This window comes from Symphalangus syndactylus, chromosome 16 (assembly GCF_028878055.3).
Source record: "Symphalangus syndactylus isolate Jambi chromosome 16, NHGRI_mSymSyn1-v2.1_pri, whole genome shotgun sequence".
Taxonomy (NCBI): Eukaryota; Metazoa; Chordata; class Mammalia; order Primates; family Hylobatidae; genus Symphalangus; species Symphalangus syndactylus.
This window is the reverse complement of record NC_072438.2, coordinates 61,888,183-62,019,708: the sequence shown is the minus strand read 5'-3', so window position 1 is coordinate 62,019,708 and position 131,526 is coordinate 61,888,183. Positions and strand designations below refer to the sequence as shown.

The 131,526-nt window shown below is 38.0% G+C and overlaps 2 protein-coding genes across 2 annotated transcripts; one reads left to right on the top strand and one right to left on the bottom strand.

The window, feature by feature from the left end:
• The first annotated feature begins 12,267 nt into the window (after positions 1–12,267).
• CCDC152 (coiled-coil domain containing 152) lies at positions 12,268–61,704 on the top strand. Its single transcript, XM_055245920.2, has 9 exons — positions 12,268–12,362; positions 14,578–14,666; positions 17,901–18,006; positions 25,054–25,122; positions 35,110–35,174; positions 39,093–39,195; positions 58,174–58,301; positions 60,718–60,801; positions 61,010–61,704. Exons 2-9 carry the CDS (start codon positions 14,580–14,582, stop codon positions 61,130–61,132), a joined length of 765 nt encoding a protein of 254 aa, XP_055101895.1. The 5' UTR covers positions 12,268–12,362; positions 14,578–14,579; the 3' UTR covers positions 61,133–61,704.
• Positions 61,231–73,421, bottom strand: SELENOP (selenoprotein P). The gene is made up of 5 exons (XM_055245919.2): positions 73,214–73,421; positions 69,529–69,744; positions 68,265–68,477; positions 66,027–66,144; positions 61,231–62,673 (listed from the first exon to the last, which is right to left on the bottom strand). Coding segments are annotated over exons 1-5 (1,161 nt in total). The 5' UTR covers positions 73,216–73,421; the 3' UTR covers positions 61,231–62,061.
• Between the last annotated feature and the right edge of the window lie 58,105 nt (positions 73,422–131,526).

Sequence of the window (131,526 nt, the reverse complement as noted above, 5' to 3'; positions counted from 1 at the left end):
TTCCTCCACCCCTTTATTTTGAGCCTATGTGTGTCTCTGCACGTGAGATGGATTTCCTGAATACAGCACACTGATGGGTCTTGACTGTTTATCCAATTTGCCAGTCTGTGTCTTTTAATTGGAACATTTAGGCCATTTACATTTAAAGTTAATATTGTTATGTGGGAATTTGGTCCTTTCATTATGATGTTAGCTGGTTATTTTGCTCATTAGTTGATGCAGTTTCTTCCTAGCCTTGATGGTCTTTACATTTTCGCATGTTTTTGCAGTGGCTGGTACTGGTTGTTCCTTTCCATGTTTAATGCTTCCTTCAGGACCTCTTTTAGGGCAGGCCTGGTGTTGACAAAATCTCTCAGCATTTGCTTGTCTGTAAAGGATTTTATTTCTCCTTCATTTATGAAGCTTAGTTTGGCTGGATATGAAATTCTGGGTTGAAAATTCTTTTCTTTAAGAATGTTGAATATTGGCCCCCACTGTCTTCTGGCTTGTAGAGTTTCTGCCAAGAGATCCGCTGTTAGTCTGGTGGGCTTCCCTTCGTGGGTAACCCAACCTTTCTCTCTGGCTGCCTTGAGCATTTTTTCTTTCATTTCAACTTTGGTGAATCTGACAATTATGTGTCTTGGAGTTGCTCTTCTCGAGGAGTATCTTTGTGGCGTTCTCTGTATTTCCTGAATCTGAACATTGGCCTGCCTTGCTAGATTGGGGAAGTTCTCCTGGATAATATCCTGCAGAGTGTTTTCCAACTTGCTTCCATTCTCCCTGTCACTTTCAGGTACACCAATCGGACGTAGATTTGGTCTTTTCACATAGTCCCACATTTCTTGGAGGCTTTGTTCATTTGTTTTTATTCTTTTTTCTCTAAACTTCTCTTCTTGCTTCATTTCGTTCACTTCATCTTCCATCACTGATACCTTTTGTTCCAGTTGACCGCATCGGCTCCTGAGGCTTCTATATTCTTCACATAGTTCTAGAGCCTTGGCTTTCAGCTCCATCAGCTCCTTTAAGGACTTCTCTGCTTTGATTATTCTAGTTATCCATTCGTCTAATTTTTTTTCAAAGTTTTTAACTTCTTTGCCATTGGTTTGAATTTCCTCCTGTAGCTCAGAGTAGTTTGATCATCTGAAGCCTTCTTCTCTCAACTCATCAAAGTCATTCTCCATCCAGCTTTGTTCCGTTGCTAGTGAGGAGCTGTGTTCCTTTGGAGGAGGAGAGGCATTCTGCTTTTTAGAGTTTCCAGTTTTTCTGCTCTGTTTTTTCCCCATCTTTGTGGTTTTATCTACTTTTGGTCTTTGATGATGGTGATGTACAGATGGGTTTTTCGTGTGGATGTCCTTTCTGTTTGTTAGTTTTCCTTCTAACAGACAGGACCCTAAACTGCAGGTCTGTTGGAGTTTGCTGGAGGTCCACCTCAGACTCTGTTTGCCTGGGTATCAGCAGCGGTGGCTGCAGAACAGCAGTGGCTGTAGAACAGCAGATATTGGTGACCCGCAAATGCTGCTGTCTGATCTTTCCTCTGGAAGTTTTGTCTCAGAGGAGTACCAGGCCATGTGAGGTGTCTGCCCCTACTGGGGGGTGCCTCCCAGTTAGGCTGCTCGGGGGTCAGGGACTCACTTGAGGAGGCAGTCTGCCCATTCTCAGATCTCCAGTTGCGTGCTGGGAGAACCACTACTCTCTTCAAAGCTGTCAGACAGGGGCATTTAAGTCTGCAGAGGTTACTGCTGTCTTTTTGTTTGTCTGTGCCCTGCCCCCAGAGGTGGAGCCTACAGAGGCAGGCAGGCCTCCTTGAGCTGTGGTGGGCTCCACCCAGTTCGAGCTTAGGAGCTGCTTTGTTTACCTAATGAAGCCTGGGCAATGGCAGGCGCCCCTCCTCCAGGCTTGCTGCCTCCTCGCAGTTTGATCTCAGACTGCTGTGCTAGCAATCAGCAAGACTCCATGGGCATAGGACCCTCCAAGCCAGGTGCAGGATATAATCTCCTGGTGTGCCATTTTTTAAGCCCATCAGAAAAGCGCAGTATTATGGTGGGAGTGACCCAATTTTCCAGGTGCCATCTGTCACCCCTTTCTTTGACTGGGAAAGGGAACTCCTTGACCCCTTGCACTTCCTGAGTGAGGCAATGCCTCACCCTGCTTCGGCTCACACATGGTGCGCCGCACCCACTGTCCTGCGCCCACCGTCTGGCACTCCCTAGTGAGATGAACCCAGTACCTCAGATGGAAATACAGAAATCACCCGTCTTCTGCGTCGCTCACGCTGGGAGCTGTAGACCGGAGCTGTTCCTATTCGGCCATCTTGGCTCCACCACCTTGATCATTTTTAATAGTAAAAAGTCAACATACTTGAAAAAGGGAAAAAAAAATAACTGAAGGATTTTCTGCCCTAGTTGAAGAATGTTGTAAAATCAGTGAGATTAGATTGATTTTTCAAGCCCAAGAAGCCCTGAAGTTACTTCCAGTGGAGGCATGTCTTCTGAGGTTACAACTCTGAATTTGGCAGCACTTATATTAGTAAAAATATGAACATCTTTGATCAAGAATATACTAGACTTCTCAACAAGTAACATAAAATAGAGCTCCCTGAAGTTTCATTTCATTTGGTGATGATGGCTCTCCTTCAAAAACAGACATTGTCATTCAACGATGCATCAAAATATCTCAAATCCTAAGTGACTGTCAGAAAAAAAAACCCCTCTTAAAAGAATCTCAGAAGGATGGGGTCTATTTTAGAGGAAAATAATGAGTTGTGTGGATGGAAAGTTCATCTTTAGGAAAACCTAAAACTGCTTTCCCAAGAAGCCAGAAGGTGAAAATAGTAGTGCAGGAACCAAAGAAACAAATAAAAATGTTTAACAACTCTAACATTCAAATGGAACAGGTTGTAAGTGACTGAAAACCACTTACAGTCTCTAATTAGATTAGATTACTAGCTCTCTTTAGAATCAGAAAATGGAAGCCACTATTGATAATCTTTTTCAGTCTAAAGTTGACTTGAAAAAAAACCTCATTGATAGTGTTAACTTAAATGTTTCCTTTAATAAGGCTTGAAGAAGAAAAACAAAAGATATTTTTAAAGTTTGTGTGAAGAAAATAAAAGAAGCACTTAGAGTTCAAATGAAAAGTTTCCAAACTGGGCAAACATTTATAGTCTGAAATGCACAGCTTGAAAATGAAATTCAAAAGCCTCAGCTCAAACTTCTGACACTGTTTGAACTGCATCAAGGACATGTAATGCAACTTTGCAGAAAATTAATGGAGGAGGGAATTTATCACTTACAAGAGAGAAACCAAAAAATTTCCCAAAATGTATACAAACATGGCCACATACTTCTGAAGACAGCTCCTACAGGGAGATGGCTGAAAGCCTGGGGTAAGAATAAGCTCCTTCTATCAAAGGAGTATTCTCTGCCATGAGAAAAAAAACTCTAGAAAGATCGTTGGAGCTTTGTGAACTAACAAGATGTTCAAAGAGCCATGAAGAGAAAATGGTCACAACAGTCAAAATTTGGTGGAAGTAGAGTTTAAGTTTCAGTTTTTTCCAGGTGGCCCCTTTTGTCATTGCTGTTCCACATACAGTCCCAGACAGAGGCCAGAGATGATCAGGTGATCCGCTGGACTCTCAGGTCCTCAGAGAAGGAGGGTTGCATTGTGAGGACTCAGGGATCTGGTGTCACATACAGGCTGACAGCTTTCACAGCTGCCGACTCTGAACATCTACAAGACATTTGACTGTGTTTTCTCCCTTAAAAATAACTTTATTTGTATTTCATTTAATTTCAGTTATTTAATTAATGCTACATTTGCTGTTATTGAAGTTCGATAGAATCGTATTTTCCCAAAATACTGTTTTGTGAATATAGGCGGTTTAAATATAATGCTTATGAACAATTATTTCAACTTCCTTGAACCCTGTAGAATTAAACAGTTTAATTGCATTAAACAGGCCACTACTCCTTAAACTGCAAACCACTATTACATGACCAGGTGGAGCGATTTGAAACAGCTTTATATGCTAACCATTTTTATATGCTAAGGGATGTTATTTAAAATACCTAAAAATAACAATATCTACCTCAATAAGTTTTCATTGGTTTTAAAAGCAACATGCACACATGCAAACACACACACACACACACACACACACTAGTTAAATAATTTTTGTTGGTTTAGCCCTAAATCCATAGATAAATCTGGAAGATTGGACATTTTGCAACCATTTGCTTTGTGTTTTGTAATTTCCTTTTAATCTTTGTTATTTTGTTTCAGATACCCTATGCTGTTTAAATATTTCTAGGTATTATTAAGTCAAACTAAGAATTTTCACTTAAAAAATTAATCTAATTTACTTATTTTATATCAAATGAATTCATCCCAGATTTTTAATTTAGTTGTTAAGCATTCTGGATGTATTTTTCATAGGAACACTATCAGATCACCACTTGATAAGAACACAGTTTTGAAAGTATCTTTCATTTCATGTTGGAGAAGAACACTTGACCAGAAGAGAACGAGGAGGCAGATGGTGGCTTCTGTGAGAATGATGAAGAAGATTCACAGACACTTCCAAGGTCTGTAGCATTGGTGGTAGTGGTTTCCTATTTCATACTTTCTTTTATGTGAGTCACACTGCATTTATTTGCCATAATTTTATTTTCATAACATAGGAATGGATCTGAGAGAGACAGAGATAAAGATTCCTTAAGGCTAGTGGGCACAACCTGTGTACAGTAGAAAGATGTGGTTATAGTGGTGAGAAGGCAGTTGCCTGAGGTAGAATTAACTGAATAGTGACAAGTAAAATGGCAAAGAGTAGGCCTCTCACTGAGGGCTTGGGCATATCAAACAAAATCTTGATCCTTTCTCACCTGATTAAGTGTCTTTTCAAGAAGATATGATAACCTCAACATTTATAGACACTCTGCTGTGTCTTATACTGCCTATTCACGTATCTAGCTTCAATTTGTTCGTTTTTTGCTTGTTTTGTTTTGGTTTTTACTATAATCTTTTCTGGAGACACTAATGGCAGGGCTATGAATTACTTTTTTTGTAGGAGTCAGAGGGTGAAGCACATCCAAATTGGATCTGTTCACTGTGGTTTTATTTTTCTTTTTTTTATTACTATACTTTAAGTTCTGGGGTACATGTGAAAAATGTGCAGGTTTGTTACATAGTTATACACGTGCCATGGTGGTTTGTTGCACCCATCAACCATCATCTACATTAGATATTTCTCCTAATGCTATCCCTCCCTTAGCCCCCCAACCCCCAAACAGGCCCCAGCGTGTGATGTTCCCCTCCCGTGTCCATGTGTTCACATTGTTCAACTCCCACTTATGAGTGAGAACATGCAGTGTTTGGTTTTCTGTTCTTGTGTTAGTTTGTTGAGAATGATGGTTTCCAGCTTCATCCATGTCCCTGCAAAGGATGTGAACTCATCCTTTTTTATGACTGCATAGTATTCCATGGTGTATATGTGCCACATTTTCTTTATCCAGTCTATCATTGATGGGCATTTAGGTCTTCGCTATTGTGTTCACTGTGTTTTAAGAGTCACCTGCCTCTACAGTTTCTCCATTTCTTTTTTGATGTTGCTCAAATATTGACAACTGCATAGGAAGATATGTATACTCCTATATATAGGTGATTTTTAAAAAGCATTATCTCAAAAGTTATTTTATTTTGCTAACTACTATTAGAATGAATGAGCAAATTTCAATTTTTCTTACACAAAAATTATTTGGCAGATGTCTTCTCTTAACTAATACAACAAACTATTTTTCCCCCTTTACTTAGGCCTGCATAATGGAACTATGTTATTTTGACAGGTTTATGTAAGGGTAATTAATGGTAAACTTTTTGCAAAGTGGCTATCATTATTATCTTCCTGTATTTACCCACTTTGCAGCTCCTGCCATCAGTAGATGGAGTCAGTTTCTTTGCCACTTGAGTCTGGGTGGCCTTGTACCCTGCTTTTACCAATAGAATGTGTGGAAGTTGCTGTAGGCCAGTGCTGAACATGGTCCTCTAGAGCAGGGGTTCCCAACCCCCACACTGCATACTGGTACTGGTCAGTGGCCCGTTAGGAACTGGGCTACATTGCAGGAGGTGAGTGGCAGGCGAGGAAGCGAGGCTTCATCTGTATTTACAGCCACTCCTCATTGCTTGCATTATCACCTGAGCTCCACCTCCTGTCAGATTAGTGGTGGCATTAGATTCTCACAGGAGTGCAAACCCTATTGTGAACTGTGCATGGAAGGAATCTAGGTTGCACTGTCCTTATGAGAATCTGATGCCTGATATGCCACTGTCTCCTATCACCCCTAGATGGGACCGTCTAGTTGCAGGAAAATAAGCTCATAATGATTCTACATTATGGTGAGTTGTATACTTATTCATTATGTATTACAATGTAATAATAAAATAAATAAAGTGAACAATAAATGTATTGTGTTTGAATCATTCTGAAACAATCCCCCCATCCCAGTCTGTGGAAAAGTTGTCTTCCACAAAACCAGTCCCTGGTACCAAAAAGGTTGGGGATCACTGCTCTAGAGAGCCTTGCATGTCTGTGATTTCTTTCTCAGGATAATTAAACTCCTTAAGAACAAGCCTGGCTGAGCCTGCTAGAGGATGAGAGACCAAGTGGCAAAGTGACAAGAGTGATCCCAACTAAGTCTCCAGAGACTGAGAGCCTGGCCAAGATGAGTAAAACTAGCTAAGCCACTTACCTGACCAATAGCTAACCGCCAGTGCATTAAGAACCCAGCCAAGACTAGAAAACTTGCCTACCTGACCCCAGTTTAAACTGCTGATCTTAAATAGCGTGAGCTAAATAAATGGCTGTTTCAAAGCACTGCATTTTAGAATGGTCTATTGTATCACAAAAGCTTGCTGATATAGGAACCAGCATTGTTCATTGGTTCATTCTTTCTTTTACTCAACAAATATGTATTTCTGGCCTACTCAAAGCCAACCCAGGTTTGACACATTTATCCTAATCTTCAGAGGTTTGTTCTCATTTTATAAAGATGAAATGGAAAGGCAGAGAGATAAATTGACTTGCTGAGGACCACACAACTAGTAGAAGCAGAGCCAGGATCTGAAGCTAGGAATGTTGAAAGGCTCATTATCCTGCCCCCACCAACAATGTTATCACTAAGAAGGTAGGTTATGAAAAAGTTGATGTTCTCTGGGAGCAATGGAATATTTTAGGCCCAAATTGTCAAACTTATGCTCTGTTATGACATTGAAGCCATCAATGGATCACTTGTTTATGTACTGGAACAGACTTAAGACTAAATTTTGAGAAAAAGTCTGACTTCTTCTGAGAGTACCACATAGCCACCTCCAAGTAGCTGTTGAATACAAGGCCATTGAGAGCTGGTTAGACTATCTTATTATCACAAAAATACCACCCTTACCATAGACTCACTATCCAAAGTATATTTATGTCAATAAATTGAGCAGAATAGCTTCACTTCCTGTCCTCATCCAAAAATACAAACTCTTCCAGATAGCAACATTGATTCTACTCTTAATGAAGCTCATTAAAAGATGGAATATTTACATATCTAAGTAGGATTGTTTCAGGAAAAGTAAGCCAAGTACTGCATGGTTTAGACTTTATTTTAGAATCATGTTCAAATTCCTCTGTCCATTTGGAAAAAGATGGGAGTGAGTCTAACCAACAGTGTTCCGTTGGGTCATAGACCTGATGCATGGAATGTATTTTACCTAATTACTGCAGGAAATGCTGAGAGCTAGAGATCTACAGAACTTGAAGCCAAAGTTGCAGTTGAAGCCAAGATAATATGGTCCAGAAACAGATACTGAAATATGGGAATTACATAGAGGGACCAGAGGAGGGAGATAGTGCATCAAGAGATCAAGTAGAGGTTAAAGGTAACCCTAGCATTTAAATGTTGCCCACAGCTAACTTTTTTTTTTTTTTTTTTGAGACAGAGTCTCACTCTGTCACCCAGTGTGGAGTGCAGTAGCATGATCTCGGCTCACTGCAGTCTCCACCTCCGGGGTTCAAGGGATTCTCCTGCCTCAGCCTCCCTAGTAGCTGGGATTAAAGGTGCCTGCCACACGTCCGGCTAACTTTTTTTTTTTTTTGTATTTTTAGTAGAGATGAGATTTCGCCATGTTGGCCAGGCTGGTCTCAAACTCCTGACCTCAAGTGATCCGCCCGCCTTGGCCTCCCAAAGTGCTGGGATTACAGGCGTGAGCCATCATGCCCAGCCACCCACAGCTAACATTTTGATGGAGGACTGTCTCTGAGTAGATAAAATAAAAGTGAGACCTGAAGGGTACATTAAAATGTTAGCCCTTCAGTTCTCACTTTTATCTTATCTACTCAGAGACTGTCCTCAATCACTATAACTGAAGCACCTCCCACTCACTTTTAAAATCAATATCATAAATTTGTGTTTCTTTTCACTTACTACAATTTTATGGATAGATAATTTACTCAATGTATTACCTATTTCCTTTTGAAACTATAAGTCCTTTAAGGTCAGGGGCCAGTCTGTTTTGTTTATTCCTAGTTTTCTCATAGACCTCAGGACATAGTTGGTGATCAAGTATTTCTTGAATAAATAAATATGTAATTACTGATAATTAAAAAGGCAAAGGAAAGAAATAAAATGCTCTAAAAGCTTTGTACATAGAAGATCAGTGCTTCTCAAATATTTATATGCACATGAATCACCTGGTAATGTTGTTAAAATGCAGACTTTGATTTAGTAGTTATGGGGTAGAGTCTGAGACTCTGCATTTTTACAAGTCTGCAGGTGATGCCCATGTTGCTGGTGCAGAGACCACACTTTGAAAAGCAGAGGCCTAGATCATGATTCATTATGATTGCCATTTCTGATCCAATCTAGCCTTTTTCATAGAGATACTTTGAAAGTGTCTTAAAAAGCTCATTTCCACCTTTACTCTCAGGCTAATATTGAGGAAATTGCCTATTAAATTATCCAGTGCCTCCTATATGAATCTTAATGTGAAAAATTAAGAAGTTAGAGTTAGGGAACATGGTTCCTCCTGAGAAACTTGTATGTTTTCTCCTCTTTTACAAAAATAAATACATAAACTAAGTAGTTAAGCCTGTATCCATTTTTATTCCAACCATCAGGAAATTCAAAGCCAAATTTGTAGCAGAAATATAAAAACTTTATTGACCTACAGGCCAGAGTATTTCTGTTTTATTTCTCTACTGCTCTTCAATTTCTAATTTATATTTCACCTTGTGTAGGTGAAATATGTATGTAGCATTTTTAAATAAATATTCATGGAAATGAGAATGAGCTGAAATTTCAGCAGTTGGTGAATTTGATTCAACAGACAAAAAACATGGCCTAAACAGAGGTAAGAATATTGACAGAGTTAAATAATAGGGCTGGAACAAAGGACTCAATAGATTAGCCAAACCACTTATAAACATTTGCTGTGAAATGGGAGCAACACCATAATATTTTGTTGTGATAATACGCAGGTGATAGTGACTAAAATAATCAAGTGAGATTCCAATGCCAGCGCAATATTGCCAATAACATATACTAGATTTCAATCCTCTGCTAGTTTCTCCTTTGAGACTGTAAGCTCCAAGGCAAAAGGAGAGTCTCTTATTTGTCTTTGTTCTCCTTAGTGCCTAGACTTGCAACGCTGATGTTTTGTAAGTACTTAAATATTTTAGAATGAATTAATGAGTGAAGCTGTTTTCAACCGAAAAAAATCAATGTATCACTCATTTTAAGATCCTTATGTGCATAAACTGGTAGCTTCTGATTTTTTTTCAGCTGCCTAGGTACATATGCGTTTCTCTTCCAAATCAGGGTATTTTTAATGGATTCCAGTGTTACTTTCTTTGTTAATGTGACAAAATAATGTAATTTGTTTCTCTATTTTGGTTTTCCAGGCAGTCTTAAAATATATATTAAATAAATCCTTGATCAATCAGAAAATAAATATTCTCTTTTTTCCCAACTTTTATTTTGGGCTTGGGGAGTACATGTGCAAGTTTGCTACATGAGTAAATTGCATGTTGCTGACATGTGGTGTATGAATGATCCCACACCCAAGTAGTAAGCAAAAACGAATATTTTCTGAGCAAATATTTGATGAATTCTGTTTCTCAGTTAGATGGTATCTGAAGAATAAGATTGTGAATACAACTGTGAAACACGTTCACTTTTTAAAGATGAAATCATGACGAGCTCATTTAGTTTCTCATTGAAAGATATACTTTAAACCTACTAGAATTCTTTGAAAAAAAATGCTAACATCTATAAACTGGAAGATAAACTTGCGACCCATTCCAAACTAGAAAAATTAAGCTAAACTTTTCTGATTTATTCCTGATGTGTTGGTTCATTTCTATTTTCTCTATGGTAGGCTCTATGGAGAAATATATACATATACATATATATGTGTATATATATACATATACATATATATGTGTGTATATATATATATACATATATGTGTGTGTGTGTATATATATATATATATATAATATTCCAACTTTCTTAGTCTCTACATCCCAAAATCATTAGATAGTCAAAGTTTCTGTATTTCAAATGTTGGAACATCCAGAAGATTTGGAAGTACAGATGAGGCAGGGGATCTAGGGAGCTCCCTCTCCACCTTACACATTCCAGTCACCACATATTTTCAAAGGATTCCTGAAATTTGCCAAGGATGGGCCTAGGTGGAACTTAATACATGCATACATACATACATACATACATGCATGTGTGTGTGTGTGTGTGTGTGTATATATATGTATATAGAAAATAGAGTTTCTTCCACCCAAGGAGCCAATAATAAATACAGCAAAAGAGGTAATATATCAATTCAGTCCTAACAAATGCCACAGAAAGCTATCATGTTCCATAGAGTAAGGAAAGGTAGATCACAACTGATTGATACGATCAGTGAATGACTCATGGAGAAGATAGCATTTTAGCATTTAGGGTCTTAAAATGGGCTTGTTTCAAAAGTTATTATGACGTGAGTTATATGGAACATTTTATATTTGCTAATTGGGTAGAACCCGCAATTCAGCAGGTCATTTTCAATATTTCCATGTGTTGCTACTAATGTTAGGGAAAGCTTATTTGAGCAGCAGAGTGAAGACTACAACCCCCATTTTCCACTTTAACCTAATTTTCTTGCCACTATGCTATACTACCTTTCAACTAGTTAAGTATGGGTTATCATATTACTGTTTATATTTTTTCACTTGCCAAATTTTGGAGTCTATCGAAAAATCACATTAACAAAAATAAACCTCCCATCTCCCACTCAGAAGAAAAAAAAAAAAAAAAAAAAAAGCAGATGAGGCAAAGTTGGCAGTGGATTCGCTTTCAAACTATTACTGAACAACATTCAAAAATTCTAATAATTAACATTTCTGAACACTTACTTTAAGCAAGGACCTCCATTAAGCACCTTATAAATGCATCACTTCATTTAATCATCACAACCGTCCTAAGAGGCAGGCTTCTTTTTTTTTTTTTTTTTGACTGAGTCTTGCTGCTGTGGGTCTGGGCTGGAATGCAATGGTGCGATCTCGGCTCACTGCAACCTCCGCCTCCCGGGTTCCAGCAATTCTCCTGCCTCAGCCTCCCAAGTAGTTGAGATTACAGGAGCCCGCTAATTTTTGTATTTTTAGTAGAGACGGGGTTTCACCATTTTGGCCAGGCTGGTCTCCAACTCCTGACCTCAGGTGATCCATCCCCCTTGGCCTCCCAAAGTGCTGGGATTACAGGCGTGAGCCACAGCGCCCGGCAGAGGGAGGCATTATAATTAATCTCTTATACAGATAAAGATGCTTAGGTGCATGAAATTAAGAACTTACCCACTATCACCCACGGAAAAAGAGAAGAGTTGGGGTTTGAATCCACGCAAGAGCCCACGCCCTTAATCACTAAGCTACCAAGATATAACTCTGTAGATGGGAAACTATATCTATTAACTGGCTATGGAATTTTAAAAGCCAATTTTATAAGTTACAAAAATAGATATGGATAATTATTTATTCATTGGAGCTGACTCACAATTCAGAACACCCAATGTGATTTATTCTTTGGTTGGGGAAACAATTATTGATCCGGTGTTGATTCGTGTTCTGGAAACCACATGAAAATACCTAAGCAGCCGCAGATGCTGAGCGGAGCTGGGCCAAGTTGATAAGAACTGCTGGTGGTAGGAGCTCCAGCATAGCGCACAGGGCGGGCCCAGAGAAAGTCGGGCCCATTGTTGGGGGATTCGGCTTCCGGAGGAGGGGACACCATTCAGGGGTGTACCAAGCCCCAGAGGCAGCGGCAAGGGAGACTGTGGGGAACTGGGAGCAACAGCAGGTACACTCCAAACTCTTTTGACGGTTCGAAATTCCCGCTTTCTCCATAGAGATGCTTTTCTTCGTATTTCCTTACAGTGCTCTGAGTCCATTACAGGCTTTTCTTTTCAGACACTTCTCTCACATCCGTGGGTCCTCGGCCCCCGTCCTTTATTTTTGCTAGGCCGCTAAGGACGCTAGAAAGCGGTTCGAACTCCCGCTTTTTCCATAGAGATGCTTTTCTTCGTATCTCCTTACAGGGCTCTGGGTCCATATAGGTTTTTGTCTCAGGCACTTCTCTCATATCCGCGGGTCCTCGGCCCCCATCCTTTATTTCTGCTAGGTCCCTAAGGACACTAGGATGCCGAGGAGGGAGCCAGGGGACCCAGGCTTGAGGACTGAGAGTGAATTCTTGAGGGGAGGTGAGGAGGAAAAAGGAGGGACCACAGCGTGGGGCAGGCGAGCGGCGAAGGACCAACTGTGTGGGGTAAGGGAGAGGACGATCCCCGGGACTCAAGCCAGCAGACAGGAGGACCCAAAAGGAAACGGAACTGTCACTCTCCTGGGGGGATGATTGAAGCCAGCAGGCAAGAGGACAAAGAAGGAAATGGGACTTTCACTTGGCTGTGGGGACGGTTGAAGCTGAGCCTCGAAGGTCCCAAATCAGTCTCTGCTGCTCACTAAGGAATTTGATAAGCACTGAATCACCAGCTTGTCACCGAATTTCACAGGGCAAGACCATATTCACTGAAAGGATCTTGACCTAGGAAATCAGAAGAGCAGGCAATGAAGATACCTAGAAATGAGTTGCCTGGCTCTGCCAGTGTGGCAAAAGGGATATCATGCAATGATAGCAAATGGAATATTAGTGATGGTTTTATAAGGAAATAACAGGGTCTTCTTTGGGGGAAGGAATTGAGAGAAAATCAAGCTCAAATTTAAATGCATTTATTTCAAGAGCCAGATTCTGAGACAAAACCCTAGTAAAACCTTTTTTATTTAAAAGGTTAGGTACCAAAAAAAAAAAGTTGGGGGTGGAGGGAGTTTCCATTAACTACTTCAGATTACCATATAGCACTATTAAAGAATAACAGTACTATCAAATAGAAATTATTTTTAATTTTATTCCAAAAGGAATTTTACTGTATCATGGGAGACTATTACAAATATTTTTCTGCTGTAAGGATCAAGTTCTATTTAAGGGATTTTATATGTAGTTGTATTTGCATATGTCACACATAATAATTCGAGATAATAATTCAAGAAACAAAATATACAGCTAAAATTCTCTATTAAAAATCATTAATAATTGCTAATGCAAAATAATATTTCAAAAGAAGAAAATGAGATATCTTGATGAAGTAACATATTGTCAAGCAATGTCTGTTTTGGTTAACTTCCTTTTAAACAATAATATGCCCCCAAATTGCTTTGAGTAACTACATCAGGAATTTTACTTACATTTTACTTTGTAGTCCAAAGTAAAATGTGTAAGTTACCACTTTCACACACCATACATTGGTTCATGTTTTTTTCCTCAACCTAACATCCCTTGTATTTTCCCTTTCTTCTTTGCTAGAGAAAAATCTAAAGACAAGTGTCTCATACTTGTTTACATTACATCTGAAGATGTAAACTCATCCAGTAAGAATGGACAAATTGACTTTTGCAAAGTAGCCAGCATTTACATTCTAGAATTCTGAAGAATTTCTTATGATTGGTTTCATAGGACTAAAACTGAAACTCTTATTCTTCAGCAGTTAGCTGGCTATCCCCAAATGTTAATCCCTTATACAAAATTACAAGACAATAGAAATGCAGAGAGATTGCTTTGAGCACATTAATTTCCATGCATCTTTTATTTACCAGTTTACCAAACAAAATATAAGAAATAAGCATAACAGCAGAAAACATTTGTGACATGATAAACAAGTATTTTTAACATCTTAAATTAAGAATAATTACAGTTAAAAGTCATGCCTCAGATTTAATATTGCATTAGTAAAGAAACAAATATAGATAAGTCAACTGGGGTGTGGGTGGTAAGGAGTGGAAAAGACAATGCATTTGACCACTGTTAATATTGGTTATAACAAAAATTCTCTGAGTGCAATGGAGCCCAAGTAGGTGCCCTATGAGTTGAATATAGAAATGTTAGCATTTGAGCTATGAACACTATTGTGGTGCTTTAGATCTTATTTATTTATTTAACACTGTCTACTGTTTACTACTTTTAGGCATGGACCAAAGCAGTGAAGGATGTATGAAAAAGATTAGCAGTGTGAATCTTGACAAACTTATAAATGACTTCTCACAGATAGAAAAGGTATGTAAAGATAGAAAACAATTCTACTATATAGGGATACATGGAACAGATTTTGCCAAGGGAAGAAGTTGGGAAGAAAGAAAAATATACCAAAAAATGATCAAGATAATAATGTATTTTGCTATACTCTTCTCTCTCATTTTAAAACTCCATGTTTAAAATATATCTGGCTTTGATTCATTTGTACTAATACATCAAAATGTCCCTATGACAGGGGAACAAATAATTTATGTGTTTTTGCCAAAGTCAAACAGATAATACATATAGTAGTCCCCTTATCTGAGGTTTTGCTTTCCACAGGTTCAGCCACCTGAGGTCAACAGTGGTCCAAAAATATTAAATGGGAAATTCCCAAAATAAACAATTCATAAATTTTAAATTCTGCACCATTCTGAGTAGCACAATGAAATCTTCCATTGTCTCTCTCAGTCTTGTCCAGGATGTGATTCATCCTTTTGACCAGTGTATCCATGTTGTATTATAGACCACTTGTCTGTTAGTCACTTGGTAGCCACCTCGGTTATCAGAAGGGTGAGTACAGTACAGTAAGATAATTTCAGAGGGAGAGATCACATTTATGTAACTTTTACTACAGTTTATTATAATTGTTCTATCTTATTATTAGTTATTGTTATTAACCTCTTACTGTGCCTAATTTATAAATTAAACTTTATCATAGTTATGTATGTAGAAGTAAAAACATAGTATACATAGGGTTCAGTACTATCTGTGGTTTCAGGCATCCACTGGAGCTCACGGAACATATCCTTCCATAGATAAAAGGGAATTGCTATACTTGAAAGCCTACATTGTCCAGGCAGGGCAGGGTGGCTCACACCTGTAATCCTAGCACTTTGGGATGCTGAGGCGGGCGTATCACCAGGTCAGGAGATTGATGAGACCATCCTGGCTAACACGGTGAAACCCCGTCTCTACTAAAAATACAAAAAATTAGCTGGGTGTGGTGGTGGGCTCCTATAGTCCCAGCTACTCAGGAGGCTGAGGCAGGAGAATAGCGTGAACCCGGGAGGCGGAGCTTGCAGTGAGCAGAGATCGCACCACTGCGCTCCAGTCTGGGCGACTGAGCGAGACTCTGTCTCAAAAAAAAAAAGAAAGCCTACATTGTTCATAAACTCAGGAATGGTTTTAGTAAACATTGAAGTAAATGCATATTTCAATCTGTTATTATAACTACTCATTTTTTAGTATTTCCTGTTCTATCTGTTCCATTTTCCTTCTTTTTTGCCTAAAAGCAAAGCCATTTAAAGTCTGTCTCCCCAACTCTGGACAAATGGTAGACCAAACCCACAGGTGTATATTGGGTTTATCCTCCCTCCTCTGCCTTCAATAGCTTTTGAAAAATGTAGGTGGTTAAATGAAAGAATTGGGAAGTGACTTTGTGAAGCAAGAGTGGGAGGGAGGCTAATATCTACTTCTGTTTTCTCTTCTTTTCTTATAATTCTTTTCTATTCCTTCTTTTCCTCAGCACACACACATACAAATGTCATAATGAAAGAATTTTTATGATCACGCGTATTTTGAAGTAATGTTATGAGCTTTTTTTAAACAGTGAAGTTACGTGTTCCTAACCGAGTGATTCCTAACATAGTAAGACGTAGAAAGGAATAAGAAGCATTTTTGGCAGGAAAGGAGTTAGTGCAATGATTTTGGAAATTAATTTGGAAATATCTGTCATATTCTTAAACACTTTAAATAAGAAATAATTGTTCATTTTTGAGGTGATGATGGTATTGTGGCCATATTTTGAAAGAGTCATCTCTTGGAGATACATATGGATGGTAATATTAACAGATGAAATAACATAATGTCAGAGAGTTGCTTTGAGATCAATTCAAAAGTGGTGAGACTAGGGCAGTGGATAGAGATACAGATGATATAAGACAGTTCATGAGTTGATTTTTGAAGCTATTTGAAGAGTATATGGAGGCTTATTATACTATTCACAAAAATACCCAAGAGATATGGTCAAGAATGTTTAACCATTACAAAAAGTAGAATATGGCCTCTCGCTCTCTCACTCTCTCTCTCTCAATAAGAGACTGGTTAAATAAATTACACCATATTCAAAAATGAAACTCAACGTAGCTGTTAAAAAGAGTGAGGTAGGCCAGGTGCGGTGGCTCACGCCTGTAATCCCAACACTTTGGGAGGCCGAGGCAGGTAGATTGCCTGAGCTCAGGATTTTGAGACCAGCGTGGGCAACATGGTGAAAGCCTGTCTCTACTAAAATACAAAAAATTAGCCAGGTGTGGTGGCGTGCCCCTGTAATCCCAGCTATTCAGGAAGCTGAGGCAGGAGAACTGCTAGAGCCCAGGAGGCGGAGGTTGCAGTGAGCCAAGGTTGCCCCACTGCACTCCAGCCTGGGCGACAGAGTGAGACTTCATCTCAAAAAAAAAAAAAAAAAAAGAATGAGGTAGATCTATGTGGCTTTACATGACATCATCTACCAGATAATAGTACTAAGCGGAACAGCCAAGGCACAGAACAGAATATAATATGATTTCTTTCTATAGCTGCACAGTCATAAAATATTTTGGAAACATATATAAGGAATTGTTAACCATGGGACTGAGAGTTGAATAGTTGGAAAGAAAGTGGTTCAAGTTAGGTCATATGTTTACTTTTCATTTATAACTGCTAGTCTGTTTTAATATTTTACCTTGTTACTTTTTAATTTGAAAATAAGTTGGGAAGTGGGCTTATTTAAAATACAGTCATATATTGCTCAATGACAAGGATATGTTCTGAGAAATGCATTATTAGGCAATTTTGTCATTGTGTGAATGTTATAGAGTATATTTACACAAACCTAAATGGTGTAGCCTATTGCACACCTAGGCTTTATGGTATAGCCTACTGCTCCTAGGCTACGAACCTGGACAGCATGTTACTGTACTGAATATTGGAGGCAATTGTAACATAATGGTAAGTATTTGTATATCTAAACATAGAAAAGGTACAGTAAAATATGGTATAAAAGATAAAATTGGTACACTTGTATAGGGCAACTCCATTATAATCTTGTGGCACCACTGTTATATATGCAGTCTGTTCTTGATCAAAATGTCTTTATGCAGTACATGACTGTATATGTATTTTTATTAGACTTTCAGATATTAAGTGGTTTGTATTTTCATTAGTCTGCATATACTTAATAAAAATTAAGCTAGCAGCATTGATTTGCTAATAATAAGTATTCTATTTCTTCTACAGAAAATGATAGAAACCAATGGAAAGAACAATATACTGGATATTCAGTTGGAAAAGAATAACTCTCTATTAAAAGTAATGCAAGCAAAGGAGGTCTCAATTAAAGAAGGTTAGTTATTTGCTGCCTGAGGAATGCTAATTCTAATGAAAGTGTTTTTCAGTTCAACAGTGATTAATATTACACCATATATTTGTAAAGTGTTTTAAGTCCACATAGAACTTTCCAGACTATCATCTCATTTATATCCTTATTATAGCCCTGAAAGACATGTAAGACGGGTATTATTACTCTACCTCACCAATGAAGAAACGTAGAATGAGACAAGTTAAATAATCTTTCTGAGACTGCTCAGCTTTCTGAGGCCAATAAGAAATGGCCAATTGACATCTCAATACAGGCCTATAAAAACCATGGGGAAAAAATTAAGTTGAATTTCTACCTTATAATTACATCAAAATAAATGTCAAATGTGTCAAAAATTTGTGTTAAAAATGAAGCTGTACACATATATTGATTTGCTCTGTCAACTGAGAGAGCCTAGAGACAATAATATCCCACTGACATTGAGCATACCTGGTTCCCAGATCTTGGTTTCTTATACCATTCTCTAATAAAAGGAACCAAAGTTTTTTTGAGACATGGCTGATTATAGCGCTGGGGCAGGAAATATGCACAGTAAGCCTCAAGCATCTTGTAAGGGCAGAAAGTAAGAAAGTCCTCAAAAAGGAAAAAACAAACAAACAAAAAGCACCCCACAATGATGGGAGTATGTTAAAAGTGAGACAAAAGCCAACTGAAAGAGCCAAAGCTGGAACAACGTGAGCTAGCCCAAAGTATAAAATAAATATCCATGAATCCTTACTGATATAAATAAATGATTTAATAAATAAACAATTGGGGAAGAAGAGACACATCTTCTGTGCAGAAGAATTACAAATGACTTTTGTAGATATTTTGCCCTCAGGGAGGAAGAGCATGGCTCCACACTCATTAATCATGGGCTCAGTATAGTCACTTTCTTTACTATAGGGAAGACACAGTATGGAAAGGGTGAGGGTAGGGGAAAAGTAACTACAAAGTGGAGAAGCCTGACAAATACTACCTCAGCTACATGATCAAGGTCAACATAAATTGTTATATCATATGGATAGTATATACTCTTGATAAGATATGATAAAGATGGCACTTCTGTGGTCTTTCTCCCCAAAACCCATAACCCTAGTCTAATCATGAGATAAATATCAGAAAAATTCTCATAGAGAGACATTACAAAATACCTGATCAGTATTTGCAAAACTGTCAGAGTCATCAAAACTAAGGAAACTCTGAGAAATTATCACAGCCAAGGTTTGAAGATATAGTAAAGTTTATTAAAAGTTAAAAAGATGAAACCACAGAAAAACTAGAAGAGAAATGTAGGGTTTTTATTTTTATAATGGAGAAGGACTTTCTAAGTGTATGACACAGCATATAGAAACAATGAAAGAAAGGATTTGTACTTTTGACTCTAAAAAATTAATAAACTTTTTGGAGCAGTTTTAGGTTTACAGAAAAAAATTGAGTGAAAGTACAGAGAGTTTCCGTATACACTCTCACCCCACCACTTCCTTGTTATTAATATCTTGCATTAGTATGTTACATTTGTTACAGCAAATGTGCCAATTGATCCACTATTATTAACTAAATTTTGGTCAGGCATGGTGGCTCACACCTGTAATCCCAGCACTTTTGGAGGCCGAGGAGGGTGGATCATGAGGTCAGGAGTTCAAGACCAGATTGGCCAAGATGGTGAAACCCCACCTCTACTAAAACTACAAAAATTAGTCGGGCATGGTGGCAGGCGCCTGTAATCCCAGCTACTCAGGAGGCTGAGGCAGGAGACTTGCTTGTATATTCAAACATTTAAAGAAGAAATAATACCAATCATACTCAAATTGTTCCTAAAAATAGAGGAGGAGGAGAGAATACTTTCACACTTATTCTACAAGGCTGATATTACCCTGATACTGAAATCAGACAGAGACACATTAAAAAAAAAAATAACTACAGGCTAATATCTATGATGAATACTGATGTAAAAATCCTCAAAGTACTAGCAAACCAAATTCAACAATACATTAGAAAGACCTTTCATCATGACCAAGTGGGATTCATCCCTTGGATGCAAGGATGGTTCAACATATGCAAATCAACCAATGTGTTACACCATATCAATAGAATGAAGGCTAAAAATTATATGACCATTTCAATTGATGCTGAAAAAGGATTTGATAAAATTCAACATTCCTTCATGATAAAAACCCTCAAAAAACTGAGATAGAAGAAACATAACATAATAAAAGCAATATATGACAGACCAAAAGCTAGTACCATACTGAATGGGGAAAAACTGAAAGCCTCTCCTCTAAGATCTAGAACATGACAAGAATGTCCACTGACACCACTGTTATTCAACATAGTACTGGAAGTCCTAGCTAAAGCAATCAGACAAGAGAAAGATATAAAGGGCATCCAAATTGGAAAGGAAGAAGTCAAATTATTCTTGTTTGCAGATGATATGGACTTACATTTGGAAAAACCTAAAGAGTCAACAAGAAAACTATTAGAATAAACAACTTCAGTAGAGTTGCAGAATACAAAATCAACATACAAAACTCTGTAACATTTTTATATGCCGACAGTGAACAGCCTAAAATAGAAATTTAAAAAGTAATCCCATTTACAATAGCTACAAATAAAATTGAATAGCTAGGAATTAACCAACAAGTGAAAGATCTCTATAATGAAAACTGTAAAACACTGATGAAAGAAATTGAAAAGGACACCAAAAAATGGGAAAATATTCCATGTTCTTGGATTGGAAGAATCAATATTGTTAAAATGCCCATACTACTCAAAGGAATCTACAGATTCAATGCAATGCCTATCAAAATACCAGTGACATTCTTCAAAGAAACAGAAAAAACGATCTGAAAATTTGTATTGAACCACAAAAGACCCAGAATAGCCAAAGCTGTCCTAAGCAAAATGAAAAATACTGGAGGAATCATATTACCTGACTTCAAATTATGCTACAGAGCTACAGTAAGCAAAACAGTATGATACTGGCATAAAAACCGACACATAGACCAATGTAATAGAATAGAGAACCCATGAACAAATCCACACATCTATAGTGAGCTCATTTTTGACAAAGGTGCCAAGAACATGCACTGGGGAAAAGACAGTCTCTAAAATAACTGGTGCTGGGAAAACTGGATATTCATATGCAGAAGAATGAAACTAGATTCCTGTCTCTCACCATATACAAAAATAAAATCAAAATGGATTAAAAACTTAAATCTAAGACTCAAATTATGAAACTGTTACAAGAAGACATCAGGGAAAATCTCCAGGACATTGGTCTGGGCAAAGATTTCTTGAGCAATACCCCACAAGCACAAGCAACCAAAGCAAACACAGACAAATGGGATCACATCAAGTTTAAAAGCTTCTGCACAGCACAGGATACAATCAACAAAGTGAAGAGACAACCCACAGAATGGGAAAAAATATTTGCAAACTACCCCTCTGACAAGGGATTAATAACTAGAAAATATAAGGAGCTCAAACACCCCTACAGGAAAAAAATCTAATAATCCAATCCAAAAATGGGCAAAAGATTTGAATAGACATTTCTCAGAAGAAGACATACAAATGGTAAACAGGCATATGAAAAGGTGCTCAACATCATTGATCATCAGAGAAATGCAAATCAAAACTATAATGAAATCTTATCTCATCCCAGTTACAATGGCTTATATCCAAAAGACAGGCAATAACAAATGCTGGTGAGGATGTGGAGAAAAGGGAACCCTCGTATACTGTCGATGGGAGGGTAAATTAGTACAATCACTATGAAGAACAGCCCGGAGGCTCTTTGAAAAACTGAAAATAGAGCTACTATAGGACCCAGCAATCCCACTGCTAGGTATATACATAAAAGAAAGGAAATCAGTATGTCAAAGAGAGATCTGCACTCTTTATTGCAGCACTGATTACAATAGCCAAGATTTGGAAGAAACCTAAGTGTTCATCAACAGATGAATGAAGAAAGAAAATGTGGTACTTATACACAATGGAGTATTATTCAACCATAAAAAGAAGGAGATCCTGCCATTTGCAATAACATAGATGGAACTGGAGATCATTATGTTAAGTGAAATAAGCCAGGCACAGAAAGACAAACATCATATGTTCTCATTTATGAGATCTAAAAGTCAAAACAATTAAACTCATGGACATAGAGAGTAGAAGGATGGTTACCAGAGGCTGGGAAGGGTAGTTAGGGGCTGGAAGGGAGGTGGGGATGGTTAATGGGTATAAAAAAATAGAAAAAATGAATAAGACCTACTATTCGTTAGCACAATAAAGTGACTACAGTCAATAATAACTTAATCGTACATTTTAAAGTAACTTAAAGAGTGTAACTGGATTGTTTATAACTCAGTTGATAAATGCTTGAGGGGATAGATATGCCGTTCTCCATGATGTGCTTATTTCACATTGCGTGCCTTTATCAAAACATCTCATGTACCCCATAAATATATACACCTACTATGTAACCACAAAAATTGTTTTTAAGAAATACAATTTTATTTGTTCTAAATCTAATGTCCTTTCTGCTGGATAGTACTTAGCAAAAAGCATAAGTTGTCATAAGAATGACAACTTATGGAGCCAAGTGTGTAATAATTCACTTAGGAAGGAAGGGCAAACTACACATGATCAAATTTATTCAACAACAAAGAATGATATATGGACATTTTATCTTCTACATTTGATGCCAGCCAGATAAATAATTTCTTTGCCAGTTAAAGAGAGTAATAATATTAGTATTGAGAATCAAGTACTGCAGAAAACTCTTTACATGTATAATTGCTTTTAATATTTGCAACTATTGTATGAAATACATATTAATATTCATATTTTTGGTTAATCTTAGAGCCCATATTTGAGCCCAAAATGATTATTGATTTACTAAATTATATAGTATAAGAAATAGCTTAATATTCTGACCTCTGGTTTTTTAGGAAGAATTTAGTAGGCCAGCGTTTTCAAATTACACAGTGAAGTCCAACAACAACAACAACAGCAACAGTGTGGATTAAATTTTGCAAAGAGAATTAAAAGCCATTATAATTAGTGAATGGTATTCTCGTGAAGAATTTCTTATCTAGGTTCCATTGTAGAAAAATGTGGTGAGAGAGCCACCTTGTGTTCAAGTTTTGAAAATACACATTTTTGAAACATTCAGTTGCAGGGTTCTGTTTTCAATTTACGGATTACTGAGGTAACTTCAGCTACTATATTCTATGAATCACTGGATTAATTACTCTAAAAGGCACAAAGGCAAGTGATGGCAGAGTCTGTCCATGCCTCTTTAATTTTTGAATTCTATCAGCTAGCACAGTGACACTCATGAAGCAGATTCTCAGCTAATTTCTGTCCAATGTAATTTAACCGTTATTCTCTTACTGGGAAATAGCAAGATAGAGAAAATGCAGGATGATGGGAACTTTGAGTATATGGTGGGGATGGTAGGGAGAGCAGGAAGGAGTGAAGAGCCACAATAGCAGAACCTTATAGCATCATAAAGCTTTAAACTTCTGCAAAATACTTTCATTTCTATCAGCATAGTTGAAAAAGTACATGAGACTGAGTGCAGAATCTCTAATTAAAATGTGAAAAGTTTTGAATTCTCTCTTCGCAGTATTGGTTCTTTCATTCAGTCGACAAAATATATGTTATTTTCATACCAGAGATTCTCTACTTACCCCTTATCTGCTTCAGCTTACTGTAATAGTACCTATCAACCCAATAATCACTAAACAAATATTTGTGGATTGCCTACTATGGACCACAAGTGTTCTAAACAGTCGGAAGCAATGGTAAGCAAAACAAAAAATCGTCTCTGCTGTTGTAGCCCTAACAGCCAAGTGGATTTCTAAAGTAATAGAAATTACCACTACTATTGCTGTCCATCTTGGCTGTTGCTGGTGGCTACCAATATTATAGTCAAGGCTTGGATGCGCATGTCAAGGCTCTAATATTTGCAATGAAACTTCTATCTTCTATTATGTCAGCAGCCATTGGCAGCAAAGTTGCTGAAGCCTTGGAACACCACTTATTGAGTTTTTACTCCTTTTATTGCTAATCTTTTGGTCTAAGACTCAAGCCTAAGTACTAAGAGGACAGACTGGAAGATAGACTAAGAAAAGCATTGTCTTATACCACACAATTGTACCACACATTGTCTTATACCAAAACAATATAATTGGACTCCCTTTCCTTAGGATGTTCCTTCATGGAAGATTTGCATGGACATACTTCTTATAGTTCCTCAGACATATGCAGGTGTGCCTTACTACTTAGGGCAGAGATTCCTTAGGCACATGGTAGGATCCATACTATTCTGTGCTTTAGGAAAGTCATTACCAAGTTTTGAAATTCATTTGGCTTAATGAGTGAGTTAAAAGTAAAGGCTCACGCCTATAGTCCCAGCACTTTAGGAGACCAAGGGGGGTGGATCACCTGAGGCAGGTGGATTACTTGAGGTCAGGAGTTTGAGACCGCATGGCCAATATGGTGAAACCCTGTCTCTACAAAAATATACAAAAACTAGCCAGGCATGGTGACGCGTGCCTGTGATCCCAGCTGCTCAGGAGGCTGAGGCAGGAGAATCACTTGAGCCTGGGAGGCGGAGGTTGCAGTGAGCTGACATCATGCCACTGCACTTCAGCCCGGACGACAGGGCAAGACTCTGTCTCAAAAAAAAAAATTATATTTTTCCTTTATATAATTTTCTTTAAGGTGCTTGGCTGCTTTATTAATATCTTGTAATTTCAAATTAAATGTTATTATTATTATTTTGAGAGACAGGGTCTTGCTCTGTCGCCCAGGCTGGAGTGCAATGGCATAAGCATAGCCCCCTGCAGCCTTGAACTCTTGGGTTCAAGTGATCCTCCTGCCTCAGCCTCTTGAGTCAACAGGACTACAAGGCACACATCATCATGCCTGGCTTAAATATTATTTTATTTTAATAATTTCAACTGAGAGAATAATTCCAAAATGAAAGCAAGCGATTTTAAAATAAATTTATCTTTTATGTTTTAGAATGTGCTACTCTTCATAATATAATAAAAGGGCTACAACAGACCATTGAATATCAACAGAATTTGAAAGGTAAGTTAGAAAAAAAGTAAAATCTAAAAAAGCATTGTGTATTTGAGCACCTTTAAAAATAGGAGTTTTTACATTGTTAATAATAAGTTTCAATTTATCAACTAAAAGAGGACTCCTTACTACTTAAAAATACTTTCCTAGATGATTATGAAATAAGAAATGTTATGCTGAACAGAACAATTCAGTCATGTTCTATCTGATAGTGACATAAAGGGATGTTTTATATAGGTCATATAGTTATTACCTTCAAAAGTTTAGAACTCTATTCTCAGTAGCATTCTTGGTCTTTAATAACCTTGTGTTCAGTTTTGAAGAGTGGATATTACTAGTTAAACCATAATTTTTTATTTAAACCACAGTGATAATTTACCATTTAATTTTTTGTCATAGTGCAAAAAATTCACTGCACTATATTTGTGCAAGTGAAGTCAACACATTCAGCTTATCTTATTTGTAACAATCATGTTAATCAAACAGGCCTACCATTCACAAAACAGACCAACCAAGTATTTTGTGCTGTTCTGACTCAGCTGTGATGGCTGTGAGATTTTCTTCTACTACGTCAGAGATTAGACTAAATTGCCTTACAGGCCCCTTCCACATAAAACTTACATCAAATAAGCATTTCTCATCTTAGACCTCTGCCTTTATTTTAAAACAAGCACCTTATATATGTGAGATAAAATATTGATCATATATGTGATTCCTGTAATTTGAGGTGTTAAAAAGGGGCACTCCTGCTCCTATTTCAATGCCAGGGCTCAAAACAACTTTTCCCTTCCTTGTGACTAAAATACCACACCCAGCTGGGTTCTCTATTCTGTTCCATAATCTACATGTCTGTTTTTTTTTTTAACAGTGCTATACTGTTCTGATTATTGTAGCTCTATAATATATTTTGAAATTAGATAGTGCAATGGCTCCAGGGTTGTTCTTTTTACTCAAGATTGCTTGGGCTATTTGAGGTCTTTTGTAATTTCATATGGATTTTAAGATTGTTTTGTCTACTTCTGTAAAGAATGTCATTGGCATTTTGATAGCGATTGCATTAAATACGCAGATCATTTTAGATAGTATGGACATTTTAACAATATTAATTCTTCTAATCTATTTATCTGTGTCTTCTTTCATTTCCTTCATCAATGTTTTATTACTTTCAGTGTACAAGATTCTCACCTTCTTTGGTTAATTCTTAAGTATTTTTATTGCCATTGTGAATAGGATTGTTTCTTAATTTCCTTTCCAGATATTTTGTAATTTGTATATAGAAATGTGATCGATTTTTATATGTTGATTTTGTATGCTGCAACTTTACCAAATCTGTTTATTAGTTCTAATAGGTTTTCTAAGTATATAGTCATGTCATCTGCAAATATAGATAATTTTCTTCTGTTCTGATTTGGATGCCCTTTATGTCTTTCTCTTTCCTAATTGCTCTGTCTAGGATTTCCAGCACTATGTTTAAAAGAAGAGGCAAAAATGTTAAATACACTCCTGAACAATCATTTAGTCAAAGAATAAACCAAAGGAATTTTAAAAGTATCTGAGACAAACGAAAACACAACATAACAAAACCTATAGGATACAGCAAAAGACATTTTAATGGGGAAGTTTATGGCTGTAAAGCCTAAATTTAAAAGGAAAAAAATATATATCCAATAAGTAATCTATCTTTACACCTCAAGGAACTAGAAAAAGAACAACAAATTAAGCCCAAAGGTAATCAAAGGAAAGAAATAATGAAGATTATAGGAGAAATCAATCAAATAGAAAATAAAAAACAACAGAAAATTTGACAAAACTAAGTTTGTTTTTTTTGAAAAAATAAACAATTGACAAACGCTTGGCTACACTGAAAAAAAAGAAAGATGTCAATAAATAAAAGCAGAAATGAAAGAGAAGACGATACAACTGATATCCTAGGGGGCGTGAGGACGATAATAAGGGACTATTAAGAGCAACTATATGCCACCAAACTGGATAACCTAGAAGAAATAGTCAAATAGCTAGGAATATACAACCTGCCAAAACTGAGTCAGAAATAGTCGGAACACACCAATAACAAATAAGGAGATTGAGTAAATAATCAAAAATCTCCTACCAAAGAAAAGTCTAGGATGAGGTGGCTTCATGGGGAATTCTATTAAACACTCAAAGAAAAAGTAATACCACTTTTTCTTAAACTCTTTCAAAAAATAAAAGCAAAGGGAACACTTCCAAACTCATCCTATGACTCCAGCATCACCCTGACACAAAAATCAGGCAAAGACACTGCAAGGAAAGAAAATTACATCCCAATATCCCTGATAAACACAAACTCAAGAATCCTCAATAAAATACTATCAAATAAAATTCAACAGCCCATTAAAAAGATCATATATCCTAACCAAGTGGGATTTATCCCTGGGATGCAAGTATGGTTCTGTATACACAGATCAATCAATGTGATACACCATATGTTTTCTATTTATTATCAAAATGAATAGAAAAAAAACACATGAACACCTCAATAGATACAGAAAAAACATTTGACAAAATTCAACATCCACTCATGATTAAAGCTCTCACGACACAGGCATAGATAGAGAAGATAATAGGCATGGAAGGATCTTGCCTTAACACAATAAAGGCCATAGATGAAAAGCTTACATCTAACATAATCAGTGGGAGAAAACAGAAAACTTTCTCTTTAAGATCCAGTACAAGGCAAGCACAAGTTTTAAAATAGCCTTTCTTGGCCGGGTGCTGTGGCTCACGCCCGTAATCCATATCCTGGCCAACATGGTGAAACCCCGCCTCTACTAAAAAAAAAAATACAAAAATTCTCTGGGTGTGGTGGTGCATGCCTGTAATCCCAGCTACTCGAGAGGCTAAGGCAGGAAAATCACTTGAACCAGGGAGTTGGAGGTTGCAGTGAGCCGAGATCGCACCACTGCACTCCAGCCTGGCTGCAGAACGAGACTCCATCTCAAAAAAAAAAAAAAAAAAAAAAAAAAAATAGCCATTCTTAAAAATGAATATTGTATGATGTCTCTTGCAAATAAATGATGACTCATTGAGTTCACTTTCCCAATGCTTTTACAAGCCTTGATTGAGCAAGGTAATAGATAAGAACTATCTATATTTGACCATTTTCATCCAATTGATTGCCAAGATAGTATGATTAATCTGCTTATTTAAGCTACCCAGTGGTTTCCTTTCCAATAGCTCTTTTCTCTCCTTAGTAGGAAACTGTTTCTCTTTTTCAGACATTCACCCTTCATTCACTTAACCATATGCCTCAGGGGAAGCTGATCGCATCCAAGCTCCAAGGGAGTTCTTTTGGAATAATTTTCCTCTCTCCCAAGAGATGGACTATTTTCTTCTGGTTGTTATAAGACTGTATATAATGCCTAAAATTGTTGCAGATTTCTTGTTTCTAGTCTAAAAATCATGCCAGCAGGATGATTTTGGAGGATAGCAAGAAAAGTAAACTAAAAGGATCTGGTTTTTTGGTAACATTATTGAGCTGATTAATCAATTATCCTAAGAGACTTTTCAGTTACAATGAGAGAAATGCTACCTTCCTTTAGTCTTATTAATGAATCTTTTCAGTAGGTACTTATGGATTATGTAAAAGATAATTCAATGAGATGTAGAAAAAATTGCAATTCTTATTTATCTTTATTTTTATCTGAAAATTCAAAGCTAGTCATCTTACAAAAATGTAATAACTGGGATAATATTCCTTTTTCTATCTATAAGTTAATTATATGTCATGCATGATACACAAGGTTCTTCTTTCTCTGAGGAGAATGGGAGTTCTAAAACTGAACAATTGTATGTTTACTTTTTCCCCTAGTTTCAGTGTATGGCCATGTAGTACAGTTTATATGTATCTGGATAAGAGGATTGATAGGTAAAATTAGCTAGTTCTAACCAAACTAATCCTTTCAAAATGGACAAGTAGTTTTAAAAAATAAAACATATATTGAGGACAATAATAATTATAATAATGCAAGCACAAGCCAACAATAAGAAAGTATCAGAGCTGTCACTTCTCCTACCCCCATACTAGCTCTTTATCAGGCATATTAAGTTAAAAAGTAGTGAAAGTCTATTAGACTTGATAAAATGTCAGCCAACAGTGGCCAATTAACTGATTTTGGAAAATTAATTTATGGAAAAACCATTGTATCTTTAGAAATGGTTCCACCATTAAGCAACTTCTGGGCTGAAAATGTGTCACTTTTAAGTATTCTCACTTGCACATAAAACTTGGAAACAGAATTCTAACTTTAATGAAAATCTTTCAAATGTACCTCATGTTTCTGGTAAAACATATGAGGATCTCGGAAGTTGTCACTCCCTGCTAACAACAAGTAAAACATTGAGCAAACTGAAAAATCAACATTTCTTAGACTCTTTTGATCAGAGAAGTGAGGTCGCAGGACAAACTGATGCACCTAAAATTGGAGACAGGGAGGCAGACTCAGAGAATCACAACTTACAAGAGCAGAAACCTCCCTGTTTGTCAGACTAGGAAACCCTAAAATGTAATTTTGATGAATTGCAGGAGGCTCAATGTGGTCAAATCTAAGAAATTAAAAATTCCAGGGGACCCAATCCCATAGGAGAGCCCTTATAGTTTTGTAAGTTTTACCTGTAAGAGCTCTACTCAGATCTCACAGTTAAGATATGAGAAAAATTCCCTCATGTTGTTGGCCGGAGGAGAAGAAAAGTAACCATTTTGAAATAATCCACAGCTTCTGTTCTTAACAAAGCCTGACTTGAAAGAAGCTATTTTATCTGAGCCTAAACTACTGGGGTTTTAGCCGAGTATAAGCTGCCTTAGAGGAGGAAAATATCCTATTTCAGCTCCCCCTAGCCTTCCCAACTCCAGCCCACTCTAGCCATCCCATCTCACCAAAGGGGAGAGGGACTGAGAAGCATGTGGGTAACTCATAGACCAAAGACACAGGCTTACTGAAAGACTGAGACCTAATCACAGGACTATAGAATGCTTCTCCTTCCGCAACACCTTACCATCAAATCACTAAACGCGTATTTACTGGTACTTGGTCTTGAGCTTTGTACAAAAAATTAAAAGGCACACTAAAAGAAAAAAAAAAGTTTGAGAAAGCATCAAAACCAGACACAGAAATGGCAGGGATATTGGAATTATTAGACCAGAAATTTTAAAAAACTACAGTTAATATGCTAAAGGCTCTAAACAGTGTAACACAAATGAAGAATGCCTTTGTTGGACTCATTAGTAGACTAGACATAGCCTAATGAAAAGAATTTCTCAGTTTCAGGAAAGACTCTCTGAGCTTGAGAATATGTCAATAGAAACTTCCAAAACTGAAATCTCAGAAAAAAAAAAAAAGACTAGGAAAAAAGTAACAAAATATCCAAAAACAGTGTAATAACTACAAAAGGTGTAACAAACACTTAATTGGAATACCAGAAGGAAAATAAAGAAAGAAAGGAACAGAAGAAACATCAGAAGCAATAATGACTGAGAATTTCCCCTAATTAATATCAGATACCAAACCACAGATCCAGGAAACTCAATGAACACCAAGCAGGGTAAATGCTCGAAAAACTACCCATAGGCATGTCATATTCAAACTGTAGAAAATAAAAAACAAAGAAAAAATTTTGAAACAAGAGTAAGGAAAATTCTTTACCTATAGAGGATCAAAGATAAGAATTATACCCAACTTCTTCTCAGGAACCATGCAAACAGTAAAGGAGTAGAGTGAAATATTTAAAGTGCTGAGAGAGATAGAATAAAACACCAACCAATAATTCTGCATCCTGCAAAATTATTGTCCAGAAAGTAGAAATAAAGTCTTTCTCAGACAAAAATTGAGAGTATTTGTTGCAAGTATACCAGCCTTGCGGGAAATGATGAAAGAGGAGAGAAGCAAAATGATATAGGCCAGAAACTTGGATCTACATAGAAAGGAAGAACATTAGAGAAGGAATAAGTGAAGGTAAAATAAAAACTTATTTTTCTTATTCTCAATTGATCTAACAGATAACAATTTATTCAAAATTATAGCAACAATGTATTATTAAGTAATTATAGCTTATGCATAAGTGAAATGTATGCTATCAATGATGTAAGGAATGAGAAGAAGGAATTATGAATACTTTAGTATAAAGTACTTGTACTACCTGAGAAGCAGTATAATGGATTTGAAAGTGGACCTGAATTCATTGTAAATGTATATTGCAAATTCTAGGACAATCCCTAAAAAAAAAAAAAAAAAAAAAAAAACTAAAAATAGAAGTATAATGGATTTGCTAAGAAAGAAGAGAAAAAATGGAATCATATGAAATACTCAAAACCATAAAAGGCAGAAAAAGAATAGAAGACAAAAATAGGATCAAAGAACAAGGTCTATGAATAGAAAAGAGTAACAAATACGGTAGATATGAATCCAACTTTATCAAAAATCACTTTGAAAATCAGTAGCCTAATACACAGTTTACAAGACAGAGATTATCAGAGTGGATCAAAAAACATTACCCTACCATATCTTTCTACAAAAAAAAGTCTACTTTAAATATAAAGGCACATATAGATTAAAAGCTAAGGGCTGGAGAAAGATATGCTATGCTAACACTAAGAACACTGGAGTAGCTATATTCATTTCAAACAGCAGATTTTAGAGCATGAAAAATTATCCAGGATAAAAAGGGGTATTACATAATGATAAAAGTGTTAATTCCCCAAGAAAACATAAAATTGTTTTATATATGCATCTAGCAAAGGCATCAAAAATATGTGAGTCAAAGATTGATAGAACTGCAAGGAGAAATAGATGAGTCCACTATTGTAGTTGAAGATTTCAACATTCTTCTATCAGAAAATCAGTAAGGACACAGTTGAAATCAACAATACCATCAATCAATTGACTATAATGGACATCTACAGACTATTTCATCCAACAACAGCAGAATACACATTCTCCTCAAACTTAATGAATACTCACCAAGATAGATCCCAATGTGGTTTATAAAACACACCTTAGCAAATTTGAAAGACCAGAAATCATACAGTGTCTGCTGTCAGGCCACAATGGAATTAAAGTAGACATCAAAAACAGAAAGATAGATGAAAATCTCAAAATATATGCAGATTAAAGAACACTTAAATAATACAGTGGTCAAAGAACAAATATCAACAGAAATTTTAAAATATTTTGAACTAAATAAAAATGAAAATACAATTTATTAAAATTTGTGAAATGCAGCAAAAACAGTGCTTAAAGAGATATTTATAGCGTTAAATGTGTATATGAGAAGACAACAAAAAACTAAAATTAATTTAAGCTTCCACTTTAGGAAATAAGAAAAAGGAGAACAAATTAAATCCAACATAAGTAAAAAAAAAAAAAGAAATAATAAAAGTAAAGCAGAAATTAATAAAATTGAAAACAAGAAATCAATAGAGAGCAATGAAACTAAAAGCTGTTTTTTTGAAAAGATCAATAAAATTGACAAGTCTCTAGCCACGTGAACTAAGGAAATAGGAGAGATTACGCAAGTTAATAATATCAGAAATGAAAGAAAGGACAGCACTACAAATGTCATGTTCATTAAGAGGATAATAAAGGAGACCAGCCTGGCCAACATGGTGAAATCCCATCTCTACTAAAAATACAAAAATTAGCCGAGCATGATGGTGTGTGCCTGTAATCCCAGCTACTCGGGGGCCGAGGCAGGAGAATAGCTTGAACCCAGGAGGCGGAGGTTGCAGGGAGCCAAGATCACGCCATTGCACTCCAGCCTGGGGGACAAGAGCAAGACTTCATCTCAATATAAAAAAAAAAAAAAGAAGAAGAAGATAATAAAGGAATACTCTGAACAACCTGTGCTCAACTCAAATATTTGATAACCTATGTGAAATGGACTAATTTCTTGAAAGACCCAATCTGACAAACTGAAGCAATCATCAAGATTAAGATTTGTATTAAATATGACCCTTAAAAATGTAATGCTTTTCCTATCGGTTTCTCATCACAACCTTTGAAAACCAATTGATTTTAGATTTTTACTGAATTTTAATACTTTGATATAATGCCTCTGCAAGTTTTATATGTGGACTCTATTTCCAAGTCTCCTCTCAATGTTATTATGCTACAGAACAAACCTTCCTAAAGCATTGTTCAGGTATTGTCAAAAATCTTTACTGATTTGTCATTATTTTGTTTAACTACTTCTTAGTTTTGTTTATAGTCAAGGTTTTAATTTTAATACTGTGATTTAATACCTCTGCAATAGTTTCATAAGTGAACTCTATTTCCAAGGCTCCTCTCAACGTTACTCTACTGCAAAAGAAACCTTCCTAAAGCATTGTTCAGATAATGTCAAAAATTTTTACTGATTTTTTGTTGTTTTGTTTAACTACTTCTTGGTTTTGTTTATAGTCAAGGTTGTAATTTTAATACTGTGATTTAATACCTCTGCAATAGTGTCATAAGTGAATTCTATTTCCAAGGCTCCTCTCAACTTTACTATACCAAAAAACAAACCTTCCTAAAAGCATTATTCAGATAATGTCAAGCATCTTTACTGATTTGTTGTTTTGTTTAACTACTTCTTGGTTGTGTTTATAGTTAAGGTTGTAGAGGGGAAATTGTAATAGGATGTCTATTGAGGCTTTTCCTGTTTACCTGGAATTAGTGACTAGGGCCAATGCCACAATTAACAACAAAATAGCTGCATATTTCCATATTCTAATGACGTCTGCTAAAAAGTTGCCAAATGTTGGAGTGAGTCCAGACTCTGCATATATTTGCTACAACCACCTAAAGGACTGGAACTTCGAAGTTAAATAGAGAATTTTTTACCTCTCCTCGTTTCCTGTCTCCATCCCCAAGAGATGACCCAGAGGAAAGACAGGGAAGAGCAACTAAGGAGTAAACTGAGACTTCTTTTCCACTTCTATTGACTCTTTACAGCCACTGATCTAGCCAGTGATAAGGATCATGAAAACTTTCAATCAAATAGGGAATTACAGTTTTAAACCGACCTGGATGTTTAGTAATCAAAATTAACCACAGGGTTTTTAAAATTTGTTAAAAATATTAAAGTATTGTTTTCAGTTACCCAAACCAGAAACCTAAAAAGAAAAGGCTCCCCCTTTCTCTTTCGCCTCCTGTATCTAAGGGGTCACTAAATTCCTAGGTAATTCTGTCATCTAAATAATAATTCTCCTCGTTGCTTCCATTTTTCCATACTGCCACTGACGTAATTTAGGTTCCTGTTATCTCTTACTTGACCTATACTTACTGATCTCCATTCCTCTAGGGTCAAAACTCTCTCATTCATCATCCACATTGCCAGATAATCGTTTTAGCATGTAACTCTCATTATTTCACTTCTGCACTATTCAAAGTTCTTTGATGACTCCCTGTAACCTCTAAAACCAAAATCCAAAATTGTTCATCTAGAATATGTCTACCTAGTGATAGGATCCCAACCTATATAGCATCTCCTGCTCACACTTTACACTTCAACAATACCGTACTTGAATTGTAGTTTTTCCAAGCTGTATTCACTCAAGCCCATGGTCTTCTCTGCGATTTTCTGTATTTAGAATGCTCTCTCTTAACATGGGGTAAGCCTATCACTTAAATCTCGTCTCAAGTAGCTTCTCTTCTCTAAATCCTTTCCTGACTTCAGGCTGCCCTAGGTTTTCTTTTTACAGGTTCCTGTAGTATTTCAGATATACTGCCATTAAAGAGCAATTATCATAGCATATTATAACTACTAACACATTTGACTCAGCACTAGGCTGTAAGTTCTTTGAAGAGCAGTAACTCTTTTCACTTTCATATTCTCAGTGTCTAGCGTGATGCCTGATATGTAGCAGCTGCTGGATTCATGTTTGTTGAATGCATACATAATGGAAGCTAAAATGTTGAACATACTTTCATATTAATTGAAAAGTGCTATGTATTATGATGTTCTTTGATTATTCTTACACAGTTGAAAATGAACAACTAAAAATAAGTGCTGATCTTATAAAAGAGAAGTTAAAGTCTCATGAACAGGTGAGTTTATGTATCATTCTATTCAGTCAAGTCCCTGTGGAGATTTATCTTTTCAAATTAGAAAAAAAAAGAGGTTTTTAAATTAATAAACACAGCCAAATGTTTGTGGGTGTGTGTGTGTGTGGAGATATACATATATATGCTAGAATCTTTAGTAAATGACAATTTGTTTTCAAAGCAATACAAGTTTTAAGAGTTTATTTTTACAAAATATAAAGTACTAACAAATAACTTGCATTACTTTTTCTTTCTACCAAAAAGAGATGCAGTTATTTTGCTACATATTTTTCAATTATGTTAATAGAGTTTTTACTCTAGTAAACTCTATTTTTACTACTTGTGAACTTTTTTATTATAATGTAAATGAATCTATACTCTTTATGATTTGTGTGATCATTACATCATTCCAATACAGGGGGCATTTCATGTGGATCACAAATTATTTCTCTCCCAGGAGCCACCATACCCTCTGCTACTTTTCCTTATCTCCTGTAGGAACAGTATATATAGTGACAGCAGTTGTAGAGCACATGAACAGTGTCTAAAAAGCATAAAAGATGCTAAATAAATGTCAGTTCCCTGTGCTCTTTGAGAGGTTCATTATGCTAACTTCCTCATCTCTCAAGAGCTAGTATGTCAAATTCTAGCAGACAAAAGATCCTCAAAACTCAAGTTGAATCTATAGGAGGCTTCAACTTGAAGAATCTTCTCTAAATTCAGTCTGGTTCCTCATCTGAGGACCCTCTGAAGAAACCTGCCCAGAACTTCTGGTTAATTCTGTACAGTAATAAGTAGCATTCTGGCTATGCTCTTAGAAAATTTAGCTTTTCATCACCAATTTTGAGATGGTTTTTAAGTATTTCTGAAATGAATCCTACCCTTTCTCCCCTTTTCTTTTCCTTTTTCCCTTTATTCTTTCCCAATCCCTTTCACATATTGACTCTAGATCTCAAAAATAGATGGTAAAGTCAGGTTGTAATTGGGGTGGGGAACCAGGGGGAGAAAATTTGACCTACTTTCTTTTCTAAAACTTCAAGCACTAAGATACTGCTTTGTCAAGAATACTATAGGAATGTTCAGAGGGGAAGAAATTAAAGAGAAAACACCACAACTCAAGAGTCTGAATTTCTTACTTAGGGGCTGCCCAAAGCAAACTATGACAATGCAGATTTGCTAATTCAAAACTTCTGAACACATCTAAAATTCATGGAGAACAGCTCCCCAGGAACAAATTCAGGAGCTACCCAATAGCAGTATTTGTGAGAGTAGAAGGATTTTGCAACTTGTATAGAGAGAATCATTGTTTTGTATATCAAGAGTGAAACCAGAGGCTATTCCTTGGAATTTAAAGTTCCCAGAAAGCATATGAAAAGAAGACAACCAATTGTAACCTATTGGGGATTAGTCTCCTTAGAAGAATGAAAAGATTACATTTTTTAGGAATGGCACAGGCTAAAATGGAAGAGAAGATCTAGTGAGATAAAGCTTGGTTCAACCCAGATAGAATAGTCTTCATGCCTGGAGGCTGGAATGCAAATCCTGGGTCTCACCGAATTAACTGGAAGCATTTCACTTTCCTGGTAACATCTTCCTGTGGCAAAAATCAGTGGAGAATAGAAAGGTACATAGGTTTGTCTCTTGTGGTTTCTCAGAGCAGCAACAGCTTAGTGCACACGGTTGTCAGGAGTAGTTTATAAAAGCTGCTCTGTAGTTGCCCATCTGGAAATCTAGATACATAGAAAATGGCAATTTGTGGGATTGCCCTCTGGGTTCACCTGCCCAGTTTTAATCAGAGCCGAGAAGTTGAATAGCTTTGTCCATTCCTACAAGTTGCCTGGCAGGATAAGTAGAACAAACAGAAATCCAAACAAAATCTCTTGAACTGAGATATAACATGGAGGAATGTATGCCAATTTTTAATTGTAGGCATATAAGCCAGTGTGTCTTGACCTGTTTTAAATTTTTTAACCTCCTCGATACCATGAAATATCTATTAAAAGCTATGAATCCTCACTGAGAAAAATGCACACACACACACACACAAATAAATACGTGTATAATTTTACGTTAAATTTTGGAAGTTGATCAAAAGCCTATTCACTGGGTCTAGGTTAAAAGTTCTGACTTAAATAATTCTTATTGGCACTCCCATTCATTCAAGAAATATACATCAAGATACATGTGTGTGCACATATATACATGTATTTACACACAAGGAGTTGGGAATACAATGGTGAGTCCCAGCTGTTAGGTATTAGAGGCTTTTATTGACCTCTTGCCTTTATTATTGCCTTTTTATTACTATCATACTTTTATTCTTCCTGCTTTCCTTTTCTCTTGCCTACATTTTAGGCCTCTGAATAATTTCTTCATGTAGGACCATACCCCTGGTAAAATTGTAAAATTTATCTTCACAATTGTAAAATAACTGTCTTCCATCACCATTCTCAATGCTCCTCTCCCTGTTCTTAACATAATAAATCACCCCTATCCTTCAACAACCTAAGAAGCTAATCTCAGGCAGCTGTCAAGCACTTTCCAAATCCCAAACTCATCTTTCTCTCTATGCCTCCTCATAAAGCATACCCTTACCATGGGTAATGCTTAATCTTGCTCTGGGAATTAGGAATATTTATATAATTTTTAGAAACAGAAGTTCAGCTGATATTCAAAGAGACTCATCTTACATTATAGTAAGCTTGCTAGCTATTGAACAGTGCCTTTGTTGGCTCTAATGTATAATTTTGGCTTATATTGAACATACCTTAATTCTGAAGTGGCATTTATTCATAAAATTAAATATTTTGAGCATCCTTAATATTCTAAACCCTGGTGATGACTATCTAGAAAGCAAAGATGAAAAAAGACATTGTTTCTATAATATCTTTATCTTATATCCTTGGATCAGAAATTGATCTTTCTTATGGAATTCATGAAGCAGAGAGTAGAGTGGTGGTTAGGCTGTGGTGGGGGCAGCAATTGGGGAGATGTTGGTGAAAGGATAAAAACTTTTAGTTGGAAATGAGGAATAGAATCAGGAGAGCTATTGTACAATTTGGTGACTGTTATCAATAACGATGTATCATATACTTCAAAATTGCTAAGAGTAGTTTTTTAATGTTCTCACCACAAAAAAGTGATAAATATGTGAGGCAAATGGATATAGCTCACATATTTAACATATATTTAACGTATCCATAATATAGATATGTTAATTGGCTTAAGCTAGGCCTTCCACAATGTATACATATATTAAAACATCATGTTGTACATCATAAATATATATAATTTTTAATTTTCAAATTAAAAATTTAAACATTTTTTTTCGAGACAGAGTCTCGCTCTCTCACCCAGGCTGGAGTGCAGTGGGGCCATCTCGGCTCACTGCAAGCTTCAGGGCCTCCCAGGTTCACGCCATTCTCCTGCCTCAGCCTCCCGAGTAGCTGGGACTACAGGTGCCCACCACCACGCCCAGCTAATTTTTTTTGTATTTTTAGTAGAGACGGGGTTTCACCGTGTTAGCCAGGATGATCTCGATCTCCTGACCTCATGATCTGCCTGCCTCAGCTTCCCAAAATGCTGAGATTACAAGCGTGAGCCACCATACTGGGCCAAAAATTTAAATTAAAAAATAAATACTTTATACATACAAAAAATAAAATAAAATGGGTCTATCTCAAAGCTGATTATTCAAACAATGAACAATATTTTTCCTTGTAGATATGATAACTTTTAATTATTAGAAAGGTGAAATTGTTCCTTTATATTATTTATAGTACCTTTTAAAAAAGTAATATAAATGGAGAATTTTTAAAGTATTTAAAAAGTAATATGAATGGAGAATTTCACCTTTCTAGGAATCAAAAGTTATATACACATATTTAAATTTTAAAAATTAATATATATTTTAATCTTTAGGAACATAAGAATAATATTGCCAAACTTGTAAGTGAAATGAAAATCAAAGAGGAAGGATATAAGAAAGAAATAAGCAAACTTTATCAGGACATGCAGAAAAAAGGTAAGTTTAAAATAAACTTGCTTTTGTGTTATAGATTCAAGGGATATAACGTGCAGGTTTGTTACATGGGTATTTTGTATAATGCTGGTGTTTGGGCTTCTAGTGAACTCATCAATTATATAGTGAACATAACTCGTGGTAGATCATTTTTCAACCCTCACCCCTCCTACCCTCCCTTCTTTTGGAGTTCCCAGTGTCTATGGTTTCTATCTTTATGTTAATGAGTACACATTGTTTAGCTCCCACTTATAAGTGAGTACATGTGGTATTTGACTTTGTGTTTCTCAGTTACTTCACTTGGAATGATGCCCTCCAGCTCCAACCATGTTGGTAAATAACTCAGTTTTATTCTTTTTTATGGCTGCATAGTATTTCATGGTGTATATATACCACATTTTCTTTATCCAATCCATCATTGATGTGCACTTAGGTTAATTCCATGACTTTGCTATTGTGAATAGAACTGTGATAAACATGCAAGTACAAGTGTCTTTTTGATAAAACGATTTATTTGCCTTTGGGTAGATACCCAATAGTAGGATTACTGGGTTGAATAGTAATTCTATTTTTAGTTATTTGAGAAAACTTTGTAATGTTTTCCATAGGGGTGAAATTAATTTACATTCCCATTAACAGTGCATTATTGTTCCCTTTACTTCATATCCCTGACAACATCTGTTATTTTTTTGACTTTTTAGTAATAGTCATTTTGACTGGTTTGAGAAGGTATCTTATTGTGGTTTTAACTTGCATTTATCTGATAATTAGTAATGTTGAAGATTTTTTCATATGCTTGTCAGCTGTGTGTATGTCTTCTTTTGAGAAGTGTCTACTCAAGTCCTCTTTGCCCACTTTGTAATGGGATTGTTTTTGTCTTGTTGATTTGTTTAACTTCTTTGTAGATTCTGGATATTAGTCCTTTGGTGGATATATGGCTTGCAAATATTTTCTCTCATTCTGTATGTTGTCTGTTTATGCTGTTGATTGTTTCTTTTGCTGTACAGGAACTCTTTAAATCCGATTTGTCTATTTTTGTTTTTGATGCATTTGCTTTTGAGGTCTTAGTCAGAAATTCTTTGCCTAGGCCAATCTCGAGAAGAGTTTTTCCTATGTTTTCTTTTAGGATTTTTATAGTTTAAGGTCTTACACTTAAGTCTTTAATCAATCTTGAGTTAATTTTTGTGTATGGCAAGGGATGGAGGTCCAGGTTAATTCTTTTTCATATGGATAACCAGTTTTCCCAGCACTGTTTGTTATAATAAATAGGGAATCTTTTCCTCGTTTTTTTTTATTACTGTACTTTAAGTTTTAGGGTACATGTGCATAATGCACAGGTTTGTTACATATGTATCCATGTGCCATGTTGATGTGCTGCACCAATTAACTCGTCATTTAGCCTTAGGTGTATGTCCTAATGCTATCCCTCCCTGCTCCCCCCACCCCACAACAGTCCCCGGAGTGTGATGGTCCCCTTCCTGTGTCCATGTGTTCTCATTGTTCAATTCCCACCAATGTGTGAGAACATGTGGTGTTTGGTTTTTTGTCCTTGCGATAGTTTACTGAGAATGATGATTTCCAGTTTCACCCATGTCCCTACAAAGGACATGAACTCATCATTTTTTATGGCTGCATAGTATTCCATGGTGTATATGTGCCACATTTTCTTAATCCAGTCTATCATTGTTGGACATTTGGGTTGGTTCCAAGTCTTTGCTATTGTGAATAGTGTTGCAATAACATACGTGTGCATGTGTCTTTAGAGCAGCATGATTTATAATCCTTTGGGTATATACCCAGTAATGGGATGCCTGGGTCAAATGGTATTTCAAGTTCTAGATCCCTGAGGAATCGCCACACTGACTTCCACAATGGTTGAACTAGTTTACAGTCCCACCAACAGTGTAAAAGTGTTCCTGTTTCTCCACATCCTCTCCAGCACCTGTTATTTCCTGACTTTTTAATGATGGCCATTCTAACTGGTGTGAAATGGTATCTCATTGTGGTTTTGATTTGCATTTCTCTGATGGCCAGTGATGATGAGCATTTTTTCACGTGTTTTTTGGCTGAAAAAATGTCTTCTTTTGAGAAGTGTCTGTTCATCTCCTTTGCCCACTTTTTGATGGGGTTGTTTGTTATTTTTTGTAAATTTGTTTGAATTCATTGTAGATTCTGGATATTAGCCCTTTGTCAGATGAGTAGGTTGCGAAAATTTTCTCCCATTTTGTAGGTTGCCTGTTCACTCTGATGGTAGTTTCTTTTGCTGGGCAGAAGCTCTTTAGTTCAATTAGATCTCATTTGTCAATTTTGGCTTTTGTTGCCATTGCTTTTGGTGTTGCAGACATGAAGTCCTTGCCCATGCCTATTTCCTGAATGGTAATGCCTAGGTTTTCTTCTAGGGTTTTTATGGTTTTAGGTCTAACATGTAAGTCTTTAATCCATCTTGAATTAATTTCTGTGTAAAGTGTAAGGAAGGGATCCAGTTTCAGCTTTCTACATATGGCTAGCCAGTTTTCCCAGCACCATTTATTAAATAGGGAATCCTTTCCCCATTTCTTGTTTTTATCAGGTTTGTCAAAGATCAGATAGTTGTAGATATGTGGTGTTATTTCTGAGGGCTCTCTTCTGTTCCATTGATCTATATCTCTATTTTGGTACCAGTACCATGCTGTTTTGGTTACTGTAGCCTTGTAGTATAGTTTGAAGTCAGGTAGCGTGATGCCTCCAGCTTTGTTCTTTTGGGTTAGGATCGACTTGGCGATGCGGGCTCTTTTTTGGTTCCATATGAACTTTAATGTAGTTTTTTCCAATTCTGTGAAGAAAGTCATTGGTAGCTTGATGGGGATGGCATTGAATCTATAAATTACCTTGGGCAGTATGGCCATTTTCACAATATTGATTCTTCCTATCCATGAGCATGGAATGTTCTTCCATTTGTTTGTATCCTCTTTTATTTCATTGAGCAGTGGTTTGTAGTTCTCCTTGAAGAGGTCCTTCATATCCCTTGTAAGTTGGATTCCTAGGTATTTTATTCTCTTTGAAGCAATTGTGAATGGTAGTTCACTCATGATTTGGCTCTCTGTTTGTCTGTTATTGGTGTATAAGAATGCTTGTGATTTTTGTACATTGATTTTGTATCCTGAGACTTTGCTGAAGTTGCTTATCAGCTTAAGGAGATTTTGGGCTGAGACAATGGGGTTTTCTAGATATACAGTCATGTCATCTGCAAACAGGGACAATTTGACTTCCTCTTTTCCTAATTAAATACCCTTTATTTCCTTCTCCTGCCTAATTGCCCTGGCCAGAACTTCCAACACTATGTTGAATAGGAGTGGTGAGAGAGGGCATCCCTGTCTTGTGCCAGTTTTCAAAGGGAATGCTTCCAGTTTTTGCCCATTCAGTATGATATTGGCTGTGGGTTTGTCATAGATAGCTCTTATTATTTTGAGATATGTCCCATCAATACCTAATTTATTGAGAGTTTTTAACATAAAGGGTTGTTGAATTTTGTCATAGGCCTTTTCTGCATCTATTGAGATAATCATGTGGTTTTTGTCTTTGGTTCTGTTTATATGCTGGGTTACATTTATTGATTTGCGTATGTTGAACCAGCCTTGCATCCCAGGGATGAAGCCCACTTGATCATGGTGGATAAGCTTTTTGATGTGCTGCTGGATTTGGTTTGCCAGTATTTTATTGAGGATTTTTGCATCAATGTTCATCAAGGATATTGGTCTAAAATTCTCTTTTTCGGTTGTGTCTCTGCCTGGCTTTGGTATCAGGATGATGCTGGCCTCATAAAATGAGTTAGGGAGGATTCCCTCTTTTTCTATTGATTGGAATAATTTCAGAAGGAATGGTACCAGCTCCTCCTTGTACCTCTGGTAGAATTCGGCTGTAAATCCGTCTGGTCCTGGACTCTTTTTGGTTGGTAAACTATTGATTATTGCCACAATTTCAGAGCCTGTTATTGGTCTATTCAGAGATTCAACTTCTTCCTGGTTTAGTCTTGGGAGGGTGTATGTGTCAAGGAATTTATCCATCTCTTCTAGATTTTCTAGTTTATTTGCGTAGAAGTGTTTATAGTATTCTCTGATGGTAGTTTGTATTTCTGTGGGATCGGTGGTGATATCTCCTTTATCATTTTTTATTGCATCTATTTGATTCTTCTCTCTTTTCTTCTTTATTAGTCTTGGTAGCAGTCTATCAATTTTGTTGATCATTTCAAAAAACAAGCTCCTGGATTCATTAATTTTTTGAAGGGTTTTTTGTGTCTCTATTTCTTCCTTCAGTTCTCCTCTGATTTTAGTTATTTCTTGCCTTCTGCTAGCTTTTGAATGTGTTTGCTCTTGCTTTTCTAGTTCTTTTAATTGTGATGTTAGGGTGTCAATTTTAGATCTTTCCTGCTTTCTCTTGTGGGCATTTAGTGCTATAAATTTCCCTCTACACATTGCTTTGAATGTGTCCCAGAGTTTCTGGTATGTTGTGTCTTTGCTCTCGTTGGTTTCAAAGAACATCTTTATTTCTGCCTTCATTTTGTTATGTACCCAGTAGTCACTCGGGAGCAGGTTGTTCAGTTTCCATGTAGTTGAGCGGTTTTGAGTGAGTTTGTTAATCCTGAGTTCTAGTTTGATTGCACTGTGGTCTGAGAGACAGTTTGTTATAATTTCTGTTCTTTTACATTTACTGAGGAGAGCTTTACTTCCAACTATGTGGTCAATTTTGGAATAGGTGTGGTGTGGTGCTGAAAAAAATGTATAATCTGGGCCAGGCACAGTGGCTCACGCTTGTAATCCCAGCACTTTGGGAGGCCGAGGCAGGCGGATCACGAGGTCAGGAGATCGAGACCACGGTGAAACCCCGTCTCTACTAAAAAATACAAAAAATTAGCCGGGTGTGGTGGCGGGTGCCTGTAGTCCCAGCTACTCGGAGAGGCTGAGGCAGGAGAATGGCATGAACCCGGGAGGCGGATCTTGCAGTGAGCCGAGATTGCGCCACTGCACTCCAGCCTGGGCGACAGAGCGAGACTCCGTCTCAAAAAAAAAAAAAAAAAAGTATAATCTGTTGATTTGGGGTGGAGAGTTCTGTAGATGTCTATTTGGTCCACTTGGTGCAGAACTGAGTTCAATTCCTGGGTATCCTTGTTAACTTTCTGTCTCATTGATCTGTCTAATGTTGACAGTGGGGTGTTAAAGTCTCCCATTATTATTGTGTGGGAGTCTAAGTCTCTTTGGAGGTCACTAAGGACTTGCTTTGTGAATCTGGGTGCTCCTGTATTGGGTGCATATATATTTAGGATAGTTAGCTCTTCTTGTTGAATTGATCCCTTTACCATTATGTAATGGCCTTCTTTGTCTCTTTTGATCTTTGTTGGTTTAAAGTCTGTTTTATCAGAGACTAGGATTGCAACCCCTGCTTTTTTTTGTTTTCCATTTGCTTGGTAGATCTTCCTCCATCCCTTTATTTTGAGTCTATGTGTGTCTCTGCACGTGAGATGGGTTTCCTGAATACAGCATACTGATGGGTCTTGACTGTTTATCCAATTTGCCAGTCTGTGTCTTTTAATTGGATCATTTAGTCCATTTACATTTAAAGGTAATATTGTTATGTGTGAATTTGATCCTGTCATTATGATGTTGGCTGGTTATTTTGCTCGTTAGTTGATGCTGTTTCTTCCTAGCCTTGACGGTCTTTATAATTTGGCATGATTTTGCAGTGGCTGGTACTGGTTGTTCCTTTCCATGTTTAGTGCTTCCTTCAGGAGCTCTTTTAGGGCAGGCCTGGTGGTGACAAAATCTGTCAGCATTTGCTTTACTGTAAAGGATTTTATTTCTCCTTCACTTATGAAGCTTAGTTTGGCTGGATATGAAATTCTGGGTTGAAAATTCTTTTCTTTAAGAATGTTGAATATTGGCCCCCACTATCTTCTGGCTTGTAGAGTTTCTGCCAAGAGATCCGCTGTTAGTCTGATGGGCTTCCCTTTGTGGGTAACCCGACCTTTCTCTCTGGCTGCTCTTAACATTTTTTCCTTCATTTCAACTTTGGTGAATCTGACAATTATGTGTCTTGGAGTTGCTCTTCTCGAGGAGTATCTTTGTGGCATTCTCTGTATTTCCTAAATCTGAATGTTAGCCTGCCTTGCTAGATTGGGGAAGTTCTCCTGGATAATATCCTGCAGAGTGTTTTCCAACTTTGTTCCATTCTCCCCGTCACTTTCAGGTACACCAATCAGACGTAGATTTGGTCTTTTCACACAGTCCCATATTTCTTGGAGGCTTTGTTCATTTCTTTTTATTCTTGTTTCTCTAGACTTCCCTTCTCGCTTCATTTCATTCATTTCATCTTCCATCGCTGATACCCTTTCTTCCAGTTGATCACATGGGCTCCTGAGGCTTCTGCATTCTTCACGTAGTTCTTGAGCCTTGGCTTTCAGCTCCATCAGCTCCTTTAAGCACTTCTCTCTATTGGTTATTCTAGTTATCCATTCGTCTAATTCTTTTTCAAAGTTTTTAACTTTTTTGACTTTGGCTTGAATTTCCTCCTGTAGCTCAGAGCACTTTGATCTTCTGAAGCCTTCTCTCAACTCGTCAAAGTCATTCTCCATCCAGCTTTGTTCCGTTGCTGGTGAAGAACTGCGTTCCTTTGGAGGAGGAGAGGCACTCTGCTTTTTAGACTTTCCAGTTTTTCTGCTCTGTTTTTTCCCCATCTTTGTGGTTTTATCTACTTTTGGTCTTTGATGATGGTGATGTACAGATGGGTTTTTGGTGTGGATGTCCTTTCTGTTTGTTAGTTTTCCTTCTAACAGACAGGACCCTCAGCTGCACGTCTGTTGGAGTTTGCTAGAAGTCCACTACAGACCCTGTTTGCCTGGGTGTCAGCAGTGGTGGCTGTAGAACAGCACATTTTCGTGAACCACGAATGCTGCTGCCTGATCGTTCCTCTGGAAGTTTTGTCTCAGAGGAATACCCGGCCATGTGAGGTGTCAGTCTGCCCCTACTAGGGGGTGCCTCCCAGTTAGGCTGCTTGGGGGTCAGGGACCCACTTGAGGAGGCAGTCTGCCCGTTCTCAGATCTCCAGCTGCATGCTGGGAGAACCACTACTCTCTTCAAAGCTGTCAGACAGGGACATTTAAGTCTGCAGAGGTTACTGCTGTCTTTTTGTTTGTCTGTGCCCTGCCCCCAGAGGTGGAGCCTACAGAGGCAGGCAGGCCTCCTTGAGCTGTGGTGGGCTCCCCCCAGTTCGAGTTTCGGGGCTGCTTTGTTTACCTAATCAAGCCTGGCCAATGGCGGGTTCCCCTCTCCCAGCCTTGCTGCTGCCTTGCAGTTTAATCTCAGACTGCTGTGCTAGCAATCAGCGAGACTCCGTGGGCATAGGATCCTCTAAGCCAGATGCAGGATATAATCTCCTGGTGTGCCATTTTTTAAGCCCATCGGAAAAGCGCAGTATTAGGGTGGGAGTGACCCGATTTTCCAGGTTCCGTCTGTCACCCCTTTCTTTGACTAGGAAAGGGAACTCCCTGACCCCTTGCACTTCCCAAGTGAGGCAATGCCTCACCCTGCTTCAGTTCGTGCACGGTGCGCAGCACCCACTATCTTGCACCCACTGTCTGGCACTCCCTAGTGAGATGAACCCAGTACCTCAGATGGATATACAGAAATCACCCATCTTCTGCGTCACTCAGGCTGGGAGCTGTAGACCAGAGCTGTTCCTATTCGGCTGTCTTGGCTCCACCCCTCCCTCATTGTTTTTTTTTTGTAGAATTTTTGGACATTAGTTTGTTACAGGTGTGTGGCTTTATTTCTGTGTTCTTTATTCTGTTTTATGGGTCTATGTTTCCATTTTTGTACTAGTACCATGCTGTTTTGGCTATTATAGCCTTGTAGAATAGTTTGAAGTAGGGTAATGTGATGCCTCCAGCCTTGTTCTTTTTGCTTAGAATTACTTTGGCTATTCAGACTCCGTTTTGTTCCATATAAATTTTAAAGCTGCTTTTTTTAATTCTGTGAAAACTTACATTGTTAATTTGATAGGAACTGAATATGTAGATTGCTTTGGGTAGTATAGTCATTTTGATGATATTGATTATTCCTATCAATGGGCATGGAATGCTTTTTCATTTGTTTGTGTCATCTATGATTTATATTATCAAACTGTTTTGTTCTCCTTGCAGAAGTTTTTCATCTTCTTTGTTAAATGTATTTCCAGGTAATTTTGTGTGCGTATGGTAATTGTTAATGGGATTGAGTTATTGATTTGGTTCTCAGCTTGAGTGTTGTTGGTTTATAAGAATGCCACTGATTTTAATGCATTCATTTTGTATCCTGAAAGTTTACTGAAGTCATTTGTCAGGTCTAGGAGGAATCTTTAGGGTTTTCTAGGTGTAGAATCTTTTAGATGAATCTTTAGGATTTTCTAGATGTAGAATCATATTATCAGCAAATAGATATAATTGGACTTCCCCTTTTCCAATGTGGATTGCTGCTATTTATTTCTTTTTCCTGATTGCTCTAGCTACAGACTTTCAGTACTATGTTGAACAGAGGTGGTGACAATGGATATCCTTGTTTTGTTCCAGTTCTCAGGGGACATGCTTTCAACTTTTCCCCATTCAGTATGATGTTGGCTGTGGGTTTGTCATGTATGGCTCTTGTTATTTTGAGGTATGTTCCTTCAATGCCTATGTTTTAGGGTTTTTATTATAAAGGGTGTTGGATTTTACCAAATGCTTTTTCTGCATATACTGAAATGACAATATAGTTTTTGTTTTTAATTCTGTTTGTGTAGCGAATCACATTTATTGACTTGCATATATTGAACCATCCTTGAATCCCTGAAATAAGGCCATTTGATCCTGATGAATTATCTTTTTGATGTGTTACTGGATTCTGTTTTGTTGGGGATTTTTGAATCTATGTTTATCAGGCATATTGGCCTGTTGTTTTATTTTTTATTGGGTACTTGCCAGATTTTGATATCAGCATGATACTGGTTTCATAGCATGAGTTAGAGAGGCCTCCCTCCTCCTCAATTTTTTGGAATAGTTTCAGTAATGTTGGTACCAACTCTTCTTTGTACATCTGGTAGAATTTAGCTGGCCTGTAAATACTCCGGTCCTGGGATTTTGTTGTTGTTGTCTTTGGTATATTTTTTGTTATTTATTCAATTTGATAATACATTAATGGCCTGTTCAGAATTTCAATTTCTTCCTGGTTCAATCTCTGGAGGTTGTATGTTTCCAGGAATTTTTCCATTTGCTCTAGATTTTCTAGTTTGTGCACGTAGAAATGTTCATAGCAGTCACTGAAGATCTTTTGTATTTCTGTGGTATTAGTTGTAATGTCAACTTTATCATTCCTGATTGTGCTTATCTGGAAACTTCTATTTCTGTTTTTCTTGGTTAATCTAGCAAGTGATCTATCACTTTTGTTTGTCCTTTCAAAAAACCCAGTTTTTGTCTCATTGATCCTTTGTATGGTTTTTTGGAGTTTTGTTTTCATCTCATTTTCATTTAGTTTTTCTCTGATCTTTGTTATTTCTTTTCTTCTGCTACCTTTGAATTTGGTTTGTTCTTGTTTTTCTGGCTCATTTAGGTGCAACATTAGGTTGTTAATGTTACATCTGTCTTCCTCAGGTAGGCATTTAGTGCTATAAACTTTTCTCCTAATACTACTTTTTCTGTAACCTAGAGGTTTTGGTATGTTATAACTGCATTTTCTTTTGTTTCAAAATAAGTTTTTATTTCATTTTTTTGTTGTTGTGTTTTACCCAAAAGTCAACCAGGAGCAAGTTGTTCAGTTTCCATCTATTTGTGTGGTTTTGCAAGTTCCTTTTGGTATGGATTTCTAATTTTGTTCCATTATGGTCCACATATACATTTGATATAATTTTATTTAAAAAATTATTGAGACTTGTTTTATGATCAAGCATATGGTCAATTTTAGACAATGTTCTATGTACAGATGAGAAAAAATGTATATTCTGCAGTTGTTGAGTGGAATGTTCTGTAGATGTCTATTAGGTTCATTTGGTCAAAAGTCCAATTAAAGTCCAGAGTTTCTTTATTATTTTTCAGCCTCCATGATCCAGTAGACTGGTCTCCAAGCTTTTAAATTATTCCTTCTGCTTGGTCTAGTCTGTTGCTAAAACTCTCAACTGTATTTTAAAATTCCTTTAGTGAATTTTTTAATTCCAGAAGTTTTTGTTTTGTTTTGCTTTTTAAAATGTAGCTACCTCCTCTTTTATATCCTGAATCATTTTCCTGGTTTCTCTGTGTTGGTTTTCAACTTTTTGGATCTCTTTGAGTTTCCTTGTGATCTATATTTTTAAATTCTTTATCTGTCAATGGGGCATTGACAACCCCACTACTATTGTATAGCTGTCTATCTATTTTCTTAGGTTTAGTAATATTTGTTTTATAAATCGGGGTGCTACAGTGTTGTGCACAGTTAAATCTGCTTGTTAAATCTTGTTGAATTGAAGCCTTTATCATTATATAATAGTATTTAGGTAATTACATCTTGCTGAATTGAAGCCTTTATCATTATATAATACCCTTCTTTGTCTTTTTTACTGTTGTTGGTTTAAAGTCTGTTTTAATTGATACAAGAATATCAACCCCTGTTCTTTTTCATTTTCTATTTGCATGGTAGATCTTTCATCACCCCTTTACTTTGAACCTATGGTGTCATTACACATAGGATGGATCTCTTGAAGTCAGTAGATGGTTTAGTCTTGTTTTATTAACCCCATTTGCCAATCTGTGTATTTTAAGTGGAACATTTAGGCTGTTTATGATTAATATTTATATGTGAGGTTTTGATCCCATTAGAGTGTTGTTAGTGAGCTTTATAGTCTCAATTGTTTAATTGTTTTATAGGATTTGTACTTATGCGTGCTTTTATGGTAGCAAGTATCGTCCTTTTGTTTCCATGTCTAAAACTCCTTTGAGCATTTCTTGTAGGTCTGGTCTGGTGATGATGAATTCCTTTAGCACTTACTTATTTGGAAAAGACTTTATTTCTCTTTCCTTGTTTGGTGGATATAAAATTCTTGGATGGCATTTTTTTTTTCTTTAAGAAGGCTCAAAAGAGGACCTCAGTTTCTTCTGGCTTGTAAGGCTTCTGTAAGAAGTCTGCCATATAATCATTAGACTATTTAAGGTCAATGCCAAAAAAAAAAAAAACCCTCAAAGGCAGCTAGAGAAAATAGCCAGATTACCTATAAATGAAATCCAATCAGGCTAACATAGTAGACTCCTTACAGAAGCCTCACAAGCCAGAAGAGACTGAGATCCTCTTTTTAGCCTTCTGAACTCAAACTCATGACCTCAGGTAAACTGCCTGCCTTGGCCTCCCAAAGTGCTGGGATTACAGGTGTGAGCCACCATGACTGGCCCTTCATCTGTATGTCTCTGGGATAGTAACTGTCCAAATATTTTTGCCATTTGCTTGTTGAATTGTTTGACTTCTTCCTATTGAATTCTTAGTGTTCTTTATATATTTTTGGATATAAATCCTTTATCAAATATCCATTTGCAAGTCTATGGATTGTCTTTTCATTTTCTTAACAGTATTAAAGAACATAAATTAATAACTTTGATGAAGTCCAATTTATAACTTTTGCCTTTATTGTTTGTGCTTTTTGTTGCTTTCCAAGAAGTTATGCCTTCATGGTCCTGTAGCTTCCCATGGACCTGCTGGCTCCCCATACTTGCCAAACGCAGAGCAGCTTGTGGGGTATATTTGCAGGGGATTTGGTGGTATGGTGATGCAAAGACAGAGATCCTTTGGGCAGCAGCAGTGGCCCACAACAGGTACACAGCCAGTACAGCAGCCACCATCTCAGTTCAGGCCTGAGGCATATGCAGGCATGCCTGCATGAGCTAGCCACCTGGTTTTCCTTCCTCAGGAAGTTCCTAAATGACCACCAACAGTATTGCCCAGTGTCACAGGGGCAGAGGACCTCCTTAGTAGTTTGGCAGTCACCAGATTGTTGCAGGAGTGAGGAAAGCCAAGAAGCACCTCACTTACCCTTTCTGCAGGGCTCTGAGTTCCTTTTCCTTTGGTGTTGATCTCTGCTAGACTCTTGCTGCCTTCGTTTTCTGCACTTTGGCTTCTTCCTGTGGGCTCTCTGACAGGTCCTGGCTCTCTTCCTTCAGTTTTCCTTTCAGAACATGTCCATTCACAAGTAACTTTGGTCTTTTTGAGAAGAACTAGCATCCAACATTCCCAGGCAGCCATTTTGGCCAGGGTGGTCTCGAACTCCCAACCTCAATCCACATGCCTTGGCCTCCCAAAGTGCTGAGATTATAGGCATGAGCCACTGCACCTGGCCCCCTGATGCATTTTAATTTGGGTTTTGTACCTTCCTATATATTTATGTATGTAAATACAATGTGTCTAAATTTGGTTTCTAGTATTTACACTTAATGGTATCTAATGTGAAACAGTTTGTATTCTTATAAAATTAAATTAGTATTAAATGTATAATTAATTTTATGTATATGTAAAGCATATTGAATATAATTTCACTAATGAAATTTTTCCTCCTTCAGTAAAGCAGATCTTATAAGCCTATGTTGAGGGTTAATTGGTTTTATATGGTTGTTGAAAACCTTCCTTAATGAGCCTATCTTTATGCACATCATATGCAACAATTAACTTACAATGGGTAATAAGTTATATGTAAAACCTACATCTGTAAAATTACCAGAAGAAAGCATAAGAAATTATCTTTGTGATCTTGAGTTAGGCACAACTTCTTGGAAAGCAACAAAAAGCACAAACAATAAAGGCAAAAGTTATAAATTGGACTTCATCAAAGTTATTATGTTCTTTAATACTGTTAAGAAAATGAAAAGACAATCCATAGACTTGCAAATGGATATTTGATAAAGGATTTATATCCAAAAATATATAAAGAACACTAAGAATTCAATAAGAAGTCAAACAACTCAACAAGCAAATGGCAAAAATATTTGGACAGTTACTATCCCAGAGACATACAGATGAAGGGCCAGGCATGGTGGCTCACACCTGTAATCCCAGCACTTTGGGAGGCCAAGGAGGGTGGATTACCTGAGGTTGGTAGTTTGAGTTCAGAGACATACAGATGAAAAATAAGCCATGAAAAGATACTCAACATAATTAGTAGGTAGGGAAGTGCAAATTAAAACCTCACACCTTTTAGAACAGGTAAAATCTTAAAAATTATCAATGCCATGTTGATAATGCCAAATGGAGCAACTGGAACTCTGAAACATTATTACTGGGACTATAAAATGATACAGTCCCTTTAAAAATACTTTGGCAGTTTTTTTAAAATGCAATGAGTTAATTTGGGTCCTCTGCAAAACAGATGCCAAGACAGGATTAGACATTTGAGAAGTTTATTGGGGAAACATTTGTGAGGGTAAATGGGAAGGGAACCAGGAGAGACTAGGTAAGCTGTCAGTCTGTAATACAGGTTTAACCTCTATGAAGAAGAGAAGAAAAGAAGGAATCTTGGATAGGGAAAGTGTTAGATTGTAACATATTTCTAAGAAAGTTTCAACAAAGTTGAGCCAAATTTGCCCATTAAATGAGTTCTGCAACTTTCAGGAATAAGCTTGCCTTCGTAGCCCTATCAAACTCCATCATTGACTAGGAGTAGCTCTTGAGAAGTATGACCTCGGCATAAACACGGTCATGAAAACAGGGAGTCAATTATGCTCTCTGAAATTGGAGATCTGAAAGGTGCATTTTCATGTCTACAACACTCCACCTATTGTACTACACAGAGTCACTTCTCTACACGAGTTCATGTAGCAACTCTTCTGTGGTTCTTGTTGGCCTCTCTTCCTAAAGGGATACCTAGAAGTATTATTTAAGTGCTCTTCCTAGTGACCTGACCATATATTTAGCCAATGGGTTGCAGATCCCAAAATTGGTTCAGGTCTGGAGACTGAGAAAAGGATGATAATTTTTTAATTGAGGCATGTACCCTAAGCCTTGTGTTCTTCCATTTTTGATTTTTTAAAATTGTAGTACCTGTTAAGCAGAATTAGCTATCCATCTATTAACTATCTCTACAACTATCTGCACATCAAGTCTTTTTGGCTTCTCTCCAGCCTTCCTGGTAATTTGGTAATTGTGGCCTCCTTCCTTTTGGCAGTTAAGCACCATCATCTGGCTTTTATTACTTTGTGGTGGAGAGGCATGCCATCTCCATGGATATTAATGAACCTAGCTCTATGGCCATCTATTTTACTGTCAACCCTCACTTCCAAAGGAGACTGACCACTGAATTTTTTGTGATACTTTTTTACCCCTCACCAGCACATTTCTGGTGGCCTTGGCTAATAATGTGTCTTCTGGGCCCTCCTGAAGTGCATAATCTTTTTGTAGGTTGTTTTACCTCATGTAATATATTCCTACTAGCATGCCAACTTTCTACAGCCTCCTTATTTCTTTCTTTACTATCTGTCAGGCAGCTCACATATTTTCACTTCACTCAGCTTTGGTCATTGCTTTCTTTAGAGGTTTAAGGCCACACTAGCAGAGCATTTGCCCCATCTTCCAGGGCCCTTGCTAGGATATTATGTCTGTTGTCCCTAAAGGGTAATGCTGAGTCAATGAATTCTTGATTACCTAGTCTTACTTTCTATCTTCTTTGATCCAGCAGCCTCAAAATCTTTCTCAGGGGTACTCACATAGCTCTTCTCAATACAACCTAGATAATTCTTGCAGATACTTTTAGATATAATCACTTTTCTCCCTTATGTCCCAGCCAGGTTATGGTGCATCTTGACCCTAGTTACTGGCCTAGCAGCCAAAAGAGGAGATCGAGGCAGCTTCTGAGAGGAGCCTCTGCATCCTTCACAACAGGGGAATTGCTAGCTTTTACTAGGAAAGAGTGGGCCACCTCTGCAGACTCCAAGGGCTTAGGGAAATCTTTAGAGCTAGCATCCTCAAAGGCATCCATCCACGTGTTTCCATTCTATTTTTCAGGATCTCAGGTCTTTCCAACTGGGGTCCAAATTTTATCATAGTAGACCTGCTTTGGCTAAGCTCACTCTCACATGTATTCTTTAATTCTGTAACTTTTTGCTAACAGCCCTCAATTTCTCATTATCCTTTAGTAGAATGTCAATTTAATTTAGCAGTAACCAGATAACTCTACTGCGTTTGTGGGCATTATTTCCATCCATATTTCAAATGTCTTAATGATAACTAATGCCTTGCAAGGCATTCCCCACCACCAGGACATTTTTCCAGATTACTTCTGGTGAAATCTGTAGTAATTATAACACCATTGTATACTAGGAACTACCAGTACTCCACATACCACTAAGGATGGCTTCTTCACTGCCCAGAAAGTGGTAAGTGAGTCAGTCTTAGAACCCCATTATACCTGTTTCCTTGTGCTAGTTCAGATCCTTAAAGAAGGAAACACCAAGATAGGATTAGACATCTCCCAGAATTGGCCCACAGTAGTATTCCTTCCATACCCTGTCATTGACATGCAACCATAGAAGCATGGCCTCAGCTTAAATGCAGTAATGGATTTTAGAGTGCAGGAGCTGGGGCAAGTGATCAGTTAGGATTCCTGAGATCTGAGAGGCTCATTGTCATGGCCGCCACATAACACACCATCTGACCCAGCATTCGCACTCCTGGGTATTTACCCAAGAGGAATGAAATCATATGTCTACACAAAGACCTGTTTGTGAATGTTTACAGCAAACTTATTCATCATGGCCCAAACCTGGAATCGAGCAAATCCGTTAACATAAATAAACAAATCATGGTACATCCATGTAATGGAAATTACTCAGCAATAAAAAGCAACAAACTACTGATACATTCAACAATACAATCACTTCAGAAACAATATGCTAAATCAAAGAAGTCTGACACAAAAGTCCACATACTATATAATTCTGTTTATACAAAATTCTTGAAAACAAAAATTATGGTGACAAAAATCAGATCAATGTTTGCCAGTATGTGAGCAAAAGGATAGATTATAAAGGGGCACAAGGGCTCCTTTTGAAGTGATAGAAAAATTTTACCTGATTGTGGTGATGGTTAGATTCTTGTATATGTTCCTTGAAACTCATCAAACTGTACACCTCAAAAGAGATTTTGCTATATATGAATTATGCTGCAGTAAATCTGACTTTAAAAATACAAAAAACCTAAGCAAGCTCAATTATAAACATTTTTGAAAGGAAATAAATATAAATTCATTTATGATCCAGATAGTGGCATTATCAGATATATAATTTACAATGACTCTAATTAATATAATCAAAGAAATAAAGAACTTGGGGAATTTTTTTTTTTTTTTTTTTTTTTGGAGACACAGTCTCACTCTGTCACCCAGGCTGGAGTGCAGTGTTGCCATCTCGGCTCACTGCAACCTCCACCTCCCAGGTTCAATCAGTTCTTCTGCATCAGCCTCCCGAGTAGCTGGGCCCACAGGCACGCATCACCATCCCTGGCTAATTTTTGTATTTTTAATAGAGACAGGGTTTCACCATGTTGGTCAGGCTGGTCTCAAACTCCTGACCTCAGGTGATCCACCTGCCTTGGCCTCCCAAAGTGCTGGGATTACAGGTGTGAGCCACCAAGCTCAGCTGGACTTGGGGAATTTTTATGGAGAACTGAAAAGTATACTAGAGAAGTAGATGGAAATGTAAGTGCTAAAAACACAGTAGGTAAAAATAAAGTTTCACTGTATTGGTTTAATAGCCAATTAGATACACTGGAGATAGAATTAGTAAGCTGGAGAACAGGTTAGAAGAAAATATCTCCTCTGAGACAGGGAGAAGCAAGAAAATGGCATATACAGAAAAGAGCATGTGAGATATAGGAACTGGTAGTAAAGTCTATGAAAGGCTGTTGTCTGTCATCTAGTGTTGGTCCTAAAGTTGCTGCAGTCAGAAAGGCCTGAAGGTAAAAAGAAAAGTTGGATGTCAAGTGGAAATACTGAGAACAAACTGGAATTTGCATCTTTCTTGTACCTCCTTCAACCTTAATGACATAACGACCTGCAGGAAATGATGGTGCCTTACGCCATTGAGCTTCAAGGACACCTGGCCTGAGACTTCTAGCAGCTAAAAAAAGAAATCTGGTGGGAGCTTAAGAAGCTATGGAACCAAATGTTTTTCCTTATCACTGAGATGATCCATTGATAAGTGACAACTTGTATAAATTGCAGCATTCCCTGGGGCTCTACATTGACCTTCAAAAAAAATAGCTGGTGATTTGGTGAGCCAGAAGGCCAGCAACACCATATGTGAACTGAAACACTGCCCAGCATCCTATACTAAACATCAGAGAAAATTAGTTCTTGCTATACTTCCATCTTCCAAATCTTGTGGAGATTTCTCTTACGGCTAACTCTACCTTAGAACATATAGACAAGGGAATTCTGGAAAACATAGTTCTAATTTAGCTAAGTTAACATAGTACAAAAACACCAAAGATAAAAGGGAGAATAAATGGAGTTAAAATGTTTTTAAGGTTTGTATCATGTCCATAAAGTGATAAAAATACTAATTTTATTAAATTCTAATAAGTCAAGTATGCATGCTATAAACTCTAAGGTAACTGCTAAAGGAAGAATAAAAGAATATTTATCAAGCTAATGATTATCAACCTAATAGAGGAGGAAAAAAGGGAAGTAAAAATAGTTATTCTGTCTAAATGAAGATAAGAAAAGAGAGAGAAATGAACATAAAATGTAAAAGCCAACAAATAATAAGCTAGTCGATTTAAATCCAAATATATTACTAAATGCATTAAGTTAAACTTGAATGAATTGCCAATTAAAAGACAAAAATTGCCAGACTGAATAAGTATTAAAATCTGCTACTATGCTGCTTTCAATATACCTAAAATACAAAGCTATAGAAAGATTTAAAATAAAAGATGGAAAAGGATATACCATGCAAATAGTAGCCAACATGAAGCTGGCATAGCTATACTAATATTGGACAAAGTATACTTTAAAGCAAGAAGCAGTTCTAGAGCAAAATATGGATATTTTATGATGTAAAGTGTTCAATTTACCAGGGAAATAAAACAACAATTCTAAATGTATATGCACCAAATAAAATTCACAGAACTAGTAGGTGACAGACAAATCCACAATCATAATGAGAGACTTTAATTCACCTTTTAGTGGTAAAAAAGTACATACAAATATGCAAAATTAGTAATGATATAGAAAATTTAAACAACAAAATAAACAACTGATACTAATTGGCATAAATGATATACCCAATAAGTGCAGAATACATATTATTTTCGAGTATGCATGGAACATTTAAGAAAGTTGACCATATCATAAATGAAAGAGCAAATTTCAACCCATTTCAAAGGTTTAAATCATACAGAGTAGGATCTACAAATTTATTATCTAAATATCTATATCAGAAAGCTAGGAAGCCCTTCATTTGTGAGGCTTGTAGGTTGTCTCTTTTCTCATTAAAAATCAAAGATTTTCTTGAGCCTCTCATCCTAGATGTCATGGTGTCATTAACAGGAATAAGAAAGTTGGGAGAAGAAGAAATTTGATAAAGCATAAAGACATGATGTGAACATGAGAATGGCCTGATCACATGGAATAGTATAGCAGGGGCTTCATGTAGCTCTAGAGTCATCCAGTAGTTTGAGCCCTTCATACCTAGAAACTCAGGCTTTGTGTCTCTCTTCAACCACTGTATCTCCCATTTATTTTCTAGGCCTTTGATGTTTAATAGTTTAAATTACCTTATTCATTCAAAAATATTTGGCAAGTGACCTCTGTGTCTCAAACATTATTCAGGGTCTTGTAAAAAACATAGAAAAGCTATTCTATACATACATCATTTCTAAAATATGTTTCATTAATAAAATTTACTTTTTTAGGAATGATTTAAAACACCTAAGAAATACAAACATAATATTTTTGAAATTTTTAATGAATGAATTTTATTTATTTCATTTGATTCAGTTGAATTAAATGAAGAAAAGCACAAAGAACTAATAGAGAAAAAGGAGATGGAAATTTCAGAGTTAAATGCAAAGCTAAGAAGTCAAGAAAAAGAAAAACAAAATGAAATAATCAAGCTACAACTAGAGGTAAGTGTTTAAGAGTCTGCTAAACTTGAGGACACATCCCTTAGTCTAAACTGTACTTTGATTGTTTTTCATCACAGTGAGATACATTTTAGGATTAGAAGCAATTCTGTGAGAGGGCTTCACACATGCTCATTCTCCATCAAATGGCTGCAGTAATCACATACCATACAACTGTCATCTGCATTGTCTTTCAGCACTTGACCTGAAAGTGGACCCCTGAGTTGTTCAAAAGGTCCTGGTTTTTAGGGAGGATATTGCTTCCTCTGAGAACTTTTCTTCTCAGTATTTCCCACTTGACATCCAACTTTTCCTTTTAACTGCAGGCTTTTCTGACTACAGCAAGTTTAGGCCCAACACTAGGTGAGAGACAACAGCCTTTCATAGACTTTACTACCAGTTCCTATATCTCACATGCTCTTTTCTGTATATGTCATTTTCTTGTTTTTCCCAGTCTCAGGGTAGATATTTTCTTCTAACCTATTCTCCAGCTTACTAATTCTATCTTTAGTGTATCTAATTGGCTACTAAACCAATACAGTGAAACTTTCTTTTAGCTATTGTATTTTTAGCACTCACATTTCCCTGACAGAAAACTCAAGGATTATCTGCATTTTATGGTAAATTCTATGCAAGTTTCATAATTTCTACCATTCCAGCATGGGAAGAATGTTTCTAAGGCTTCACATTATTCTCATCCCAGCAGAAATTTGTCAAACCCCAGTAACCAACTAGAAATTTATTTTGCTTTATTTCTCATAAAAAAGACAAATTTCTTCCTAATAACTTTCTGCAAGAATAAATATCCCGGGGGTAAACAAACCAAATTCCTACGATTTTTTTTTTAAAGGGACTTCTAATAGGGCATCTCAAAGGCTGAGGCTCTAGCTCTTTGCTCAAAAGTCTTGAGTAGGCCGGATGCTGTGGCTCACACCTATAATCCCAGCACTTCGGCAGGCCAAGGCGAGAGGATCCTGAGGTCAGGAGTTCGAAACCAACCTGGCCAACGTGGTGAAACCCGCCTGTACTAAAAAAAAAATACAAAAATTAACTGGGCGTGATGGCAGATGCCTGTTATTCCAGCTACTCAGGAGGCTGAGGCAGGAGAATCACTTGAACCCAGGAGGCAGACTTAGCAGTGACCCAAGATTGCTCCACTGCACTCCAGCCTGGGCAACAGAATGAAAAAAATAAAATAAATAAATAAACAGTCTTGAGTAGTTCATTTAACCAGATATCACAATCTCAAATGTACTTTGACAAAATATTTGTCCTTTAAATTTTTTCTAGACTCTTATCAATCTACCCTTCTATCATTCTTCTGTTGCTTCTCCCCACCCCAACTTTCATTTTACCTTGTAAGAATTCACAAGTTTTAATTAAAATCATATACTACTCATATTCCTGAAACTTTGGAATCCCCAGGGTACTTGGTGAGTTGCCATGAGTAATCACTGGGCAGAAAGAGGACTGATGTTGACTTTAGATGCCCTTTGCTGCTGCTGCTGCTGCTGCTGCCATCTGACCAAGTGTACCACAAACCACAGGAAAGGCTGAATGGCCAACTGAAATTAATAGGCCATGTTTCAAGACCTACTACCAACTTCTAATCCTCCCCTGTTTGGAAATTTGCATTTTGTTTGCCATTTGGGCCTTATCACTGGTCTATTATTTGACTGGTATACACAGCTCCTTGTTATTTGTTTTCATTGTACCTAACCACTTCTCTCCTCAAACCAGAGCATAACCTCAGAGTTTATTCTTAGTCCTCAGAGAGGCTATGTTACCTAAATCTAAAGAGAAGTGTTATATAATGGAATATTGTGCAAAAACGAAAAAAAAATGGCCTGTAAGAATGGCCTATGAGGACTTTTTTAACCTGATTCAGTTTAATTCAAACCAGCAAGGGTTCAAACTATATCGACAATATCGTATTCAAATTCTACTGTTCGGCCTCAAAGTTCCTGCAGAAAGCTACGTGAGGTTTTCTCCCATGATTGTTTATTACATTTTCTTTATAATACACTCATTTTAATATAAAAATATTTTACCTATATTTGAGTTAAACTAGATTCTAAACCCTGTCTACACTATAGAATCATGTGATGTTTTGAGAAAAAGATGATGCTAGCTGCACCAGAATCTCTAAAGTAGTGCCCAGGCATTTGGTACTTTAAAAAAAAAGAAAAAAAAAACCTCTCCAGGTAATTTTACCATGCAATCAGGGTTAATCTTGTTTTTCTGTTCTTTGCTCTTTCTGAAAAATTATTTCTTAAAGAAAGATTTTTCTATTGTCTTTATTGTAATTTACACCTGAATTACAGATTACATGTCAAAGGATACCATGGATTATAATTATAGAAACAATAGTTTCTAATTGTCTAGAGTTGCAATAATTTTCTTTTTCAATTTGATTCAGTTTGATGCCAAACTAGCAAGAGTTCAGACTAAATCAAAATCATATCAGGATTCTACTGTTTTGCCACAAAGTATCTACAGACGGGTATGTGAGTTTTCCTCTCATTATTTGTTGCTTAAGAAAACTTTCTAAGTGTGTTTCTATAAAAATCATCTAATTCTTATTAACAATATAAGGTATTTTTTAAAATAGAAATTTATAGCAGAAGTGTATTTCTTTATTGTTATTTTGTTGTTCCTTGTACTAAATTTTATTTTCCGAATTGTAATAACAAATTTTTTGTTTCGTTTAGAAACTTCAACATTTTCAAGAAGAAAAAAACAAGGAGATTGCAATTCTTCGTAATACCATTCGCGATTTAGAGCAACACCTTTCTGTTGGCAAAGATTCTCACCTTAAGCGTAGAAGGTTTTAAGTTTAGCAGTAAATTCATTAGTTAGTATTTATTTAAAAGCAATCGAAAGTTTCACTTCTATTTTCAATATACGCATAAAGCCTACATAACAAACAAAGTCAGCTTTAAGGTTTTTATTGAATTTATTTGGACAAATCCATACTGTATCCAATTGTGTACTGCATTCTTGCTTAATAGTATTAACCATAAAGGAGGTCAGGTTTATAGGGTTTGGTTTACCTATTAAACCATCATTGACTATGGGAATACTTACTAAGCAATATAGAGACAGACAATATTATCTTTCCCTTTCCATCTTTTAAGATAGCCACTCAAGTTTTAGAAGAGTGTGATACAACATTAGAGAAAGAAAGATACAAAGGCTTTATTCATGTGTGATAGTAAAAATGAGTCTTAGACATACAAAAGATAAATGGACATTTAAAATAGTTATATATGCTTTTTTAGCAAAATATTCACGTGTTAAGTATTTCTGGATCTTAAAATACAAAATCCACTTATTTTATTAAAGTATAAGATTGAAAAGACAAAGTAATATTGTTTTGAAAGATAAGTAAAGAAAAAAATGGAAAGCATGTCTTTGTTGTTCTTCCTCCATTCTAAATTGCTAACTATCCAACAGAAACCCCTAGGTCATAGTTTACGTTTCTATTCTCATTAAAGCAAATAGAACACTGGAAAAAGAAAAAAAAAAGACATATTAACCAAAAGCTGCAATCACCTTTCAGTTGCCCCATCATAAAAAATATAGTTTGAGTCAATATTTCTATGACATAAAATTTAAAATCTGGAAGCCAATTCGGTAGATTTCTCCATGTTTGCACAAATCTAATTTCTATTTTTGGTTCACTAATTTTGGTAGTTCATAAAAATGCTGGAAATGAAATTGTGTCTAGACTAAATTGGGGAGTATGTCCTATTTTAAATATTTAGTTTGAAGGTCATTCTCACTTTTTTGCCTTATTCTTTCAGCGTCAACTCGTACTGGCTTCTGTGGGTATAAGCTGCTGACTTATTTGTCAGGCAGCTGGAGGCAAACGTCACTGACAAGATTCAGTTATGTTCTCCTCTGCCCGAAGTCCCTGTCAACTACATAAAGATGGGAGGTTTTCTTTACACTGTCAGGTGATTGCAGACCCTGTTTTTTCAAATATCAGATGTCGACAATGGCAGCAGCAGCTCCTAGGAGCCAACTCTGAATCTTTGGGCAATTTACAGAGTAATTGATTTATACATCTCTTTTGTCAGAGCTTCTTTTGTAAATGTTGTAAATCTTCACTTCCTGGCATATCTCGGTTCTCTGGGTGACCCTGCCTATGTTGACCCTTATGCTTATGGTGGTGATGAAGGCCTAGGGGAGCAGGATGAGGAGGAGCATCTGGTGCTCCTGGTTGCTGATTCTCTGAAAGCTCACTGCTGCCAAGGTGCTGATGTCTGTGATTGTGATGATGCTCATGATGGTAATGGGGTGATGGAGCTTCAACTGTTTTATCCACAGTAGCCAAAGATACACTTTTACAAAAGTCTTCATCTTTGGGAGTCTGGAACAAATTTATAAATCACTTATTAACAAGTTTATAGAGATAGGAATAATGCGTGAAAAATGATTTGTAGAGCTAACGTATGTGAAATTCCATCTAGTTAATTAGAATCGAGCTGGCTTTGTATTATATTAATGAGAAAGAGTCTGATATTAGTCTCAACACCTAGACATTTTATTAAAGGCTTAAAAAGAAAGCCAAACCACTGTACTTAGATTTGCAGAAGCAAATGAAGTAAACTGGCAAAAGGAACTTAGATTGCAGGAAAGTCAAACTAATATCAAATCCTAAATTCAGTTGATCTGGGCCGAGCATGGTGGCTCATGCCTGTAATCCCAGCACTTTGGGTGGCCAAGGCGGGCAGATTGCTTGGGCTCAGGAGTCAGAGACCAGCCTGGGCAACATGGCGAGACCCCGTCTCTGCAAAATATACAAAACTTAGCTGGGTGTGGTGTCACATGCCTGTAGTCCCAGCTACTTGTGAGGCTGAGGTAGGAGGATCATTTGAGCCCGCAAGGTGGAGGTTGCCGTGAGCTCAGATGGTGCCACTGCACTCCAGCCTGGGTGACAGGGTCAGACCTTATCTCAAAAAAATTTAAAAAAATTAAAAATCAGTTGAACTATATGGAAACTTCTGTACCTGTGTCAACGGTGCATCTTATCTAATACTATATGATACTGTAATCTAATATTAATTTATCTCTGATAATTCAAAAATGCTAATAAACTCTGCTCAAATGTGTTAGTTTTTCATACTTCATCCTATGCCAGGAAACGTTTTGAACTTCACCAAAGCTTTGCTAATGTCTCCCTACCATAAGGCTGTCAGCTGAAAATAGCAAATTACTGCCCGACTCCCATTGACCATAATATCCATTCCGCATGATCCTAGTTCTTTAATTTCCTGGAAGTCTTTACTGTTTGGTGGTACCCACCAATCGGGGACTCAAAGCCTATAGATACAGAAATGTAACATTAAATCTCAACCTAAGGCTAATTTGTAAATAAAATTACAAAATCAACTTAGAACCCAAAGACTCACTAAGTGATATGCTTTTGATGTGTTGAAGGTTTTAAAAGGTTATAAATTCCATTAAATTTTAGCATACAACTACTACGTGGTACTTTATTTGGTTATTTCTGAATTACTTCTACATTAGAAGCTAACAGTGTTTGCTTACAAACTTATAAACAATTTGATATATGTTTAAAATATACTGTGTAATGTTCAAAGTGTTCAAGGTTTAAACAATCACAAATACCTACGGTAGAAGTCTAATTTCTTTCATTTGTTTATTTATTTATTTATTTATTTAGTGACGGAGTCTCATTCTTTCGCCAGGCTGGAGTGCAGTGGCACGACCTCGGCTCACTGCAACCTCCGCCTCCTAGGTTCAAGCGATTCTCCTGCCCCAGCCTCCCAAGCAGCTGGGATTACAGACACGTGCCACCACGCCCAGCTAATTTTTGTATTTTTAGTAGAGATGGGGTTTCACCATGTTGGCCAGGATGGTCTCGATCTCTTGACCTCGTGATTCGTCCACCTCAGACTCCCAAAGTGCTGGGATTACAGGCGTGGGCCACTGCACCTTGCCAGTAGTCTAATTTCAGTAACGCATTACTATATTTTACTGATTATGTGATGCATATTTCTTTAGATTTTAATATCTCTAAAATTAGAATGTACCACACTGTTGGCGGTGTTTTCTCACTGTGTCCTACTTTAATTAGCAGCATTTTTTTTCCTAAATAGTACGTAAGATAATATGTCATATAATCAGTGGTATCTGGGAGACAATGAAATAGAAAAACTCCAATTTGATTTGGCATATCAGATACTAATCGTGTCCAATCTGTAATTCTTATTTACAGATGATTCACACATTTCACGCATATTGTGGTAACTGCTAACTGCCTTTTTCAATATAACTGGGTCTATTTACAACTAGCAAGCATTTGCACAGATGAGAAATGCAGAAATAATCCCAAAACATTATAGTTAGTATTTATTAAATGCTTAGTATAGGTTGAGTTAGTACTTTTCTTTCATTACTCTTAGTATTTTCTTCCATTACCTCAGTCTCCTCATCTTTAAAAGTAATAAAATAACCCTCAAAAGATCATTATAAAGGTTAAAATGTGAAAATTACAAAACTAGAGTAACTTGTACTCTTTAACAACTAAATTAATTAATTAAATTAGTTAAAAATTTGAGGCGGCTTTCTTTAGAGCTGGGGAAAATCTGAAGGAAATACAACTTACAGATAAAACTGAGAATTGTTTTTAAACCTAAGTTCAAATTTTCCCAATCTGACCTATCAATGGAACATTGTTTAGAATTATTTTCCTTTTTATTATGAAGGAAAACAAGGCTACTTAATACAAATTAAATTCTTTGAGTGCCTTTTTTATTTAAAAAAGATTTAAATATAGTTCTTCTCATAACAAGGAAGAAATATTTTAATGGTTGTTAGGAAATAAATACCAGTAATGAGTAGAAAACTTACTCCATTTTGAAGTAAACTCAAACTGCAGATAGGCAGACAGTGGGAGGGCTTCAGAAAAAATCTGGTAGTCTTGCATCTTCAATAAATTAACTAGTTTCTGACCCCAGTTCCATTCCAAGTAATGCTGTGGGTAAGCTTTGCTATTGTTATGTTCTTGTGCTAACATGTTCAGGATACTACAATAATACTGCTTTTTTGTGTTGACTAAATTCTTTGAGCACTTATGCTCATGCAATGTCATTTGGTGGTAACTGAAATATGATACATTGATTTTTAATTTCTAAAGCCCTTCTAGATAAAGGCAGCAACACCGATCTTCAAAAGATGTTTTAAAGTAGAGGTTAGGCTGGGAGCGGTGGCTCACGCCTGTAATCCCAACACTTTGGGAGGCCAAAGTGGGCGTATCACAAGGTCTAGAGATCAAGACCATCCTGGCTAACACAGTGAAACCCTGTCTCTACTAAAAATACAAAAATTTAGCCGGGCGTAGTGGCAGGCGCCTGTAGTCCCAGCTACTCAGGAGACTGAGGCAGGAGAATGGCATGAACCCGGGAGGCGGAGCTTGCAGTGAGGCGAGATCGGGCCACTGCACTCCAGCCTGGGTGACAGAGCGAGACTCCTTCTCAAGAATAATAGTAATAATAAAAAAAAAAGAATAATAGTAATAATAATAAATAAATAAAGTAGAGGTTAGATGACAGGATATGTGTTTAATTATAAAAACTATTGTTATTTATTTTTAGTACACCTGCAAAAGCATTGAGTTATCTAAATAAGTTAGTGTTTCATGATAAACTCTTAAAAGATTTCCTCTTTTCTCCCAAGAAAAATAATTCAGAAAAATACCGTGAGAGAGCAGTTTCCACATTTCTTTTCGCAGTAAGCAATCTTAATGGCTTCTTCTACATATGGGAAAGTTAGGAAGGAAAAAGGCAAACCAAGATGATATGCAAGACGGCCACATCTAAGAAAAAGGACAAATACAACGTCACTACAATATTTTCTGTATCACGATCCTACTCAAATGCAGTCTGGGATAGGTATTATAGGTTTAATGGTCATAACTAAGACCCTTTCACGCCTTTACTAAATTTCTTTGGATGAGAGCTACAAATGAGCTCCCAGGCACTGCACACCAGGTCAGATCATAGCAACACTACAATTAGTCTAATACTAGTATTTTGAAATGTTATAGATATGTCACTACATAATATCAAAAATGTCATCACTGTGACTTGGTCAAATACAATTTTGTGACTGACTTACAAATTCTACCAGTGCCCAAACCACTAACTTATAAATTAGGCTCTGAAAATCACTTGAGCTTGTCATAACTGCTAAGGCAGCACAAATTTGACACAACAAGAAATCATCACATAACAAAAAGATCTCCAAGCCTTGGCCAGTAGCCCATTTATCTAAAAATGTATCTAATGCAATGAAAATTTCAGCACAATGAAAGTATTAGAACATGTGGCATTGTCAGAAATGGGGGGGTTAAAATGTTCTTCTTGTCCACATTTTACCTAGTATATATGGTTTTGTGTGACTATCAAAGGGTTATACTTCTAGGTTATCCTAAAAATTAGAAGTTTAAAGGCCTAAAAGAATGAAATGTGAATTTTTAAAATTTAGTATAAGACCAAGTAGGGCTCACCAGACTCCGGAGAGTCAAAGAAAACAAAGCACCAACTGAGAATGTTTATAATGGCATAATGCATGAATTGAAAGTCCCTCAAAATATCAATATTTTATTTGTTCATAGAATCAAAAGTAGATTTGTGCAGATCATGCTTAAATGATTAACTCACTTTACAGTTCAGAAATTCAGGTATGTAGCCTTAAAATTATTATTTAGATTAAAATTAATTAGAAGATATGGTTATTCATTTGCAAAAGAATTAGGTTAGAATTGTACAGGATATACAAATTAGTCATTCTTTTTATTTAACCAAAATGCCAATTTACGGGGATAATCAATTTTCTGTATTTTCCTCCTGGAATGGTGAACTCTTTTTACATGCCTTACTTTTTAAAAAGTCATTTCAAAAATAAAAGTCATTTCAAAAAAAATGTGAATAAAGAGTTTATAAACTATTTGGCAATAATCAAAAGCAAATATATTATTTTAAATCATTTACTATTAAATACAAAACAAGAAGAAATCAAGTGAAGGGATTAGTGGAAAAATCTAGAGGAGTGGTCACCGGGAAGTAACTTGAGATAATAATTACGGATATGAGATAAATATACTCAGGATTAAGAACCCATAGAATTTGATTACTGACCCGAGGTGGGAAGTGTGATGGAAGGAGTCAGTAATACATTCCTGTCACACACTTTTGTGAAGGGGTAAATGGCAGAAGGCTGCCATACATGATGGTTTTTGTGACGTCCTGCAAAATAGTGGATAATGACTGGGAGCGCAGGGTCTGAAAATTATAGGATTATATGCCCTAGTGTTTGGCTGCATCTGCCTCCAATAGGTTGTATATAAAAATCACACAAAAGTGAAAGTATAAGCATGTTTTAGGAGAAGATAATCAATACAGATTTGAATAATTGAATTTAAGATGTTTGTGAATACTTCTAGGAAGTAGATAGACTCTGGAGTTCAGTCACTGTGTTTCAGCTTTGTATATACGGGATCATCCTAATATGTGTTGTAATTGTAATCAAGGGATAGATGAGATTGCTCAGGTAAAATGTGCAGAGTGTGAATAGGCGGAAACCTATACAGCCCTGAATAACACAAACACATACAGAATAAACCAAGGAAGAATGTGGGAGGAAGAAAAACCAGGAGGTGGAAGAGGAGGAAGTGTGGAGGAGGAGAAAGAAGAAGAGGGATATGGGGAAAACCAGCAGGGTATAGTGTCATGGAAATTTTTTAAAACAAGAGTATTTCAAAAATAAGGAGTGATTTTTACTTCTAAATGTTAAAGAGAGATTATATGAGATGAAGACTGAAATATGGCATTGTATTTAACAGTAAAGAAGATTGTTATGTGTGATGGGAAGTAAATAAATAGATATGAAACAGTTATTTTTAAATTTGGGATGTGTTTGTGTGTATGTACAAACCTATCATATATGAGGAAGTCATCTTTGCTTCCATTTAAAAGAGTCCAGACATCTGTTTGGTTTTCTTCTTGTTGATAAACAGGAATATGCTCTGAAACCTTATTCTTAAGATGTGTGTATTTTAATCGAGAAGAGATTCCTTGATGATTAACAACAATATAAGAAATATTAGAATATCCTTCTTTCTTCAGTTTTACTCGCAGATCTTCCAATCTAAAATATTTGAGAAGAAACACATAAAATGAATAATCTCATTTGATTTGATTAGTGGTTTTTCTCCCTCTTCCTTAATTTTCTGTGTGAAACTCCTCTTCTTATTTTTAACTAACCCATACTGCACCTATTCTTTATATTGTGGTAAAAGATTTTAAAACTTTCATTTTTAGAATTACTTAGAACTTGTGCTTAATTAAAACCTTATGCTTACACAAACATTGGTTCATTTAGTTCTCAAACTAACACGATGAAGTGTATATATTTTAAATGTATCTTATAGGTAGAACAGATTCAACCAACCACAGATAAAAAATGGTTGGAAAAAAAAAGATGGCTTCATCTATAGCAGTGAAGATGTAGAAGACTTTTTTTCTTGTCATTCATTATTCACTAAATACAGTATAAAAATTACTTACATAGCATTTACATTGTGTTAGGTATTATAAGTAATCTAGAGATGATTAAAGCATGTGAAAGTATATGCATAGATTATACATGCCATTTTATATAAAGGATTTGAGCTCCTTGGATTTTGGTGTATGAGGGGGATCCTGGAACCAATCCTGCACAGATACCATTGGATGACTGTAAGGAGAATTCCACCCAGTGAATATCTGGTGAATAACTCAACAAATATTTTTGATATTTATTTGTTAAATAACCCAAGACCTTTGATAGCAAGCCTAGTGTTCTTTCTACTCTGACAAAACAGTCTTCTCTGCTTCTTTTATTGAAGTAACTGTTCTATTTGCAGAAGTACATTTTAGAACATTTTCATTACACGAGTAATACATTATTTAGTAGGAAGTTATAAAATATATGTCCACAAAAAGAAGAAAAAATTTCCATAACCCTAGGAAACCCGCTGTAAACATTTTGGTGTGTATCATCCTAGTTTTTCTCTTCCAATATGTTCTATGCAAATATATAGTTTTTCTAAAAGTGTGACTTAATACATTGTTTACACTTTTATTTTATGTTTATATGCATGTGTGTATTTAATAGCCTTCCCCTCAAGGTATTTTAAGCCACAGAAAGACTGTCTTACTTAGATGCCTGCAGTATGCACAGGTATCAGCTGGCTTGAAGAAGAGCAACCACAGTCACTGAACCATTGGAGTTTAGCATTGGATCTTGATCTCTTATGCTCCAGGCTGGGGGTTGCTTACATAAGGAGCTTTGGTCCTGGCTCTCTGTTCCTCCCAATGAGAGGAGACAGAGAGCCAGGACAACCCCCAGGCTTCTCCACATTGCTGGGGTTGTCCTGTAAAAGAGAAAACCTGTCACTCTTGTTCATAGTTAACCTCACAGTCCTAACTATGAATTTCTATAAACCCTGCAGACGTAATTCCACTTTCTAAAAATACCTAGCCCATGAATTCTGTCTCCAGAAAGTTATGTTCAGACTGTGGCTTATATGAATAAGTCTGTGACTTATATAACATTCTGCAAACACAACCCAACTTTTGTTTAAGACACATCAAGTTCTGACTGTTCTTCCTATCCTCCAAGAAGAAAGGGATAGGCTGGGCATGGTGGCTCACGCCTGTAATCCCAACACTTTGGGAGGCCGAGGCGGGCAGATCACGAGGTCAGGAGATCGAGACCATCCTGGCTAACACGGTGAAACCCCATCTCTACTAAAATTATACAAAAAAAAAAAAAAAAATTAGCCGGGCGTGGTGGCAGATGCCTGTAGTCCCAGCTACTCAGGAGGCTGAGGCAGGAGAATGCTGTGAACCCGGGAAGTGGAGCGTGCAGTGAGCCGAGATCACGCCACTGCACTCCAGCCTGGGTGACAGAACAAGATTCTGTCTCAAAAAAAAAAACAAAAGAAGAAGAAGAAGAAAGGGATAGAGAATTCTGCACAGAAATGAAAAGAGCCAGCAAAAAAAGAGAACCAAGGGAAAAAGGTGATGGCAGAGAAGACAGTATACCAACATGAATGTGGCTCATTTTGGGCCCTTAGCTCTTCAAATTCAAACATTCTATATTTATCTCCTGGATACGGCTCCCTTTTGTTTCTCTTATTCTTTGAAGTCTGGCTGTATGTATTTAACCAAGTAGAAATATCACACATCACTGCCCCCTCTACCATTTAAGACTCGTGGAAATCCACACTCAATTAGCCTATTTATTGGAAAGTTCCTATGACTAGAAAATTCCTATGACTAGACAGCACTTTCTTTGGTAAAAAGATGCTTCCTCTGAGCAACGAAATTAAAATGCTTTTAAATACCTGACCAGAAATATCCTCAAAACTAGGGCTAGCTCTCTAAACAGAGAGGTTCAAAAACAGGTGAACTGTAGACAGGTGATAAGAAAAAGGAACACATTCAGCAGAGAGGAGCAAAGAAAAATCCTCACAAGTAATTCAGGCTCATTTTGATGTAAGAATCTGTGGGGAGAGATTAGGACAAAATTTGAAAACTGGGAAGTCAATACATTTTCAAGCACTGATTTGAGATTTTTAAAAGCAGGCGCATTTCTTTGGAGGTGGGAAGCTAATGGTAAATTACTTAGAGTGAGCCCAGAATTAAGAGGAGAATAGAAAAGCTAAAATCAGGTTGATCTGGGCTTTAATGCACTGGTAGATATAGATAGAATTTTTAACTCTGATTGTCTTTCACATTATTTAACACATCAAAACTCCTACCTATTATGATATCTTGATAAGAACTTGACTAAAGGAAGAGAAAAAACTAGACAGAGAGAGTGAGGTGAGAGAAAGGTAGAGAGGACAAATTAACCTACTTATTTAAGGCCACCCCAACTACTTATTCTAATATTTAAAATGTTCTAATATTTTAAGAAGAAGAAGATATATTTGAACTATTTCTAGAAAATTTCTCTAGAATGGTATTTACAATGATAATACAATTATCCTTATTATAGCTAATGTTTATTTAACTTTTATACAAATATATTCTGGTGGCACTAAGCACTTTTATATATCATATCAGTTAATCCTTAAAACAATTATGTGACCATTATCCCCTTTTGAAGTTGAGAAAAACCATGGCTAAGAGTTTAGGTAACTTGTCTATGATCACACGGAGAGAAAGTCAGTCACAAGAGAGACTGGATTAAAACTAGTTCTGTCAAATCCTAAGCTACATCTTAGCTACTGCAATATATTGAGAGTTTTTAGATAGATCACCCTGTTATAACTATGGCCGCCAACTATTTTTGTTTATGCAGTAAGATGCCAAAGAAAACATAAAAATAATTCAAGCTGTTTTATTTCTTAATAGAATGGCTAGGTTTTCTCTGTTTCCTAGACCACAAATTCAGTAGTTACAGAACCTTGACAAAAAATCAGCACTTGGTTTTTTCACTTTGCCACAGAGCACATATATCTTTTTTTTATTTATTTGTTTATTTTTTGAGACGGAGTCTTGCTCTGTTACCCAGGCTGGAGTGCAATGGCACAATCTCAGCTCACTGCAACCTTCACCTCCCAGGTTCAAGCAATTCTCCTACCTCAGCCTCCCAAGTAGCTGGGATTACAGGCACCCGCCACCCCCTGCTAATTTTTGTATTTTTAGTAGAGACTGGGTTTCACCATGTTGGCCAAGCTGGTCTCAAACTCCTGACCTCGTGATCCAGCTGCCTCAGCCTCCCAAAGTGCTGGGATTACAGGCGTGAGCCACCGCGTCCAGCCCAGAGCACATACTTCAAGTAGCTCAATGGTGAATACAAATGAAAAGACTATTTCACTCATTTCCCTCATTTAGGTTTATGATGAAAAAATAGACCGTTGGCAGAGTTGTGGCTTAGAGTTCACACTTTCGGATTTCTTCTGTCATAATCAACAGGTTGCTCAATTTTGTTTTCTTGAAATTATTTCTTACACAATAAACCTTTGGTAATTATAGTTGTCAGACAGCTATATAAAAATAATGAAGATAAATAACAAAATTGGATTTCCTGGAAGCTGATCCAATAAGAATTGAAAAGTAGTTGTAAATTTCACTAATGTCACCACTTTTCAATTGCACAACTTAGATTTCATGGCCACATTCAGATCTACATTTATTTAAAATTCCTCATTAAAAAGCAGGATATGTACAAACTTTCTCTGTCCTCCACCTCTGAACTTTAGGCCAGCATCTGAAAGCCCCTAATTCACCTGAATGCTCTCATTCACCATTTAAAATACAAAATTTTGCATTTAATCACAGACCACCTAATTGTGAGATGGGTTTTAGCTTTTTTAAGGGTGACCACTTCTGCACTGTGGACTGAACCTGCTGTACCCCACTCCACCACTTTTTCTTCTGAAACTGCTCACAATATCCCTGGACATTTCTACAACACTAGAATGAGCATATTTCAGTGTCTGCTCTTCAACTCCAAATGGCTGGGTTTTTTCCCTGTCTGTTCTTACTCTGCCTTACAGTGGAAAATATTTAAATTTGAACATATAATACTGCCTATGTAACATCACAACAGATTATAGAATAAAAGGTTTGGATTTCTCCAGCTTCCTCTGCTCTCAGCTGTGCAGAAGACAGGGCAGAAATCAAGAACTGACAAATGTGCCCACTGGGAACTTCACCTACCACACCCAAGTTCAGACTCTTATTCTTTTTCTCTTTTATTATTTTTATTTCCTCTACCCCCCTGTTTTCTGAATCTATTCTATGGAAAAAAACATTTTATCAGACTCAAAAAATATTTACCAAACTCTAAAAGAGTAAAGTGTCAGAAAACACGAAGTTCCTACTTACATAACCCCTTCCAACAGGCCTGCTTCCTTTCTCTTTGCTTTACTCTGGCAGCTCCACAAAGCCACAGCAACACACTCTGATATTTATAGTCCTGTTGTTTACCTCACCCCTCAGGTATAGTCCAAAGTTCAATGTTCTTTCTTGCAGTGACCTTGCAAGCAGAGCAAACCCCTGAGCTGATTGTTATCAACTTAAAAGAAAGTAAAAAGTGCTGCCATGCATAACATGGGGAAAACATTTTGACAATTACTAATTTATTCCCTATCCTTTTCAGTCACCCCAGAATCTAGTATTTAATGGTACAGTCGGGGGCGGGAGGAAGGGCTAAGAGTAAACAAGGCCTCCAAGTCTCTTTCTTTCCCAAACTATAATAGGGAAAAACATTTGCTGAGCCAGCGAATTATGCTGCTGCTTTTAAAAAAAAAAAAAACAGAGAAACTTTATTTTTTCCTTTTGTTTTGCTTCCTTTTGCAGTGATGAGGTGCTAGCTTAGCCCACACTGTGTGACCTTTGTTAGAAAAGTCACCTGCTGTTATAAGTTACTCTAGTCTCCTGTTGTTACAGACTTACACGTCGATTGTGTTCTATGTTTATAACTTGAATTCATATGGGATTTCACAGGACCACTGCTCTTTTCTTGTTAATTTAAGGAAATAGAAAAATAGACTTCCTATCTGAGGGAAATCAGACTTCATTTTTATTGTCACTGAAGTCGTACTTCCTGGAAGACCTATGCATCCCCAGAATTTTTTGAGAATCGAATATAAAATCTTTACAAATGTGAATACCATAAAAATAAAAATTAATGGTAGTAGTTGGACATGGAAAGAGTGTGGAAATTTCAAGATGTACAAATGAAATAGCTAATTCCTACTATTTCAGAAGAGGGTAAATTCTTTCTGGTAACGCTTGTAAGTTGGCATGTTCACTGTAGGTGAGGTAAGGAGCAATGTCAAATGATGTCATTCCTAGATAGCAATGGTTTTCGAGTAGGCCTTGCTTTTGTCATCAATTTTTTTCCAAATAATCCCCTACTGATTGCTATATGCTGAATACTGTTGTACAAGGTGCAGGAAATACAAAGAGACTCAGATGTTATCCTTCCTTTCAAGAAACTTCCTATCAGATTAGGAGGTTACCATTTGAAATCCAAGTTCTCTTTACTTGCTCTGAGCAGTTGTTACTTGCCTTTTGGAGTCCCATATATCTTTGAGAATCCAGTTAAAATGCACATATACATACTCATTTTTTTAAAGAGTATCATAAAAAAACTTTGTACAAAGCAGATATTCCTCCCTGTAGTTCATTTCCTTGACAAATTTAAGTAGTCATATTGAGGAAAGAGAGAGAGCCTCTCATATTGTTTTATACTCAGTACCTGTTTTAAGAAAAAAAAACAAGGAAGTGAAATCAAAGACAGACAGCTCGGCGCCAGGCCCAAAACCAGGCCTGGGCCTGCCTGGCCTAAACCCAGTTGTTAAAAATCAACTCATAACTTAGAAACTGATGTTATTCATAGATTCCAGACATTGTATAGAAGAATACCGTGAAACTCCCTGCCCTGTTCTGTTTCTCTCTGACCACTGGTGCATGCAGCCCTTGTCATGTACCCCTTGCTTGCTCCAATCAATCGCGACCCTTTCATGTGAAATCTTTAGTATTGTGAGCCTTTAAAAGGGACAGAAATTGTGCACTCGGGGAGCTTGGATTTTAAGGCAGTAGCTTTCCGATGCTCCCAGGTGAATAAAGCCCTTCCTTCTACAACTCAGTGTCTGAAAGGTTTTGATTGCAGCTCGTCCTGCTACATTTCTTGGTTCCCTGACTGGGAAACGAGGTAACTGATGGATGGCTGAGGAAGCCCCTTAGGCAGCTTAGGCCTGCCCTGTGGAGCATCGCTGCGAGGGACTCCAGCCAGCCTGAGTGACGTGATCCAAAGAGTGCTCCCGGGTAGGAAATTGCCCCGGTGGAAAACCTCGCCAGAGCAGCGCATAGCAGGCCCCTGCATAGGATTAACACAGTGGCTGAACACCGGGAAGGAACTGGCACTTGGAGTCCCGGCATCTGAAACTTGGTAAGACTAGTCTTTGGAACTTGCCCTACTCCATCTGAGTGGAAGCATGGCCTGATCACCCATGGTGTGCCTGCAATGGCACTTTTGTTCTGGTTTTGACTTGACTTGAATTGCTGCATACTTTGGTTTTGGTTTTGATTGGCTTGAATTTTTTGGTACTCGGATTTTGAATTTCGTGATTTTCGTTTGGTATAAACGGTAAAAGTGTGTGTGTGCCTCTTTACCCATTCTTTGTCTTGTGTGTGTGTGTGGTGTGAGTGTGGTATTTTGTCTCGGAAAAAAAACATGGGTCAGGCACAAATAAACCCACCCCACCAGGAACTATGTTAAAAAAAAAATTTCAAGAAAGAATTTAAGGGAGATTACGGTGTTACTGTGACACCAGGAAGTCTTAGAACTTTGTGTGAAATAGACTGGCCAGCATTAGAGGTGGGTTGGCCATCAGAATGAAGCCTGGACAGGTCCCTGGTTTCAAAGGTATGACACAAGGTAACCTGTAAGCCAAGGCACCCAGACTAGTTTCAGTACATAGACAGTTGGAGCTGCTTTTAGACCCCCTTCCCCCCTACAGTAGTTAAAAGAACAGCAGCATAAGCAGCTGGCAGAGGCAAGGAAAGACCAGCAGAGAGAAAAAGAGACCATCTATACAAATTCTAAGTTAATTTAGACTAAACAAGGTCTTATTAATAGCAAAGGATAATTGACATCCCAAACTTACAAGGTTTTTAACAAAAGTGAAGTTTGCTAAAAGTTAACAGTGTAACATGTGTTATGGTAACTTCTAATCTTGCGGCCTTAGACTGTCTAGTCCAAAGACATAAGAAAGTTTGCTTTAAAAAAAAAAAAAAGGAATGGTTATCTTAAAAAAAAAAGAAAAAAAGGGGGGAGTAGGCAGAATTTATGTAAAAAGAACGGTATAAGGTAAATTCTTGCCCTAAAATAAACTGGTTGTTTCAAAAAAAAAAAAAAGTGTTTGTAATAAGTCAGAAAGTTGAGACATGTTAAAAAATTGTCTGCGAAAGTCATAAAAGAAAATGTTATAAAAAATTTTTATGCAAAAAATGTTGTATAATTTAAAAGTAATAAGGCCTCCTGAGTACTATTAAAAAAACAGTTTATGTACAAGGTGTACAAAAAAAGTAAAATATACCTTTGGTAAAAAAAAAATTATAAGGAAGCATAAGAATTAATTTTTACCTACATTAAAAAGTTAAAAAAATTATTGTTTTAACAGTTTAAGCAAGTTTTAAAACTTTAATTTTAAAGAAAATTCTGTGTGTCAACATATTAGCTGAAGTTTAAAAGGTATCATCCAGTTTTTCTGTGAATTGGACATTAAAAATGCAACAGGTTTTTCTTAAAGCTTCAACCTGCTCTTTAACAAAAATTATAAAGGGTTAAAAAGAGTCTATAAAATCTTACCTTATGGTCAAACATAAAAAATTGGATAAATGTATCTACAAGGTTTATTAAAATTAAGTTTAACATTAATAACACACTAATATAAAGGTAAAATTTAACTCATCTGGTATAGAAATCATACTAGAAGCATTATTAAATGTAAAATGGTGTTTAGCTTTCTTCGATCTAAAAACTAATAAAAATCGGTCTAAAGGAAACATTCATTTTACTAGAGGATCATTAGAAGTTAAAGACTTAAGCTTTGGCAATTAAGACAGCATACCAAGATGCAAATGCCTGGTTGGAATGGATCAAATATTCCATCTGCACATTAAACAAAAGCAATTGTTATGCTTGTGCACATGGCAGGCCAGAGGCCCTGATTTTCCCCCTTCCACTGAGGTGGTCCTTCAGTCAACCAGGTGTGGGCTGCATGTAACTCTTTTCCAGGATTCTACAGCCTGGAGTAATAAGTCATGCCAAGCTGTCTCTACTATATCCCAAAGTCCCTGCAGGTCAGCCCCCGAGGGCCACCCAGCTTCCATATCCCAACACTAAGTTCACTTCTTGTCTCTCATGGCAGGGAGGAGACTTAGCATTCCTTGGAGACCTGAAGGGATGCAATGAGCTTAAGAATTTTCAAGACTTTATCAATCAGTCTGCCCTTGTTCATCCGTGAGCAGATGTGTGGTGGTATTGTGGTGGACCTTTACTGGGCACTCTGCCAGATAACTAGAGTGGCACTTATCCTTTAGTCCATTTGGCTATCCCTTTCACTCTGGCATTTTTCATCAACCAGAGGAAAAAATAATAATAATAAGACATCGTAAAGCAAGAGAAGCCCATTATAGGTCTTTCAACTCTCACATCTATTTAGATGCAATTGGAGCCCTACAAGTAATACCAGATTAATTTAAAGCTTGAAATCAAGTAGTTACAGGATTTAAGTCAATATTTCAGTAGATGACAGTCAATAAAAATGTAGATTAGATAAACTACATCTATTACAACCAACAGCAACGAGCTTTTCATGAGTTAAAAAGAAAAACTCATGTTGGCCCTAGCCCTGAGGCTACCTGACCTGACAAAACTCTGTACACTCTATGTGTCAGAAAGAAAAAAAATGGCAGTTGGAGTTTTAACCCAGACTGTAGGGGCCCTGGCCAAAGCCAGTGGCCTATCTCTCAAAACAACTAGGCGGGGTTTCCAAAGGCTGGCCCCCATGTCCAAGGGCACTGGCAGCAACGGCCCTGTTAGCACAAGAAGCAGATAAGCTAACTCTTAGGCAAAACCTAAAGTCCCCCCCATGCTGTGGTGATTTTAATAAATACCAAAGGACACCATTAGCTAATGAATGCTAGACTAACTAGATACCAAAGCTTGCTCTGTGAAAATCCCCGCATAACCATTGAAGTTTGCAACACCCTAAACCCCGCCACGTTACTCCTGATATTAGAGAGCCTAGTTAAACATAAACTATATAGAAGTGTTGGACTCAGTTTATTCTAGTAGGCCCAACCTCTGAGACCACCCTTAAACATCAGTAGACTGGGAGCTGTACGTGGATGGGAGCAGCTTCGCCAACCCCTGCAAAGTGACTCTGAAGAAGACGACAAGCCCTGCTCCAGTCACACCCGGAAGCTGACTGGTCCACGCACTGCCGAAGCATGAGGAAACTCATCGCGGGACTCATTTTCCTTAAAATTTGGACTTGTACAGTAAGGACTTCAACTGACCTTCCTCAGACTGAGAACTGTTGCCAGTATATACATGAAGTCACTGAGGTAGGACAAAAGATTGCTACAGTCCTATTATTTTATGGTTATTATAAGTGTACCAGGACTCTAAAAGAAACTTGTTTTTATAATGCTATTCTATCCAAGGTATGTAGCCCAGGAAATAACCAAACTGATGCGTGTTATGACCCACTTTAAGCCTCCCATGGTCACAGTTTTTAAAATAAAATTAAGGACTGGTCGTTTTCTAGGTGACACAAGTAAGGTAATAGCTAGAACAGAAGAAAGAGGGGTCCCCAAAAATATAACCTTAAAATTTGATGCTTGTGCTGCTATTGATAGTAATCAGTGTGGAATAAGATGCGGTTCTCTAAATTGGAAACAAAGTTACACAGTAAAAAAATAAGTATATCTGTCAAAAATCATATTTATGTGAGATGTGTCAATACTGGTCTCATGTCATTTAGGCTACTTGGAAAAAAGATTAAAAAATCCTGTTTGGCTCCAAAAAGGAAAAGCCAGCCCCTCCTGCATGAGTGGGAGCTGCAGCCCTTTAGAACTGATAATCACAAGCCCCTCAGACCCAAAGTGAAATAAAGGAAAATATGTAACATTAGGCATTGATGGAAAAGGACTAGATCCTTGTGTATGCATCCTAATAAAAGGAGAGGTTGAAAGATGCTCTCCAGAACAGTATTTCAGACTTCCTATGATAAATTAAATGTGCCAGTACCAGAGGCTCCAGGAAAAACCAGAAATTTGTTTTTGCAATTAGCCGAGCATGTAGTCCAGTCTCTAAATGTCACTTCATGTTATGTTTATGGGAAAACTGTAATAAGTTTCCATAAGAAGAGCTTCATAAGAAGCCCCAGAATTAGTTCCTGCAGACCCAGTTCCTGATGAATTCCCAGCCCAAAAGAACCACCCTGACAATTTTTAGGTCCTAAAAGTCCGAATTATTGGACAGTGTTGCATAGCTAGAGAAGGAAAAGGATTCACTCATTGTATAAGGCGGCTTAGTTGTCTTAGGCAAAAGCTGTATAATGGTACCACAAAAACAGTTACATGGTGGAGTTCCAATTACACAGAAAGAGATCCATTCAGTAAATTTCCAAAGTTGCAGACTGCTTGGGCCCACCCAGGATTCCACCGGGACTGGACGGCCCCCACCAGGGTATACTGGATATGTGGACACAGAGCTTATGCTAAGCTGCCTGATCAGTGGACAGGTAGCTGTGTAATTGACACCATTAAACCATCTTTCTTCTTACTGCCCATAAAAGCAGATGAACTTCTGGGCTTCCCAGTCTATGCTTCCCACAAAAAAATGAAGTATAGCTATAGGTGATTGGAAAGATGATAAATGGCCCCCTGAAAGAATCATACAATACTATGGACCCGCCACTTGGGCACAAGATGGCTCGTGGGGATATCGGACCCCCATCTACATGCTCAACCGAATCATACGGTTACAAGCTGTTTTAGAAATTACTACCAATAAAACTGGTCAAGCCTTGACTGTTCTTGCCCAGCAAGAGACTCTGATGAGAAATGCTATCTATCAAAATAGACTAGCTCTTGACTACTTGCTAACAGCTGAAAGAGAAGTTTGTGAAAAATTTAACCTTACTAATTGTTGTCTACACATAGATGATCAAGGGCAAGTAGTTAAAAATATAGTTAAAGATATAACAAAACTGGCACATGTACCCGTACAAGTGTGGCACGGACTCAATCCAGAAGCCATGTTTAAAAACTAGTTCCCAGCAAGAGGAGGATTTAAAACTCTTATAATAGGAGTTATAATAGTAATAGAAACCTGCTTACTACTCCCTTGTTTACTACGTGTACTTCTTCAAATGATAAAAAGCTTCATCGCTACCTTAGTTCACCAAAATGCTTCAGCACAAGTGTACTATATGAATCATTATCAATCTATTGCAGAAAAAGACGTAAGTAGCAAAAATAAGAGAGAGAACTCCCACTAATAAAAAGTGAGAGTCTCAAAATAGGGAAATGAGGAAAGAGAGAGACCCTCTCATATTCTTCTATATTGTTTTATACTCAGTACCTGTTTTAAGAAAAAAAAAAAAAGGAAGTGAAATCAAAGACAGGCAGCCCAGCGCCAGGCCCAAAACCAGGCCTGGGCCTGCCTGGCCTAAACCCAGTAGTTAAAAGTCAACTCATAACTTAGAAACTGATGTTATTCATGGATTCCAGACATTGTATAGAAGAACATTCTGAAACTCCCTGCCCTGTTCTGTTTCTCTCTGACCACCGGTGCATGCAGCCCCTGTCACGTACCCCTTGCTTGATCAAATCAATCATGACCCTTTCATGTGAAATCTTTAGTATTGTGAGCCTTTAAAAGGGACAGAAAAATTGTGCACTCGGGGAGCTTGGATTTTAAGGCAGTAGCTTGCCGATGCTCCCAGCTGAATAAAGCCCTTCCTACAACTCAGTGTCTGAAAGATTTTGTCTGCAGCTCATCCTGCTACAATATTGGTCTATCTGCAACCAGAAAGCAGGTGTTTCACTATGTCCTCTTTTCTTTACATGTAAGCTTAGCAGGAACCTCCTGACCCAAAAGAATTTCATCCAAGTGTTCAAGTTGATTGTTACCAACTTAAAAGAAAGTAGTTTTGAAAGTGGTTTCAAAAGAAAGTGCCAAGGATTATGTGTATTGAGGCCAGTGTATGTCTAAAACCTCAGGTGGCAAAAGGAAAAGATGAGGAGCTTGTAATGTTTGAAAGGAATTTATTCTTAGAGGGCATGGTGTCTTATGCCTATAATCTCAGCTGCTCAGGAGGTTGAGATGGGATCACTTGCACCCAGGAGTTCGAGGATGCAATGAGCTATGATTGTGATGCAGGATTTTTTGCTTCTTAGCTCAGCTAAAGTCTAGGTTCTTGTCTCACTACCAGAAAAAATTAGGCATGCAGACACATTGGAAGGCAAGGAGAGTGGAATTTATTAAAAGAAAGCTCTCAGCAAAAAAAAAAAAAAAAATTAAAAAATTAAAATGGGGGGTTCCTGCCAACAGGCTTCCACCTCACAGATTGAATACCAGCCCACCAAACAGCTGAAGAGACAGGGCTCCTCCCCACTCCATAAGGTGAGAATTCCCAGTGGCTCCGCCCCATTCTCCCAGTGCACAAGAGTGAGAGGTGACAGCGTGCTGGCAGTCCTCACAGCCCTTGCTCACTCTCGGCTCCTCCTCTGCCTGGGCTCCCACTTTGGTGGCATTTGAGGAGCCCTTCAGCCCACCGATGCACTGTGGGAGCCCCTTTCTGGGCTGGCCAAGGTGGGAGCCGGCTCCCTCAGCTTGCAGGGAGGTGTGGAGGGAGAGGCAAGAGTGGGAACTGGGGCTGCGCGCGGGGCTTGCGGGCCAGCTGGAGTTCCGGGTGGGCGTGGGCTTGGCAGGCCCCTCACTCAGAGCAGCTGGCAGGCCCTGCCGGCCCCGGGCAATGAGGGGCTTAGCACCCGGGCCAGCAGCTGTGGAGGGTGTACTGGGTCCCCCAGCAGTGCCAGCCCACCAGTGTTGCGCTAGATTTCTCACCAGGCCTTAGCTGCCTTCCCACGGGGCAGGGCTCGGGACCTGCAGCCCGCCATGCCTGAGCCTCCCACCCCCTCCATGGGCTCCTGTGTGGCCCGAGCCTTCCCGACGAGCGCCACCCCCTGCTCCACGGCACCCAGTCCCATTGACCACCCAAGGGCTGAGGAGTGCAAGCGCACGGCACGGGACTGGCAGGCAGCTCCACCTGCAGCCCCAGGGCAGGATCCACTGGGGGAAGCCAGCTGGGCTCCTGAGTCTGGTGGAGATGTGGAGAACCTTTATGTCTAGCTCAGGGATTGTAAACACACCAATCAGCACCCTGTGTCTAGCTCAAGGTTTGTGGATGCACCAATCAACACTCTGTGTCTGGCTGCTCTGCTGGGGCCTTGGAGAACCTTTATGTCTAGCTCAAGGATTGTAAATACACCAATCAGCACTCTGTATCTAGCTCAAGGTTTGCAGACACACCAATCAGCACCCTGTGTCTAGCTCAGGGTCTGTGAATGCACCAATCTACACTGTATCTAGCTGCTCTGCTGGGGCCTTGGAGAACCTTTGTGTCGATACTCTGTATCTAACTGATCTGATGGGGACATGGAGAACTTTTATGTCTAGCTCAGGGATGGTAAACGCACCCATCAGCACCCTGTCAGAACAGACCACTCGGCTCTACCAATCAGCAGGATGTGGGCAGGGCCAGATAAGAGAATAAAAGCAGGCTGCCCTAGCCAGCAGCGGCAACCCGCTCGGGTCCCCTTCCACACTGTGGAAGCTTTGTTCTTTCGCTCTTTGCAATAAATCTTGCTACTGTGCACTCTTTGTGTCCACACTGATTTTATGAGCTGTAACACTTACCGTGAAGGTCTGCGGCTTCACTCCTGAAGCCAGCGAGACCACGAGCCCACTGGGAGGAACGAACAACTCCAGACATGCCGCCTTAAGAGCTGTAACACTCACCACGAAGGTCTGCAGCTTCACTCCTGAGCCAGCGAGACCACGAACTCACCAGAAGGAAGAAACTCTGAACACATCCGAACATCAGAAGGAACGAACAACTCCAGACACGCCACCTTAAGAGCTGTAACACTCACTGCGAGGGTCCGCAGCTTCATTCTTGAAGTCAGTGAGACCAAGAACCCACTAATTCCGGACACAAGGGGGCCCCCAGTCAGTTGTGGGCATCTTTAGGCAAGCCCCCTGTACACAGTGACCTGGGCAGCATTTGGCTGTCTCCTGTCTCTATCAGTTGCACCACTGAACTTCAGCCTGGGTGAAAGAGCAACACCATGTCTCAAAAAAAAAGAAAGTAATAATAATAAAAAAATGGGCAGGGAGTGGTGGCTCCTGTAATCACAGCACTTTGGGAGCCCAAGGTGGGTGGATCACCTGAGGTCAGGAGTTCAAGATCAGCCTGGCCAACATGGTGAAACCCCATCTCTACAAAAAATACAAAGATTAGCCAGGCATGGTGGCGGGCGCCTGTAATTTCAGCTACTCAGGAGGCTGAGGCAGGAGAATCGCTTGAAACTGGAAGCGGAGGTTGCAGTGAGCAGAGATCATGCCCTTGCACTCCAGCCTGGATGCCAAGAGAAACTCCATCTCAAAGAAAAAAAAGAAAGAAAGAAAGAAATTGATCATTCCTAACAGTCTCTTCTGTGCTGGGCAACCTGGAACCAGTCAGCATTTTCAAGAAAGCAGAATTTCCAAACAAACATCAACTCGGTATTATACAAAATTACATTAAATCAAACAAATCAAAGGAACATTTGCTGGTTGCTTATGCTAGGCACAATGCTAAATGTTGGGACTACAGAGATTTAAAAACAAAAACAAAAAATGGTATTTCTTGTTCTCAGGGATCTCAAAATCTGATAGGGTAGACAGACAAGTAAGCAGAAAAAACAAAGTGTAAAGCTTGATCCCCTCTAGGATGACTGTAAGCACAAGATTCTGTTGGAAACTTGGAAATGAAGACAGGAGCACTGAACCCAGCCTGGAGATAGGATCAGTATCAGGTTGGTGCACTTTCCAGCAAGTTCAACAGGTATTATCTTGGATTTTACATTCCACCTACAGAATACTCAGCAAACCTGACCACAGCACTGCCTAGACCAGGGGTGTCCAATCTTTTGGCTTCCCTAGGCCACATTGAAATAATTGTCTTGAGCCACACATAAAATACACTAACACTAACAATAGCTGATGAGCTAAAAAAAGTTTTATTTTATTTTATTTTATTTTATTTTATTTTATTTTTGAGATGGAGTCTCACTCTGTCACCCAGGCTGGAGTGCAGTGGCGCAATCTCGGCTCACTGAAAGCTCCGCCTCCCAGGTTCATGCCATTCTCCTGCCTCAGCCTCCCAAGTAGCTGGGACTACAGGCACCCACCACCACGCCCGGCTAATATTTTGTATTTTTAGTAGAGACGGGGTTTCACCGTGGTCTCAATCTCCCGACCTCATGATCCACCTACCTAGGCCTCCCAAAGTGCTGGGATTACAAGCATGAGCCACCGCGCCCGGTCATGCATAAATGACCATGTATAAAGATGGTCATTCTCTATTTATTATTCCACAATGCTTTTAATTTAAGCATCATGGACATCTTTCCCAGTCACAGACATTCTTCTGTGCCAGTGTCTATAGAGTTACCTCATTCTTTTTAAAATGCACATTATTTTATTCTATGAATGGTCTGTAATGTGTATACTCATGTTCCCTTTCTAACTGAAGCAAAGATTTTGTAAATAAGACATTCATTTTTATTTTACAGTTTTCCATGTTTATGTAACTGAAAAATATAAATATTTAAACAAAGCAATCAAATTTAGAATATATACTTTCTCTGATCTGAGAATTAATGAAAAAATGGCAAAATATTTATTCTCTTTGAAAAATGACTCAATCGTCATTTAAGAGTTATAACTATTAAAACAAGCCATGACCTTTTAGGGCATAACTTAGTCCTGAATACATATTTGTGCAGGATTATCTAATGTTGGGACTCAGAAAAACATACCCAAAATGAAGGCCACAGAAGCAGCCTCAAAACAGAAATTTTTCTCGGACCTTCTCCTACCCTACTATCTCTCAATCCCATTCTCTCTCAAGGCCAGCCATAAAAACTAGAATCTGTCTTACTCAAGGTGGGTCATAGAAACTAGAACCCCTTTACCCAAAGCCAGCCATAAAATCTAAACATTTTACTCTAACTTTCCCTCCACTATAACTGCACAAAAACTGGCCACTAAAAAATTAGATAACTAGACTTATCTTGTTTGATTATAGGTCATAAGACCCCCATTCCAGAGAGGGCCCTGTGCCATATCCAAAAAAAGGAATACATGCTCAGAGAGGCGAAGAAAAATCTAGACAGACAGACAGATCTTTCTGAGTTTCCTCACTCAGTCTATTAACATTAGATCATATTTTTTGTCCAATCATATTTCTACTTGCTGTCCATACTTTGTTAAACCTAAACATAAAAATGGACAATTTCCCCTGTATCTTTGGGTCTTAATTTTAAAGACCCCATGTACACATTAATAAATGTGTATGCCTTTTCTCCTATTAATATGCATCTTCTCAGTGATTTTCTGCAAATCTTCGGAGAGCAAAGGGGAAGTTTTCCCCTTTCCCCTATACTAATCATTAAGGCACATATTCTAACCTTTACAAGAAGCATAAAAACATGTGTGCACGTATATTTCTGTGTATGTGCATGTGTACATGTGCGTGCATGTGCATTGGAAACCTAGGCCCTGGAGCATGACTCCAGAGTGAGAGTAAACAGAAGACAAGCACATGAACAAAGACTGGGAAGATATGCTCAGAATTAACAGTGGTTCCCCTTCAGAAAAAACATGATTTTTGTTCTTCTTTGTACTTTTATGTATTTTCTAGAAAGTCTAGAATAATAATAGCTATCGTTTATTGCATGTTTACTATATTCCAGTCATATTCTAAGTCTTTTATAGGTAATAAATAACACATTTAATCATCACAATAGTCATTACCCTGTGAGAAAATAGGTACAAAGATGTTAAGTAACTTGATCTATATTCACAGCTAGGAGATAGAGGAGCTGGGATTCAAATCCAATGGTTTCACAGCTCCAGAGTTTAACTGCAACAATAAACATGAATTTATTTTTCATCATAAATGTGGATAAGTGTGTATATACATACAAATATATATATACATACACACACACATTTATATATGTATGTGTATAAAGGCTAGACACATGCATGCTGAAGCTTGGTACATTTGAATAAATGCATAACACCTTAAGTTGAATTCCATTCTCGTGGTTGCTGGAGAATAGTCATTATAACTATTCTTCAAAAGACCTCATTTGCTAGGCTTGTTCAACTGGACAAAGAAGAAACTTGAGTGAGGAGGACAAAGGCTCTGCACAACCTTTCCTACTACTTGACTAGCAGCAGACTCGGGGCTGCTGAGTCTGCAAGCAATAGGAAAGGCTTTGCAGATTCAGATTGCTTTTTGGAGGCTGCAATTCTGATCGATTTCAGATGGGCATACTGTACAATTATGAAATGCAGATTTGAAATCCTTTCAGTCAAACTTTATCCAGAAAGCAATTTTGAAATCTCTCTCCTCAACAATCTTCTAGCCTCTGTTTGAACACTACCAGGTCAGAAAGCCCACCACTCAGAGTGGGGCCATGTTCTCTTGCTGAGCCTCACATATTCTAAGTAATGGTCTCCTTACACTAATCGGACATCTCATGGTGCAAGCTCTGTACTCAACAACGACACTGAAAAATATATAATCCAAAGCCGATGTGGTTCATCACTTTGCACAGCTCCTTCCTTTTTAATTCTACCTATTTTTGTATGTTCCCACTCCACTTACCCTGTGAGATAGCAAAGGTAAAGCTAGTATTTGAAAGTAACATGTTTCATGGAAAACATCTGTTTCTTTGGTGCTCTCATAGTCTGGGGTCATCTTATCCTCTTAAATGTTACAGCGTTTAACTATAAGGGTTAAAAACTAGTGCTAAGTAATGGGCCAATAATATTCCTAAAGTGCTGGGATGCACTGCCATAAAACAAACAAGAACCTAGGTATGTAATATTCCAGGATTCTAATTCCCCAACTCTAACTCCAAACCATCAGACCCTGGCCTCCAGCTCACATATCTTTGACTGCTGGACACATCTGGACTGCAGAACATCCTGGACCAAACCTTGGCTACTGCTTCTTAGGATGTTCCAGCTTCAACTTTTGATTTACCACACCCTGGGTTCTGGCTCTGCTTATATTTAGCATCTCCTCATGCATTCTTGCCAATATTTGCATATATATTGTCATTATTTCAATTTCAGGACTGAAGCAGTTCCTGTTCCTGAAGGCTTACCCAGGCAGACAGTATAAACCCAAATCTCCTTCCCACCTGACTTCCCTCCACTCCTCAGTGTGGCTCCTTTATTCCAGCCTCAGGGCCTCTCTCACACATGACCAGCATCTAGGGTTCCAACGTACATGCATGCACATGTACACACATACACATGCACACACGTACACATGTACACACAAACTGCACCTTTGTTAACACTATCTTCCTGTCGCAAATTGCCTTTCCCTCTACTCTCAGATTCAAATCCTAGCACAGAGTTAAAAGTTCAGGCTATGGAAATCAGATTGCCTGTGTTTGTATCTGGCTTTTCTACATATTAACTAGATGACCTTGGGCAGGTTACTTAACTCTTAATGTCTAGGTTTCCTCATGCAAAATGAGAATAATAGTAGTACTTATCTGTGGTGGCACTGCTAAATGTCTATTTGATATCAGTTTCCTTCCTTCTTCACCAATATCCAACTCCTTAGCCTTTTAGGCAGCTATGTTGTCGTGAAAGAAAAACAAAAAGCCTTCATTTCTCAACCAGTTATGCCACTGGGTGCCCATGTGATACCGCTCTAACCAATGGGATGGAGTGGAAATCTGAAGTCTGCTAGAAAATCTTAGGAAAGTGTTTCTTTCCATTTATTTGCACTTGTTGCTTTTGTTATCTTTCTATTGGGATGCTAGTGCCATGGCTTAAGTGGACCAGTCATTTTATAACCGTGGGGCTATAAAACACACACTGAGCATGATGCAGCTGAAGGTTAGAGGAAGCTAGAAACTTGGTGGTTTCTCAAGCATTTGTATCAGCCCCAGACTGCCTACTCCTGAACCTTATTATGTGAGGAAGGATGAGCGTTTACTTCATTATGCCACTGTGGTTATGATATGGACAAGAGGCAGGCAAATACTGGTTAAAATAGAGCAGTTCCCTGGCAAAGGCCCCATCCTCAAGCCTGGAAACCTGCAGCCCTAAATAGGAACAGGCATTCCTGTTTTCGTGCCAAATGTTGCCTTTTCCAAGACCACCCTGGCCTGCCACACCCTCATCCTGTACCCATAAAAACTCCAAACCTCAGGCTCCATGAGCAGAAGAGCAGCAGAGCAGTGTGGCAGAGAAGGAGAGAGGAGAAAGAGTGTCTGAACATCGAGAGGAGTTTGGCTGGGGACTGTCAGAGAGATCAGCCATGGGATGGCCAAACCCCAGGGAAAGATTATCTTCTCACTCCATCTGCTTTCCAGCTCCCCATCCATCCTGGTGAGAGCCTCCTCCATCATTCAATAAAATCTCTGTATTCACCACCCTTCAAGTCTGTAGGACCTGATTCTTCCTGGATGCCAGACAAAGACCCGGGTACCAAGAGGACACGGTGTAAAAGGCTGTCACCCTGACTCTCCACTGAGCTGGTTTAACACTTAGCCATCCACGGACAGCAACTGTTGAAAGAGCATTAATTGTAACACACCCCTAAATGCTGCCATGGGGCTAGAGCCCAAAAGCGCTCACCCCATCTCCTGCACCTGCCTGTCTGCGTGCTCCCCCTCCCTTAAGGGGTTTGAGTGTGCAGCTGCCAAGCAAACAAGCCACACCCCTGTTGCAAGTCCCATGAGAGGGTCAGGGAACTCTCCCATTTCAGTTAGGTTTCTGTTACCTAACAGTGTGTATGTGACTGTGAGGGTTGAATAAGAAAACACACGTCAATGACTAGCAGAATGCTTGAATAATAAGTGCTTATAAGAGTGTTAGCTAGAGACTGGGCATGGTGGCTCAGGCCCATAATCCCAGCACTTTGGTAGCCCAAGGTGGGCAGATTGCTTGAGCCCAGGAGTTCAAGAACAGGCTGGGTCAATATGGCAAACCCCTATCTCTAAAATGTGTGTGTATACATATATATATATATATATATATACACACATACATATATGCACACACATATATATATAAAGATTGTTAGCTGGCATTGTTACTTCAAACCTCAACTCGACAGCTTCAAAGCCCCGTCTGTGAGATCTCCCTCCTTAATATGGCACTTAAAATTTGCACTACTCATTGGGCACATATCTTAAGTCCAATTCTCTTCTACTGCTATGTGGTTTTTGTATTGTTGTTAAACTTGTATTTCCTAAGATTTCCCACAATACTTATCTGAATTCTATGCATATAGGTGCTACTCAGTAAATAAAATATGTATTCAGGAACTTTGAAACTGCTTTGGAAACATTTGAAAGGTTGTATTCTCACATTTCTTGTTTTACTTTATGGCAAGAGTCTTTAAAACTAATAAATTCTCTAGCTGAATTAAACAGTTGATTGTTTTTTATGGAAATATCTAGGTAATGAACTTCTATTTCCTTTTCTTAGCTTTTGATTACTGTAGAATTGATACATTATCAAATGGTAGATTTTGAAAAGCTATTAATTCAACATACATTTTAATAGAAGTATTAGCTATATATACAAACTTTATTACGCATCAAATAATACAATATTTTAATAAGCTACTCTTACCCCAGGAACTGGACTATAAATAGACCTAAAGCTGCAAGAGAAAAATGCACTGTCTGTAGTGACTTCTTCACTTGCATAACTTGGACTACATGGCCTCTGAAAAAACAACAGGTCCCTCCCCCTTGTCCCCACCCTGGGAAGAAGCAGGAATAAGGTGGTCCAGGAAATCCTTCCCTCCCTGGATCCCTCACAGCATTGTTTTAACATATTCCTCTACTATTTGTGTATTTTTTAAATTATCCTTCCAGGCTATGAACTTCTAAGGGCCAAGAGTGTATTTTACTCAGTTTTGTATACTCTACAGCTACCATCACAATACTTGCCACAAAAAAAGGTCCTCAGAAAACATTTATTATGTTTCACTAAACTAAGTTGAGCTGAAATTGGCCAGGAACAAGAACTGGAAACTTATATGCATCACAGTCAAGGGAAAAAATGTTTCAAAGAGTTAGAGACCTGTTCTCTATCTCCATTTGATGGCTATGTGAAAAGTTCCTTTTTACTAGATCTGCTCTCCCAGATAATATTTGCTTCCTCCTGTTTCCCAGAAGTAGTATAAAAAGATGTATGGCAAAAATCCTAGGGAATCCCAGGAACAAAAGACATGTTGTTTGTAGTGTCTTGGTCACTGTCCTTAGGGTGTGTTTTTCTTAACTGAACAAGTAGTTCTGGAATATCTAAGTGCTGACATCATTCTAAACACTTGAAAATACATCCCTATCCTCATAGAGCTTATTATTCAATGCTAGAATAAATGTCAGTAAGTGTTAAGTAGCAAAGAATAGAAAAATAGAGAAGTCACCCCATTCATAGAAGTTGGCAAAAGCTTCCCTGGGGAGGTAAAAATTAGCAGCAATTATAAAGAAGTGTGAAACTTAACCAGGTGGAATTGGAGGCAGATGAAAGAGGATGTGCAAGGACATGGTAGGAGGGAGGAGGACAGATTGAAGGAAGTGAGCAAAGCCTATGTAGTTGAAGCCAAATGTAAGCAATGAAATAGGAAACATGCACAGAGGCTACACCATGCCAGGCCATGTAGACTTTGTGGGAGTTTGTGTGTAACATGATCAGATTTGTATTTTAGAAGATTCTTTTGGTGCATGGTGAGGAATGCATTGAAAGGCAGCAAAGCAGCCATGTGTATCATGGATAGTCCAGAAAACCTCAAAAGGCCAATTTCTGCCTTTCAACCATCAGCTTTCTTCTTACAGATACCCAGTACAGATACTTTTTTTTTTTAACTTTTAAGTTCAGGGGTACAAGAGCACATTTGTTACACAGGTAAACTTGTGTCATGAGGGTTTGTTGTACAGACTATCTCATCACCCATGTATTAAGCCTAGTCCATTAGTTATTTTTCCTGATCCTCTCCTTCCTCCCACCCTCCACCCTCCAATAAGCCTCAGTGTCTGGTGTTCCCCTCTATGTGTCCATGTGTTCTCATCATTTAGCTCCCACTTATAAGTGGGAACATGCAGTATATGGTTTTCTGTTGCTGTGTTAGTTTGCTAAAAATAACGGCCTCCAGCCCCATCCATGTTCCTGCAAAGGACATGATCTCATTGTTTTTATGGCTGCATAGTATTCCATGGTGTATATGCACCACATTTTCTTTATCCAGTCTATCATTGATGGGCATTTAGGCTGATTTTATGTCTTTATAAAAGAAGCCTAGTGGGGCCATTTATGCACTGAGTCAGAATAGTTTGGGGTAGGACTCAATTTTAAAGTGTTGCTCTAAAGTTGTTGCCAGATTCAATATTTAGGAAGACTCAAAATTCATGCCTTACCATCTTGGTGACCACAATTGTATATTATGCTTGGTTTTGTGTCCTGAGAAAAGGAAGTCCACTTTTTTTCCCTTAAAGTAACACAATTTAGGGTCTCTACAAACAGTAAGAAGTGACTGATATGAGAAAAGAGTCAAGAGTCTTATGAGGATTGTGTTTGTGTGTGTTTAAGTTAAGGAATTTGTGAGTTGGCATGACAGCCTGGGGAAAACAGCTTCATGATTGTCTTTCTGTCAGAAGCAGTTCTCAGCAGGCTCCCATCTTCCTGGGTTTCCACTAGCAGTGCCAAGACACAGCCCCTCAGGCCTGGGGCCAGGTAACCATAAGACTTCAGTCAAATCTTATTTGCATTTTCTCTGAGAAAAGTCTGAGGTTTCTTTTCTTGATCTTAGTCCAAGGGTAAGGTTTTCTGGAAAGTTTGAAAAGAAATTTATGCCTAGCAGTTGGAGGCCTATAGAAAGGGAAAACAGTATGTTCCTATATGGCTATTTTTATTTTTTTGGCTGGAGAAAGCTCCAGGAAGCAGCCAAGTAATCAATTTCTTTGGCATACCTGAGCCCATGCAGGATGCACAGTGGCTATTTCATACTCACACAAAGAATATTACTTAGTACAATACTGACACCAGGAAAGCTGAATCTATATAAGATAGTAAAAGATGCTAAGCAACAAAACTGGCTATATTCCTTCATTTATTTCTTCATTTATTTCTAAATAAATGAGCATTGATTAAGCAGCCACACTGTGCTAGGTAATGGGAATTACAGTGTCATTGTTTTCACTAGGGTGGCACCAGGATAAATATCTTGTGAGCTCAGAGATCTAGATCCCCAAAAATGAAGGCCACAGTGCAGACCTTAGTTCAAGCCATCAGGTTAGATTTGGCTTAGACTAAGTTCTCACAGTATTTTGGAGAAATAGGTCTTCCCAGGGTCCAGGCAGTCTCCCCATCCTGGTAATGCCTAGGGCATGGGGATATCTGACCTTTACTGCTGAAATGGGCCCAATATTCTCCTAGACAGTTGTTTTTGGATAAACATAGAAATTGACCCTTCTTCTGTTTTTTTTTTATTGTTGTTGGGTTTTTGTTTGTTTGTTTTTGAGATGGAGTTTCACTCTTGTTGCCCAGGCTGGAGTGCAATGGCGCAATCTCGGCTCACCACAACCTCCGCCTCACGGGTTCCAGTGATTCTCCTGCCTCAGCCTCCTGAGTAGCTGGGATTACAGGCATGTGCCACCACATTTGGTTAATTTTGTATTTTTAGTAGAGACAGGGTTTCTCCATGTTGGTCAAGCTGGTCTCAAACTCCCAACATCAGGAGATCCACCTGCCTTGGCCTCCCAAAGTGCTAGGATTACAGGCATGAGCCACTGTGCCCAGCCCCTTTTGCTGTTAAAGCTTGAAACTTGTATTTGTTTTATCTGAGTTCCTTCCTCAGGAAGGGACCCTCAGACCTCTCAAAACAAAAAAAGAAAGTAGTAGTTCCTGTTTTCTTACACATTGTTACATTTCTCTCTTGCTATATAAACCCCTAGTTTTAGTCAGTTAGGGAGATGGATTTGAGGCTGAGCTTTCATCTCCTCAGCTACAGCACTCAGTTAAAGCCTTCTTTCTAGGCAGTAATCATCATCTCAGTGGTTGGCTTTCTGTGTGGCAAGCAGCAGGACCTAGACTGAACCCCTGGTTTTTCAGTAACAGTGCCACTTTCTGACTTGCTATCTGAGCTCCTGGAATCAGCTCTCAAGATGCAGGCTACATTTGTCCCAGAAGCCTTGCTGTGAGTTTACATGCCTACAGAGTCCCATTAATGGGCCTAGTGCCAGACACCCAAGTACAAGAGGCTCTAAACCCGATTAAAAATATACATGTGTTTGTGCCTGCCGACCTACTTCCCTCCCTACCTACCTGCCTGTCTCCCTCATATCATATCGTTATGAAAATAGGAAAAACTGAAGCTGTGGTCGTATTTGGAGAAGAGAATCTGGATGATAGCTTGGAGGGAGATCTTGCCCTATGTGTCTTTGGTCTGTTTTGTATTCCTTAAGAGCACATCTCCTTCTAGCTTCAGCTCATTTACTCCTTTTGCAGCAGTGTCTCAAGTTTCTGTCTTCATGACTCATTTCTACATCTTCCTTTGTTTAAGTTGCCAATGGCTTTTATGTTACTAACTCCAATGATCAGTTTTCTGTCTTCTTATGATTACTTATCAGTATCTGACTCAATAAACTCTTTAGTTTTTCTTAACCAGTGTCTTCATTTGGCTTCTGGGACTCTATACTTGAATGGTTTTATTTTCTCTCCTCTCATTGTTCTTTCTCAGTCTCCCTTGTTAGCTCTTCTTCTTTTGTTTGACATCTGTATTTTGGATTGTCCCAGGGATCTGTCTTGGGTTCTCATCTCTATCTACACATGCTGTCTACATGGCTTTATTCATATTTATACTTAACACCATCGATGTATTAGTGATAGCAAGTTTACAACTCTAGTACTACCTCACTTCTGCTGACTCACCATCTCCAGATGGATGTCTGTCTGGAGGCATCTCAAACATAACATATCTAGATCAGGACTTATGACTTCCTTGTGGTCACTCAAAATCTGATTTTCTCCCAGTGTTCCCCCATCTTGGTACTATATCCACCCAACTGCACAGGTCTCAAACCTAGGAGTTAGCTTTGATTTCTCCTTTTGTCTCACTTCATGATCAATCTTTCAGCAAGTTCTATAGACTCTATCTCCAAAACGCATCACAAAGACATTTATTTCTTCTCATGTCTACTACTCCAGTCCAAACACTAATATTCTGTCTTCAAGGAAACTGCTGTAGCCTCTGAACTGGTCTCCTTCTTCAATCTTGCTCCACTACAATCTATTCTTCACATGAGAGTCCAAGTGGATTTTTAAAAAATCAGTGGTTATTAATTGAGATAATTTTGACCCCAAAGGGACATTTGGAAAGGTCTCGACACATTTTTGGTTATTAAAGCTCAGAGAAATAGATTCCACTAGGTAGAGGCCAGGGATGCTGCACAGGACAGCATCCCACAACAAAGAATTATCTGGCTCAGAATGTCAATAGTGCCAAGCTGGAGAAATGTTCAAAATCTCATTCCCTGACTTCTCCTTGCACTTAGAGCAACTCTTTATATTGTTTTACAAAGTACTAGTAATCTGGCCTGTCCCTGCCTGTGTTTCTAACTTCATCTTTTACTATTCTCCTCTTTACATTTTGATCCAGCCACGTTGATTTTCCTGTTTTCAAACATACCCAGCTCATTCTTCCCTAAGGCCTTTGTGTCAGTTGCATCCTTTGTCTGGAATTTTTTTCTCTTTACTTCTCAAATGGTTATTCCTACTTATAATAATAGTTAACATTTATATAGTGTTTACAAAATACCAAGAATCCCAATTTTCTAAGCACTATACACATACTAACTTGTATATGCAAGCCTACAAGCAGTTACACTGCCAGAAACTAAGGAACAGGGTTTAAATAATATGACTGAGGTCACATGGCTAGTAAATGAGAGAAGTAGCAAGTAGCTCCAAAGTTCCAGCTCTTAACCACTGCATGGTACTGTAAGGCAGACTTCAGCTTACGTCATCTCCTCAAAGAGACTTTCCTTTACTCACCTCTAAATTTGTCATCCAGGCCGGGCTTGGTGGCACACGCCTAAAATCCCAGCACTCTGGGAGGCTGAGGTGGGCGGATCACCTGAGGTCAGGAGTTTGAAACCAGACTGGCCAATAAGGTGAAACCTCGTCTCTACTAAAAATACAAAACTTAGCCAGGCATGGTGGCACATGCCTGTAGTCCCAGCTACTAAGGAGGCTGAGGCAGAAGAATCGCTTGAACCCAAGAGGCAGAGGTTGCAGTGAGCTGAGATTGTGCCATTGCCCTCCAGCCTGGACAACAGAGTGAGACTCCATCTTAAATTAATTAATTAATTAATTAATTTGTCATCCAGTTATTCTGTCACCTCATCTTACTTCGATCCATGGTTCAGACCATAATTAGATTTTCTGGGTTCTTATTTATGTGTTTCTTTATTACATGTCTCTTCCAGTAAAATCAGGAATCATGGCTATCTTATTTATTCTGTATTCTCCATATATAAGAAACTGCCTGGCACATAGCAGACATTCCAAAAATATTTTTGAATGAATGTTACTAAATTGTATTGTTAGAGAAGGCGATATAGCAAATTTATTAAAACCACATATTTTGGGGCCAAATCTATGTTTGAATCTCATCTCTACCACATCATATTATGTGATCTTTGGCAAAATGACCTAATCTTGTTAAGTCTCCATTTCTACATCTTGAAAATGGAGGTAGTAACTACCTCAGAAGGTTGACATAAGAATTAGATAATGCTTATAAAGCTTTCAGATTTACCTAAGTGTTTAATATATGTTAGCTATTAATATTAGAGAAAATAAAAAAGACATAATGACAGCCTAACTATACTCCTTCAAATTTACTTCTTTTTTATTTTTATTTATTTATTTATTTATTTTTTGCCTAAAGGCCTACACTCATTTATATATTATGGCCACAGCAAGTATCAGAGCCAGATCTTCAATATCCAGTTTTAATACCTCTGATCCTTGAGTAAGAGTTGCTAACTACCTATATTAATGGACTAGTACATGCTTAATTAGGCATATTCTTGTCAGTTTTGAATTAACAACTAGAATTGATATTTCAGTAATTTGATGTTTCAAGAATAAGCTTTTCTTTTATTAACCCTTAAAATTACTTCAACCTAAATTAAGTTCATGCAGTAGTATTCTACAAAATCAAAGTTTTCCCATTATGGTTTCTGAAGAGACTTTAATAAGAGTTAGCCAGTTTCAAACCAGATGGTCTTTATAGTGACATAGTGGGAGGAATCCTATTTGAGGATAATGGGTCAATAAGAAACCCAGAATTATAGTTTGGCCTACAGAGTAAAGAAAGCTAAAATTCCAGGGCAGTCACTCAAAATAACAATGGAAGAATCCAAACAGTAACCAAAACACCATGGTACTAATACAAAAACAGACACATAGACCAATGGAACAGAATAGAGAACCCAGAAATAAGGCTGCACACCTACAACCACCTGATCTTCAACAAAGCTGACAAAAGCAATGAGGAAAGGACTCCCTATTCAATAAATGTGCTGGGATAACTGGCTGGCCATATGCAGAAGATTGAAACTGGACCTCTTCCTTACACCATATACAAAAATCAACTTAAGATGGAAGAAATACTTAAATGTAAAACCCAAAACTATAAAAACCTTGGATGAGAACTAGGCAATATCATTCTGGAAATAGAAATGGGCAAAGATTCCATGACAAAGACACCAAAAGCAATTGCAACAAAAATAAAAATTGATGAATGGGATCTAATTAAACTTAAGAGCTTTTGCACAGCAAAAGAAACTATCAATAAAGTGCTTACAACCTGCAGAATGGGAGAAAATATTTGCAAATTATGCATCTGACAAAGGTCAAATATCTAGCCTCTGCAAGGAACTTAAACAAATTTACAACAACAAAAAAAGTGGGCAAATGACACGAACAGACACTTTTCAAAAGAAGACATACATGCAGCCAAAAAGCATACAAAAAAAGCTCAATATCATTGATTATTGTGGGATCTAGCCAGCAGCCTGCAATGCAACGGGGCTCTTTCTTTGTTCCCAGGCAGATCAGCAGGTCAAGAAATAAAAGACACACACAAGATAGTGAAAGCTGGGTCCAGGGGGGTCACTGCCTTCTGGTCCCATGATGCCACCAATGCACTGGATATACCAGCATTTATTATTAAGTTTAGTGAAGGCAGGGGTAGGTTAGTGAGGGATTTAGGGTCATTTGATTATGAGGTGAGATGGTCACATGGGGATGAAGTAATTCTTTAACATAACATCAGTATGCAGAAGTACAGTATACAGAGATAAGAATTTACAATATAGTGTGTGCATCAACAATTTCTAACAGAGCCTTAAAACAGAAATACAGTCTTTCCATAACCTATGATTAGCAAGATATTAATCAGCAGTAACAGTTGCAGCAAAAGCTGGTTGCAAACAATCAATAGAAACAGGATGTGAAGCTAGACAACCGGTTAGACCAGAAATTCTCAGAAAGGAGTATGCCTTAACCCTAAAGAGGCCTAGAAGAGCTGTGGCAAAATAAGGACATTTATAGCCCTATCTTATCCATATGAACAGGCACCCCCATGCATCTGTTTATAGACTCTCCACAAGGATCGCATTCCATTCCCAGAGCTATGAACATTTGCTTTTCTGGGACAGGAATCTTGGTGATGTGAAACCTCCCCAACTGCATGTCCGTTTATAGGCTCTCTGCAGGGGGAAGCACATTACGCACTGTTGGCTCATTCTGGCAGCCCAACCTGGCATTGTCTTTACGTAATCCTGCATGCAATTTTGTATTTACAGTAATCAGGAGCATTTCATCTTTTATTCCATAGCAATAATTTCAGGGAGTCTCCCTACAATTGATCATTAGAGAAACACAAATCAAAACCACAGTGAGCTACCACCTCACACCAGTCAGAACATCTACTACTAAAATGTCAAAAAATAACAGATGCCAGCAAGGTTGCAAAGAGAAGGGAACCCTTAAACACTGTCAGTGGGTGCATAAATTAATTCAGCTATTGTGGAAAGAAGTGTAGTGATTCCTCAAAGAACTAAAAACAGAACTACCACTGGACCCAGACATTTTATTACTAGGTATATACCCAAAGAAATATAAATCATTCTATCATAAAGACACATGTACATGAATGTTCATTGCAGCACTATTCACAATAGCAAAGACATGAAATCAACCTAAATGTCCACAAATGACAGATTGGATGAAGAGAATGTAGTACATATTCACCATGGAATAATATGTAGCCATAAAAAAGAACAAGATTGTCTTTTGCAGGAACATGGATAGAGCTGGAGGCCATTATCCTTAGCAAACTAATGCAGGAACAGAAAACAAAATACTGTATATTGTCACTTGTAAGTGGAAGAGAACACATAAACATATAGAGGAGAACAGCAGACATTGGAGCCTACCAGAGGGTGGGGAGAGGAAGAGGATCAGAAAAAAAATAACTATTGGGTACTAGGCTTAGTACCTGAGTGATGAAATAATTTGTACAACAAACCTCTGTGACACAAGCTTACCTATATAACAAATCTGTATGTGTACCCTGAACCTAAAATACAAGTTTTTCTAAAAAAAAAAAAAAGGAAGCCCAATCAATGGAATGAAAATAAAAGAGCAGCAGGAGCCAATGTTTGAATCTTTCTGAGACCTTTTAAAATTAGAGTAATAGTTACACAATCAACTTTTGGGTTTATATCCAGCCCAGAGTTGAGGCCCCAGGAACCATGTTTCAGGGGATTATAGCTGACTTCCTGGGAAAAAAACATAGTACTAAGTGCAACAAGAAAAAAAGCAGATTGAAAGTGGGACTGTGGAAGGCTGGTTCTAAGAATACACCCAATGATTCCTTCCTCCTGATATCCATGTCCTTGTGTAATCACTTTGAGAGGTGACAACGTGCTAGTAGCCCTCACTCACTCTCACCACCTCCTCGGCCTCAGCATCCACTCTGGCCATGCTTGAGGAGCCCTTCAGTCTGCCACTGCATTATGGGAGCCCCCTCTGGGTTGGCAGAGGCCGCAGCTGGCTCCCTCTGCTTGTGGGGAGTTGTGGAGGGAGATGTGCAGGCGGGAATCGGGGCTGCCTGCTGCACTCAGGGGCCAGCGCGAGTTCCCGGTGGGCACGGGCTCCACGGGCCCCGCACTCTGAGTGGCCAGCCAGTGCCAGCCACCCTGAGCAGTGAGGGGCTTAGCACCTGGGCCAGCAGCTGCAGAGGGTGCGCTGGGTCCCCCAGCAGTGCCGGCCTGCCAGGGCCACGCTTGAATTCTCACCAGGCCTCAGCCACCTCCCACTGGGGCAGGGCTCAGGACCTGCAGCCTGCCATGCCTAAGCAACCCCCCGGCCCTGTGGGCTCCCATGTGGCCCGAGCCTCCCCCTTGGGTGCTGCCCCCTGCTCTGTGGTGCCCAGTCCCATCGACCACCCAAGAGATGAGGAGCGCAGGCACACAGCACAGCACCGGCAGGCAGCTCCGCCTGCGGCCCGGGCATGGGATCCGCTAGGCGAAGCCAGCTGGGCTCCTGAGTCAGGTGGGGACTTGGAAAACTTTTATGTCTAGCTAGAGGGTTGTAAATGAACCAATCAGCACTATGTGTCCAGCTAAAGATTTGTAAACACACTAATCAGTGCTCTGTGTCTAGCTTATCTAGTGGGGACTTGGAGAACCTTTCTGTCTAGCTAAAGGATTGTAAATGCACCAATCAGCACCCTGTGTCTAGCTCAAGGTTTGTGGATGCACCCATCAATACTCTGTATCTAGCTAATCTGGTGAGGACCTGAAGATCTTTTATGTCTAGCTAGAGGATGGTAAATGCACCAATCAGCACTCCGTGTCTAGCTCAAGGTTTGTAAATGCACAAATCAGCACCCTGTCAAAACGGACCAATCAGCTCTCTGTAAAACAGAGCAGTCAGCTGTCTGTAAAATGGACCAATCAGCGGGATGTGGGTGGGGTCAGATAAAGGAATAAAAGCAGGCTGCCCAAGCCAACTGCGGCAATGTGCTGGGGTCCCCTTCCACGCTGCGGAAGCTTTGTTCTTTCACTCTTTGCAATAAATCTTGCTGCTGCTTACTCTTTGGGCCCGCACTGCCTTTATGAGCTGTAACACTCACCACAAAGATCCGCAGCTTCACTCCTGAGGCCAGTGAGACCGTGAACCCACCAGGAGGAATGAACAACTCCAGACGGGAGGAATGAACAGGAACGAACAACTCCAGATGTGCCACCTTAAGAGCTGTAACACTCACCTTGAAGGTCTGTAGCTTCACTCCTGAAGCCAGCAAGACCACGAACCCACCAGAAGGAAGAAACTCCAAACACATCCGAACATCAGAAGGAACAAACTCTGGACACATCATCTTTAAGAACTGTAACACTCACCATGAGGGTCCATGGCTTCATTCTTAAAGTCAGTGAGACCAAGAACCCACCAATTTCAGACACAACTTCTCCTTGAGATAGGTGGACATAGTGACTCATTTCTAAGGAATAAAATATAGCAGAATAATGAGCTGTCACTTCCCAGACTCTAATTTCCATCCTTCTTCCCTCTTCCATTTCCTCTCTGGCTCTGAGCAAAACCAGCTGCTAGGCTGTGAGCTTCCCTATGGAGAAGTACATGTGAAAAAGAACTGAGGGAAGCCTTCAATGCAGTAGCAAGCAAAGAAATTAATTATGTCAACAACTACATGAATGAGCTTGGAAAAAGAACCTGCCTCCACTGAACCTTCAAATGAGATTGCAGCCCTGGCTGCCTTTTTGACTGCAGCTCTGTGAGAGACTTTGAGAGAGACATATTTCAGCTAAGCTGCTCCCAGATTCCTGATCCAGAAACTCTAAGATAATAAGTGTTTATTGTTTTAAGTGGTTAAGTTCTGGGATCATTTATTAGACAGTAATAGATAATTAATGCAGACACTGTGCCAAAAGTAAGGGCCCCATTAACTCATTCATTTATTTGTTCACTTAACACTTATTTTTTGAGCATTGGTGAGATAAAACCATCCCAAGGACAAGAAGAGTTCTCTGTCTTCTACAAGTTTCATTTTATAGAAGTCCACAAACATCTAGAAAGGGCAGAAGTATTGAAGGCCCAGTCAGGGAAGGCATTCCAGAGAAGGTAAACTGAGTTCTTGGCCAGACCTCGTTGGATAGATAGTATTCAACAGGCAGGCAGGATGGGGACAAAACAAGAGGAGAAGTGAAAGGATGGTGGCAGACAGGAAACAGGTCTAGAATCTGAGACTGTATAGGTTAGTGAAAAGTATGAGGGGAAAAAACACAGAAGAGAAAGAGCAAGGCTCATTTAAACTTTCCTTTCTGGCCAATCACCACCAGCATCAGGGACTCTGTGGAAAAAAAGGCCATCCTCTGCCGACCCTAATATTGTACATACAACTTGTTAATTCTGTCAAAGACGGGAATGCAGAGGACATTATTTCTTCATTTGGTTTATTGTACCATTTCTGATGAGACCATTGTTATACTACTACATTGTTCCTAAGCTTGAATTAACTATTTATCACTAAAAATGAGGGAGAAACAAAACAAAAAAAATTTCAGATGCAACTTGTTGAGGATTTATATCTTATCAGCTAGATTCTAGAAATTTAGCAAAAATGTTGTATGTGTGTCATGAAATGTGGGAAGAGAGAAATTTTTAAGCCACAAATGCAAAACGCCATTGGAAAAGATGACAGAATGATGATTATCATAGAGTTTTGAATTTCAGATAAACAACAAGTGCACTTCTATGTTATTAGCATTAGACCTTTCCATGGCTCTTTCTGGAATGTTTGGAAAAAAATCTTGTAAGCTTTACTCTGAAAATATTCTTTATTTCAGAAGTGAATGTTTGAAGAGAAGATATAGGATCCTCTCAAGCACCTGTTAATGTTGTTTTTATCACTGGCATCAATTTTTAATGTCTTGAGTTATTTAACTTAGACATTTCAGTGATGAACATTGTTATGGAGGCTGAATTGTGTCCCCCCTAAAATTCATATGTTGATATTTTATCCCCTAATACTCATAACGTAATGGTATTTGGAAATAGGGACTTGAAAGAAGTAATTAAGATAAAATGAAGTTATATGAGTGGGCATTTATCCAATGTAAGTGGTTTCCTTATAAGGAGAGTAGGACACAAACATGCACAGAGGATCATGTGAATAAAGAGAGAAGATGGTCATCTGCACACCAAGTTGAACGACCCTCATTAGAAACCAACCCTACAAACAACTTGATCTTGAACTTCTAGCTTTCAGACCTGTGAGAAAATAAATTGCTGTTGTTTAAATTACCCAATCTGTGATATTTTGTTATGGCAGCTCCAGCAGACTAATTCAGCAGTCTTTATAGTTTCACAAACAGAATAAATAGAAAAAAAATAATTCACTCAAACTTGTTATCATCCAACAGTAAATATATTTAACTCATCTATAAACAGTTTCACATAATTTTCTCACTTAAAAAAACTTCTGTTAATAAAAGACATTCATTGGAGATGCATTTAAAATATACATAATCAATTTAAAAATTAAAAAGTCATTATCATTAACCAGTTAATATTACAGTTTATTGCCAGTGGTTTTTCTTTACAAATACATACACTAATGGTTCAAAATATCCTAACACATCATGGATATTTTTTACATATTGTCAATGTGACTTTGGTCATATTGTTAACCTCCATACACCTCAGTTTTGTCATCAGTAAAATGAGGATAATATGAACCCTTCAGGTTTTTGTTAATGATATATAATAAAGTGCTATATACAAGGCACTTAATAAAGTGCCTGGCACCTAGTAAGCAAACAATAAATGGTCTGTATTATTTGTATGTCCTGCATTTTACCAAAAGAGGGCCTTTCTGCATGTTATTTTTGCAATCTGCTTTTTTTCATGTTTCACATAGCTATTTCTAGTTATTTGTTACATTCTGTTTCTGGATATAAAAGTGACCCACACATAAGAATGTCCTCTCCTGGTTTCATGGAGTTTTTGAACAGCCTTTCTTCAAGACTCTCGGTGTAGAATTTCATGCAGTTTTAAGACTCTTGTTCTATTAGCAATCTCCTTTTGTTTAGGAAAATTTCTAAAAGCACAGTTGGGGTTGAAGACTCACTCAAATTTGAGACATTGCCAGGCAGTAAAGGAAAAACAACAGTTCTTGCTGACTCTGCATCACAGCTGCCAGATGCCTTGGTTAACTTGTGGAAAGGGAAACAAAATGGAATTGCGAAATGAAATGCTTTGGAGACCACAAAATGTTGAGGGCAGAATTGAAGTTTACCCCTCTGGTACTTTTAGTAACAGTTCTAGGGGTCATCTATATGCCAAGCCCAAGGGTCTGAGCCAGTGGCAGGCTGCCATGGGGTGGAATGCACCAATAAGAGGTAACTGCAGTCAGGGTACCAAGTGTACCAGGAAGCCACCTCTTCCATGCCCCCTACACCACAACTGCCACCAAAAAGCAACCTCCTTCACCTGAAGTTTTGTTCACTGAGCTTTCCTAAAAGGCATAAACTCACAAGAGAATTTCAACCTGAATTTTTTAGGATGAATGAGTTTCTAGTTCTTTTTCAAAGTGGGTTTTCATGGGGGGAAGGAAACAGCTTGAGAGAACACTCAGCCCATGTGTCTAAGACAGACACCAGCTCCAAAGGGTGAAACAAATAAAAGGAAAGCTGGAGGCTGAAGCTTTAAGCCAGCTCAGTTAAGTCTTGGTTTACCTCCAACTGTGCAAGGGCCAGTCAAAGCTGTGCAGGGGAAGGGGTGTTGTAATAGATAGTCAATGTCGCTTACAAACACCGTGTAGCTATCATGAGGAAAAACTGCATCCTAGCAGGGCATCAAGATATCACTTTTGTACATGCAGGATAAGGCTGTCTCCATATAAAAAACACTTGCTTTTATCCAGTGGCACTTTAGGGAGCAGCCTTGGGCCCTATAGAAAGACACAAGACAGGAAGTGTGATGAGCTCCCGCCTGTCAACAGTAGTTCTTTCTTCCAGTGCTTCCATTATCACATCAAATCAAATCAACATATCTTTGTCAGGTGTCCAGGATGGGCAAGACCTGGCATGAAGGTAGCTCTGCCAAATGCAGGCTGCTCTGGGAAGGTGGCAGCTCTTTTTTGCAGCAGCTGTATCAGAGGATTTTGGTCTGGGAGGCTGTGAGGAAGCCAGTGATAGGAAGACTGGAGGAGAGATCCACATCTCATACCCAAATGGTCAATTGCCACATATGTCTACATTGAAAAAGAGCACATGATACCACAGGCTGACCCAGTAGGGCTTTCCTGCCAGCTAGCTTTTTCAAAAAAGACAAAATTAGATTGTCTCTGATGAGAATAAAGAATTTAACATGGATCTTTGAATAACCCTAAGAGTCAGATGTGACTTTATTTCATAAGAGATAAATTTCATGGAACAATACGTTCAAGAAGGTGGGTCAATGGCAAAATATTGCTGCAGTTGGTTGTATTTATTTTAATATTGTTCTTTTCTGCTGGTTTTTCTACCAGAGTTTGAAAGCATGGAACACTGTCAGCATAAACTTTATGCTATAAAGATGGCTGCTGTAGGACCCCTAAAATAACACAATTCCCAGACTATTGTTTACAACTAAACAATTTCACTCATTTTTTGTAAGTATGCCTGAAAACATGGGTTCTTCATTTCTTTGTCTGAAAAATGAACATTGTACTGCCAGATAGATAATGATCCCTCCCAAGTCTCCCTAGCCTACAGTTTTCTAAAGAAAACTGCCAACTAGAACCCTGTGGAGGAGAATTGCAACAGACCATTGGTCCTAATTCTGGCTGCACATAAGAATCACTGGAGAATTTTTAAAACTTGTAACTGTCCAGGCCAGGCATGGTGGCACACACCTGTAATCTCAGCAGTTTGGGAGGCCGAGACAGGCGGATCACGAGGTCAGGAGATCGAGGTCATCCTGGCTAACATGGTGAAATCCCATTGCTACTAAAAATACAAAAAAAAAAAAATTAGCTGGTCATGGTGGCACACACCTGTAATCCCAGCTACTCTGGAGGCTGAGGCAGGAGAATTGCTTGAAACTGGGAGGCGGAGGCTGCAGTGAGCTGAGATCACACCACTGCACTCCAGCCTGGGTGACAGAATGAGACTCTGTCTCAAAAAAAAAAAAAAAAACTTGTCACTGTCCAGAACCTACCTGCAGATTCTAATTAATCTTGGAGGGGGTTCAATTTATAAAGGCATTATAGAAGATTCTGTTTTGCAGCCAGAGTTGAGAGCCACTGCTCTAGATCATTCCATAAGCTGGGGTGGCTGGCTTAAGACTCTAGCTGCTCTCCCCTATATGCAATTGATCTTGTTAATTAATTGAAATAGCCTGTGTCAGGATCTTCAAGATCATCCCCATATTCAGAGATCTGCTAAAAGGACTCATGGGACTCTGGAAATCGCCACATAGCTAGGATTTATTACACAGATGAAATAACAAGAATACACAGTGAGATCATAATGGAAAAAGACACAGAATTTAGAGAAATCCATGCACAGGCTTCCTATGGTCTCTCCTTCTGTAAAGGGAGACATGATGTGACTTATTTCCTTCAGCAACTAAAAATGCTGTACCATGTATGCAATGTTTCTGCCCAGGAAATCCCACTAGAGACTCAGCGTCCAACATTTTTATTGGGGGCTGGTCACATCTACTCTCTGCCCAACACATGCCAAAATTCCAGACTTGCAGAAGGAAAGCAGGTGTTCAGCATAAATCACATTTTCGTGAACAGTCTAGGCACAGTGAAACTTCTTTATCATTTGGAATTTATTCCAAATAATTATCTGTGGAAATTATTGTGCTAATGGCCAACTTTGCAAGCAGACTATACTAAAAATAGCAGCCTTAGGCCTGCTATGTCAACCTTCTGCCCATGGCAGAATATCAGCTAGACTAATAAACTCTCTCTCAGGAATTTGACTTGAAAAACACAAAGAGCCTCAGGTAGTTGATTTTGAAATAAGTGACCAGACACAGAGGAGAGAAGCAAAAATTAAGAGAATGGTTGAGTCGCATCGATGGCACTGCTCTAGTGAAGAGAACAAATTCCAGTGGTGAGAATTCAGTAAGATAACTTAACTTTTTGATCTCTGTCATTCTTGTGTCCCAAATACTGTTTCTCTTTATTCCCTGAAATCTATCACCCCACTTATTCCTTGTTCTCCATGAATTTTCTGTTTCTTAGAGCCACTTCTGTCCTCTCTATAAATCTCAATAATTTTCTCCTTTCTACAAACCTCAATTACTCAGCCAGAGTGAGTTTTTAACCCTTCAAATGGAAAGCGCTAACATGTCCACTCATCACCTGATAGTGAGCCAGGACCACCCACGACACAGGCTGGGACAGAGCAACCACTGTCAACCTCAAAGAAGAGAAAAAGAGGAGTATGAGCTTGCCACCCAGAATGGGCTTCACAAAGCCACAACCATCATTTTTAGCAACATGCTGTCTTCCACACTAATTGGACTTTTAGCTGAATTGGTTAATTAATAACCTTGCAGAAATTATTGAAAAGTTTTGGTCATGGAGATCATAGAGATGTAGTCCTTGTGGATCCAGAATAAAAGGCAAATAATTGAGAACTGTGCAAGAATTTCTAGTTTTACACCAGGCACAGTGCTTCACATTTGTAACCCCAGCACTTTGAAGGACTGAGGCAGGAGGATCACTTGAGGGCCACAAGTTTGAGACCAGTCTAGGCAACAAAGTGAAACCCTATTTCTTTTTTTAATATAAAAGATGTAAAATTTATTCTTTTTTTATTATTATACTTTAAGTTTTAGGGTACATGTGCACAACATGCAGGTTTGTTACATATGTATACATGTGCCATGTTGGTGTGCTGCACCCATTAACTCGTCATTTAGCATTAGTTATATCTCCTAATGCTATCCTTCCCCCCTCCCCCCACCCCACAACAGTCCCCAGAGTGTGATGTTCCCCTTCCTGTGTCCATGTGTTCTCATTGTTCAATTCCCACCTATGAGTAAGAACATGCAGTGTTTGGTTTTTTGTCCTTGTAATGGTTTGCTGAGAATGATGGTTTCCAGCTTCATCCATGTCCCTACAAATGACATGAACTCATCATTTTTTATGGCTGCATAGTATTCCATAGTGTATATGTGCCACATTTTCTTAATCCAGTCTATTGTTGGACATTTGGGTTGGTTCCAAGTCTTTGCTATTGTGAATAGTGCCACAATAAACATACATGTGCATGTGTGTCTATAGCAGCATGTTTTATAATCCTTTGGGTATATACCCAGTATGGGGTGGCTGGGTCAAATGGTATTTTTAGTTCTAGATCCCTGAGGAATCACCACACTGATTTCCACAATAGTTGAACTAGTTTACAGTCCCATCAACAGTGTAAAACTGTTTCTCCATATCTTCTCCAGCACCTGTTGTTTCCTGACTTTTTAATGATGGCCATTCTAACTGGTGTGAGATGGTATCTGATTGTGGTTTTGATTTGCATTTCTCTGATGGCCAGCGATAATGAGCATTTTTTCATGTGTCTGTTGGCTGCATAAATGCCTTCTTTTGAGAAGTGTCTGTTCATATCCTTTGCCCACTTCTTGTTTGTTTTTTTTCTTGTAAATTTGTTTAAGTTCTTTGTAGATTCTGGATATTAGCCCTTTGTCAGATGGGTACATTGCAAAAATTTTCTCCCATTTTGTAGGTTGCCTGTTCACTCTGATGATAGTTTCTTTTGCTGTGCAGAAGCTCTTTAGTTTAATTAGATCCCATTTGTCAATTTTGGCTTTTGTTGCCATTGCTTTTGGTGTTTTAGACATGAAGTCCTTGCCCATGCCTGTGTCCTGAATGGTATTGCCTAGGTTTTCTTCTAGGGTTTTTATGGTTTTAGGTCTAACATTTAAGTCTTTAATCCATCTTGAATTAATTTTTGTATAAGGTGTAAGGAAGAGATCTAGTTTTAGCTTTCTATATATGGCTAGCCAATTTTCCCAGCACCATTTATTAAATAGGGAATCCTTTCCCCATTTCTTGTTTTTGTCAGGTTTGTCAAAGATCAGATAGTTGTAGATATGTGGCATTATTTCTGAGGGCTCTGTTCTGTTCCATTGGTCTATTATCTCTGTTTTGGTACCAGTACTATGCTGTTTTGGTTACTGTAGCCTTGTAGTATAGTTTGAAGTCAGGTAATGTGATGCCTCCAGCTTTGTTCTTTTGGGTTAGGATTGACGTGGCAATGCGGGCTCTTTTTTGGTTCCATATGAACTTTAAAGTAGTTTTTTCCAATTCTATGAAGAAAGTCATTGGTAGCTTGATGGGGATGGCACTGAATCTGTAAATTACCTTGGGCAGTATGGCCATTTTCACAATATTGATTCTTCCTACTCATGAGCATGCAATGTTCTTCGTGAAACCCTATTTCTAAAAAAAAAAAAAAAAAAAAAGTCTTAGTTCTATGTAACTCATCCATTTATATCTTGATCTCACTCAATGTTTAGATGGACATATCTATGAACTTCAACATCTTTTTAAACAGTGAATTGATCACAAAACTATTCAGTTCAGATTATATGAAATGCCAGCTTTCAGGTTAAAGTATTAAGCCTTCCTCTATCAAAAGATCATTCATTCAGGGAGAAGTTCTCCTTCCCAAAAAATAAAAAAAAATCATTCCTTTATTCCTCTCCATTCTACAGTCCATTTTTCTACTGCTAACACTTTCCACTATCATTACGTATTCTTTCTACCACAGTTGTTGTTGATTTAAATAAATAATAGAATCTGAAAACAGGAAGAGGCATTACCAACCATCAGAATTCAAGCCTCTGAGGCCAGGCATGGTGGCTCAGCCCTGTAATCTCAGCACTTTGGGAGGCCAAGGCAGGCAGATCACTTGAGGTAAGGAGTTCAAGACCAACCTGGCCAACATAGTGAAACCCTGTCTCTACTAAAAATACAAAAATTAGCCAAGCGTGGTGGCAGGCACCTATAATCCCAGCTACTTTGAGGCTGAGGCAGGAGAATCGCTTGAGCCCTGAAGGTGGATGTTGCAGTGAGCCCAGATCGCCCCATTGAACTCCAGCCTGGGCTATGTCTCAAAAAAAAAAAAAAATTCAAGCCTCTGGTTTTAAATATGAGGATTTGGAGACCCAGCAAGATTTTAGACTTACTCAAAATCTCACAGTTGACTAGAACAACAGCCAGAACTAAAGAACTCTGATCTGACTTTCAGGCTAATTACCACTCTAGTTCTGTATCTTGTTTTATTTTTTGTTTTTTTTTGTTTTGTTTTTTTGTTTTTCTGTGCAATTGAATTTAGGCTTCAAAACTGTGGGTAACTAAGGACTATCTCTAAAGCTTTTTATCTTTTTGTCTGTTCTCATTCCCAGAAAATATTAACATTCACAAGGCTGTAAATTTGTGATTGTGCAATAAATAAATAATTCAAAACTCTCCAATTTGCTAATGTTTGCTGACTAAAATTACATGTTTCTAAAAAACAGGAAGCTGTGCTCAAAATTTGTACTTTTCAGTCTAAGAACAAGTCAGCACAATGTGTTGTTTGTCATAGTTATGTCTAAAAGAGAATATAATCTTCACTCACTGGTTTACTTTTAAAACTATATCACATGACAGTGTTCAACTCAAAGAAGGTAAATGTTGCCGGGCCCAGTGGCTCACACCTGTAATCCCAGCACTTTGGGAGGCTGAGGCAGGTGGATCACGAGGTCAAGAGATCGAGACCATCCTAGCTAACACAGTGAAACCCCGTCTCCACTAAATATACAAAAAAAAAAAAAAAAAAATTAGCCGGGCATAGTGGTGGGCGCCTGTAGTCCCAGCTACTCGGGAGGCAGAGGCAGGAGAATGGCGTGAACCCAGGGGGCGGAGCTTGCAGTGAGCAGAGATCACACCACTGCACTCCAGCCTGGGTGACAGAGTGAGACTCCGTCTCAAAAAAATAAATAAATAAAAGAAAGTAAATGTTACCTGTACAGCAACTGCTTTACTCAGAAGTCAGGCGTCAGTTAATCTATCAGTAACCAATGGAGAGGAACTTAGCTAACCATTATTAGAGTCACAAATCAAGATGCTCTCAGAGCATTTAATGAATTGTAGAAATATATTAATAATGCACAGGAAAACAGAAAGTGAAATGCAGAAATATATTTATAATATACAGGAAAATATTTAAAACAATAAGCACTAGATCGTATAATAGTCAATGTCATAAAAACTCAAGCATGAGAGAAATTAGCAGAGATAGAGCTGGTCCAATTAATATTTTCTAACTAGGCATTTGTGCTTGAAAGTAGTTAAACTAGAACATTTTTTCCCCTGAGGCATATTAGAAAGCCAAGACAGCTTTGGGGTCCAGCTGGTTCTTCTATTTCTTCTATTTGTACAATGAATATCATACTATTGTATAATGAATATTATATTGATGTTATTGAACACGTCCTTATGTGCTAGAAAAACTGGACATCTATATGCAAAACAAAAACAAACAAAAAAGCCTCAACTTTATTTCACAGCATACACAAAAATCAACTCAAGATGGATCATGGATCTAAAACTATTACACTTCTGGAAGAAAACACAGAGAAAATCTTTGTGACCTTGGCTTAGACAAAGACTTTTAGACACGAAATCTACAAAAATTTTTGCTCTTCAAAAATCGCTATAAAGAGAATTAAAAGACAAAGCGACAAACTACCAAAAGAAAATGCAAAAAAGGATATCTGATAAAGGACTTGTATCTAAATATTAAGAAATCAAATAATAGTAAAAACAACCCAATTTTAAATGGGCAAAAGATTTGAACATGTGACTGGAGAAGAGATACAAATACAAATGGCATATAAGCACATGAAAAGAAGTTCAAAATCATTTGTTATTAGGAAAATAAAAATTAAAACCACCATAAGATACTACCATTTTCTTACTAGAATGGCTAAAATTTTGTAGGAGGATATCTAGTGCTGACAAAGCTACAGAGCAACTAAAACTCTCAGTATTACTAGACAGAATGTAAAATGGTACCTTCATTTTGAAAAATGGCTCAACAATTTGATATAAATTTAAATATAGATGTACCATATAGTCCGGCAATCCCACTCCTAGGTATTTACCCACATGAAATAAAAACTTATGTTGAACTACCTCACATCCACTAGGATGGCCATCATAAACAAAACAAAACAGAAAATAACAAGTGTTGGCAAGGATGTGGAGAAGTTGGAACTTCTGTGCACTGTAAAATGTAATGTAACATGTTGCAGCTGCCTGTAGAAAACAGTATGGTTGGTGCTCAAAAAGTTAAAAATAGAATTACCATATTATCTTGCAATTTCACTTCAGTGTATATGCCCAAAATAATTGCAAGCAAAGTCTCAGTGAGATGTTTGTACACTCATGGTCATAGCAGGATTATTCACAATAGCTAAAACATGGATCCAACCCAAATGTTCATCAGTGGGTGGATAGATAAGCAAAGTGTAGTATATACTCGGGAGGCTGAGGCCTATACTCGGGAGACTACAGGCACGTACTGCCACGCCCAGCTAATTTTTTGTATTTTTAGTAGAGATGGGGTTTCACCATGTTGGCCAGGATGGTCTCGATCTCTTGACCTCATGGTCCACCCGCCTCGGCCTCCCAAAGTGCTGGGATTACAGGCGTGAGCCATGGAGGAAGATTTTTTTTTAAGTGTGGAAACTGAAGGGAAACCTCAGGGTAGAGACAGAAATTTTTATTTTGGACAAAGAGAATATTTTTATAACCTATGAGGTAGGATCCAGTAGAGGGAAAGAAGCTGAAAATGCTAGAGGAAAAAGTAAATATTGAAAATTACAGAGGAGATGGACAGTGAACATAGGTGTGAAAATTTATCTTGAGTAGAGGATAATAACTGTTTTCATTATTCCATTATATTGAGTGCTTACTATGCCACACACCCAACTAAGTGTTATGTGTGTTATCTTATTTTGTCCTCACAACAACCGTAAGTGGTATATACTCTTTTTTTTCTCCATTTAGCATCTGTTCGAATCTAAAACTGAGATTGGGAATATATAGTACAAATAAAACACAAAAGTAAACGTAAGTTTCATACCAAAACCTGTGTCTTAATGCCTATGTGAAACCGAAGTAAAGAAATAAGAAGAGAGGTGGTATGTGCCTGTAGTCCCAATCTACTCAGGAGGCTGAGGCAGGAGAATCCCTTGAGCCTAGAAGTTTCAGTCCACCTGAGGCAACATAGTGAGACTCTGTCTCTACAAATATTTATTTTAATTTAAAAAAGAAAAGAAATAAGTAGAGTTGCATGTATTGAAACATTTGCAGGATATTGAGGAAGAAATTTGTGGAAGTTTGTGTTGGATAGAATTAGTGTTCATGAATCCTATGAAATTAACTATTGAGATAGAGGATATCAGACAATATATATCTAGAAAAGTTACAAAGGAAGAAATAGATTAACTGGGGAAGAGGTAATATTTGATGAGAATTTTTCAGAATCAGTGAAAGAATTTAATTCTCAAATATAAGAATTTCATGTAGAAGAGCAGAGAGTCACTGAAAATTGCTTGAAGGGGAGCTGGCAGCATTCACCACTAAGCTAAACAAATAAAAATTAATTCACACCTAGACACATCAGAATAAAACTGTAAAACACCGTAAATAATGAAAAAAATCTTAACAGCAGCTAGAATGAAAATACAGATTACCTACAAAGTGACTGTTAGACTAAAGCTGACTTCTCAATAGAAAAAAAAATAAAGATCCCAAAATAATATAATAATATCTCCAGAGTATTGAAGAAAAATATCGAGATAAAATAAAATAAATCTGAATGTGTATGCCATATGCAATGAGCAGTAAGGATTTTCAAATGGTTCTTGAAAGAACTATTATATAAAGGAAGTACTTTAGAAAGAGGAAATTCAACTGAAAAGAAAAGAGTTGGGTATAAAAAACCAGTATGTATCAAATAATTTGGTAAATATCTGAGTAAATAAAAATTGGCTATTGAAAAACAACAATAATAATGACTACTAGAAAGAAGAATTTTAATGAGATGAAACTAAAATATTAAACAAAAATGGAAAGTGGAGAAGATGATTAGAACTAAAGAGTTCCGAAGTTCATTGCTCTGTTCACAAAAATGTAGATATATTAACTTTTGGCTTTTTACGGGTATGCTTTTTCACTTTTTATTTTTTATTTTTTTGTAGAGGTGGAGTCTTGCTATGTTGCATAGGCTGATCTCAAATTCCTGGCCTCACATGATCCTCCTACATTGGCCTCCAAAAGTGCTTGGAATATAGGCATGAGACACTACACCTGGCCTGTTTCCTTTTCTTTTTTTTTTTTTTTAGGCCAGATTTTATTTGTATTAAAAAAAAAATCCTCGGGAGACTTAAACGTTCCAAAGACCTGAAGATATCAAGGTTCAATGTACAGCTACAGCGAGGTGCTTGTGATTAGTAACTGAGTCATGGAAGATTCTATAGTGCCTTGGGGACTTCCACTCCTTCGTATCACTCCTAGTCTTGGCCTTGTGGTTTTCTGCAAGTTCTCGTCAACTGTAACTTTGTAACTTTACACAGGGCTGTCACTCCAGTAAGGAAAAAAAATAAAACCCTATGGCTATCATTGTTAATCCAGTAGAGAAACCACAGAGTCACGGGGGTCATGTACAACAATGATTCCCGGAATCACAGTCGATAACCTTAAGCAGGTGACAAGCAGACATTCAGAGCAAGGCAAGTATCAGAACTCCCTGTTTTCCCGGTAGTCCCGTCCATGGATAAGCTTGGACAGGTTGGTACATGGTGATTTTTTCTTTTTTTCTGAGACAGAGTCTTGCTCTGTCGCCCAGACTGGAGTGCAGTGGTGCGATCATGGCTCACTGCAACCTCCATCTCCCAGGTTCAAGCAATTCTCCTGCCTCAGCCTTCTGAGTAGCTGGGATTACAGGCACATGCCACCATGCCTGGCTAATTTTTGTATTTTTAGTAGAGACGGGGGGTACATGGTGATTTTTTGCTGGTACAGCAGGCAGGCAGCTTTTTAGTCAAAAGAAGGTCAGGAATAGTTTCCCCAAAACAGCCAGATGCCCTCCATCAAGACAAACTGTTTTTGGATAAAAAGATCCTGATTTCTTTTTTTAATGTAAAGGTAATTATTATAGGAATAAAATTACAATCTCTAATTTCAAAGGAAAAGAGACAAGAAATGCTTGAATCCACTACAACAGGAGTTGACAATTTTTTCTGAAATGTCCTAATAGTAAATATTTTAGTCACTACAGACCATATAATTTCTGTTGCAACTATACAGGTCTACCATTGTAGTATGAAAGCAGCTATGTGCTATATATAATTGAATGAGTGTGGCTATGTTCCAATAAAACTTTATTTATATAAAATAGTTTGGTGACAACCCCTATAATATTAAGGAGAAAAATAAAAACTTTATTTATATAAAATAGTTTTCTGACCCCTATAATATTAAGGAGAAAAAAAGACACAGAGAGGAAAAAATGCCTACCAAATAGAAACGCAACAGAATGTAAGCAATAGAAATATAATTATAATAAATATAAATTCATCAGAATTCCTAGTGAAACATACAGTAATTCATAAAATTGACAAAACAAAAAAAAGTCCAACTGTGTGTTGATCATGTGAAAGAAAATTAAATTTTGAGACCCTAAACTGATTTAGCCAAAGGGAAAAGTCAAGCTAGGAACTGCGTCACGAAAACCTGCCTCACCATTTTGGTTCCTATATAAGATGACTACAAGATGAAAAGCTACACGCCTCCCCCACACTTTCCCACAAGGAAATTCCTAGTGAGCTGCAAGATCTTTTAAGGTGTTTCTGTTAAAATTCCACCATGGCAATGTAAATTGATAGCTTATCTTTATAGGTGCAGTCACTCCTAGTCCACCAGACACAAATGCATATCTGATTGTTCTCCTGCCCCATTTTGTCTATGTTATCCCTGCATTTTCCCTCTGCCCCATTTGTTCATGTCATTTTATGTAAAAAAAAAAAAATGAAGATTCATTGAGCCAAAGGCATGAATAACTATTTTTCCCTACCTCCTCTTACATAAAAATTGTGTACTTCTCAATATCACCGCCTTTCCCCTTTCTTCAGAGAAAGGCATATAGACCTGTCTCCCAGGCTTGCATCCCTAACTTTGGCAAACAAACCTGCTAAAATGATTGAGACTTGTCTCATCATTTTTCTGGATTGACAATCACAAGAGACACATTAAATCATAACTACACGAGAAAGTTTGATAGAAAGTGGATGAGAAAAGTTAGAACAGAAAAAATACTGAGTAAATTATATTAGTAGAAGACAAAATACATTAGGAGAAAATGTATTATTTCAGATAAATATATACCCACCCTGAAGCTATATGCACATAACAATATAGCCTCAAAATATAAAAATCAAAACTGACAGACTGAAAAGGAAACAATGATAAATCTACAACTACACATTTCTTTCAGAAATTTATCAAGAAGACAAAAACCTAATAGAAGATTTTAACCAAAAAATTTAACAAATTTGATTTGTAGACATATATAGAAGTCTGCACTCAATAATCAGAGAATACTCCTTCTTCTCAAACAAACATGAAATATTTAGCAAAAGTTAGTCATGTACTAGGTCACAAAACCAGTCTCAATAAACAGAAATCATCAGTAACAATCATACCACATTTTTGGACCACACTGCAGTAAAATTCAATGATTTGTAACCAAAGTATTTGAACTAATTAGAGAATTCAGTAATGAGATATGGACTTGGTGGTTTATTTGGGAAGTGATCCCAGGAAACAGAGCAAAGAGGCAAACAGAGTGAGGCAAGGAAGGAAGTAAGGCAAATACAGGATGTTTTATTGTGTTTGTTACCTCTTTGAGCAACTATGACACTATCCTGCTTTGGGATCTCCAAGGAATAGTATGGACTGTGCCTCATAATTTTTCATGAAGAGAACAAGAGCCTGGAAAATTTATCTCTTGACTCTGCTGCTCATTAGTTCAAGGTTGCTCCTGGTATTACTCCTCCACAGTTGTAGTCTGTGCCTGTGCAGCCAAGGAACCTCCAGGTCTTCAGGGAAAACCCTGATGTAGAAGAGCAGAGATTCACTGAAAATTGCTTGAAGGGGACCTGACAGCCTTCATGCAACTGTCCCCTACAGGTTCCCTAAACTCCAGTGGCTTGAGGGAATTTAGCATCTGCTACAAATTGCACCCTTGAAAAATTAAAACAAAATGATCGTATGCATTAAGATACATAAATATGTGTAAAAGTGTCAAAAATATTCGAGGGAATAATACAAACTACTTTAAAATCATAGTTTTGGGGTGGATGTAAGAATGAGTGTGACTTCAACTGTAGATATAATTAATTTCTATAGAGAAAAAATGAAGAATCTAAAGGAAGTATCACAAAATGTTAATATTTATTAATTCAATAGATATGGGTATCTAGTTATTATTTTCTGTATTTTTTATATATTCTTAAATATTGTTTTGAAAGAGTAAGTTCCTGGTGCTTTCAATAGAAAGATTTTGCTTGATAATACATGCCATAATCGCTGAACCTTCATTAAATAAAGAAGCTGAACTAGCAAAGCTCAGTTTTGTCTAGATAGGCTCTGGCCTCCTCCAGAAGCGGAATTCAATGTTATGTTGTTTTCTGTTTCTTTAGGGGAAGTGTCCCTTTAAGGCTCTGAACTTTAAGCACATGAATCAAGCTCAAACAACAGTTTTCAGTCACTAGCTGTCTCAGCAAGTCCTGGTGGCCTCCATCTTTCAGTTTGTGGTTATCACTTAAATTATCCTGGAAGAGTATTCTTAGCAATCTTTCAAATTCCTTTCCAAGTCCCTGTCAGTTTAAGTTCACCATTTTTATGGTCTAATTGGTTAATTATCATAAAATGATACACAGTGTACATGCGATCATGCTTTATAGCTGTTGTAAAAATAGATTATTACTCTAACTCTGTCTGGCCACAGGTGAGTTTGTTTTAATGGATTACAACAAGATTAGATTAGATTATCAGTCTAACCTTTTCAATTTACAGAAAATGAGGCCTGGAAAAATCAGATTTTTTTGTATTTAGTAACTAGTAGGTGACAAAGTTGAAAATCAAATTTTGGACCCATCATTATCATCAGTCTATGAGATAATATCTACGTTCCTTAGAGGTTACAGAATAAAACAAGTTATCTGTGAAGATCTAAAACTATCACTCATTAAAACACCACAGTTTATAGCCACCTAATTAATCACTGTGGATAGTATAAGCGTAATGCATCTGGCACTAGGAGCCATGCTCCTGGGTGGTATTCATGTCCAGCCTGTGCCTGTCTAATGCAGTCATGCCCCTGGGATCTTCAGAGACAAATACCTTGCATGATTTCATGGTGTGTTAAGGCAGATCTTGTGTGTTGATACCATCTATAACAGCCTTAGCAAAAGCCATAACATCACTAATGTGATTAGGCACACCCCATCAGAATTATCAAAATTGCCCAGATCATTTGCCATTGGGTCAAAGAACCACTAGACTGGAGAGGACTTTGAGAAGTCACATAGGGAACCTGTATCTAATACAGTGTTTCTCAAACTTTAATGTGTATATGAATCACACAGGGAGCTTGTTAATGCAGATTCTGATTAAGTAGGTTTGTGCTATGGCCTGAAATTCTTCAGTTCTAACAAAGGTGATATCAACACTGCTAGTCTTAGGACCAGCCTTGAAGTAGCAAAGCTTTTTCCTGTGCTTAAAAATTGCCCAGGGTCTATGACAAAGAAGCTGTGCTTCTCTGAGACAGGACACTGATAGCCAGAGAGGGTTGGTGGCAGGTGTTTTGTGTAAGCAACACTCACAAAGCTAGTTATGTGCTGTCTAAATGCTTGTCTACACTAGTCGGAAACAGACTATTTGGCACTGCCAAAGTGCTTGACCCTGAAGGTTGCATTGGAGCATCTAGAGACTCAGAGCTAGTAATTTTGCAAACAGCAAATTTCCCCACTCCTTAATTTAGAAAGAATGCATCATGGTCTATCAGCCTAAAAAAGTAGATTGAAGAGGGAAAAAATGCAACTTGGAATGACAGGGTTCAGATCTGATATCAAACTCCAGCTCTTTCGTCTGCCTTCTGTGTGACCTTGGGTAAGTTGCTTAAAGCCTTTGACACTCAATTTCCACAAGTCTAAAAGGAAAATAATATTAATATTAACCAAGTCACAAGGACTTTGCCCATTAAACAAGATAATTATTTGAAAAGTCCTTTTGTAAACTAAGTGCTCTACATGTAATAGTTTCATTAAAAGGTAATAGCTTTAAAAGAATAGATAAATCCTAATGATACCCCCATTGAATTTTAAAGGCTTCAGCAACTGCATTTTAGAAAACAGCCAATATTTCATTCTTTATCTATCCCTAGTGAGTCTAACATCAGAGAGAGAGCAGATGGGCAGTCTTCTCAAGGTCTCAGGCAAAATGGTCACTGTTTATCTTCTCCCAATATTCCTTCCAGGTACCTGTAGCTATACCTGGAAGAATGCTCGTATGCTGTTTAAACACAGGGTGATGCTTATTACAAAATGATGAAGTTCCCCTAAATGTTCTTTAGGTCCTAAATTTATCAGGTATTCTCTTCACTACCATCTACCCTAATCATAACATGAAACACGTAATGGTGTACAAATTAGATCAACTTAGGTACACATACACAGTATGTGTTTAGGGTTTTCACTTTTTATACCACTAAGTGTTTAGGGTTTTATACTTCACACTGTGCCTTTGTATATGTACCTAATTTGATTCTCTTAGCTGTCTGTAACTTGCTTGTTATTAGTACCTAAGGATTATATGTTACTCCAAATATATATCAAAATAATTTGTAAATGTCTTTTGCCATAAAATATGATGCTTGTATATTGCAATGAATACTGTGGTTGCCTCCCTTTCTGTTGGTAACAACTCCGTATTTATTTGGCATTCACACCTCTTCATGAAGCCTACATACTTAGAACAGGGGGTCTCCCCTGGGAGCTATTTTGCCCCTACACCCAGGATGTTTGTCAATGTCTGGAGACGTTTTTAGTTGTCCCAATATGGATAGGCAACTTCTGGAAACTCATGAGTAGAGGACAGGAATGCTGCTAAATATACTACAGTGCACAGGACAGCCCCTCACACCAAAGAATTATCCAGCCCACAATGTCACTATTGCTCAAGGTGAGAAGCTGACTTACAGAACAGCTAACTCTACCTCTAACTCTAGCAGTGGCACAGGTAGTTCAAGCCTGCTTAAAAATCATGGTCCTATCTTTCAGGAATCATAGATTTAGGGTAAACACATGACCTTAAATGGCCAATGAACCTGAAGACATTTCCAGAGGGTTTTTGGAATAATAAAGCTTCCTTAATCTTTTGAGAGAGGTTTTGGAAGTGGCTCTTGTTGGTTCCACTTCCAGCTAGGATGAATTAACAGGGACCAATTTTATCCACCTGTTGGAAGTAACTGGAAAGCAGGAAAAAATATAAGACACATGGGACATCAGACTGTGCAGGACAATGATCCCTAAAAAAGAGAAAAAACTCAAAAATAAAAAGAAACAGAGTATCAGTGAGCCATGGAACAACTTCAAGCAAGCTAATTATATGTGTTACTAGATTAACCAGGGTGGGATGGGGGCAGAAAAATACTTGAAGCAATAATGGCTAACACTTCCAAATTCTAGAAACTCAAGATCCAAGAATCTCAATGAGCCCTCAATTGAGGGCTCATTACTCAATAAGTACAAGAAAAAAAAAAAGAAAAGAAAGAGAGATTATCATTATAGTAAAAGAAATTTAAGTCAGTGGTGGAAATCCATAAACTATTTCCCTTAAAAGAGGTCTGTATGTTAAATAGTTTTGTAAAACCTGTTTTAAATATATTTGTATTTCTTCTGTAAATCAGTACTACAATAGAAATAGTTTGATTTTGCTTTTAGCAGAACTCAAAACTAGCTTGGATATGTCAATAGATCTCATTGTTCTGCCAATTTATTATTCATCAGTGTCGCATGGTCAGGCCAGACCGAGCTTACAAGGCAGCCAGAAACTCTGCCCAATTCAATTATCTGTTTCACCACAGCTACAAATCATGTACTTCCTTAATGTATGTGTTTAGGGGCTTGACTCCCATCCCATTCTCCATTTAGAGACACTCAAAGCCAATGTAGTCTGTGACCTCCTGCAAACTTCCCTACCTGCCTTTGACCAGTGGCAGTGGCTCCCTGCCTTCCTCCATCTCAAGCAGGCCCAGCTAGGTTTCCACTGGCTATTTTTAAACTCTGAGTAGCTAAATGAATTAACTCAATTTGTAGAAGAAAAGACAAAGAAGCTGTGTTTTGGCGTTTAATCCACACATCTTTCTTCCATCTAGCTTTTCCATTAAATAAAACTGGTACTTTAAGCCTCCACTTTTTTTAAAAAAATTGTACCATTTACACAGTCATGAAAATAAAAATCAACTAGCCTTAAACTATCAACATGCTGACTTTCTGATTACTTGCTAAGAACCCCAAAAGACAAACTACAGACACGTTCTTAAAATATGTCCTCAAGAATATGGGGCACATTATTCTTGTCACATCCTGACTGCCAGGAGGAGCTACATCCCTCTCCCCAAGCAGAACTGCCAGGAATGAAAGCTGAGAAGACCCATTGTCTGCCTGTGGAACTCGGCGCAGTCACTGCTTGGTATTCCTGGGTCCGTGAGCACAGGCTCGGCTTCCTTGTTTTTTTTTTAACAACATGCATGTCCATGTATTGTTTGCCAACTCTTAGGATCCCTTTCCCTTGCATCTCTGCCTGAGCACTTGTTTATTGTGCATGCTAAAAAGTACAGTCTGTTGAAGAGAAACAAGGCAATTTCTAAAAACAAAGTCAGGCTGGAACAGTCTGTGTTCAAAACATAGAGCTTTTTGATCTTTTTGTCTTACTTGTCTGTTTTTTTTAATTTATTTTTATTTTCGGTGGGTTTTTAGGGAGCAGGTGGTGTTTGGTTACATGAATAAGTTATTTAGGGGTGATTTCTGAGATTTTGGTGCACCCATCACCTGAGCACTGTACCCAACGTGTAGTCTTTTATCCCTCACCCACCTCCTGCCCTTTCCCCCAAGTCCCCAAAGTCCAATATATCATTCTTATGCTTTTGCGTCTTCATAGCTTAGCTCCCACATATGAGTGAGAACATTCAATGATTGGCTTTCCATTCCTGAGTTACTTCACTTAGAATAATAGTCTCCAATTCCATCCAGGTTGCTACAAATGCCATTATTTCATTCCTTCTGATGGCTGAGTAGTATTCCATGGTGTATATATATAACATTTTGTTTATCCACTTGTTGGTTGATGGTCATTTATGCTGGTTCCATATTTTTGAAATTGCAAATTGTGCTGCTATAAACATGCACGTGCAAGTATTTTTTTTCGTATAATGATTTCTTTTCCTCGGGTAGATACTTAGTAGTGGGATTGCTGGATCAAACTGTAGATCTACTTTTAGTTCTTTAAGGAATCTCCACACTGTTTCCCATAGTGGCTGTACTAGTTTACATTTCCACCAACAGTGTACAAGTGTTCCCTTTTCACCGCATATGTGACAACATCTATTATTTTTGGACTTTTTTGTTATGGCCATTCTTGCAGGAGGGAGGTGGCATTGCATTGTGGTTTGATTTGCAGTTTTCTGATAATTAGTGATATTGAGCATTTTTCCATATGCTTGTTGGCCATTTGTATACCTTCCTTTGAGAATTGTCCAATCATGTCCTAGCCCACTTTTTGATGGGATTGTTTGTCTTTTTCTTGCTGATTTGTTTGAGTTCCTTGTAGATTCTGGATATTAGTCCTTTGTTGGATGTGTAGATTGTGAAGATTTTCTCCCACTCTCTGGGTTGTCTGTTAACTCTGCCAACTCTGCCGATTATTTCTTTTGCTGTGCGGAAGCTTTTTAGATTAGTTAAATTCCATCTATTTATCTTTGTTTTGTTGCATTTGCTTTTGGGTTCTTGGTCATGAATTCTTTGCCTAAGCCAATGTCAAGGAGAGTTTTTCCGATGTTATCTTCTAGAGTTTTTATGGGTTCAGGTCCTACATTTAAGTCTCTGATCCATCTTGAGTTGATTTTTGTAAAAGGTGAGAGATGAGGATCCAGTTTTATTCTTCTACACGTGACTTGCCAATTATCCCAGCACCATTTGTTGAATAGGGTGTCCATTCCCCACTTTATGTTTTTGCTTGCCTAGTCAAAGATCAGTTGGCTATAATATTTGGGTTTACTTCTGAGTTCTCTATTCTGTTCCATTGCTCTGTATGTCTATTTTTATACCACTACCATGATGTTTTGGTGACTATGGCCTTGTAGTATAATTTGAAGTCTGGTAATGTGATACCTCCATATTTGCTCTTTTTTGCTTAGTCTTGTTTTGGTTATGCAGGCTCTGTTTTGGTTCCATATGAATTTTAGGACTGTTTTTCTCTAGTTCTGTGAAGAATGATGGTGGTATTTTGATGATAATTGCATTGAATTTGTAGATTGTTTTTGGCAGTATGGTCATTTTCACAATATTGATTGTACTCATCCATGAGCATGGGACGTGTTTCCATTTGATTGTGTCATCTATGATTTCCTTCAGCAGCGTTTTGAGTTTTCCTTGTGGAGGTCTTTCACGTCCTTGGTTAGATATATTCCTAAGTAATTTTTTTTTTGCGACTATTGTAAAATGGGTTGAGTTCTTGATTTGATCCTCAGTTTGGTCGCTGTTGGCATATAGCAGAGCTACTAATTTGTGTACATTAATTTTGTATCTTGAAACTTTGCTGAATTCATTTATCAGTTCTAGGAGTTTTTGGGGAATCTCTAAATTTTTCTGGGTATACGATCCTATCGTCAGCAAACAGTGACAGTTTGACTTCCTCTTTACCAATTCGGATGCCCTTTATTTCTTTCTCTTGTCTGATTGCTCTGGCTAGGACTTCCAGTAGTATGTTGAATAGAAGTGGTGAGAGTGGGCATCCTTGTCTTGTTCCAGTTCTCAGGGGAAATGCTTTCAACTTTTCTCCATTCAGTATTATGTTGGCTGTGGGTTAGTCATAGATGGCATTTATTTCCTTAAGTTGTGTCCCTTCTATGCCAATTTTGCTGAGGATTTTAATTATACAGGGATGCTGGATTTTGTCAAATGTTTTTTTCTGTGTCCATTGAAATAATCATGTGATTTTTGTTTTCAATTCTGTTTATGTGGTATATTACATTTATTGACTTCTGGATGTTAAACCATCCCTGCATCCCTGATATGAAACCCACTTAATCATGCTAAATTATCTTTTTGATATGCTGTTGGATTCAGTTAGCTATTATTTTGTTGAGTGTTTTTGTATCTATGTTCATCAGGGATATTGGTCTGTAGATTTCTTTTTTTGTTATGACCTTTTCTGGTTTTGGTATTAGGATGTTAACTGGCTTTATAGAATGATTTAGGGAGGATTCCCTCTTTCTCTAACTTTTGGAATAGTGTCAACAGGATTGGAGCCAATTCTTCTTTGAATGTATGATAGAATTAGCTGTGAGGGCCGGGCGCGGTGGCTCACGCTTGTAATCCCAGCACTTTGGGAGGCCGAGGCGGGCGGATCACGAGGTCAGGAGATTGAGACCACGGTGAAACCCCGTCTCTACTAAAAATACAAAAAATTAGCCGGGCGTGGTGGCGGGCGCCTGTAGTCCCAGCTACTCGGAGAGGCTGAGGCAGGAGAATGGCGTGAACCCGGGGGGCGGAGCTTGCAGTGAGCCGAGATTGAGCCACTGCACTCCAGCCTGGGTGACAGAGCAAGACTCCATCTCAAAAAAAAAAAAAAAAAAGAATTAGCTGTGAATCTATCTGACCCTGGACTTTTTTTTAGCAATGTTTTTATTACCATTTCAATGTTGCTGATTGTTATTGCTCTGCTCAGAGTTTCTATGTCTTCCTATTTTAATCTAGGAGAGCTGTATATTTCCAGGAATTTATCCATCTCCTTTAGGTTTTCTAGTTTATGCATGTAAAGGTGTTCATGGTAGCCTTGCATAAACTTTTGTTTTTCTGTGGTATCAGTTCTAATATCTGCTGTTTTGTTTCTAATTGAGCTTATTTGGACCTTCTCTCTTCTTTTATTGGTTAATCTTGCTAATGATCTATCAATTTTATTTATCTTTCAAAGAAACAGTTTTTTGTTTCATTTATCTTTTGTATTGTTTTTATTGTTTCAATTTCATTTAGTTCTGCTCTGATCTTGGTTATTTCTTTTCTTCTGCTGAGTTTGGGTTTGGATTGTTCTTGTTTCTCCAGTTCTGTGAGGCATGACCTTAGATTGTCTATTTGTGCTCTTTTGGACTTTTTGATGTAGGCATTTAATGCTATGAACTTTCCTCTTAGCACCACTTTTGCTGTATCCCGGAGGTTTTATAGGTTGTGTCACTATTGTGGTTCAGTTCAAACATTTTTTAAATTTTTATCTTGATTTCCTTGTTGACCCGATGATCATTCAGGAGCAGGTTATTTAATTTCCGTCTATTTGAATGGTTTTGAGGGTTCCTTTTGGAGTTGATATCCAATTTATTCCACTGTGGTCTGAGAGAGTACTTGATACAATTTTGATTTTCTTAAATTTATTGAGACTTGTTCTGTGTCCTATCATGTGGTCTATCTTGGAGAATGTTCCATGTGCTGATGAATAGAATGTATATTCTGCAGTTGTTGGATAGAATGTTCTATAAATATCTGTTAAGCCCATTTGCTCTAAGGTATAGTTTAAGTCCATTGTTTTTTTGGTTGACTTTCTGTCTTGATGACCTGTCTAGTGCTGTCAGTGGAGTATTAAATTCCCCCACTATTACTGTGTTGCCATCTATCTCATTTCTTAGGTTGAGTAGTAATTGTTTTATAAATTTGGAATCTCCAGTGTTAGGTTCATATATATTTAGAATTGTGATTATTATCCTGTTGAACTAGTCCTTTTATCACTGTATAGTGTCCCTCTTTGTCTTTTTTAACTGCCACTGCTTTAAAGTTTGTTTAGTCTGATATAAGAATAGCTACTCCTGGGATCTGGTTCCAAGATGGCCGAATAGACACAGCTCCAGTCTATAGCTCCCAGTGTGAGCAATGCAGAAGACGGGTGATTTCCACATTTCCAACTGAGGTACTGGGTTCATCTCACTGGGGCAGTACCTGGAAAATCGGGACACTCCCACCCTAATACTGCACTTTTCCACCTGTCTTAGTAAACGGCACACCAGGACATTATATCCCACACTTGGCTTGGAGGGTCGCACACCCACGGAGCCTTGCTCACTGCTAGCACAGCAGTCCGAGATCAAACTGCAAGGTGGCAGCGAGGCTGGGGGAGGGGCGTCCACCATTACTGAGGCTTGAGTAGGTAAGCAAAGGGCCTGGAAGCTCAAACTGGGTGGAGCCCACTGTAGCTCAAGGAGGCCTGCCTGCCTCTGTAGGATCCACCTCTGGGGTAGAGCATAGCTGAACAAAAGGCAGCAGAAACTTCTGCAAACTTAAAGGTCCCAGTCTGACAGCTTCAAAGAGAGTAGTGGTTCTCCCAGCATGGAATTTGAGATCTGAGAACAGACAGACTGCCTCCTCAAGTGAGTCCTTGAACCCCTGAGTAACCTAACTGGGAGACATCTCCCATAGGGGCCGACTGACACCTCATACAGCTGGGTGCCCCTCTGAGACAAAGCTTCCAGGGGAAGGATCAGGCAGCATTTGCTGTTCTGCAATATTTGCTGTTCTGCAATATTTGCTGTTCTGCAATATTTGCTGTTCTGCAGCCTTCACTGGTGATACACAGGCAAACAGGGTCTGGAAGGGACCTCCAGCAAACTCCAGAAGACCTGCAGCTGAGGGTCCTGACTGTTAGAAGGAAAACTAGCAAACATAAAGGACATCCACACAAAAACCCCATCTCTAGGTCACCACCATCAAAGACCAAAGGTAGATAAAACCACAAAGATGGGGAGAAACCAGAGCAGAAAATCTGAAAATTCCAAAAATCAGAACACCTCTACTCCTCCAAAGGAATGCAGCTCCTCGCCAGCAATGGGACAAAGCTGGATGGAGAATGACTTTGACAACTTGAAAGAAATAGCCCTCAGAAGATCAGTAAGAACAAACTTCTGCCAGCTAAAGGAGGATATTCCAACCCATCACAAAGAAACTAAAAACCTTGAAAAAATATTAGATGAATGGCTAACTAGAATAAACAGAGAAGACCTTAAATGACCTGATGGAGCTGAAAACCATGGCACAAGAACTACGTGACACATGCACAAGCTTCAGTAGCCAATTTGATCAAGTGGGAGAAAGGGTATCAGTGATTGAAGATTAAATGAATAAAATGAAGCAAGAAGAGAAGTTTAGAGAAAAACAAGTAAAAAGAAATGAACATATAGTTGGAAGTAAAGCTCTCCTCAGCAAATGTAAAAGAATAGAAATTATAACAAACTGTCTCTCAGCCCACAGTGCAAGCAAACTAGAACTCAGGATTAAGAAACTCACTCAAAACCGCTCAACTACATGGAAACTGAAAAACCTGCTCCTGAATTACTACTGGGTACATAACGAAATGAAGGCAGAAATAAAGATGCTCTTTGAAACCAACGAGAACAAAGACACAACATACCAGAATCTATGGGACACATTCAAAGCAGCGTGTAGAGGGAAATTTATAGCACAAAATGCCCACAAGAGAAAGCATGAAAGATCTAAAATTGACACCCTAACATCACAATTAAAAGAACTAGAAAAGCAAGAGCAAACACATTCAAAAGCTAGCAGAAGGCAAGAAATAACTAAAATCAGAGCAGAACTGAACGAAATACAGACACAAAAAACCCTCCAAAAAATTAATTAATCCAGGAGCTGGTTTTTGAAAAGATGAACAAAACTGATAGACCGCTAGCAAGACTAATAAAGAAGAAAATAGAGAAGAATCAAATAGACGCAATAAAAAATGATAAATGGGATATCACCACCAATCCCACAGAAATACAAAGTACCATCAGAGAATACTACAAACACCTCTACGCAAATAAACTAGAAAATCAAGAAGAAATGGATAAATTCCTGGACATATACACCCTCCCAAGACTAAACCAGGGAGAAGTTGAATCCCTGAATCCACCAATAACAGGCTCTGAAATTGAGGCAATAATTAATAGCCTGCCAACCAAAAAAAAGTCCAGGACCAGATGGATTCACAGCCGAATTCTACCAGAGGTACAAGGATGAGCTGATACCATTCCTTCTGAAACTATTCCAATCAATAGAAAAAGAGAGAATCCTCCTTAACTCATTTTATGAGGCCAGCATCATCCTGATATCAAAGCCTGGCAGAGACACAACCAAAAAAGAGAATTTTAGACCGATATCCTTGATGAACATTGATGCAAAAATCCTCAATAAAATACTGGCAAAATAAATCCAGCAGCATATCAAAAAGCTTATCCACCATGATCAAGTTGGCTTCATCCTTGGGATGCAAGGCTGGTTCAACATACACAAGTCAATAAACGTAATCCATCCTATAAACAGAACAAAAAACAAAAACCATATGATTCTCAATAGATGCAGAAAAGGCCTTTGACAAAATTCAACAACGCTTCATGCTAAAAACTCTCAATAAACTAGGTATAATGGGATGTATCTCAAAATAATAAGAGCTATCTATGACAAACCCACAGCCAATATCATACTGAATGGGTAAAAACTGGAAGCATTCGCTTTGAAAACTGGCACAGGAGAGTTGAGATCCCTGAGAGAGAGGGATGCCCTCTCTCACCAATCCTATTCAACATGGTGTTGGAAGTTCTGGCCAGGGCAATCAGGCAGGAGAAAGAAATAAAGGGTATTTAATTAGGAAAAGAGGAAGTCAAATTGTCCCTCTTTGCAGATGACAGGATTGTATATCTAGAAAACCCCATCGTCTCAGCCCAAAATCTCCTTAAGCTGATAAGCAACTTCAGCAAAGTCTCAGGATACGAAATCAATGTGCAAAAATCACAAGCATTCCTCCACACCAATAACAAACAGAGAGCCAAATCATGAGTGAACTCCCATTCACAATTGCTTCAAAGAGAATAAAATACCTAGGAATGCAACATACAAAGAATGTGAAGGACCTCTTCAAGGAGAACTACAAACCACTGCTCAAAGAAATAAAAAAGAGGACACAAACAAATGGAATAACATTCCATGCTCATGGATAGGAAGAATCAATATCATGAAAATGGCCATACTGCCCAAGGTAATTTATAGATTCAATGCCATCCCCATCAAGCTACCAACGACTTTCTTCGCAGAATTGGAAAAAAAACTACTCTAAAGTTCATATGGAACCAAAAAAGAGCCTGTATTGCCAAGACAATCATAAGCCAAAAGAACAAAGCTGGAGGCATCACACTACCTGACTTCAAACTATACTACAAGGCTACAGTAACCAAAACAGCATGGTACTGATACCAAAACAGAGATATAGACCAATGGAACAGAACAGAGCCCTCAGAAATAATACAACACATCTATAACCATCTGATCTTTGACAAACCTGACAAAAACAAGAAATGAGGAAAGGATCCCCTGTTTAATAAATGGTGGTGGGAAAACTGGCTAGCCATATGTAGAAAGCTGAAACTTGATCCCTTCCTTACGCCTTATAGAAAAATTAACTCAAGATGCACTAAATACTTACATGTTAGACCTAAAACCATAAAAACCCTAGAAGAAAACCTAGGCAATACCATTCAGGACATAGGCATGGGCAAGGACTTCATGACTAAAACACCAAAAGCAATGGCAACAAAAGCCAAAATTGACAAATGGGATCTAATTACACTAAAGAGCTTCTGCACAGCAAAAGAAACTATCATCAGAGTGCACAGGCAACCTGCAGAATGGGAGAAAATTTTTGCAATGTACCCACCTGACAAAGGGCTAATACCCAGAATCTACAAAGAACTTAAACAAGTTTACAAGAAAAAATCAAAACAACCTCATCAAAAGGTGGGCGAAGGATATGAACAGACACTTCTCAAAAGAAGACATTTATGCAGCCAAAAGACACATGAAAAATGCTCATCATCACTGGTCATCAGAGAAATGCAAATCAAAACCACAATGAGATACCATCTCACACCAGTTACAATGGTGATCATTAAAAAGTCTGGAAACAACAGGTGCTGGAGAAGATGTGGAGAAATAGGAATGCTTTTACACTGTTGGTTGGACTGTAAACTAGTTCAACCATTGTAGAAGACAGTGTGGTGATTCCTCAAGGATCTAGAACTAGAAATACCATTTGACCCAGTCATCCCATTACTGGATATACACCCAAAGGATTATAAAACATGCTGCTATAAAGACACATGCACACGTTTGTTTATTGCAGTACTATTCACAATAGCAAAGACTTGGAACAACCCAAATATCCATCAATGATAGACTGGATTAAGAAAATATGGCACATATACACTATGGAATACTATGCAGCCATAAAAAAGGATGAGTTCATATCCTTTGTAGGGACATGGATGAAGCTGGAAACCATCATTCTGAGCAAACTCTCGCAAGGACAAAAAACCAAACACAGCATGTTCTCACTCATCGGTGGGAACTGAACAATGAGAACACTTGGACACAGGGTGGGGAACATCACACACCAGGACCTGTCATGGGGTTGGGAGAAGGGGGAGGGATAGCATTCAGAGAAATACCTAATGTAAATGACGAGTTAATGGGTGCAGCACACCAACATGGCACATGTATACATATGTAACAAACCTGCACGTTGTGCACATGTACCCTAGAACTTAAAGTATTAAAAAATAAAGAAACAAGAATAGCTACTCCTGCTCCCCTTTGGTGTCCATTTGCATGGGGTATCTTTTTCCACCTCTTTACCTTAAGTTTACATGAGTCCTTATGTGTTAGGTGAATCTCCTGAAGACAGCAGAAACTTGCTTGGTTAATTCTTGTCCATTCTGCCATTCTGTATTTTTTAAGCAGTGTATTTAAGCCATTTATATTCAATATTAATATTGAGATGTCAGGTACTATTCTATTCATCATGCTATTTGTTGCCTGAGTACCTTGTTTTTTGTTTTGGGGGTTTTTTTTTCCAGTGTATTATTGTTATGTAGGTCCTGTGAGATTTATGTTTTAAGGAGGTTCTGTTTTGGTGTATTTTGAAGATTTGTTTCAGGATTTAGAGCTACTTTTAGCAGTTCTTGTAGTGCTTGCTTGCTGGTGGCAAATTCTCTCAGCATTTGTTTGTCTGGAAAAGACTGTATCTTTCTTTCATTTATGAAGCTTAATTTCACTAGTTACAAAATTCTTGGCTGATAATTGTTTTGTTTAAGGGGGCTAAAAATGGGGACCCCAATCCCTTCTAGCTTGTAGGATTTCTGCTGAGAAATCTGTTGTTAATCTGATAGGCTTTCCTTCATAGATTCCCTGATGCTTTTGCTTCACATCTCTTAAGATTCCTACCTTCATCTTGACGTTAGATAACCTGATGACTATGTGCCTAGGTGATGATCTTCTTGTGATTAATTTCCCAGGTGTCCTTTGAGCTTCTTCTGTTTAGATGTCTAGATCTCTAGCAAGGCTGGGGATGTTTTCCTTGATTATTCCTCAAATATGTTTTCCAAACTTTTAGATTTCTCTTCTTCCTCAGGAACACCAATTATTCTTAGGTTTGGATTTTTAACATAGTCCCAAACTTCTTGGAGGCTTCTTTCTTCTTTTCATTCTTTTTTCTTTGTCTTTGATGGGTTGGGTTAATTCGAAAGCTTTGTCTTTGAGCTCTGAAGTTCTTTCATCTGCTTGTCTGATTCTACAGCTGAAACTTTGCAGTGCGTTTGCATTTCTCTAAATGTGTCCTTGATTTCCAGAAGTTGTGATTGTTTTTTATTTATGCTGTCTATTTCACCGAAGATCTTTCCTTTCATGTCCTATATCATGTTTTTTTAATTTCTTTAGGTTGGATTTCACCTTTCTCTGGTGCCTCGTTGATTAGCTTAATAATCAA

Excerpts from the sequence above, each read along its gene's own strand:
- CCDC152 (XM_055245920.2), top strand. The coding sequence starts at position 14,580 with ATGGACCAAAGCAGTGAAGGATGTATGAAAAAGATTAGCAGTGTGAAT. Across the intron at positions 18,007-25,053 it reads GGAGGTCTCAATTAAAGAAG|AATGTGCTACTCTTCATAAT; the intron begins GTTAGTTATTTG and ends TTTATGTTTTAG. Across the intron at positions 39,196-58,173 it reads TCAGGACATGCAGAAAAAAG|TTGAATTAAATGAAGAAAAG; the intron begins GTAAGTTTAAAA and ends CATTTGATTCAG.